Below are 104,856 nucleotides of genomic sequence, written 5' to 3'. Positions count from 1 at the left end.
ACTTCACCATTAAACCACTTGATTTTTCTGTCAGTCCTCGTTTCCCAAAAGGCACATCCCTAGCATCATTCAAAGCAAGCTTATTAACATGCCACATTTCATGGAAGCTGTCAAAGTGGCACACATCATAACGAATGCAAGGACCAGTAGAAAGAGTCTCCGATGATTTGTCTTGGCAGATCTATCGATTTGATCAAACCGTAAGCTGCACATTATGCTGGTTTCACTTTGCTGCTAACGCAGTTTCTACAGTCCCACTTTAGGACTGCCTTTGTAGCTAGAATTGCATCTGTAATACAGCCTCCAGCAGCTTTTTCTTTGTATTTGCATGCAGGGGCAACATTGTGGAACACAGGGACTCTTAGTTATTTGATGGCCACATGTGAGGACCTAGTTAATTGGGAGGACCTAGTTAATTAGCTATCCAGCAAACCAACGCAGCATCTGGTGGGAGTCTCCAGAAACTAATTACTATGCCAGGACTGTTGCTGATGGGTAGTAAGTGAAAAGTTAACAATCACAAGTTTGAAGAGGAAGCAGAAGCAGCCAGTAGCTACAGTGGGGATGGAAGCCAGAGGGAGAGGCAGCGACTCTGGCTCCTCCTCATCACTACTGTCCTGTCCACTCATCACCTGCCAACAGTGATCTCTGCAGTTCACCTGCTGATGTCTTTGGTGTTCAGCTCACTGCACTTTGCTTCCGATGAATGCTGCAAACCATCTCCTGCTATTCCAGGAAAAGGAACTCACCAACATCCAAGGTTCCTCTGGAGTGGGTTGCTTCATAGAGCAGAGCTAAACTGAATAAAACCAAGTGGATGAAGGTAAAGGCCAAAGACATAAAGATGTTTGGGCATGAGGTGAAAGAGGATGTAGAGACTGCCGTTCCCCATCTGCTTATGGGTTTCTCCTAGGCACCTCTGGCTACTGTGAAAAAGGCCAGGGGATACTGAAATAGGTAGGCCTTTGCTCTGATCCAGCAGGGTTCTTATCTTCACAAAAACACCACAGTTCTCATTATAATCAGCTAGAATGAGAAGGAAATGTGCAGAGAATTGCTACGTTTAGTCAAGAGCTTGTTGCCAGGAGATAGAAGAATAACCTGAAAATATTCAGCTTTCTCTTGAAGATGAGAAAAGTTTGTGGTCAGAGACTCAGGACTGTTGATTCAGAAGGAAAACGATAAAGATGTGTAACCAGAACAAAATTCACCAAGTAGCTTGTGTGGAGCTGTCCCACCACACAATGACATTTAGGCTGCAACCTCAACCCAAACTGGTGAAACAAATGAGACTTCCTTTCAAGTGAGCAGTATAGACCCATGGTATAAAGGTATTCCAGCCTACTCCCTCTAATCTTTATAATGGAGATGTGGGCTTGATTGCACAATTTAGGCATGCCATTACTCTAGAAAGAGTGTTGCTCAACTCAATGGTCTAAGAGAAACCATGAGCTGCCGTGTGTTGTCTCCAAGGCAATGCAACACATCATGAGGCAGAAGAAGACCCAGTTCCCAGGAAGGAGCGCCCAGCTTCAGGCTAGGAGCTCTCCACAGGATAGGTATTCTCATGAGTAGCTGGACTTCTCCCACCTCTGTTTAAATTTGTAATGGGTAGGCAAGACTGATTGTGGGGAAGATTTCAAAGTCCTGTGCAGTCTGAGTTGGCAGCTGCCGATGCTGGAATCCTGACCCCTGGCTGCCTCCTTGAATTGTATTAGGGAAGCTTGAAACTCCTCTCCTAAGCTGGTTTGATGCTTGCTGCACCGCTGGTGCCTAAGAGCATCCGGACTGATTCCTGGCCTTCGACTGTTGGTGAGATAGTACTGTCAAACTGCTCAAATAAAGCTTGGCTCCTTTACTTACAAGGAAGTGCACCTGCTGTTGGTCTTGGGCAGGAGCCAGGGCAATGTGTGGCCTTTTGTTCTTTTCTTCACCTATGTCTTGACTCTATCCTGACACATGGAAGGAAGTTTAAGTCATACAGCTGGTATTCCTCAAGATGAAGATAGTGCTCATGTTTGGCCCAACTAACCTCAAGGCCTTGGGGCTACCAAAATAGAAGTGAATAGGCGTGTTACAAGTATGATCATTATTTGGGACCCCAAATCAATCTAGTTGTGTTGATGTTAGCAACTGATACACTTTATGAAACAAAAGACAGAAGAGAAGGCCTCTGCCAAGTGTGGCTCTCCCATATTACAAAGAATATTTATTTATTTATTTTTATTTAATGCAACAATTTATATACCACTTAATTACGATAATTCCTAAACGGTGTACAAGTGACTCAATGAAATGAGAATGAAAATCAGTTAAAATTATAAAATCAGAATTCACCGAAAAAGCCTGCTAGAAAGAAAGAAAGAAAGAAAGAAAGAAAGAAAGAAAGAAAGAAAGAAATTAGATGCCAGAAGTTCAAGAAGGAGAGGGCCTGTCTGATCTCAACTGGGAGTTCCATAAAATTATGAATGTGTGCAAGGCCGAGTCACTTGCACATATCCACTAGCCACTGAAACTTTTGATAGATACTACTTTTTATAGTTTTTCTGTTTTTTCTGTTTTTCTTACTCTAGACTATGTTATTGCATTCTGCCCTAAGAATTTATGGTGAAAGGCAGGTAATAAATCTTATGAATGCGTAACTAGATACTATGTAGTGCTCTCAATGGAGCCCTAAGCACTCCCATGGCCATATACTTTGATCAGTACTGACTAAAGTTGCCAGCTTTTGAACCTTCCCTTGTCCCTTTGGCAGCCATTTGACTGGCAGCAGTTAGCAGGTGAACGTGTTTAGTTCACTGCCAAGAAAGCCTCACCTGCTGATTTCTGAAGATCAAATCTATGTTGGAGAGACAAAAGCAAAGTCAGGCTAGTTCCCCCAGCCCTGGCCCTCAGCCTAGTTGGCAACCTCAGCTGCTATAGTGTCAGGTGTTTCCAAGTCCTCCATATCACATACAAAATGACCACAAATGTGCTTATTTCAGTATGTGCAATGTAAGATATTGGCCAAGTCTGGTTCAGCACGCAATGAAATGGACGTTTCACCTGGAAACGATTCCAGCCCTAAAGCCATCTACTAGTAATGCTTGATTGATTTAATACTACTTAGATCCAGCAAATCGTGACAGAAGGGGTTCTGGTGTGAGCCAGCACACCATGCAGAAGCATTAAAATACACCAGCATCAGGAGAAACAAAGTGTGCATCTACGCTGAAAAGCCCATGACCTGAAATGACATCGGGAGGAATTTATGCATGCAAACTAGACATATGTTTCATTCGTAAGGCATGGCTGGGCCCTCTCATTGCTTTGACACAGTACACTGTGTGATGGAAATCACAGAAAGAAGATTCACTCTCTGGACATTGAATGTTGACTCATGAGTGTGCAAGATCAACAAGCTATTGGCTCAATACGGAATAAGTGATCCAAGAACCATGTGGACATGGATGCCCTAGTTCTGTAGTGTATATGTTATTTAAATATATAGAACAGGTATAGTCAGAGGAGCAGAGGATTTCTGCAGAATGAATGAACCCATCTTGCCCATCCAAAAAGTCTACACTGGATTTTTTAATTCATTTCACTTATAGTCCACCTTTCTTCTGTCATTGCACAGATGGTTCTCAGGCAGTTCCTCATCCAGTCAGTCACCGAGCAGACCTACATCTATTTAGCTCAACATATGATGCTTTCAGAGCATGCCCTGATGCCGTTTTACTAAGTGCTGTTGGAGCCATGCACATTAATTTGATTTGCATCCGTAGTTTGGGATAGACACCTGTACTTTTAAGCAGCATACAAATAAGAAGATAATAGCGGAGACTAAATGGCAGAGGCAGTGCTTTTTTTTTTTAGTAAAAAATGAAGTGCTGGTACTGTACATGTATCCAAGTGCTGTGAGTGCTGGCTCAAAATAGCTGCTATGGGAAACAAAAAGGAGGTGGTGGTACTCTAGACTGGTGAGTACCATCACACACAAAAACAACTGGGAAGAGGTATCCAATATTTAACTCTAGTCTGCACTCATGTTTGAAGAAAAATGTGCATGCTTTGTTTCACTGCCTTAATTGCCCAGTTCTGTCACTTGTTTGTTACTTTACCCACATACTTTTAGACACTTTCCCTTCCCTCTCTACACAGGTATAATATTTGGATCTAGCATGAAGCACATAATTCTCACATTTTGTATAAAAGTGTTCTTTCCCTGCCTAGCATGAGCAAGATCTTCCCTGCAGATGGGAGACTAAATGCCTTATACCAAGTCAGTCTATTAGCATTTCTAGCTCAGTAATGTCAAGACTAGCTGGCAATGGCTCTCCATGGTTTCAGGCAGGAATAGTTCCCAGCCCTACCTGGATTGAACTGGTTGTCCAGAATGTAGCAGCATGTTTTTTTGACTGGGGCCAATTGCACATAGCATATAACACTGACCTTATGAGAACACACTGAATGCTAGTTAGTTTCCATGCTAAATTAATGATTTATAGATCTAAATGGGGCCTGGTCTAGGACATACCTTTTCCCATATGTGCCCTGCCCTGTGTTTCTGTGTGCTCTGGCTTCCATCACAGGGTTCTGATGCGCCAGAAGCAGTTTAGTTATGCTGATCACAGAAAGCTGTCTGTGGACACCGGCTCTCTTGGCCTGAAGTGAGATGAGCACCATACCCCATAGTCACTGGATTTAACCATCCAGGGGTCCGTTACCTTTTTACCTACCTGCCCTGCATGAGTTAAGATCACTGAATAGGATATGACATGAGGTGAGTCCATCTAGCAGCAGGACCAGGATGTGTGTTTGATGGTGGGCCCCCATATTGTGGAATTTTGGCTCCAACTAACAGATGCCCTCATACTTCAAAAATGAACAAGAGCTGTTGGATCATTTGTAGCACCTCTATCCATGCAAGATCACCAGCAAGGGAAGATCATCCTGGCCCCAGTTGGATAAAATAGCCAGTTTACAACTCACTACTTGGTTCTATCAGTGTTAAACTGATCTCCTTTCTCTTGGCTTCACTTCTTTTCCTTGGATATCTTGTTTTTTAGTTTATAAACCCAAGGACAGGGTGTGTTCACCATTAAAAACAAAAAATCAATGTGAACCACTCGGGAGATATTCAATATTCATGTGAAAAGCAGGGTAGAACTATAATTAATTAATCCATTAATTTTGCTCACTTGCAATCTTGCTCGCTTGCTTACTGGCAACACTGCAGATTGGCACCCTACACAAAAGTGGAATATACCACAAAAAGGCATACCTGAAACTTGAACAAAGTGTGTTTTAATGGTTATGTGAAGTTTATTTAATTTATGAAAACAACAAAAGACCAAGGCAGAAAAGAAGTTGATTGTTGAATGTAATCACCATTGAATTGTGGCAATGTGCACCGTTTAGTTCTGAAGGCTGGTGTTTCTGCAATGACTATAGCTGGTCTGGGGAACCTGTGGCCCTCCAAATGTGTTTGGATTCCAGCTTCCATCAGCCACAACCAGTACAGGCAAATTGTCAGGGATGATAGTTGTCATCCAACAACATCAGAGGGCAAGAGGTTCCTTGTAACTGGACTAGAGTATTGGGCTTATATGTGGAAAACTGTAATGGACTGGCTGGATGCAGAGAAGTGATGAGAGGCACCACAGAAAAACCCAGGGGAAGAAGGCTCAGAGCCAGGGGATTGGTGATGGGATGACAGTGAGTGGTCAGAGGGAGAAGAGAGAGCAGACTGGGAGGGGGAGGTATCAGAAGCTGAAGAGGTAACAGGGTTTAGTGAGCAGGAAGAGTCTGTGGCAGAGAGCAGTCCAAAATCAGAGGCAGAAGCAGAGGCTGGAAAGGAGGGGGGCCAAGAGGCAGAGATGGTTCAGGCTGGTAAAGAAACCAGGGTGTCCTCCCCTCCTGCTGTGACCAGTTCCCCTCCCCTTTGGTCCCTCAGAACCAGAAGAGTTATGAAGAGGGAGGAGCAGAGACAGGCAAGGTAACAGAGTCCCAGGTTGCTTGGGAAGGACGCAGGGGAGGAGGAGACAACTGTGGGAAGGTGAGAACCTTCAGTCCTCACAACTGTCTCATAGGGGCAACTTGCTGTGCTCACTAGGCCTGGCCTCCTGAGCCAACTTTAGTCTTCTTGAATAAAGAGCTAACTGCACTGACACTGTGGGTTTGTTTCGTTTTGTTTGTTTGCTGATCTACTCCTAACCCCCACTCCTGACAGAAACTCAGATGCAATCCCCACTTGGCCATGAAGCCCACCAAATGGTACATCCCTCTCTCTCAGTCTCACTTCTCTCACATGATTCTTATGAAGGTTAAAATCTTGCTTCAAACTTCATGGGGAAAATGAGTAATTTAATAATTATCTTCAAAGGAAGTTTTATTTGTATTTTTGCATTCAAAAATCAAAGGTGTGTCGTCGTCCCGTCCCACCGCCAAGTCATTCTTAGTGTAATTTAAAGGAGAATGTTTAATAAGAATAACTAGGCAGAGACCATAACTCAATGAGCAGAGCAAATGCTTTGCATTTTAAAGATCCCCAGTTCAATCCATGACATCTCTGGTTTAAAAAAACAAAAAACGAGCTGAGGCAGGAAGGGATGTGGAAGACCTGGAAGGTTACAGCCAGTTATAGAGCAACAATCCCAGGCTAGATAGACCATAAGACTGATTCATTTAACAAAGCTTCATATTTCCCAGTCAGGGTTTTCACAACGACCTAGCAGCTTAGTGCCCCTGGGTTTTTAGGGTGAGGAAGGAGGCTCATAATTGTATTAGAGAGGGTGCCATATGTGGTGGAACTGTCCAGTGGTGGAGGAGTTTGGGAACACTATCTTACATGAAGTTTCATTGATAATAAATGCACAAAAGACTGCTTATTTTTGTGGTTTAAGGACACAAGTGCCCTATAGTTACTGGAGCATTAAAAAACTGGGTCTGACAACTGGTGGGTGGATTGCTGGTCAGAAAGCAGTTCTCTTGTCTTATTGGACATATAGAAAATCTGACTTCTAAATTTTGCAGGACATTTTGCTCTCCTGTGGCGATATGGAGGGGAAGTTGTAAGCAAGCACAATTTGTGGCATTGCACATTATCATCCCTGATCACAAGGTACAATACTCCAGGTGTGTGGAGCTTGAGTCAATATGAGATAGCTTTAATTCTGATCCTAAAATGGCATCTCATTCTCTAATTGCATCTTGCAACTGCTTGCAAACATTTTTATGCAGTTGTTGTCAACCATCCAGATCTAAAATCCTTTCTAGTTCCTGTTTCCTCTGAGTAGAGTGGGGCTGGTTTCTAAGCAGCTGTTTGCCATAGCTGTTGCAGAGAAATGCGATTCCCAAGAGTCAAAATTATAAGGCATGTATTTGAGACACATGCACCAATAGTTTGAGTCAGGAGATAAGTCTTAGGAAAGTCTTCTTTCTGTATATTCACTGAAAACTTGTTCAAACATAGCGGCAGAAGAGAACTGGTTATAATTCTACAGCATCCCAAAACAAATGTAAGATATTTTATTCAGTACTCATGTTCCCTCTTGAAAATGGCTATGTGTGGACCAAGGAATGAGGAGGTAGCACTTCAAGAGTGGAAACAAGATCAAATCATTACTGAGTAGGCCAGTTCACCTTCATAAATATGAAAGAATACACATATTTTCTCCGAAGAATAAGAAAGGAACTGCCATGTGAAAAAGCAAGTCCCAATGCAATTATTTATTTTTGTATATTCTTTGATACTGAGGCCTACTTCCTACTAGTGAGGTAAATCTGTGTCTTGGCTGTACTGCTTCAAGGGAAAGTAGCAAAATGCTGCATATAAATAAATACCAAACTTTTAAAACAAACTTTCACAAATAAAACTAATTATCAGGGATAAGAGTTCTAGATTAGCTTTCTCCTTGGCATGTGACGTTTTCTATGTACTGGGATATTTATTTATTTACATGAAGGAGCATTTAGTCACGTGACATTCCTCCGCACCTACACTAGGTAGTGATACATCTCAGACACGTAGTACCTGATGACTGCCAAAAGTACCTATATTTTAAGATATATGTCATAGGGTTGAACAATGCAAATACTGTTCATTTGACCTTTGTCAAATGATGTTTGGGCCATGATTCTGTCTGGCCATGTTTACAATTCAACCTGTTTTGCACATAATCAGTCTGCCCTCTTCCAACCTGGCAGCTGAGAGCTTTGTGTAATGAGGGGTTTTACTTCTGCACTGTTCACAAAACACACACTTAATTCTCCATGGCAACCATCCAGTCACCCGATACAGGCACCATCCCACACAAGTGTTTACTAGAAATATGAAATGCTTTGATGAAAATTACCTTGGGTAGCAGAGAACCAGCAGGAAGCCACTAGTGAGAGGAGGACTCTTCATAGCTTTTCATTGTGATCCTCAGTTCACACAACGCTGGTCTGTCCTTGGATTGGTTTTGAAGCAGTGCACTGTGAATTGGATAAATGAGGACACAACTTTCCAGGCTGAACCAGAAGTCTCATTGCCTGAGGCTGGCATCTAGCCCAGGAAGAGATGGGAAAGCTCAGTGGTAGAAAGCACATGCTTCGCATGCAGAAAGTGCAAGTCCAATCACTAGCATCTCCAGCTTAAAAATGCACAAAAACAGGTAGCCAGTGATGGGAAGTGCTCAATCCTGACCATTGGCCATGGTGACTGGAGCTGACAGGACTTGTAATCTTTTAGATGCTCTGTTTTTAACGCTTTTATTTTTCATAGCACTGCTTTGCTACTTTGTTGCTTGATGGCCTGGGTTGCTTTGGAAGGAAGGGTGGGATAGGAACTTGATAAAGAAATAATGGCCACAAAAACTGAAAGGCACCATGTTGGATGCCGCTGGAGTAGGTAATATTGGACTTAATGGACAAAGAGTCTCATGCAATATAAGGCAGCTTCTGCTGTGTGCTTTCAGGTGCAATTGCTAATTACGTATCCAAAAATGACAGTGAAGTGTTCTGAGGCTGGAAATCCAGGGGCAAGAGGTAACAAGACAGAATGCATAAAGCCAATATTCAGGGACAAGCTACCAAATGGAAACAAAGGCACATAGCACAACCCTGATGACAAGTTTATCTGAAGCATCTTTGCAATAGATCTTGCTGAGCAGAGAAGCAACAGAAGGGGAGGTGTGCTTATCCCTTTTTCCACCGGCCTCTTTTCCTCCACTACCATCACCTCCAAAGCTGTTTTTCCCTGCACAGTTTGGAACTCCGGCAAAAGTGCTTAAAATTCCACTGAATTTTAATATGCAGTTTTCAAGTCAGGAAGCTGCTAATAGCAACAGAGGTCCTGTGGCATAATTATACTTATGAGTTATTTCAGAATGCCAAGAGTCTGTAGTACAATCCTTGATTGTCCACTTGAGACAGCAGATAAGGGGTTACAGGTTTGAACGCTCCCCACATGTTTTTGTGCCTATGCACGCACAAGCATTCAAGTATGCAATTTCTGTCTGCAGTTTGAAGAGACCCTGTCTGAGAAAGACTGACCTATGAATTATTTCTGCACATTTGAATCTGACTTCACACAGACTGAATCCTCTATACCAATGGCAAACTCCTTCTATGAGGTTGGACCCATGTGTATCCAAAATGGCACCAGCCCTTGGCAAGGAGATTATTAACAGGCTCAGGGATATCCCAAGTTTTGCAGAATTGCAGCAATTTTTAGTAAATAAACTCTAAGAGAGGAGAAACCTCAGAAACAGCCAAATGAGAACTGAACCATGTTTCGGGGACATAGAATGCCGATGGTTGAGGGTGGGACAGTAAACAGGGGGTGGGCAGGTGGAATGGAGACTAGCTGGAACACCAGATACAGGCAGTCAACCCTGCAACATTTTGTTATTGCAGGTCTCGCTTGTTCAACCAGAATTGATTATAGAATGCCCTGAAATTAAAAGCTTGAAGCTGGGCTCATTTCCTCACAGAGCTTCATTTTTTAAAATTTTCATATTCATCTTCCACAGCGCAAGAAATTTGTAATGATTTTTTATTATTATTTTGAAGTTAAATGTCTATCAGAACTTTTGAATTGCTGAAGACATGTAATGCTTGTTACCAAAAATAAAATGTATTATCCAGAATATGACTGGGAAGAGGAGAGGGACTGTTATAAGAGGATAATTCCAGCTTATTATTCCTGTAGTATTCTCTCATCTGTAGATACCTTTTAGGGCTCCCCCCACCCCACTCAGCAGGGGTCTAATTGTTGTTTGGATGTGAATGTACATTTTAGCTTTTCCAAAATTAGTTTCCATTCAGTACAAATGTTCTCATTAAGAAGACATTTAACATGAGAAGAATATAAATGAAGAGATTTCTGCTCACTAAGAAGGGTTTTTGTACTGATCAAAGGAACTGTGAAGCAATACACACTATAACACTTAATCTTTAGCATTTCCAGAGCTCAGAGCTTTAGTTCTTTAGTCTTTCTGCAATAATTAGATGACCTAATGTCTTTTTATAACAACCCCCATAAGAAACAGTGATCACTGTGGTATTTCATGAAATGTTAGTGTCTGTATGATGCACCCTGCCTTTTAGAAACCAAAGGACAACTTCGTTGTGAAGTGAAAGGCTTAATATAATATAATCTCATTCAAATATATAATATAATCTCATATAATCTCAAATAATATAATATAATCTCATTCAGAGTATGCTTCTTCTTCTTTTAAAAAAATAGCAGCTAAGTGTTCACCTTTGTGCATGTCTCGGGAAGCTTCTTTCTTCTTCCAATAGTTGTGTGTATAGTTCTACTCCAGCATCTCATGACCTGAAACTGACTAAAACAGGGTGCTGTGGTTAAGGTTTTCTGACCAGTTCTGCTTACAACAAGGTGGTCCAGTTGAAATTTTAGTTTAATACAGAACACTCCTAAGCTGTGGTGTCTGTTCTACAGAGAATTATGGAGCAGGATGTTACAGCATCAGAGGTGTCAATCAGGTTTTATTGACAAGCAACACTTTTTAAAACAATGCACCTGACCGCTCAGCCTTGTCACTTCCTGTTATCATTATCCAAGAAAAGCAGGGCATGCAACAAATGGTTTTTATTTTCAGTGTTTAAAAATATTTGGGTCTGGGCTGCACAGTATAAAATGGCTACGCTACAACTGCTCTGATTTGCAACTGGGCCTAGGATGCTACCTTACACTGGTTCAGACCATTGGGCATCTAGCTCAGTATTGCCTACACAGGCTATCAGTAGCTCTCCAGGATTTCAGACTGAGTCTCTCCCACTTGTACCTGGAGCTGTGGGGGATTGAACCAAGGACCTTCTGCACGTGAAGGAGATGCTCCACTACTGAGCTATGGCCTTTCCAACTTCCCTATTATAGCTTGGAAAAGAAGCCTTGGCAGTGGCTGCCATAATTTCCAAAGTGGTTCCCATATTAGCTTTCCATCTGCCTTGTCGTTGGTGCCTTTTAGTGGCACAGTGTTGGAGGCAAGCCCCCAATTTGTCTGCTCACTACAATAGACGCATGGAGGTCTATGCAACTGAAGGTACTATGCAACTGAAGCTACCAACCCATGTTACAAGCATCCAACTTGCAACTACTACCATGCAAATGCTTGTAATGGGAGGTGCTTGTAACCTGGTGCCGACTCTGCTGACCTTTTTGTGCTAGATTAAGACTGCTTAGGGACACAGGTGGTGCTGTCGTCTAAACCACTGAACCTAGGGCTTGCCGATCAGAAGGTTGGTGGTTCGAATCCCCACGACGGGGTGAGCTTCTGTTGCTAGGTCCCAGCTCCTGCTAACCTAGCAGTTCGAAAACAGGTCAAAGTGCAAGTAGATAAATAGGTACCGCTCCGGCAGGAAGGAAAACGGTGTTTCTGTGCACTGCTCTGGTTTCACCAGAAGCGGCTTAAGTCATGCTGGCCACATGACCCGGAAAGCTGCCTGTGGACAAATGCTGGCTCCCTTGGCCAGTAAAGCGAGATGAGCGCCGCAACCCCAGAGTCGTTCGCAACTTGACTTAACTATCAGGGGTCCTTTACCTTTTTAAGACCTACTTGTCAAGGCTTTTTTTGAACTGATAACACAAATTTCTTTTTTCTAAGCAGCTGGATTGGCTCAAAATGTTTTTTATGTTTGATTTTCAGTTTTTATGTATAAACATTTCATCTGCTCTGTTTCTTAGGTCACTTGTTAATTTATTTTAAACTCACACTGAGATATTAAGATGAAGACATACTTGCTTAATTGCCAAATAAAGATCCCAATGGAAATCCTATTTAAATACCTGGGTTCGACCATAGTCATTGCATACCCTTGGCTATGGTATTCCCCACCTATGGAAAGATGTATTTTTCCTCTGATATGTGAAACTGACCCAACTAAGCATTTGCATTATCTACAAGGTGCCATCTATATAACACTAAGAGTCACAGTCATTGCTGTGTTGTGATCTAGTGTGGGAAGATAGAGCAATTCACAGAGTCAGGGTGGGGGAAGGTGGTTCGGCAAAACGCTATTAGCATGGGAAAGCTGCTGTTTATTCTGGTGTGCACTGAAGTTTTCAAGGCTGCATAGCATGAAATAAAGGGTTCCTTATTTGTGTGTGAGTTTACACTTGGTTATGCTTGTCACCAACTCACAGCATGAGTACAATAGAAGCATGCTTCACTTTGGCAACCAATCTCTTTGTCTTGACACCTGACCTTGGTACTGTGCCAAAACCAGAATAGTTAAAAGTTGCTAGATTGATTGATTGATTTACTCACCCACTCACACTCAAACAGCTTTTTCTCTTTAAAATCTTGGCTATTGAATGTTGTGATATTGCATGTTAAGAAATAAATGTAGGGGTTTTTTTCCCATTCCCCAGAGAACTCTACACAATTACATTTTCCCAATATTTATCTGAAACATGCTCACCATCTGTGCCCACTAAACTAGTTTTGCTGTAGTAATATCCCGTCATATTCTCTCAATAACCTCTAGTTTACTGTCTTTAGTTGCTGTTGGAGACAGGCTTGCTGCAGGTACCCAGGGATAAACTTAGCATTTCCATTTTAGTACAGCAACACAGATGGAATATACTGGATGTTGAAGTCTTAAAGGTTTCACAGGCTTGTGGATTTTCATTCTGGATAACCTTAGGCAGTATTTTTCTATCGTTCGGACAATGAAACTTTTATCATTTGTTTGGGTTTTTTTGTATGTATGCAGCTGGACAAAAATCACGGGAAATGTTGCGTAACCAGGCATCTCTCTGCATCAAGGATGGCAAGAAGATTCTGAGATGGCTGCATCTTGCTCAGAAGCCACCAGAATGCAAATCAAAGCCAACAGACTGCCACACACCCAGTGTAAATCCCAGTCACCTGGTCAGTCTGGACCCTAAATCTGTTGCCCCAAACATCCCTAATTTCATTGTGAAATAGATTGTGCCTTGAATAACAATATTTAGAAGATGCAAGGATGAGCAACCAGCAACCAGAATGCACATTCAAAATATGAATGACAAGAACAAAATAAACATTATCTAAAGAGCTCTGCTTCCTTCCTTGACTGCTTGGTTATGGAAGTGAGAGGAAATGAGTTAGAGGGTCACTGGTTGTGGGCAGATAGTATTATTTAGCATGTATATATGGATCTTTTCCAGACGTATAATAATCAGAACAGATTTTCTTTGTCAACTATGGTAATTAGAATTAAAGATCGGTGTAGGTTGCTGAATCTTGTTAAGAGACAAACTTGCCAGTGTTCAGAGTTGATAAAAATAATATTCAGATGTATCTAATTAATAAAACTATGAAGCTTAACACAGGACTTTTTAACACCTTCTCAAACTTCAGAGAACTGATTTGTACAAAAAAACAATCATTTTGTTCTTTGGGGGGGAAATTAAGCATACTTCATGAAGTGATTAGATAAAAGATCATTCTGTTTTGTGGCTTCACAATAAATATTGAGACTGTTTAAACAATCTTGTTTTGCATGTAAACAACAGCAGAAATTATATTTCAATATCTATACATATGATTTCAAATTCTGGCTTGTTAAAAAAGTAGACATTGCCAAAACAAATTGCCAGAACACATACATAAAAGGCAGTATAATATAAAATGATTTACTTAGACAATTTAAAATCATTTTTAAAAAATCTGTTGGTTTGGTTTAAAATGTGACTTTATGGCTATTGAAATGATCTATTAAAGAACAAGGAATAATGGGCTTAAACCCAAAGACATATATGGAGTGGTGGCATAATAAGATGCTAAGTACTTTTGAATCTTACTCATTTCTACAGAAGAACATATTTAACTGGTGATGGCAATCTCTGGAACATTAAAGTACTTAATTTTGGCTGGGTTGTATCCTTTTTTCTTTCTTTTAGACCTCTGACATTCCAGGTATCTGATAGATGCAAATTGCATAGTATTGTCTATGCAGAACCAACACACAAGACCAGCCTAAGTCAATTAATAATAATAATAATAATAATAATAATAATAATAATAATGTTTTAGCTGTTTCTATTTTAGTTGTAATCTACCTTAGGTTCAATCAGAGGAAAAGAAGGAATATAATAATCAATCCATGTGGGACCTTCTTTTTTGCTCCTCTCTCGTTTATTTCCTGCAAAAGTAATAATCCAGGTACTACTTCCCGCACTTCCAAATGTGTACTAAAATGCTGAAGTATGGCTAGTGCAAGAAGTTGCCACATATGCATATGTACTCACCCACTGACTTGCTGTGCCAGCAGTAGGTGGGTAAGGATGGGCCTAAACATGTCACAAACCATGACATTGCCCAAGAAATGCTGGGACATTGTGCTGGATTTCCATTCACTTGTAAATATGCCAGAATAAATTGTAAAAATTAGGATGTCAATTATGTACACTGTTACTGAAGAAAAACAATGCTTAGAATAGATTCCCCCTCCTCTTGGGATCACATAAAACGTAGGATCACTTAGAATTTCTCTCTCACACTGAAATATATGTATTCTAGAAACACGTGTTGCTGCAGCATATACTCTTCATACAAACTGCTGCCCCACCTCTCAAACAAAACAATACAAATTTGGTAAACAAATACCATTCATTTAAAAAATGAAGTTGTAGGGTTTCACAAAACAGTAATTTATAGTTAAGAGACTGAAGGTGCAGGATTGGTGAAACTGTCCCAGATGCTGCCACTGACAAGTCCTTTTCCAAGCATTTCCTTGTGCATTTTCATACGAATCTCTGGACTTGACAAAAGCGCCTTTATCTGATTCAATTTGGACAACAGGGCCAACAGTTCTCTGTGCAAGGCTTCCTTTATTACATCTGCTTCATGGCTCTTCCCTAGAGAGGAGGAAAATGATACATTTTTGCATATGAGTAATTGTTGCCTAAAATGGAACGAATAAAAAGAGATGCCATCGATTGAAAAAAACACACAAGATGCCCTTATGCATCTTTTAAATATATATAAAAGGTTATGTTTAGTCAAAAATATAATTTAAGGGTGCAAATGTTACTTAGAAATGAAGCATAGTGATACAATATTCATGAACAATTCCCATTCTATTGGGTAACAGTAGCTATGATTAATATTAGCAGTGACAATTCCATTCAACAAAATGTCTTCTTTTGTACTTCAAGTAAACAGTTGTCCAGTTCTGCAAAACAAAAATTAATGGCATTGTTTCCAGTTTGGCTAGCCCATCTTCCATTTGTTTTGTATCCACAGGGCACACAAAGAAAGCAGTGGAGATTCATATTTTTTCTGCAGCTGAGAAGCTGGCACTTTAGTAGTCAGATCTCTCCATCCTTCTGGCCCTCTCTGTCTTGCCGTCTTTCCCATCATTCAGGGGTTTGTTTTTTATTCTTATCAGCCTTGATATTTGTTATCATGAAGCTCTGTAAATTAGCATTCCTCTGTTCAGACGAGGTGCCTGATAACAGACAATCACAAATCCCAACTCAAGTCAGCCAGGATAGCTCGGCAGAGCTGATCCAGGGAGCAGAGTCGTGGGTATTTGTAGCTGGATCATGCCTTCTTGGCCTCCTTCAAAGCACTCATTTTCTATTGTCATTCTCACTTTCCTTGCTATTGCCAATGGCTGCTTCCTCAGTTTTCACTGGGCTTTCAAAATCAGTCAGTCTGTTTTTGTTTTGGGTTTCTTCTAGGTACTGCTGCACCGCCTTGAGGACTGCATTCTCCACCAGCCTTTTGCTGAGGCTCAGCAATTCTGCATCATCTGGCTCTGCCCCTTTCTTTTCACCTACACACCACAACAGACAAAAATCAGTAAACCTGTGCAGGTGGGGAAATGGCATGCAGTACACATCTACTGGGACTAGCTGCTCAGCCTCACCTAGTTGTGATGTGCAAACTCACCCAAAGCCATCTGAATGTCTCTGTTTACTTTCAACTCCATGAAGTCCCTCTAAATGGAAGCATAAACAGGCTGCTTTCTCTCCTTTGTTTTTCTGTGCCCTGACCTTTCATGAATCCTAGTTGTTTTGTTGGCCTGTTTTGCTCTTGGATTCCTCCCAGGTTCAAATGCTATCCAAATCCCAGTTTACTCCTTGACAATCACTTTGAAACAGCAGCACATAAAACTATAAATCTTGGTGTGGTGAATAATCTGGGAACAGTTGATGCTGCACTATTGCTGAAGGTAAGAGAGTGTGGCCCTGATCAGTACCCCATAAAGAAACTATAATAAATGCTTTTAAAAACCCACAACCAGCAAAATCTGTTAATGTTCTGGTGTGAATACATTTCTACAAATAATATATAAACTGAACTGACAACTAAAAATCCCAGAGCTCTTATCAGATATTTATATTTCTTTCATATTAAATCCATATATCAATGACATAATACATAAAACACCCTATTAGCTACTTTCCAATATTTATTTTCTCACCAAACTGTATCTTACAAATTAAAAAATTGAGAAGTCTGTTGAGCACGGTGAATTCAAACTTGGCTATGAAACTAACAATACCGTCTGTGTATTTATGTTTTTCATTTTCAAAGGGGACATTTGTTTTGCTTTTTGATTGCTGTATTGCTAATGGGTTCAAAATCTCAGCTAAATGCATCTATTGTGGAGGACCACTGACTGCCTCTCTAAACCCTGGAGTGAGAGACAGAGGAAACAGGGTAATATGGCAACTGCAAGGTATATAAAAGGATGCTACAAAAGTCTACAGAACAGAACAAACTTTGCTTCCATTGTGCATTTCTTATTACAACAATCTGAACTCAAAGTGACTTCTTCCCTAGGTTTCAATTCTCTAGTGTTCCCTAAAACAGCTTTCTTGTGTCACCTACACTTTGGTTTCTACTGTCCTTACAAGGGGTTATAGCCAATGCTGTCCTTCCATTCATGAAAGGCTCTTGGATCCTGCAGAGGCTTCCATGATCAGAACAGGAATAGAGCCAATTTTCACACATTCCCCCTTTTCTCCTTTGTGCAGCCTCACATGCTGCCTGCTATGCTGTTCTACAGGGTCCCTCTACCCTCTGGAGCAGAGCTGAGATATATGAGTTCCAAGAACTGTTGGAGAAAGGGGAATCAATGAAATAGCTCTCCTCTTTCCTATCATTACACCTGGAGCTGGATCAAAGACCCTTCTGTGAATACAAGGACATTGTTAAAATACACCCCAAGAAGTTCACGTACAGCCACTGGAGAGTGTGCTATATTCCTCTGATTAGACAGAGCAACTATCAATAGTAAAGTGAAGCCGCAGCAAGAGAAATGGGTACTGGTAGAGCAAGATGAGGACAGTACAGCATGGGTTTGTGAATAACAGTTAATTTTGCCAGAGCTGGCACTTGCCCCACACAAATTGTTGAATGCCAGATTCCATGGTTAATACATGGAAAGGTTATCAACTGTAAACATAAGTTTTAATGTATGAACAAGGCTCTAAGGGTACTGGTTTTCTGATATATCATTAGCTTTGGAGTGTTTGCCACAGTTCTTTAAAACGAAGGCAATATAAGCCAAGTTAGTAGCAAGCAGGTCCCAACTTAATATGCATTCACTCAATTCCAACATTATGCTTCTGGTTGCTAAACATAATACGCATGTTTTTACCACAAAAATCAAGATGCTTATTATTAGGCAAAATAAAATTTTTATATTGTTTGAAAGGCAACAAGATGGATGCCTTTTAGCTGGACAGATTTAAAGAGATGCATATTATTATTATTATTTATTACTTAGCTTTTAGCATAATTTCTTGGGATTATTCAAAAACATGAATTGTTTTCTGGCTTGTTTTGTTTATGTATTCATTTAGCAGCCTTTTAATGTGTTAAGTATGCATACAGGTGCACACAGACAATTAGCAGCAAATAATAATACATAAAAAGCCATGCAGCTGCTTCATACATTTATTCAAAGAACTCATATCAAATATCTAATGTATACACCCTCTTTATTACAAAAACAGTTTCTTAAAAGTGAAGTTCTTGGACAAAGCCAGAAAATGCTTCAAGAGTCTTCGCCCAAATTTTTCCAGCAAGCTCTATAACAGCTGTAGGAGCAGGATCATTTAATCATCATTATTAAATTTCTATACTTCCCTAACTAGATAATATAATCACAAAAACAATACCACTCTCAGTTTAAAAGGCCATAGATTGCTTAATCAGACAAAGGCCTGTATATAGAGGAACATTTTCCCCTGGTGCCTATTAAGAACTGACAATCCACCCTGCCCCATAGAAACAGTAGAATCTAAAACTTTGCTCAAGTTTGAAACTTTACTCCAGTTCAAAATAAGCATGGCAAGCCAGGGCAACCTTTGCAACAGCATCTTCTCCTAGTCATTGTGTGTTCTTTGTGTCTTTGTGTGCAAAAGCCACATAAAGCTATCTCATTATGATACAACAATATACACCCCAGGGCACATGATACCACAGAATTGTAAAGTTCAAAACAAGAGAGGACAAGACATATGTAGCCTGTAGTCTGTCAACATTTTGAAGAAGAGTCTTGCTGTTAAAACATTGCTATGACTCATCCTAGAGCAGTAAGCTCAGCTATGCTGTTTTGTGAAACATCAAAAAGTCAGCTTAATTTACTATCATTCTCCCCTCCCATTTTTTCCTTCATTAGGAGAATGTCTGCACCAGCAAATTTTCATCTTATTTTACTAGAATATATATTAAAGTGGCATATGCACTCTAGTCCAGCATCCTGTCATTGCCAGGTTTTGTTGTAGTGAAGTTAGAAATTTAAAAGGGTACATTCACAAGCAATTCTAAAATTCTATGATAGTTTTTTGTTTATTTGTTCATTTTAAATCTGATCAGACAGGAACAGAAGTAGTCTATGTCCATGATGGGTGTGCAGTAATTATATGAATTGCTCTACGCAATGAAACAGATAACAATGGGAAATTTAACAATTGTCACATAGACATAGCATTAGTGAGCCCACAATCCATTAGATACACATTCTGCCAATGCAATCTATCCCTTTTTTAGAGGAAGCTGGCCATGTTGACAGGAACATCATGCAAAGCCTTCTGTGTGCAGTAAGCGAGGCATGCAGCCTCCTGTACTCAACTTTATGCGGTCAAAATAAAGAAATTAAAATTAAAAAATTGTCCAGTAGCACCTTAGAGACCAACTAAGTTTGTTCTGGGTATACGCTTTCGTGTGCATGTGCGCTTCTTCTTGAAAGCTTATACCCAGAACAAACTTAATTGGTCTTTAAGGTGCTGCTGGACAGGTTTTTAATTGTTTTCACTTATTTTGACTGTATCAGACCAACACAGCTACCTACCTGAACCAACTTTATGTAGTAGATCATGTAATTTGTGTGTAAATTGACCCCAAGGTAAGAAAAACAACATGAGTTTTCTTGATATTTTACTGTATATCAGCATATTGTTCTATTTGCCATGTGTTAGCCAAAGGTTCAAAATGGGTTTCCTACAATCCAAACAAACATACAAAGTACATGTGACCATCTGAAAAGAAAAGAAAAAAAGAGTACTATGATCTGATGAAGACTATCTCCCCATGAAAAGATAATGGCAGCTGGACTTAGGAGAAAGCATACCACAAAAACTCAATCATGATTTGATTCATAAAACTCCAAATTTCCTGTTTGTTTGAGCCCTCTAATGCCTTTTCACCAAGTTGGCTTGAATCTACATCCTTTGCAGAGGAGTTCAGCACAATATGAGGAAGCAAATATAATAAAACTCCAAGCAAGGAATGAATTACAACAATGAACTGGAAAAATGAGCTTGGTGGTCGTTCTTTCTTTGACTTGCAACTCTGCTGATATTTAAGCAGAGCAAATAGCCACACTGACAGAAGAGTCTCCCTATTTAAATTTGTAAATGCAACACAAATAATTGGTAATGTACTACCAAGAACATGCATTTAGAGCCCCGCCAATCCAGAATTCTCTTCTTTATCAGATGAAAATAGCAACCTGAACCTAAAATGAGTATGGCAAGCATCTTTTGTTAGTGACTGGTCAGAATGAGATCCCCCCCCCCCCCCCGGTGCTAACTAATAATACAAACAGCATATTGGAGAGACTATGGCATTAAAATGAAGAGGATCCACATGATCAGTCACTGTGCAGGAGGTGGGATGACAATGTGCTATGCTCTTGGCTGTGCTGGTGCTTCTGTTTTGCTGGAATTGGGATGGAGTGGAGCAGTGTGACAGTGCAGGTAGGGGAAGCCCTGGGTTGAGGTAGTGATGAGCTCAGATGCACTGGGTAGGAGGACAGCGCAGCAGCAGTGCCCCACCTCATGTGACACAACTTTGTGCGCATGTGGATTCTTTTTAATTTGTGACGGAACTAAAAAAACTTTCTCCCAATAAACATCAACCATTTGCCAGCTCCAGGCATGGAGGAAGGAGTCATATGAATAACAGTGCAGTTGATGAAGCAAAAGTGAAACTTCTCACTGCATTAGAAGGGAAGCAACATCCATTAAAACATCATTTTTACGTCCTGGCCAGAATTTTACTTGATTTCAACATCAGTGTTTAGTCTTGATAACCAGGAACAAAAGAGAGAGGGCTCCTTCCTGTATAGCAATTTCGTAAAGGGAATTTCAATGGACACAAGCTTTTCCTAGGGCAGAGGTTGCTGCACTACAACTGCCGTCATCCCTGGCCACTGGCCATGCTGGCTGGGGCTGATGGGAATTGGAGTCTTGCAGCATCTGAAGGGCTACAGGTCAACCACTCCTGCCCTAGAGGGATGAGGAAACCTGCACCTGTTGACAATCCAGCTTCTAAACATCCATTAATAGTACTGGAACTCCATATTCCTTTGTGTTCAGTCATATGGAGTGCAGTCCTATAAATCCCACAGAGAAAAACATGGGTTATCACAAAGAAAGTGTCTTTCAGACTGTTGCCACCTGAGCTTCTCTCTCTAGGCCTAGTTGCCCTGAGACTGCAGAACTGAAAGAAAGTGCAGTTTGGCTCCATCCATCAGCCAGCAGACCAAGGGCTGATGTGTTGTGGGCATTTTTACAGTAAGAAAGGCCCACATGTCCAGACCAGGTGATACTGTTAAGGTTATATAACTGTGAGAACTGGTGTTTGAATTTGCTTGCTTTTATCTTTCCTCCCCATTCCTTTTCCCTTTTGTATCATATCTATTTGATGGTAAGTCTGGAGGCAGGTGCAATCTTTATCTTGCCATCTCTGCACAGCATCTAGAAAGTTTTAAGTGCATTATAAGTGAATAGTAATAATAAGATTACTCTAGCTATGTCCTCGTTCTTACACTAATCTTGATCACCTACTGAAGAAACAGTCCTAGGGTGGGATATCAAACAGACAAAATTTGCAAACCTATTATGTCTCAAACAGCCTTGGAAATAGATGTTCCCACAAAGAGGATTCTAGCCCAGAAAATATGTATGCTAAGAGCCTATTTTCCTTTTCTATCTAATTGCAGTGGAATGGCCTTTTGTATACAGTGATAAGGGGAAAAAATGAATGAAAACCTTGAGCGTTACAATAACTGGGGGGGGGGGGGGAGGACGACTTCCATAGTAGTTTAAAAAACCAGCAACACATCACTCTCATATAATGGCCTTGAAATGCTTATAAATCATAAACAGGTTAAATGTTTTAAATAGACAATAGAAAAGCAACATAGTAGGATTTAAAGAATTCTATTACCATAACAGTTGGAATACTCCCTTTTTCTCTTTGCACTTTTCTTTCTCTTCTATTTTCTCAAGCTATATTAGCATACAAAATGGCACTGCCACACTCCATCTACTGCCCACCTTCAACAGTTTGTCACCTTTGGCCATAAAGAACTCCAGTTTCTAGCATTAAAGGAAACACTACTGCAAAACACATGCCAAGAGTCAGTATAAGAAAAGCTACATGACTGGACCAGACCAAAGGTCCATCTAACTGGACACTCATAGCATGATGGAGATAGTCATGTACTGTTGTTTCTCTCCCCCATGGCCATATACCCCAAACTGTGACTGAACGTAGAGCAGCCCTTTGCCAGCCAGACGTTTTGGACTACTGTTACCATTAGCTCCAGCTAGCTACATGGAGGCACCAGGTTGGTGAAGACTTATACAGAAGACCCATTGTTGACTATCATGTCTCACAACCATGACAGGCCTATTGTCCCTGAACTTGCTAATCCTTTTTAAAAGGCATTTATTGTATTGGCCCTCACAATACTGAACATACTAATAATCAATTCTGATGCTTTCTAAGGAGTGGCAATAGTGTTGCTTGATTATTCTTCCTACACAATTCATAGTTGTATTCAGTTATAACTCTCCCACAGTTACAAAGCCCCAACAACTTATTGTCTACTTGTATGTTTATCTTACATTTTCATACCACCCTTCATTGATGAGGCTCAAGGTTGGTGCATATCAGTACAATACAATTAAATACAACTCATATATAATAAAAATAACTGCACAACTCTAAGACACAGCAGGAAAGGCTGCATTACCATTTCTCACTTCCATACAAATCCAACTGTGGGATATCAACTTACAATCCTTGACCCTAACCTTTCTTCAAAAGCCTACTGGAAGAGATGTATCTTAAACTATTTCCTAAAATAATATAATTAAGAGTGCATGTGGACCTCAGTGGGGATGGAATTCTACAGGCATGGGGCCACCACTGAAAAGGTCCATCTCATCAGATATACATAAGGGTATTATATTTGCCATAGTCTGTTTATTGCTTCCTCCCCTGCCTCCTTGTTGTGGTATATTAAGCAGATGTTTCCAGTGGAGATCTCATCTGTATATATTGTGAAGGTAAGATATATATATATTTACCCCAACATGCCTCACTTTCTGAATATTGAATATATTGATAGTATATATTGAATATAGTCTACATTTCTATAGCCTTGTCAACCAGTTCAATGAAATTCTTTTCACATTCTGTATGTCTACTTGGGTTCTTACCATGCTGTATAACTGGTTGACATATTCTAACTTTGCTACCTGAGTGTTCACCTGTGACTCCAGGTTGGTTATGAATAAGTTCAAAAGCACCAGTTTTACTACAGATTCTTTTCAAGATCACACTGTATTCCATTGCCTTCTTTCACCTGTATATAATTTAACAGCAATGAAAAGTTTTTGTTTATGAATAGGAGATAAAAAGAATTGTTTTTGTGTGTGCATACTGCTGACAAGCACTCTTACTACAAGTCTATACTTACATATAGTTAACCACAAAAAATTATTTCCACATTGAGACAATTTACTTGTTATGGTAAATTACTAGCAATAAAGCCTTTGATATACATTCCCATCCACCACTTTTCACAAGGGAACTTAAATGGAATACAGAAACTTGGCAAACTAAAGAAAAGCCATTTCCCTGATGACACTTTGTTGGTTAGGAATACAACAAAACACTGCAGTCTTGCAAATACATTTTCAGCAAATTGCTGCCTACCTCTTCCTCCATTGGTTTACTCCATACTTCTCCCATGGCTTTCTCAGCTCCCCAGCATATGCCTTCTCAATCAGGAAAAGGCAGCACTGAGTTATGGTACCACCAGACCCTTCTCTCTTTCCCACTATTAAGAGAGAAATGGAGAACTAGGGCAGGCGACAGCCATAGCACTTCACTTCTGCGGGTAAAAGAAGGCAAGGAGAAAACTGGGCATGCATGCAATGGCTATGGTGCTTCATTGTTTGCTCTTTCTGCACACTTCCTGTGACCGGTGTCCAGAGGAGCTCTGATTAGCAGGTGACATCACACATAGTCAAACGAGAATACAACAGTGGATAGACCTTTATATTTCCCCACAATGCAACAGAAGCTGAATCGTTATTTAACAGTCTTCAAAAAACAGCAGTATATATGCTGAGGCTGAACCAGAACAAAATCTGACGTCAGGTTCAGAATAATGGGTGCACGTGCACTAAATGGCCTCATGAGCGCAAGTATTTCTGCTTACTTGATGGAGCATTCTGCCCTCTTTCCCCCCATTTTGGAATTTTCCCCCACCCCACCCCCCAGAGCCAATGTGGAGGAGAGTCCCATTGTACTAACAGGACTCACTGTTCTGGCTCCTGCTAGCTTAAGTTTATTAAGTCATGCTCAGTCTTTAAATATTTAATATTGCAGAATCGACCTGTCATTTCCCTTGTGCTCCTCCTCTATTTCTTTCCCTTACCCCCTTTTCATCCCAATGTCCTCTACGAATTCTAGACTTTTCTTAGTATATGTAGCCAAGCTTAGAATGACATACCACAATGGTACTAGTCTCCTTATCAGATATGCAAATCAGCATCATAATTTGGCCTTTTAAATTTCCCCTGTCCCATGTGAACCAGCTGATTAGTTGAAGTGTGCCAAGCTGTGCTATGCTATTTCTTCCAGTACACTTTGCCCCTTGATTACTCCCGAACAGTGGCAAATTGCATGGTTGGAACACTGTGATGGAGTATATATTCAGATCCGTCAGGGATATAAATTTGCAGAAGTCTCTGTACCTTCCTCCTTACAGACACTTGCATACACTTAAACTTTCATTCTCATGTATTTATAGCACCAGCCCCAGTTAATGGGGCACTGGACCTGTCAAAGTTCTGTTGTGATAGGTTTGCTAGGCACTGTGAGAACAAAATTGCTTGTCTTTATGCTGATCTTGGTGCCAGTGTCTGGGGAGGTGTTCTTATTAAGTTATGAAGGATCAGTTCCAGTTATGAAGGTCTGAGGATGTGGGCAAGGTGCTTGTGGCTCTCCATCCCACAACTTGACACCTGCTCATTTTTGCTTCTTGTGTAAATTGGGAGTGGGGGTGGGGCAGACTGGGCAGATCCAGGGAGAGTGTGACCATGTTGCTCCTGCTGGATCTATCAATGCCTTTTGTTACTGTTGATCATGGTATCTTCATAGACTATAATGTGAGCTGGAGGTTGGAGACACAGTTCTGTAAGTGGTTCTGCTCCTACTGGTCTCAGAAACTAGCACTGGGAGAAATATGTGTCCACACCCTGGCAGTTGCAAGGTGCTGAAAGACACTGTTTTATTCCCAATGCTAATTAACAACATCCATATGAAGCAGTTGAAGCATCATCAGATCTGAGGCACAGTGTCAACAGTATACTGATGACACCCACCTCTATTTCTCTATTAAACATGACTCAGGAGAGGCCGTGCACAAGCTGAACCAGTGCCTGGACTTATTGGTGATGGCCAATAAATTGAAGCTGAGTGGACCTGCAGAAAGTACACACACTCCCACTATAATTGCCTTACCATTCAAGAGTATTTTCATTATTCCCAACATAGGTCAAGTGAAACTCATACTTGTTGCACATGGCAAGCGTGTAACTGGATCTGCATGAGTGGTCTTGCTAGCCAACATGGTGCCCGCCAAAAGTTGTTGAACTACAACTCCCATCATTTCTGGCTATTGGTTGTGCTTGCTGGGGCTGATGGTATGTTGTTCCATAATGCCTGGAAGGCACTGTGTTCGCTAGCCTTGTAGCAGACCATTATCTGATGCGAGTGTGCAGAGTTGGCTTGGGGGTGGGGTCATACCTTATTGTAAATTGCCTCATGATGGGCAACTGCTTTATCATATAAAATTGTCCATAGAATTGTATCCAAATGTCCAGACATTTATATTATTATATTATATTATATTATATTATATTATATTATATTAATGCACTATTTCCCAAATGCTTTATAACTCGGTTAATTAATATTTGCTGCCACATTCCCAAATTCCCCCCTCTCCAAGAAGACTTCCCTGTCTTCTTTCACAAAATTTGCCTTCAGTGATGTTTTCTCCTCAGCCTTTCATCTTGTCCTCATTCTTTTTTATTAGTTATTTCCAAAAAGAACACAAGGTAACACACAAATACAAAGAAAATACACAGAAAAGAAAAATTAAAAATAATAAACAGCAATTATCATTTCCATATCATCCATAACATAGTTGTCTCTTACGGGGCTTCCTTCAGCCTGTCCGTAAATCATTCGAAGCAATAAATAAAATTACACGTTTCATTACTTATATTGTCATTATACCGATTCCTAATTCCTGTTTGCTTTGCACAATAACTCTTAGTCTTTCACAGTGCGTCTCTAAATCCCTTTAGCGTTATTTGCCCTTCACTAATACATTCCAGATAATCTACATACTTTTCCCAATCTTTGGTGAACACTTGGTCTCTTATGTATCTAACTTTTCCTGTTAATCTATCCAACTCTGCGTAATCTGACAATTTAGATCTCCACTCCTCCACCGTTGGGGTTTCCCGTAGTTTCCACTTCTGGGCTAATACTACCCTTGCTGCCGTAACCGTATAGTATACCAATCTGCGATCTTCCTTTTTTATCTCTTGTCCTAATATCCCTAGAAGAAAGATTTCTGGTTTCTTTATGAACGTGTACTTTAATATCTTCTTCAATTCAGTGTGTACTTTCTCCCAAAATTGTTTCACCCTTCGGCACTCCCACCACATATGGTAGAAGGAGCCCTCTATGTCTTTACATCTCCAGCACTTATTATCCACCTTATACATTTTTGATAATTTCATGGGTGTCAAGTACCACCTATAAAACATCTTCATGACGTTTTCCCTTATCGAAGTACACGCCGTAAAGTTTACCCCCTCCTTCCAAAGTTTCTCCCAATCCTCAAACTGTATACTATGACCTATATCCCTTGACCAATGGATCATCACCGATTTGACTTCCTCATCGCCTAAATTCCAGTCCAACAACATCCTATATATCTTAGATATAATTTTCACTTTATTGTTTATTATTTCTGTCTGGAATTTTGAGTCTTTATCTGCATAGCCTCTTTCTTTGATATCTCTACTAAACATCTGATTCACCTGATGGTGATGTAGCCAATCGTAAACATGTTCCTTTGTTTGCTCATACGGTTTTAGCTTCCATTTCCCTTCAACCTTAGTTAGTAGCTGATCATAAGTTGCCCAATTGCTTCTCATATTAATGGTTTTTGTACTCATTACTTCGAGAGGTGAAAGCCAATGTGGTGTTTTCGGCTCTAACAGATTTTGATATCTTTCCCAAACTTCGATTAGCGGCCCTCTAAAAATGTGATTCGCAAACCCCTTGTGTTCTTTCCTTTTGTTCTTCCATAAGTACGCGTGCCAGCCGAATCTATTATCGAAGCCCTCTAAGTCGAGCAGCTCCGTATTCACCAATTTTACCCATTCTTTTATCCAACATAGGCATGATGCCTCATAGTACAGTTTCAGATCCGGCAGGGCAAAGCCCCCTCTTTCCTTTACGTCTGTCAGTAATTTAAACTGAATTCTGGGTTTTTTGCCCTGCCATATGAATCTTGAGACTATCCTTTGCCATTCCTTAAAGATTCGACTCCCTTTGATTATAGGGATGGTCTGGAATAGAAACATCAACCTCGATAAGACATTCATCTTGATTACATTAATCCTTCCCCAGAGTGACAATTTTAGCCCTCCCCATTTCTCTAAATCTTTCTTTATTTCCTTCCACATCGGCTCATAATTATTTTTAAATAAGTCTATGTTTTTAGGTGTTAACCAGATGCCGAGATATTTGACTTTTTTGACCATCTCTATCTGCGATTGTTGTTGGATTGTTTCAATTATCTTTGGGTCCACGTTTTTTCCTATCATTTTCGTTTTTGTCTTGTTTAATTTAAAGCCTGCCACTTCTCCAAATTGTTCTATTTCCTTTAATATTTCCCCTATTGCCGTTGCTGGTTCTTCTGTCATTATTACTAAGTCGTCGGCGAAGGCTTTGGTCTTATAAACATTCTGTCCTACTGATACTCCTTTTATATTATCGTTTTGTCTTATTGAGTTCATAAGGACTTCTAACACAGTTATAAATAGTAACGGAGAAAGCGGACATCCTTGTCTTGTTCCCTTCTGTATCCTTATCTCCTCCGTCACCATATTGTTTATGATCAATTTGGCCTTCTGTTCTGTGTATATTGCTTTTACCCCATTAAAGAAATCGTTACCCACATCCATGTGTTCTAAGTTCTTCAACATAAAGTTCCATATCACGTTATCGAATGCCTTCTCGGCATCTACAAACACCATTATAGCTTGTTTGTCAATCCTAACAGACAGGTATTCTAGCATATTAATTATATTTCTTGTGTTGTCTCTCATCTGCCGACCTGGCAGGAATCCCGCCTGGTCCCTGTGAATAATTTCTGATAGCAAAATCTTCAGCCTTCTTGCCAGAATTCCTGCAAATATCTTATAATCTGTGTTTAGGAGTGAAATTGGTCTGTAATTTTTAACCTGGGTTGGATCTGCATCCTGTTTGGGGATAAACGTAATATATGCCTCTTTCCAGGTCTCTGGGGTTTCTCCTTTCTTTAAGATATTGTTCATAATCGTTTTAAGAGGTCCCACCAAAATAGATTTCATTTCCTTGTAGTAGCCGGCTGTGAATCCGTCAGGGCCTGGTGCCTTACCCCTCTTTAAATCTTTAATTGCCTCCTCTATTTCCTCATTTCCAATTGGTGTATTCAAACGTTGCTTTTCCTCTATTGAGATTTTTTGCACCCTTTTATCCTTCAAGAATCTCTCTATCCTCCTTAAACCAACTTTCTCTTGATCTTTATACAAATTCCTGTAATAGCTGAGGAATTCGCTCTTAATTCCTTTGGGGTCGGTTCTTTCTACTCCCTCCACTGTTATTTTATTAATTACACCTTGCTCCTTCCTTTTTTTGATTTGCCAGGCAAGCCATTTGCCTGATTTATTCGCAAATTCAAAATTTTTTTGCCTTAGTTTTTTAATGTTCCACTCCACCTCTCTATTTATTATTATAGCAAACTGGGCTTGTAGAATCTTAATTCTTTCCTTCGCTTTTTGACAATTTGGTTTTTGTGATAGTTTTTGTTCGTTAACCATTATCTGTTTTAGAATTTCCTCTTTGTTTTTCTCTCTATTCCTATTTTTGATTGCATTCTGTTGGATAAAAAACCCTCTTATTACAGCCTTACTCGCATCCCAGACAACGCTATCCTTTGTTCCTTTATCACCATTATCTTTAAAATAGTCTATCAGTTTTTTCTGTGCCTTTTCCACAACTTTCTGATCATCTAAAAGGTGGTCTTTTAATCTCCATCTGAAGGTTCTTGTCTCTAGGCTTTCCAGTTCCAGCTCTGTTGGGCCTTTCATCAACCTGCCTAACTGTTAATTCCAAGGCTCAGTTGTCAATTTTGCCATTTGGCCTGGAATAAGGCACGGCTTTTTATAGTTCATTTGGTTCTGTGACCTCTTGGTCTCTGCTTTCAAGAGGTTGCTGCAAAAAGTAAGCAGAAATAGCCTGCGGTTCTTACCCAAGCAACCCCACTGGTTGTTCCACCTGCCAGTTCCATAAGCCTATACCAGAACCTTTCCTGGCTTTCATTTCTGATTAATTTATGTCTACTCTGGTGATTGAATATTGACCACCCTCGTTGAGGTGCTAAACCTGTGTCTGGCTTGTACTACTTAGGCTGCAGGTGATAGCTTTAATGGTTTAATGTTCTTCCACTGAAAAAGTCCCTGTATACAGAAAACAATGTGCCAATGAGCAAACCTAGAGTTGATTTCTACCTGACATGCTAGATTTTTATAGGCAAGGTTTTATATGGCAGAAAGCATCCAATCATGTTGAACCTCCACCAGCGGTCTGAGGTGGTACTTTTACAAGTGTGCTACCTTAATGAGTTGGACAACTCTCTTCTTCGTTCTGTGCCTGAGCTTACTTTGCCTTCTTCCTATGGCCCAGAACTGATCATCCGGGGGTGGGGACCCTTTATTCCTCCATACGTTGCTGGACTACAACTCCCTTCATCCCTGACCACTGGACATGATGGGTGGAGCTGATGGGAGATGGGAGTCCAACAACATCTCCTCTAAATCTAATAAATACAGCTAACAATCTAAACTGTGTGATAAAGTTTAATTTTGCAAATACTGCATTCAACAGTGTTCACATACTACATAGTTTTAATGACTGATGGGGGTGGCAGAGAACAGCTAGAAGGGCAGTTTGAATGTGTCTCTGGCTCCTTTTGAAATATACTGGATATAAAAGCTGGAAGTTATATTTCTCACCACAAAACAAAACTATAATGTTACTCCCTGGCTCTGCCTATTATGTAAAATATAGAAATGATGTAACCAAATATCCCTTTTAATCCACATCTTTCTGAAATGAAAGTATTGTATTTACGGTAAGTAATCATGTACCACACAGCCTTCGGAACAGTTACCCTTTTCCTAGGGAGCTAATAAGGTAATAAGCATCAACAACAAAGCCTCTGCCCACTGCATCATGATATACAAACAGCTTGTTAGGTCAGCTTGGTATCACTGAGGAGAATATTTTCTTCATTGGCCAAATTATTTCCACTGGATAATTTTCTTGCACAATATGCTATTTGCTTAGAACATGATATGTCACCCAATCTTGTCTTCATATTATTCTTTTGTGATGTCAAGGTTTGGGTTCAGACTTAGTCATGCTTAGGGAGGACCCACTGAAATCAACAGAACTTATGTCAGTCATGACTAACTTGAGTCCCATTTATTTCAGTGGGTGTAACTCTAAACATGACTATGTCTACATCTAACCCAATGTTTTGTACGCTCAACCCATTCTCAACTTTCTCCATCCAACCTAACTTCAATCCAGCTGTTATCCTACACCCAAACATTGAACTTCTGGACAACCTGTTTGCATTCTCCAACTCCTTCCCCCGCCCTCAACTCCAGCCAAAATGCTCACAATCTGGTTTCTTATGGGTGTGCTGTTATACAGAAGCTTGTGAAATAATTTGAAATATATTGTACAATCTTTTATTCCACATTAACATTGTCTTTTTTGCATTAAAAATGTTAATCTATAATTAGGAGAAAGATATTTAAGTGGCTACCTTATGGGACTACCACATCTAATATTATGGGTCAGCTAACAGAGGTTTATTTCCATGTAAGTGTTATAGCACTGGAGCCTTAGGCTGCAATCGGGACCCCACGTACCTAATAATAAGTCCCACTGAACTCACTAGGACTTACTTCTGAGTAGACATACTTAGATTTGCAGCCATAGTCATTAATTTTATTTATTAACGGACACCTTCCAAGTTTTTGCTAGGACCAAATATATGAAGCTGATTAAAACAATTTGGAAACAGTGTGACAGACATGGTGTGGCTTGATTTTCTAAGAGGAAAACTGAAAATATTTTGGTTAGTAAAAAGTCAACTGTAAATTTGTCACTATGTAGCCAAGGTTGGTACAAATATTGCACCGAAGCACATAATAAATCAATCAATCAATCAATCTGAAAACTGAAGTCAAATCACTTACATTTTGTTAGCACAATTTTATTCTCTGGTGCACCTAACTCACTGCAATGTGAACTAAAATAGAAGCAGATCTAGTAATTATTCCAAAAAGAATATTGTATCTGTATGGATGCCATGCATTTATAATAAACAAAAGTGCTATTGAATCATTTTCTCATCCTCAAAGTGTAACAGCAACAAAAATATTCTGGCTTTTCAAACCTCCATGTATGTTACATTTGGCTAATAATCACTGCCCTTAAAAGAGATTAGTCTTTAGTGGGCAAATATTGCCCTATCCCAAAGTATATACCTGGTAAGTTAAACAAATATACACCCTGATGCACTGTTAAGATATCATCTTTACTATTCACTAACAAAAAACCTTCAAAGAGTAATCAGAATACAATTCCTCTCAGTTACAAACAAATCTAATAAACTGAGCATATATAGCTATATATTCAGACATTTATCTTTTACCTAGCTGCACTCAAACTCTTGAAGCAAAGTATTTAATTTAAATGGGGAACCTCACCCCAAATAAATAAAGCTGTCTTTCCCCAGCTTTAAACAGCACTCTGGAATACTGCAGCCAGTATTTAGGAAGACTCTGGCACTAGACAAAGCAGTCAGACTTACTGATTTTCTCCTCATCTCTCCCAAAAGGATAGCAGCAGAGTTGACCCATGGCATCTACAGCTTTATTTTCGTCCTTGCCCTTGCAGTGTGTACACCCCAAACTGCAAAGTGGAGAGCAATCTGGAGTCTAAAGGAAAACTGTTCATTCTACTCCAAGGAAGAGAGAAAAGCACACACAGAGGCGAGGAAAAGGGAAAGCCAGCGAGCTGTGTGCTGTGATGAACGAACAAGGCTCCACCTCCTTGTCCTTGTGTAAAATGCTTTAGCACAGATAGTTGAAGAGAGGGGGAAACTCACTTTTTAATCTGGACTGATTAACAGAGACATGATTCTCCAAACACACACCTCATACATTTTACAGGGCATCCTTGCACAGGGATTTTAAAGAAATGAAACATTGTGCTTTGCCACTATCAAGAAAATATATATTAAAATAGCTAGTTGTTGTTGTTTATAAAAAAATCAGTTTTTATTCATCTTAGAGTTCATAAAGTGCTAGAGCTAGTGTTGCCTTAACATCTTTTTTATTTTTCTTGGTGTCCTCTGCTTTTAAAAGCTGCATGACTGGCAGAAATGTAACAGGTGCAGCTTCTTCTATCACTAAATCAGCAAAAAGTCACATCTGTTAAATTCTTGTCTGTTAAATGACATTTGAAGAAATAGGAACTCTACCAGAAAAAGGTGGTAACTCTACTTGGCTTTTCTATCTATTCTAGCTACCTATTCTACTTGGGAATTATAACTCTCTTTCACTTCCCCTTGCCCTGCCATATTTAAGCTCTCAGAGAATGTAAAGTCCCATTAGACTCCAACTAACACTAAATTTAAATGATGCCTCATTGTAATTCTGTAATTAATGACAGAAAAATTAATGTAAAATAAGAAAATGCTTATTAGAGCATGTCCTCCAACATGTCCTGCAAATGCTCCATAAGCAGAAAGGTAAAGGACCCCTGGACGGTTAAGTCCAGTCAAAGGTGACTATGGGGTTGTGGCGCTCATCTCGTTTTCAGGCCGAGGGAGTAGGCATTTGTCCACAGACAGCTTTCCGGATTATGTGGCCGGCTGATCAAAACCGCTTCTGGCTCAATGGGACACTGTGATGAGTGCCAGAGTGCATGGAAGTGCAGTTTACCTTCCCGCCACAACGCTACCTTTTATCTACTTGCACTGGTATGCTTTCGAACAGCTAGGTAGGCAGAAGCTGGGACAGAGCAATGGGAGCTCACCCCATTGTGTGGATTCGAACTGCCGACCTTCCGATTGGCAAGCCCAAGAGGCTCAATGGTTTAGACCAGGGGTAAGCAACCTAAGGCCTGTGGGCTGGATATGGCCCAATCACATTCTCAATCCAGCCCATGGAAAGTCCGGGAATCAGTGTGTTTTTACATGAGTAGAATGTGTGCTTTTATTTAAAATGCATTGCTGGGTTATTTGTGGGACATAGGAATTTGTTCATTTCCCCCCCAAAAATATAGTCTGGCCCCCCACATGGTCTGAGGGACGGTGGCCCGGCCCACAGCTAGAAAAGGTTGCTGACCCCTAGTTTAGACTACACTGCCACCCACTCCCCTAGCAGAAACAGTGACAAGAACTGGACTGAGAGAGCAAAGAGTTGAGAAGATGTCCATGAGATAGATCACTTTACTGCCTTAAAGAACCGTGAAGTTGTTTTTTCTCCAGTGTGTTTCACAGTGCTTCCACCACCCCACCCCACCATTCATCTTAACAAGGTTTAATTTATTTTTGTTTGTGTACATACCAGGGGGCACTGACATGCAGGCATGTCCATGCAAAGGCGTTCACACTTTGGCGGGAGACAAAGAAAACTGCAAACTAGAAGATTCCACAACCTCACCATCTTGTTCCTTTGTTTCACCACTCTTATATCTTTACCTAACACTTCAGTGCCCCTATGTGATAGCCCATAAAAACATGTAAGACCTGGCAGAGATCACATGACTTGGCAAAGATCACATGGCGACAGAGATTTATGAATCAGGGTGGCCTAAACACATGGCTCTCTTTGATCTTCAATTTTGGATAAAACCTCATTGATCTTAGGATGACAACAATCTTTGTTGTTGTTTTTACAATATCATTAACAATTAGCAAGTTGCTTCAGTATCACCAACATACAAAAGCAGAGGGGTTTTATTTAAAAAAAATATTTAATTGTACCCATGTGTTATAACAATCTGAAAAGAACACAGTGTCCTAACAATGTTGAGGGCTGTCCCATTATCATTTTGCTGCCAAAGCAGGGACAGGAGAAGTCAGATGGTGCCTCCGTGGAAATACTGGCATTTTCTTTTTAAAAATAGAATACTAGGAAGACAGCAACCTCCTAAACCATTCTGATATGACAGAATGGATTGTAAAACTGTATCAGGCATGGTAACAGATTCATCTACATTTTGTAATAAAGCATGTCTTATCTAAGCAGAAATTGTCAGCCTGTCTAATCACGAGTTTGGGGAAAACACATGACCCATATTCTAAAGTACAAATGAATTAAACATGACTGCTTAACACACATCTACAGGGCATAAGTAAAAACCAGCCATTAAAGCAAGGGAGAATATTTCTGACAGTAACGAGTTTCAGTCATCCTTTTCGGGGCATCCAAGAACTGCACGTGCACCAATTAATATACAAAGCAAGCCGGAAAGGGGGGAGAAGTGCAGTAAAAGCCAGTGCCAATGTCAATGAACACTTCTGATCCCTGTGAATCTGTGTCAAAAGCAATCCAGCCGATTTCAAAGGGAGAGTTAAGAATGTGCTTAAAGTTTTCACACAGAATTTAATTAAACTTCAAGATGCATAACTTCAACTGGATTGTCCCCGTGAGAGTTAATGAAGTGGACCAGGCAAACATATGAGCTGAGCTTGCCCAGTGTGAATCATATCTCTGTCATGAACTTACTAAATGGCTGTCTGGCAAGCTACTATTTCTCAGACTCAGTGTCCCTCCCACTCCCAATATGCAACACAGAGATAATTATGCTGACCTACCTTACAGGGTTGTTGAAAGGATTACTAAGAACATATATATGAAACAGTACAAGCAAACTAAAGTGCTGTTCCACAGTTACCGTATTTTTCGTCCCATAGGACGCTCCGTCCCATAGGACGCACGTTGTTTTTTGAGGGGGAAATAAAGGAAAATTTTTTTTCCTTTATTTCCCCCCCAAAAGCTGGTCGGGGAAACCGAACCAGGTCGAGGAACAGCGGGATGGCAGCGCTGCACCTCCCTGCTGTCCCCCGAGCTTGTGGGGCTGGCCGATGTCTGCCCGGTGCGAGGGGCGCTCTGCTTCAGGGTGCCCCGCGCGCCGGGCAGCAGGCTGCTATCTGCAGCATGGGGAGCCCTGCGGGGAACTCCTGCAGGGCTCCCCACGCTGCGGATGTCTGTCCGGCATGCGGGGCGCTCTGCTTCAGGGGGCCCCGCCCGCCAGGAGGCAGGCTGCTATACGCAGCATGGGGAGCCCTGCGGGGAACTCCTGCAGGGCTTCCCACGCTGCGGATGACCGTCCGGCGTGCGGGGCGCTCTGCTTCAGGGCACACCGCCTGCCGGGCGGCAGGCTGCTATCCGCAGTGTGGGGACCCCTGCGGGGAACTCCTGCAGGGCTTCCCACACTGCAGATGACCGTCCGGCACGGGGGCGCTCTGCTTCAGGGCATTCCTCGTGCCGGGCGGCAGGCTGCTATCTGCAGCCTGGGGAGCTCTGCGGGGAACTCCCGCAGGGCTGCTTAGGCTGCGGATGTGTTCCCGAAGCACCGGGCACTCTGCTTTCTGGGCGCCCGGCACTCCGGGAAGCAGGCTACTATCCACAGCCTAGACAGCCCTGCGGGAACTCCCGCAGGGCTGCCTAGGCTGCGGATGTCTTCCTGAAGCCTGTAGAGAGAGAGGGATCAATGCGCACCGACCCCTCTCGCTCTCTAAGCTTCAGCGAAAGCCTGCATTCGCCCCATAGGACACACCCAGATTTCCCCTTCATTTTTGGAGGGGGGAAATTGCGTCCTATAGGGCGAAAAATACGGTAACTAATGGTTCATGCTAGCCACATTACTTCTGAGATTATTATTAATGCAATTAATGCCAGTTGTTAGTGGTGTCATTTTGATCTTCTGGTCTAAGAAGTAGTTCTTTTAGGATGTGAATAAATGACCCACCCTAGGGAGAAATATAGACTTCAACTCTTGATATTGCGAGTCGGCTCATTAAAATATTTTCCAGAACCTACAAACTGATGCCATCTTTTTAAATTTAAGTAACAAATTAACATGTAGTAAAACTACCCACTGAATCCATTCAATTAAAATTCAAAGGGTAAAGCATATTTTTCTTTTGTTATTAAACAAAGATCAGATGGTATATTGGCCTTTAGATTTTTAGGCACCGGAATGGAATTTTTCATGCTAGTCTATTTCTAAAAGCCTTTCTAGGCTTCATTCCTATAATCAAGGGGCCTTATTCCATAACTCCTTAAATCTTTACATGCCTTCTATTTAGAGTTCGGTATTGAATCTACCATCTCATATCTCATTTCAGTTACTAAATAGAAAAAAATAGTGCATTTCCCAAAAAAATCATTGGTTTTGGCTGTTCACATTTCATAATATAGTGATGAAAGAGGCAAAATTCAATCCTTACACACATACAGTGGTACCTCAGGTTACAAACTTAATTTGTTCTGGAGGTCCGTTCTTAACCCGAAACCATTCTTAACCTGAGGTGCACTTTCACTAATGGGGCCTCCTGCTGCTGCTGCGCCGCCGGTGTGCAATTTCCATTCTCATCCTGGGGCAAAGTTCTCAACCTGAGGTACTACTTCCAGGTTAGCGGAGTTTGTAACCTGAATGTTTGTAACCTGAGGTACCACTGTATATTGGCTGGATTAACAGAGCTGATTTTTTAAGAACCAAAAAGCATAAGAATTGCAGAACCATTTCTCTCCCAAGAATGTACTCCTACAATGAACAAAACCCCATTTCACAATATTTCTCAGAAGAATACACTACAATTCTCAAACTATTTCAGCTACATGTAACAGGTTTCAGAGTTCAGCCACATTTTGATGTGTAAATACAGACCCCAAAGCACCAGACTTAACAGCTTTATGGCACTTCATAGCTCTCAGTTTTTATTTTCAAACAAAAAATGTGCAGGCTGAAATTCCCTGACTAATATGCCTATCTTTATCAGATGCATGCCTGCTTATCACATATAAAAACACAAAACCTGAAAAACATATTTAAAATTGGGCCTGAATGCTTTCTGAACCCAACACTGAAATACTGAGAGCAATTTCTCATAGGCAGAATGGTGTGCCCAAGCTGTTAAAAGAAAATCTTTTATAAGTACATTAGTTAAATCAAACCAGCTTCAAAGACAGCTTTATCTTAGTGCTTGGAAACCAGACAGTTCCACAGTCACACACTATTTTGAATCTATTTCAGGTTTTAACCTATATATTTCAGCATATTTTAACAGCTTGGCACAGTTACTATTTCTTTGTTCCGAGAAGTAAGCTTTTAATACCTCCATCATTCAGTGCTTCTCATTCTCAATTTAAAATAAAACCACAGGGAAAAGGGAACATCTCAGGAGGAAATTGCACTGGAAATTATTCCCGTGTCTTCATAGTGATTTATTACACTGTATAGCTTGTACTTGTCTCCATTATGTATTAGTCAGTATGTCAATAACAAATTAATACAAGATTTCAAAATGGTTTAATTATTATTAAGTATCCCATCTGAAACATTGTAATAGTAAATTAGCCAGGCACACATAATGTTTAAGTCAACACACAGTAACAATTGATCTGAAAGGTTATAGAAATGCCTAAACTAAAGGAAAAAGTTGTTAGAAGGTCATAGCAAGCAGTCAATTACATTTGTTTATTTCAATTTCAAGCCTGTTCTTCATGAAATTAATGATATCAAGGTAATCTGCAGTACAAAATATGACAAAAAATCATATATACAGTATTCCAAATGAAGTCACAACATAGAGTTGTGTAACAGCATTCTGAAAGAATGCAAGACATACAAAATATACAATTAACTCAACCTGCACTATTTTGATTAATAATAGTTATAGAAATATAGGAAGCTACCTTATACTGAGTCAGAACATGGGCTCATCTAGCTCAGTTCCATCTATGTTGATTGGCAATGGCTGTCTAGGGTTTCATACTGAGGTTTTCCCCCAGCCCTACTTGGAGATGCCGGGGATGGAACCTGGAACCTTTTGCATACAAAGCAGATGCTCTAACCACTCAGCTAGAGCCTTTCCAGAAAGAGATGCTATTATGAAGCACTTAGTATTGTGTCTTCTCAAATCCATACTGTGATATCACAGTTCACATAATAAATAGAATATAAAGAACCTTTGCCCTCAAGCTTAACAGCAGCTGGTAAAGCTGCACAACTGCTAGAATTATTTACAGAGGGGAAACATTCAGTTTCTCAGAAGCAAGGCTCGCTTGAACCTTAACAGCAGCCATGGCTTAGCCACACATTCACCCATTTTGAAAAATAGGAAAGCACTGTTTTGCTAACATGGCAACACTCCTGTCATTTCAGCAGCATTTTGTTCTTCCAGTCCTGTTAAATAGGTTGACTAGGTTTTTTTCCTTTTACTTATTAATCTTACATAGTGCAACTGAAGAAAATATTCACATACTTTAGGGATAAATTTCATGTTAGGTGCAAGTGCATGTGGTTTAATAACACAGTGCCTCCCCCCCCCCCCCTTTTAAAGCCACTTACTGAGTAGTACTAGAGAAGTAACAGGAAGGGTGATTAACCCTTTACCTTAATGCTTCTATACATTCTCCCTCAGAGAGTTTCAAATATGTAAAAACACATGAGTGAGGAAGTCGTAGGTATGCAAAAACTTAAGCATGCATGAAGGTACAGCTCCAGCATTTCACAGAGTGAGGCAAGCACCTCGCATGGTGGATGCTGAGGGGGGGCAGCAGCCACCTTCAGCTATAATCCACCCATTCTTCTCTGTTGCCACATGTTCTCTCCTGTCCTCCTAATCTGGCCTGAAGCTTCAGTTGTGATAAGGATCCTATCCTGTCACCAGTTTTGAAGGAAGTTTTAACTACAGTCCAGTCAGCTTTTGTATGTGGGAGGTGCCACCTTGTCTGCCTCAGGCAGCAAAATGTCTTGGGCTGGCCCTGCATGTATATGCATACACAGTTGAGCTAAGAGGAAGGCATGCTTGGCAAATCCACACCGTGATCAACTCCCGCCCAGGAACCAATGTCCCCACAGTGGAAGGACGTGTGGGTCCAGAATTGGCCTCCACAGTCACTTATGGATTCATTGTCAAAACAGTGTTTATGGAAGACAATCTTACTCGGCTATGAGTGATCACCGAAGAAGAAGACGACGACGACGACACAGTTGCACACACCTGCTGCTTCCCAATCACTTCCGCTTGAAAAGGCTTTTCAAGAAACAAGTTACAGTTGCACATATATGCATATAATATGCAGATATGATGACTGGAATTATGAAGCCTGGTGAGAAGCATGGTTTGATAGGAGCATGACAAGTAGTGTTATTTTTCACAAAGCTCCCGTCAGAATCATGTCACCTCCGAGACCCACAGGCTCAAATCTCAGCATCTCTAGCCAAAGGGTATCAGTGAACAAGCTTAAAAAAAGATGAGAGGTCTCTAACAGCCACTTTCAGACTAGCATGGGTAGAGAAGTGATCTCCTCATTATAAGCAGTTTCATGCATTCACTTAAATGTTGCCATTATTTTTAAATTTTATTTTGAATATATTAAAATGATATTCACTGCATAAAAGTCTTACACTTTATTCTGTTCTTGAATGCTTATACCTTTACAAGGGACGTAGGGATGTACGGTGGGGGGAATTCAAAGTCCAGAATATGCTAGGCTTGCCACGTTTGGCCCAGGCCTAGAGAAGCATGATAATATGCTGCAGCTGCTGTTTCAGTATCTGACCAGCCATTTCCCACCAACCCGTACTTCTGCCTGCTGTGGCAAGCACATCTCTTGCTGCACTTCACAGAAAATACATTTATTCTGCATACCTTCTAACTTCCCAGAGCTCTTACATACAGCTATATGCATAGTCAATGGGTCTGAATTTGGCAACCATTAACCATACAGCATGGATTCTAAGCATTACATTATTTTATGATGAATTTGGTAATTTGCAATGGGTTTATATTACATATAACACACATATCAGATAGGTAAGTTTTTATTCATGGCTGAACTTACTCTGATTCTGTTATATTGTTTTTGTTTCCGAATGTTATTGTATTTTATGGCTAGTTTTAGTTGTTGTAAGCTGCCCGGAATTGTGTATAGACATCAAAAGTGTGAGATGTAAGTTTTCATAGAAATGGTGTGTGTGTTCCCTTCTACATGGGAATATTAATTACCTGCAAAATCCAGAAACAATAACGCTAATGCTTGTTGTTGTTTAGTCATTTAGTCGTGTCCGACTCTTCATGGACCAGAGCACGCCAGGCACTCCTGTCTTCCACTGCCTCCTGCAGTTTGGTCAAAAATGCTAATGCTATTCTATCATAATTACTAACAGAAAAGCTCAGTATGGTCTCATAGTGAGTAGGAGAAATGGAGGTTGTTGCTTAACCTTCAATCTTTATGATTTTTTATCACATTAAAACAGTGGTTCATAGCACTAAAGCAGACAATAATTTTTTTTTTTTTAAAGTCTCAATTGTCTTCATGTCAAAATTCTAATATTCTCATATTTGAAGTTTTGGTAACATTTGCAAAGAAATTCCAGTATTTGACATTAATTGACATTTGGTAGCTGATGGCATTTAATAGTTGATGTGAAAGTTATTAAATATTTGACAGTCGATACATAGGGCTCCATAGTAGGCACATGCATTTTGCATTTAGTAATTTTTGTTAAAACAATATGTTAGATCCAGATATCTCCTTCATGAATGGAAAGGTCTCCTCTGTTCATGGGCTGGACTCTGATCCAGTTGAGGCTCCTGTCCTGCTACCTGTAAGTTACTGTGGACAGTAACTTAGGGGCTGAGGGGGCTGCTAGTTTATGGCAATTTCCCCCTCCAGTGTCCCAGGGGCCCTCACAACGTCCCAAGCAAGTTTTCAGGAGACATACAGGGCTGCAGAGGAACTATAGCATCTTATTAGCAGGGGTCTACCCGATACAAGTCTGGATCCAACCTATTTTTAAGAAATATATTATTAAAAAGATGGTAAAACCAGGGAAGCAAACTGGAATTTTGTTCCCATTTTCTACCACACACAGTATCTTAACAAGAGAAGCTAGACATTCCTCATACTGAATAATGAAGATGATGAATTATTTTATTTTTAGAAATATTTTCTGGAATCTTGCATGTTGCTTCTCAACTGAAACAAAGACAAGTTTACAGAGCCAATGGAAAAATCTCTAACCTGTGGGTATAGGGTGGTATATGAATTAATTAAATAAAAATAGTAATAATAATAATTGGGACAGTGTGTAGTGGAATTTCAAATCTTGTGCTCAGTTGGAGATGCTCAATTATAATGGTTTTTTTACAACCACACCCCTCCAAAAAAATTCTCATCCTCAATATATATACTAAGCTTTAAAGACAAAGGCAGTTTGGATTTAGAAGCAGCAAAAGGAACTTTTCCTGCTGTTCTATATTGTTGCCTAGATGCTGTTTTAATAGCAATGCTCACATTATTTCTGAAGTACTGACCTGTTCAACAGTGTATCTTATTTTAGAATACCTCAGAGGGCTGCAATGGCCATCAGAGCAGAATCTCTGCGCAATCATGCAGCATTCTCTGTAATCTCTGGAGACTTTGGATAGCCATCAGATGTTGAAGAAAGAAAAGGGCCATTCTGGCATTTTAACAGAAAAGAAAATGGCTTTTTCCTATACTTATTCTTATTTATCTTATATTGCCATTATCCAGGCAAGACAGTGATAGTCTGGGGGGTTTTAAGAAAGCTTATTTGAGATAAAAGTGTGTGATTTGCTTGGATGGTGTTGCATTCCCCTTAAAAAAGCACGTACTGGTTATTGCCTGGGCCTTCTCATATGATCCTTTCTGGCACTCAGGTACCGTATTTTTCCATGTATAAGACTAGGTTTCCCCCCCCTAAAAAATAATGTCCAAAGTTTGGGGGACCATCTTCCCCCATTTTATTAAATTGGAGTCCCCCAAAATAGGGGTTGTCTTATACATGGGGGTGTCTTATAGACCGAAAAATACGATAATTAATGTAGGCCATGATTTGAGCCCTCAAACCAGCAGAAGCATAGCTGTAAAGTGGAAGGTCTTCTTTGTCATGATGCCCAGCAGCTGAACTCGACCTTAGGATATTTATTCAGCCTCCTCACAGTTGGCGTTCAGATGTCAGGTAAAAACTATATTGTTCTGGTATTGTACTGCGCATTTCATTTTGCCTTTTGATTTTCTAAAATCTCTGTAAGCTGCCTTGGAAGCCATTTGGCTACAAAAGGCAAGGCTGAAATAATTTAATTAATAAATATGGAAGGCACTGGAAATGTTTGTATATAGTGGACTATAAAACACTTTGATGATTATTATTTTTTTACAATCAAGCAGTATATACATTCTATGAAATAAATGAAATTAAAATAAGTGAGAGCTAAACACCGGAGTAGGTGGCTCAGGTCATATGAACAGTCTCCCCATGTATTGTTCTGAGGGGTTCTGACTCTCCAAAGCAGATGTGGGGGAAGCACAGGGGGGAGTGGGAAGACCACCACTGTAGTAGCAGGAGTCTGTGTGCTGGCTTCCAGCAACACACTAGGTGACTTGAATTTGGCCATTTGTATACTTAAGCCTGCCTATTTTCATTATGCTAACAATTTCTTCATTGAGTCCAGTTCCTAGCATGGCATTGTTGAAAAGGTGCAATGCAGTCTACGGCTCATAAAACATTTCCATGGTAGCTGTAATAAGAAATCATGTGCCCACACCACTAGGTTCCTAGGACAGGGGCACCTTCTTCAGCCCAAGAAGAATATTCCCTTGTAGACAGCCTGTGATAGTGGTGGGGAATGTGGCAGTGATGGGCAGTCAGAGGCACAAGTGTGCAGGGCAAGTGAGATGACTATTATTTTTGCACAGGCCTCCTTCCAACCACATAAAAGTCAGAGGTTTTTACCCAAATATCTCTCCTGCTAGGCAAGCAGGGGGCATTAGCACTGTTCAAGGACCAATTTGAGCAAGGCAAAAGCACTCACGGAACAGCTGATAGTTGCATCAAGCACCTGTTCCAAAACACTATCTATCTTTCTATGTATGTATGTACTAATAGCCATCATTAAGAAGGGGAGTTAAAACAAACCTGTTTAGAGCTGTAAATAGTAACTGAGCCCTTTACAGATGTTTTATTTTTGCACCGTATCTTCCTGAGGTATCAAAATAATGAAGCTTCTAATTAGGGAGTGCGAAACAAATATTGCTGTCACGTCTTTTCAGATCTTTTTCTTTCATATTCAATTCTCTATAAATATACTAGAGTGGCACTTTTTGGTTTAAAAATAAAAGCGCTCATGAGCAATACCTATGATTTTTTAACAAAGAAACGGAGGACCAATTTGGAAAGCCATTGTGTGCAGTCCTGTGAAAAATACAGGACAGCTTAATGAGAATTTAGTCAGAAGTTACAATGGTAAGAATGTCCTGGCTCACTTTGAAACCTTATGCCTTTTCTTTGCTGCTCTGGATCCTTCAGTTTCTCACACATTTATTTATCAGCTGCTGAATGTGAAAACATGATCTGACCTTAAAATGTTTTCCTTGAAACATGTGGAAGTCTTAGCACTTCCCCTATCTGCCCACTCTGATCTCACGCACTCGGCTGACTTCATTTCCAGCATAGCCTTTTCCCCATCAGTCTCATCAGGACTGATATCGCTGGCAGTGAAGAACAAAAGGTATAAATGAAATCATGAAAGATTTAAAGCACCATCTCTTTCTACAGAAGAAGCAACTTTCAACTGTATTTCACATAAACCACTGAAAGACAGTGACATTGCCTGGTTTACACATGCAGAATGAGGTGGTAGAATTTGAGGTGCTAAGGGTGGACAGTACCTACATGAGATTGCAGAGAATCGCATCACATTTTTTTAATACTCTTCCACAAAAAAACTTATGGGGAGGCATCCTGCTGATGCTAGGGTGAAAGATTCTAGGTCACCTCTTTTCCTGCTCTGCTAGTTTCTACTTGCATTGAGTTTTCCTTGCTTTCTTTTTAACAGAGAGAGAACTTAAAATTTGAATTGCATCCTGCACTCTGAAGCAGCACAGTGAATTTTTCTACATCAGGTCTTGACAACTTAATTCCTGTCTCACTGTACTGCAAGATAAAATAGGCCATCACTATCTATGGAGCAACATGACCAAGGCTCTGCCCTGCTGCCCCAGAACTGTACTCTTAGAAATAAGGCAGCTTTCTTTCCTATAGTGGGGGAACTTGAATAGAATAAGAATAGAATAAAACATGAGCAATTGTTCTGACAGTAAACGCACAATGAGCAAATGCAGCATAGATGACACAGGAATAGACACACATACATGCTGCAGGAAACAGGAACTTACTAAATAAGGATTGATGCAGTACTGCTGAGGCTGGGAATGAACAGGAATAAACTAATTAAAGGCCCATAGAGGCCCCATTACCTTTTGCTTTTTCAAACAAACATGAAAACTGAGGATGCAAATGCATTTCAAAATTGGCATTAAGCACGATAAAAAAAAAATAAAAATAGAAGGCCACGTGGAAAAACTGATTGCAATTGTTTAGCCATGTTATATTTGACAGTTATTTTTACTCAGAGCCCAAAATATAAATTGCAAGAATAAACATTAGTAATAATCTCTGCTGCATGCTCCAAAGCAGAATAAAAGCCAAAATCAAATGACACAGTGGTGAGAAGTGAACCTGAACAACATACTGAACTTGCTTTGAACTGTTTCATTAGCAAAAAAATATTACGGTATCTTTCTAGTATATATAAACTCACTTCCAAGAGCACCTTTCCCTTGCTAATAAAATGCCTCTTTATGCCGTAATACCTTAAGAAAATGTTATAGACTATCAACATAAAATTCAATAAAGGATATTGATTTTACTCAGGCTAAAAATGTAATGTATTGGATTGCATCCAATAATGCCCTTCTGCAAACAGAACAAATGTTTCCATGTACAGAAAATCTCACTGAGGCTCTGCTAACAGAAGATGGGGATAAGAGAGCTTTGCCACTTCATCCTTTCCCCTGTAGTTCCTTACGCCACCTTCCAACTGCTGTGGATAATCTAGGTTTATGGGGTTACAAGAGGGCTGCAGGTAGAAGAAGAAATCAACAGGAATCATTTCTCCTTGCCTTCCATTAGTGGAGGCTTCTAACTGGAGTCAACACGCTACTTCTAGCACACCTGTATGTATTTATTTTAATTAAAAAATATCTACACTACTTTTCGTTTGGAGTAACAGTGAAGCACTTCACAATGCAAAGTTACAAAGTTACAAACCAGCATTATCAGTAAAAATGTCATAAGGACCAAATCATCTGGGGTGTGTCAGGGGCACCCAGGGTAAAGAGTATAGTTCTTTTCACTGTTGAGGAAAGCGCCCCATTGAAATAAGCTGATGGAGAAAGGTCCTGTAGGCTAACCAAAAGGTATTTTCGCCATCACAATACAAGTCTTTGGTTACTGAGTAATATGTGGTATGTAGTTATTTAATAATAAAAGCCACTGCTTTTATACATTTCTATAGCAAATGAAAACTTTACTCTGCTTTAGTCCTCTGTATGCTGCAGTAATTATAAGGGTTGTAAGTTGATTAATTATGCTTTAGTCACCTGGCTTTCTACAAATAAAGAAATATATTGATTAAAGCCTTTTTAGGATATTGCAGGAAGAGAATAGTTTCACCTGTGTGATAAATTAATAATAAACAAATGGCATTCAACTGTTGAAAATAAATTTATTTAATTTGCATCTCACTTCAATATCCCCCCAAATCAGTTCCTCCTCTGTCTCCTATTCTGGTGGTCCTCTCTGTCCTTCACTGTTGCTCCCTAGCAGCTGTTTGGTATTCCTACTACTACTACTTCTGTCAAAGCTGTTGCTTTTGCTCTGGGTACAGAGCTGCTTCTGTTCCCTCTTAATGTGGCACAGTTAGACACAGTATTATCCACTGGCAGCTTTTTCTTTTTCTTTTTGCATTTCCTTTGGCAGTTGTCCTTAAGGAAATGTCCTCACGTCTTTCACACACAGCAACAAGCTTGACCTGCTGTCAATACAGTACGTTAAAAATAAATAGATTTCATTACCTTTTAAAAAAAACCAACAGTGCTGCTTTGTAAGCGGTAGGAGGCACTTGGAACCAGATCTGGCATTTAAAAAGAAAGGAAGCTCAGATCACGACCCCCTGTCCACCTCCAAAACCCCTTCCCTAAGTGCCGGTTTCATGAATTTTACTGGATGAACAGGGGAAAGGGGCACAATCCCAAGCAGCTGGCTGTCTGGTATGGAAGAGGACACTAGGCCACCCTAAAGAAAGGCCATCTCTGCTAAAATCCAAATGGCCTTTAAAAATGAAACTTATTAGTATTGTGGAAGATCCAGACTTAAATGAATTATTGACGCTGAACACTGTTTGCTTCAGCTGGCTCTAGTTCTCATTGTTAGAAAGCTAGAGTAGTTTCACATGGAAAGGAAAAATATAAGCTGGCTTCCCATTCGTAAGTCATTTTTAAGTGTGCTGTTTTTCCATGTACACACAATGGGGTGGGATACAGGAACCTCCTGCATGCAACTTTCCCTCAGTCACAGCCTCTCCTATTAATCCAGGAGGGGGAAAGCAATTTTAATGTTAATGGAAAGCTTTAATTTTTTAAAATCCATCAATCAAGTTGCTTGAAGTTTACAGCCCTGGCAATTATAAATTCAAACAGTGCCTATTGTTTCCCATTTAATCTGACTTTTCTAAGAAGATAAATTGAGGAAGAGGCAATATTATGTGAACAAGTTTCAAAGCCTTGACCAGAAACATTATTTAAGCTGCATTCTTGGCACTGCGTTTGTGTTAAGACATCTTGAAGAACTAAGCAAAAGGTCCACACATATGCTACACTCCTTTGGTCATGAAAGAAGTAGGAGGATGAGTGAACATAACAAAAAGCCATTTCACTTACAGCTAACTCAGAAAAGCATAAGAAATATATTGCACTTACCTACTATGATAGAGGACTCACAGTGATAGTAGCCATTAGGCTGCTTCTTTTTCAACATTGAGCAAAGATCTAGACGCTTCATGGATTCATCTCCAAAATGATGGTTTTTGAAATTCTCAAATAAGGTTGGGTCAATTCTTTTCACTCCCTTAAAACAGTAAAGAAAAAATACATGATCTAACAAGGAGGCAGAAGAGTAATACAGCACCATCAATGTGCACAGCACTTTATAGACTAACTAGATTTTCATAATATTTTCCTATTGGTTCTACTGACCAAAGTTTCAACATGCTGAAATTTTGAAATAAAACTTGATAGTCTTGCTGGCTAATAATCCAGCTGATGAGTCCATTGCAGCTGCAGAAACTTGTACTATATTTAAATGCCATACCTAAAGCAGTTGCCCACTCTCCTAGCGTCTTTTTGTCTGTCAGTAGTAGAGATCTGTGAATGAAAACCTGTTACCAGCTATAGATCACTTCTGTTGGGTCAGGATGCACATCAATACAGAGAAATCCTATACTCAGTTGATTGGTACAATACATTTTGTCTGGTATAACCAGTAAATGGTATCAGCACATTAATTAAATCAGAGATTAGCATTATTGGGCACCTGTCGAGGTAAACAGCTGGCTCCTGATTATTTAATGAGTATTATTCCATTAAAATATTGGCATACCATAGGCATATAAATTTGACTTGGTCATTTAAAATAAGCAATTTTAAAGACAAGTAATAGAAAGATGCTATGGTCAGCTGTTTCAAATTTAATTTTGCGTATTGCATGGTTCCTTTATCATATCTGTTAGAATTATTCAGTGCATTATAGAATTGCCTTCTTGGAAAAGTACAGCCGTCCTCCTCATTGGTAGTCTTTAGGTATCAGCTAAATATATACTTGTTCATCTGTGTTTTGGGGAGATAAATGTTCCAGCAGTTGAAATATGTTGCTGCAGTTTTAATTTGGGTTCTGTTGAATGCAATGAGTTTTTTTTAATTGCCTTTAACGTAATAATTTTTTAATTGACTGTTTTTATTAATGCTGTACACTGCCCTGGGCTCCAGACTGGAAGGAAAAGAAATACAGAAATAGTAGTAGTAGTTTTAATAGTAATAATAATTCTGCATTTATTTTTATTCAAGTACTTTTGAAGAAGCTTTCTGAGGTAAAAACAAAGCAAGTGTGTCAGAATATATTTGGACAGACTATTTGCTCACTGTTCAAAATATTACTTTGCTTTTCCTAATTCTTGAAATGTCACTGACATCTAGTGGTAAATGATGTTAACTCCACATGAGTCATCTCTTGATAACCCCTAATGCAACACTGACTCTTATAACTCAAGTATAATTTGCAGAAGTTAGTTAAATATCTGCAGGATCAATACAATACAATGATTTAAAAAACCTTGCTGATTTAAAGCTATGTCATACTGGCTCAAGCTCTTCAAAGCCAGAAAACTGAAAAATAATGCTAATGCCTTATCAGACAGGCCCTGTGATCCATATTGATGTTGTGTAATGTCACAAATTATGCTTCCTCAAAATGTGTGTTCATGTGTGGTTGTGAGATGTGTGCATGCAGTTGAGGGTGTGCAGTTGTGAGGTGATGCCTACAACAGTTTCTTAGAGCCAGTGTGGTGTAGTGGTTAAGAGCGGTGGACTCGTAATCTGGTGAACCGGGTTCGCTTCCCTGCTCCTCCACATGCAGCTGCTGGGTGACCTTGGGCTAGTCACACTTCTCTGAAGTCTCTCAGCCTCACTCACCTCACAGAGTGTTTGTTGTAGGGGACAAAGGGAAAGGAGAATGTTAGCCGCTTTGAGACTCCTTAAGGGGAGTGATAAAGCAGGATATCAAATCCAAACTCTTCTTCTCTTCTTAGTTTTCCAAATGTGCCCACAGGCCCCCAAAACCTAGCAACTTCTGCACCGCATTGTCATAAACTGTAATTAAACTAAATTAAATTGAATTAAATTACTAGCAGACTCCCTCCGCAAAAGCTGTGATAATCTCTACGTTTATTTTATTTCATTTATTACATTTAGATTCCACTTTCTCTCCATGGAGCTCAAGGTGGCCTACACAGTTCTGCTGCTCCCCATTTATCTTTACAGCAGCCCTTGAGGTAGGCGAGGCTGAGTTTGAGTGACTGGCCCATGGTCACCCAGCGAGCTTCATGGCTGAGTGGGGATTTTGAATTTAGTATTTAGTATTTAAATTCAAACACACCACGTATTATTTTGCCAGTAGTTACTACCATGGGTTTTAATGGGGCAGAAAAGTCTTTTGACATTTGAACTTTTGACATTCATAACTTCACCAAAGCCATGAAGACATGCCTTCCTTAACAAGCTTGAATACATGAGTAGTTTACCACACAACTGTAAAGAAATATGCCCGTATAAATACTGGAGCAAAAACTGTCACTTTGAGGTATATACTCCCAAGTATTAATCTTCAGCATTTTTTAGACAATTTTTATTGGGTTTGCAAGGTGACACATTCATAAACCTCACATATGTCATGTTTCAAACTATAAGCTCAATAGGTATCATTTTTAGAAGCTATAGAATTTTTATCTATTTAAACAATGTTTATGCCACTTAACTACAATTACCTTTAAGAAGATAATTTTGAGGCTTTTGGTGGAACCTGAACTAAAGGGGCACTGTCGTAATACAATATCCTGACAGGACAAATATCCTGTTACACAGTCTATGGGATATGGAGGAAAAACATACCAGAATTACTCCATAACTGGCAAGGGACATTTAGTTTTATATGCAGTAGTATTTTATGAGGGAAAGCGTTAAAGTATCTAACCGTCCCCCTCCCCCCACAGCAGGCTGAAATGGTATAGTCCAGAAGTGGTTATATTATGAGGGAGCTCTGGTTTCCCTCCACTTCTTTTTTTAAGCCCTTATTCAGGCATCTTTGTCTGCTTGAGGGGACATAAGGTTTGTCTGCAGTAAAGGGATATGAACCAGCTTCATAGTATCCTGTAGCCTTGTCTAATTATAATCTCTAGCCAATGTTACAATAAGAGAGCAACAGAAACATAATTATTCACAAAGCATTTTTAATTAGTTTTCAAACCAGGGTTGATGTTTTCAACTTAATAATAATAATAATTTATACCCCACTCATCTGGCTGTGTTTCCCAACAGAATATTAAAAACACGATAAAGCACCAAACATTAAAAACTTCCCTAAACAGGGCTGCCTCCAGATGTCTTCTAAAAGTCAGGTAGTTGTTTATTTCCTTGACATCTGATGGGAGGGCATTCAACAGGGCAGATGCCACAACCAAGAAGGCCTTCTGCCTGGTTCCCATGATCGTTATAAGGCCTGCCAAACCTTTGATGGGTTTTGTGGCTTTTCAAACATTACGTACAACCATAATCTGGTAAAGCAGTCAGACAACTATTTCCAAACACACGGACAAATTCATAATGAGTTTTATAGAAACTAGTACACCCAATTTGAGAATAAGACCCCAAATGGATCATGTTGATTCACTCAACGGTTGGATACTGATCTCTTATCTAACAACTATATCATATATGCTGAAACACTGAACTCAAGAGGCCTCACATGCATGTGATTTAATATTCTTCAAGCTCTCTAATTGTTCTGTGTAGAAGGCAAACTACCTTGTTCACATTTTTCATGTTATTTTGCTTGCAAAAGCCATGTTGTAAAATATTAAAGGTAAAGGTAAAGAATGAGGAATCTCCTTTTAATTATACTTTCTAGTGGTTAGTCTCATATCAAAGTCCAGCTCACTCTCCTATACATTCAAAACCACTTCTTGAACAGTTTATTAGCTACCTTCCAAAAGCATCTGATTCTACCTATTCTGTATAATCTATCTGTTTTCTCTAGACTCTTCAAATAGTGACCGTTCACAATTAGCAACTTAAGAAGAATTCAGGTAAGACTATTACGGTATGCTGACTCTAAACTTAAATGAGGCTTACATTCTTGGGATAGTGCCTAAAGCCAAAATGATGTATGGTCAAAACACACTAGGTGCAGTGGTGACTGGGATTGCAAAAGTTGTTTTTTCCTCTGGTGTCCACCCCCTTTTTATTTTATTTTATTTTCATTCCCCACCCCCAAGCATATAAAGCGGAATGTGCACAAGTTAAATGACTATAAGTTGTGAGTTACCTGTATCGTCTTCACAAAATACTAACTTACTTAATCAATCAATCAATCAATCAATCAATCAATCATAGAATCCTTCTGGTGCCTTTTGTGTCTAATAATCTTGTGGAATTTTTGAAAGTCTTTCTTTTTTCCCCGAATGTAGTTGTAACAGTTATTTTTGTTGTTAGACAACTGTTGTAACAGTTATTTTTGTTGTTGTTTGTTTTGTTTCTATAGCATATGCAGCAAAGAAAGAAAGGTAGGAAAGGGTGATGTTCCATTTCCCTCTTTCCTCGTTGCAGACTCACTCATTCACTTCCATCAACACATATGCAATACCTCTCTTCATTCATTCATTCATACCATTCTCTCTTTCATTTACAACTTTGAAGCATACCACATTGCACACGTGAGGAAATGCTCAAACACAGAAGTCCCACCTGATCTTTCTATCATACATATATATGTAAGCAGATACTTTACCTTACTAAAAAGGTAAAGGTAAAGGTACCCCTGCCCGTACGGGCCAGTCTTGACAGACTCTAGGGTTGAGCGCTCATCTCACTCTATAGGCCGGGAGCCAGCGCTGTCCGCAGACACTTCCGGGTCACGTGGCCAGCGTGACAAGCTGCATCTGGCGAGCCAGCGCAGCACATGGAACGCCGTTTACCTTCCCGCTGGTTAGCGGTCCCTATTTATCTACTTGCACCCGGGGGTGCTTTCGAACTGCTAGGTTGGCAGGCGCTGGGACCGAGCAACAGGAGCGCACCCTGCCGCGGGGATTCGAACCGCCGACCTTTCGATCGGCAAGTCCTAGGCACTGAGGCTTTTACCCACAGCGCCACCCGCGTCCCTCTTTACCTTACTACACATAGACAATAATGTTGAAAAAACATTATAGTGTGATTGAGGTACCTATTTCTGCAATTTTAAGGTGCTACTTTGTGAAATTGGCTATTAACAAAACTTGTTATTAGGGAAGGGTTCTGCAGTGGAAGAAAAAATGTGAATTTGTTTAAGGAAAGTGACACTCTTTGCTTGTCCTCAACAAGGTCATGAGTGTGGTATTGCAGTAAATGTGCATCTCAGAACTAGACACCTGCCTTAACACTGCAAACTAGATACTCCTTGCCTACCAGAAGTGAGGTCTTGGGTGATCTGCCCACTTTTTTTCTGCAACTGATTAGGAGACATATATAGTGAGAGGGGAATGCATAGAGTAAGAAAAAATATAACAAGGCCATGTAAGAAATAAGAACAGCGATATGATAGGTTTGGAGAAATAGCCAAATGGGAGGGGTAGCTTTGTGAGGAAAAGTGGGGGAGTTAAAGAATGAAACACTAAAAAGAATGTTTTGTTTACCCAGCCACATATCTTCTAGAATTCTGTTAAAAATGAGTGCTACTGCTTCTTTTGCCACCAACTGCCAGCCCCAACCATTGCCTACCATTGATCAAGAAGATGAACAAGAACAGCATGAGATCTGCATGTGTGTATTGTGGTATGGAGGAGAGCTGGGTATTGCCTACTATGACACTGGAGACTCCTCTATCTACTTTATGGCTGACACACCAGACAATGAAGACCTTAAGCTGCTCCAGAAAGTGGTTGATGAAGTACTTCCCAAATACATATTAAGTAGTGCTAAGCAAGACTATAGCATAGCCAAATTCCTGTCCAATTTAGGTAATACTATGGGAGAACATCAGGAAGGAGGAAAGCCAGAGGTTGTCCTGTATCCAAATATGGATTTTGGTTTAGAAGTAAGCAAGCAAAGGATCCTATCGAGGCAATTCCCTTTTGTCCCCTCTGACATGACAGCAACTGAGAAAATCCTCTATTTGTCGTCTATTATTCCTTTTGAGAGCCCACTCGTGGTAAGAGTGCTAGGAGGATTGTTGAAGTTTCTTGACAGGAGGAGGGTTGGAGTTGAACTGGAAGATAGTAGTGTCAATGTTCCTATCCTTGCCTTTAAAAAGTTTGTACTGACAGATATTGTACACGTGGATCAAGATGCTTACTCTGTGCTGCAGATATTTAAAAGTGAAGTGCATCCTTCTGTGTATAAACAAGCCAGTGGGAAAAAAGAAGGACTCAGCTTATATGGGATTCTGAACCACTGTAGATGCAAGTGGGGAGAGAAGTTGATGAGACTGTGGCTCATGAGACCCACGCGCAATTTGACAGAACTGAACAAACGTCTTGATGTTATCCAATTTTTCCTGTTAGCTCGGAATCATGAAATAGTTCTGACCCTACAGGAATGCCTCAAAAATATTAAAAATGTACCCCTGATTCTTAGGCGCATGGCTGTTTCTAACACTAAGGTAAGTGACTGGCAAGCACTGTACAAAACCGTTTACAGTGCTGTATGCCTCAGAGATACATGTCGATCCCTGCCCAATACCATTGAGCTCTTCCAGACTATTTCACAAGTCTTCACTGAAGATCTACACTATATTGCCAGCCTAATCAGCAAAGTGGTGGATTTTGAAGGCAGTATCTCAGCAAACCACTTCACTGTCAGACCAAATGTAGATCCCACCATTGATGAAAAGAAACGAAAGCTGATGGGGCTTTCAGCCTTCCTTACAGAGGTGGCCCGAAAAGAACTGGAGGACCTGGATAATAGGATTCCATCCTGTACCGTTATTTATATTCCCTTAATAGGATTCTTACTCTCTATTCCACGGCTGCCCACAATGGTGGAAATGAGCGACTTTGAGATTGAGGGACTAGATTTCATGTTCTTGTCAGAAGAAAAGCTTCACTACCGCAGTGCCAGGACAAAGGAACTGGATAGTTTGCTTGGTGATCTTCATTGTGAAATAAGGGATCAAGAAATACTGATCATGGACCAGCTACAGACTAAGATTTTGGAAAAGTCTGCAGTACTTAGTGATGTGATTGAATACACAGCACACTTAGATGTGCTGCTCTCTTTAGCAGTGATAGCTCGTGAGAATGGATATATCCGTCCATGCTTCTCTCACTCCCACATGATCCGTATTAAGGATGGAAGGCATCCACTGATGGAGTTATGTGCAAAGACCTTTTTCCCCAACTCAGCGGAGAGCCCTGAAACGCATGGCCGGATTAAGATCCTCACCGGACCCAATTCATCTGGAAAGAGTGTATATTTAAAGCAGGTAGGCATTATTACATTTATGGCCCTAATTGGCAGCTACGTTCCTGCTGCTGAAGCTGAGATAGGGGCAGTGGATGGAATCTACACCAGGATCCATAGCAGAGAGTCAGTATCTCTAGGACTGTCCACTTTCATGATTGATCTTAACCAAGTAGCCAAGGCAGTAAACAACGCCACTGAAAGGTCTTTGGTGCTCATTGATGAATTTGGCAAAGGCACAAACACAGTAGATGGCCTCTCTCTTCTGGCTGCTGTGCTAAGGTACTGGATTAGACAAGCAACCCAATGCCCACACATTTTTGTTGCCACTAATTTCCACAGCCTGATGCAGCTGAATCTCCTGCCTGACAGTCCTCTTCTGCAATATCTGACTATGGACACCCACCAAGATGGAGATGAACTTGTGTTTTTCTACCGGATCAAAGAAGGCATGTCTACTGTCAGCCATGCAGCTAATATTGCAGATTTGGCTGGCATGCCACCTAAACTGATTGCCCGAGGAGTAGAAGTGTCAGAGTTGCTCCGCAATGGGAAACCCATCCAACACACGGACCATTCTTCAAAGGAGAAAAAGTTGCAAAGTTGCAAATCTCTGGTAGATAAATTCCTCTCCCTGGATCTCGATAATCCTCAGCTGGATTTAAAGGCGTTTATGAGTGAAGAGGTGCTGCCCTCTTCAGCAACCATATTGCACCCTATTAAAAAGGCATAACATGTACTGAATTGCTTGTGCTTAGTTGGTTATGACAAACAAATGAAACGGGAGTCCTTGCTCAAGTTAATTCATCTATAGATGTCAAAGAAGCCTGCACAACTTGTGACCCACCAAAATGAATGCAGCCAGGTATACCAGGTGCTTGACACACTACCACAATGTAGTGGCAGAAATGCCTTGGGGAAAACAGAAGGAAAAGGGTGCTTGAAAGTGCTCATGTCCTAGGAGAGAAAACTGCTAGGGATCTTTAAACAACTCTCTGGCCTTCACTGCTTACCAGAGAAATATAGGTAATGAAGAAATTCTATAGTAACAATAAGCGATATTTGGAAAGATTATTTGAAAGAGAAGCATACATCTTCAGGTGCATAATACTAATAAATATAATAAGAATAAATTACTTTAAGTAATTGAATTGTTGATTAGGTAAAATTAAATAAGCCTATTAAAATATTATATTTGTGTTCTAAGTTCTATTCATTGTTATTGTTCAGTTTTACATAAACATTCTCTTTACCGTTTAAACAAATTATTGTTGAATAATATGGAAAAAAGAATAAATATGAACTTAAGTATGCCTTAAGTATGTTTATTATACTCTAAAAAAAACCTAAAACAGGCTACACAACCAAACAATGTTGAATTATTATAAAGGAAAGAAATTTGGCAGATTATTATCTATAGTCTCAGAACACATTCAGGAGAAATTGGTTAATATAAATCATGATAATACTTTAAATGTTTGTACACTAGACTGAGGATATATAATTTAATTGTTGCAATTCAATGTGGACATTTGCATAAAAGTTTTACTAGCATAGTAGAAGAAATAACCATTCCAGAAGGAATCAGTTTAATTAGAAACAGATTTAAAATAAAACTTCTCTAAAATGGCTTTGACCAAAACTAAGGGCTGTGTCTTATCAGAGTAAACATTAAGCTGTAATCCTCATTGAGTGTGTTTAAAAATTCCAGTTTGGTTTCCAACATGCCTCATCCTTACTTTGATCCTCTGGTTGGTGAATAAGTGGTCACAGATTTTCATTTCACATTAAGAGTTCTTGTTGCTGGATATTAGTAAATACTACCACATGCAAAGAATCTCTCTCCAGCGTTACTGACAGGGAGTGTCTTGCTTTTATATCACCCAAAGCACTGTCATTATCTTGCCCCATCGATATTCAGGGAGTTTACCACACAGCCAACCCTCTGGAACAGATTTGGGGAGGGCGTAGAGGGAGAATTCTTGCACTAATGGAACAAATGCCTTGGATACTGCCCAAAATAATATATACAGTGGTAGCTCAGTTTACGAACTTAATGCGTTCTAGAAGTCTGTTCTTACACCAAAACCATTCTTAAACCGAGGTGCGCTTTCCCTAATGAGGCCTCCTGCCGCTAGTAACCTTCCACTGTACGGATTCCGTTCTTAGACCGAAGTAAAGTTCTCAAACCGGGACACAATTTCCGGTTTTGCGGAGTTTGTAAACCAAATCGTTCTTAAACCAGACTGTTCTTAAACCAAAGTACCACTGTATTTTAAAGCATCACTACTTGACTGCTGGGTTACTGTGTTGGAAATTTGAACCTCCTTTATAGTACAATTTCTTAAAGGTCATAGCATTCCCCCACCATTTGTACAGATATTGTGATGTACAAAGTGACTGCACCTGTTTTCGTAGTTTTGGAGATTTTGACAGCTTCATGAAGGTCAAGTGAGGCTTAAAAGCTTTATCATCTCCTGTGACGATGCCCTTTTCTTTAAATAGCTTCTTCACAATATCTAGGTAGGCACAAATGGAGAAACTTTTAAAATTCCAAACATTGTGCAGACTATAAAGCTTGATAAATTTATGAACGATAAAACAAGACAGAAACGAGAACAAATGTTCAGAGTCTAATTTAAACTTACAAGCAAACCACATAATTACGCACTTGAAACTAGATACACATTTTAAAAATTGCATATTTTTTAAAAATGGAAAGAGCCAATCTGCTATGCTCATTAAATTAGCTTTGTAGCAGGTGAAAAGACCTCAAGTTGATGCTTACATGTGTTGTTTTACATCTGCCACAATTCATTTCTGCCCAAATTTGTACCACCTAAGACTAAAGTTTGCCAGGGCAACGCTGTTCTAGGCATAGCAATGTTGACTCACACTGATGTACCAGTGGAACATAACAGAACTATGTAACTGATAGCCAGTAAAACAGCATACACTGTGGCATTTAGACTAGCAGGATCAGTTGCCATGAGGTGTTGGTTTTACTGCGTTGAGTATTTTTTTTACCATATTTACTCAAGTCGAATGCGCCATCAAATCTAATGCGTATCTCAATTTTCAGAACCTTGAAACCAAAGAAGTATTAGCTGGTGAATGTAAAATGTGGCATTGCATCTAATGTGCACCTTAATTTTCGCAACATCATTTAGCCGAAAACAGTGAGCATTAAATTTGAGTACATATGGGGTTGCTGTTTCTTGTATTTTGTACTGATCTAGTGTCTTAGGCTGGTTGTATTATTATTGTGGTGTGAAGGGGCGTGTTGGTTGCTTGTTATAATTATAATTTAGTTTAAAAAGAAAAACTCAACAAAGGGCTTCTATCAGCCTGCCATAATCACCACTGGGTGGTGTTGTTGTTGTTGGGGTTTCTTTTTTTTAAAAAAAAAAAAAAAAGCTCCAAGGGTATCAGATCAATACTGGACACTTATTTTAATACCTATGAATTATTGGTATTTCCCATCAACACCTGTTGACAGACATGCACTTCTCCGTTCGAATCAATTGCTTGAAAATATTGTAAATCCATACAAACCTTCCATGCAAATAAAGCAGTGACATTCAAAGATGTTAAGAAAGCTGGATTCGGTTCTAAGCACTGCCAGTAACATGAATTTTGGCTTTCAACAAATTCATTAAAAAATTGTCCAGTAGTACCTTAGAGAACAACTAAGTTTGTTCTGGGTATAAGCAAACTTAGTTGGTCTCTAAGGTGCTACTGGACAATTTTGTAATATTTTTATTTATTTCGACTGCGTCAGACCAACACAGCTGAATCTAGAATCATGGAAGGGACCATATTGAGCCGCATGAAATGGAAGTCCATCAACCTCACAAAGAAACTTGCACAGGTACAGACTGATATCTCCTTTCTGACTAAATGCAACAACCTGGACATTATACCTAAGGGTCTTAGAATTAAGAACCCTCTACAATCCACCTATTCTACTGAATATGTAAAGAAACTATGCCACACTCTCTCCAAGAAGCTGCTCAAACATATGATCAGCGTTCGGTACTCTAAACAGAAGCAAATAAAGTTGGATTGCTCTGTCTTGGACAAGGTATCTGAAGAAGTGTGCATGGCACATGAAAGCTTATACCCAGAACAAACTTAGTTGGTCTCTAAGGGTGCTACTGGACAATTTTATCCCCCCCCCCCAAACAAATTCATGTATATGTATTCTTATGGATACTTTTTACTGCATTGCAGGGGGTTGAAAGATTACCCTAGGGGTCCCTTCCAACTCTACAATTTGTATACACATATAAAATCAACACAAGTAGTACAACATGTGCTAACTCATACTGATTTCTTTCTTATTGATCACTTTGCACGAGAGCTCCTTTACAAATGTTAAGCGAAACATGCAGTGATTGGTATTATCAGTATAATACTGATTCTGCACCATGTATATAGTTCGGAGTCTGCACAGGAATTGTTGATAAGTGCACCTACTGAAGACTGGGGCCAACATCTGGGTAAAGCTTCTGGAGTCTATCGCCATATATGGGAGCTTTCCACCTTATTAACATCTAGTCTGATGTTAATATGCCACTTTCTACCATGTGAAGCTAATTATTACCAAATGAAAAAGGGTTGTGAGATATCTTATGATACCAAAATATTTGTGCTACTGTGCTTTGTCTTGCACTTCCTGATTTTATTTTTTTTTTAAAGCAAAGAAGTCAGAAAAATAAATCTGGCTGTTATGGCCTTCTGGTACCATGTAGATCCCTAAAAGGATTAAGATGTGTGTGTTGTCAAACAAAAAGTCCTTAGAGGAACAGCTGCTGATTATTGTCCTACAAACATAGGAAAGGGTGGAGCTGGGGCACTAAACAAAAGCTTGCTCAAAGAGGAGGGGAAAGCTAAAAATAGCTTGTTATCAGAAGGTGGATTGCTGCACCAGTCTGTAAAAGTCTTTAAAATGACTGATTAGTAACCCTAAAAAAGCAGTTTGGTTGTCATTGGAAATAAACCTACTTTGAATTAGCATAAATATCTCTACATGTGAGAGTTAAAAGAACTAAAGCTCTGTTTTCCCAAATCAGCAGGGTCAATGCTTATTCTATTTTAGTGAAGAACTGTGAAAAAATCATTGCAGAGACTGAATTCTATCACATTTTTTTTAAAAAGGCAATATGGGAAGAGTGGAGTTGTTTACTTAGGGTAACAATTTTCAAATTGTGTTCTTATGTTGTTTGACAAAAAGAACAGAAAAGTTAAAGGTTTGCAGAAATATATTTCCAACCGTTTGAGTTTATCCTGAGGAAGGGGTGAAGAGTTGAGTCTTTTCTAGGTCCAAAAGGCCTGACTGGTACCTTGTACAAAGTGACAATATTTCCTTACACGTCCTCCCCACCTCCACTCCTAAATAATCTACAACATACAGGATTCAGTGGCAGATATGCATGGGTTTAATCTTTTGAAGAACCTCTGTGTAAGAACCTGAAAATAACTCAGGCAATGATCAATTTCAGAAGGACGTTTATTTTGTAAGCCTCTTCATATGAAGAAAATAAAGGTAATCATACTTATTTCAAAGATGTACATAAAGATGCATTTGATTCCCTTCATTTAAGTCTTTTCATCCTAGGGGAATAATAATAATGACAAAGCTCACATAATTGTTTTCTATTAAAGAGTTTTCATATTAAAGATAATGGGCTACATGCATGCTTCATTAACCTCTGCAGAGGCACTACTCGGATAAATTTAGTTTGTGATATTAAAAACTCATTTCAGAATAATGTTTGTAGTATCTCAAGATTGCAGCATATCAAACTTATGTTAAAAAGAAATCAGTATTTATATTAATGTTGCTACTTGAAAAATGTCAATGGAATGTGCCGTTTAGTTGTGTTTATTACCAGCTGTATTTACAGCGAAAGTAAGTCATTTGGGAATCTCCAGGATGATTAGAAAGAATATTGTTTTGTGACAATGGTACAATATTACATCTCTATTACTATGTTTGGCCTTGCTTCTGGGTGTAGATTGCTTATAGCATTAAAAGAAGAAAAAAACCATGGGAGATGTGAGTTTCCGCACTGAAGACGAGAAATATACAGAAGGCAGATTCACCAAGTGACTAAACTGCTCTAGAGGAAAGGAGTGCAGAGGTGGGCACGCCTGACTGGCATTATCCACTTAAGAAATCTATACAACCAGTGCTGCTTTCCTAGTCCCCACTTACCTGTTAGTAAGCACCACTGAACTGAACAGGACTTACTTTCCAAGTGGACACTGTGAGTATTGCATCCTGAGGAAAACCAGGTTAGCTAACCTGTGACTCTGCAGATGGACTAAAATTCCCATCATTCCTGACTACTGAGCATGCTGGCAGGGTGTGTTGGAAACTGGAGGCCAACAATAACTGCAGGACCACGGGTTAGCTGCCACCCCCACACTCAAGGAAAAAAAAGATTAAAATATGTATTTGTTTCCAACTGCCACAGCAAATGTTGACATTACATGTCCATAACTTCAATATTCAAATCTTTTCTATAGAGTTTTGCAGGGGCTACTGCATGTGGAAGGGACACGGGTGGCGCTGTGGGTAAAACCTCAGTGCCTAGGACTTGCCGATCGTATGGTCGGCGGTTTGTTTTTGTTTTTTTTATAATAATTTTTATTAAGGTTTTCCAAATTAAAACAAATCAAAACAAATTAAATCCAATCTATAAACTTTTTGCCAATAACTAGGACTTCCCCTCCCTACCCCCTCTTGTGTTCCAAATCTTCCAAATAAGCAATTAAATTCAACAAGTTCTTATCCCCAAATTACACTCTTCATCAATAACCCAATTTATCCAAATTCTCATCCCCTAAGATCGATCTATACCCTTCCACGAGTTTCCCCCTTTCAAACATAGTACAGATGGAAATAAGATAAATATGAATAATAATTTTACAGCCTTTGGATTCCAATTTTCCCTCCCCTCTTTCCCCTTTGCGTTTCACCTATCCCTCCACTTCTAATATCTTCCTGGAGTTCCCACATTACACTATGTCCCTCCGGTTCTTTGCCAGTCTTTAATTACGGATGTCCAATCGTAGAAGGAGTCTATCAAATAAGGGCCCATTTCTTCTATCCAGGTTTTTATATCCAGGAGTAAAAACTCCAATTTTGTATCCATAAGCTTGTCAAACCTGAATATCCCAAATGTTCCCCCAGTTCTGTCCAGTTCTTGTTATTTCCTTGTTCTTGTCAATCATTCTCCTCCTTTTTATTTCTCTGTTCTCCTACAGAAATGTTTCTAGTGTCTCTGCAGAGGTCTGCCACTCATGGAGCAAAGCATTGCATCATGTTCCTTTCACCCTCCAACAAATAGTTCCATTGTTTCCTGCAGTGTGTAGACCTCTGTAGACAAAATAATGTTCCATTCCTGCAGTTTCCCAGGACATTAAAAGTTCCATTCAACTGTTCAGATTTCCTGTGAAAAACACATGCAATATCCCTCGGCTCCTCTAGGTGGATTGCAGTAACAAAGTTCCCTTCCAGAATCACATCCACCAGACCAAGTAGCTTGTTGACCGATATTTAACACAGTTTGTATTCAATTTATAACAAATATAACCGGCAAAGTCCTCATAACAAAGTCTCTATTTTAATCTTCCTTTTTGACAGCTCTTTGACAGCTGTCAAAACCTCCATCACTTTTCTCCAGGCAGTTTCACGAATCGCTCCAGGGATTCCGGGGGGGTTGCTTTTTTTAAAACAATTCCACTTTTCTCCTCCAGCTCAATCTTATAATTTTCCCTCGCGAAGTTGCTGATTCGGCAAGATAAGGTTACACTCGATCTTAGTTGTCCAGTCCTTTGTTTTGGCTCTTCTACAATTTAGGGGTGGGCTGACTTCCTTTTTTCCGCCTCCCCCGTTCGCTCCGAATTTTAAAAATTTATCCCCTTTTTTTTAGTCCATATTCCTATTACTCACGGGTTCTTCTTTAGAGCCGAATTTTCAATAGAAGAAGTCAGCGCTCTCCGCCGGATGGCATGCGGCTGCGCTCGGCAGGGATAGCAGAGAACTCAAAGCACCACGCTTCTCCCCGGCACCCGATCCGTAGCCTTTAAAAAGGCTCCTTCACGAGTCGGGAGAGCGCTAACGGTGCCAGCCGAGTCTCCATGTCCACGGCCTCACTCTGGCCGTGGTTTTTAAGGGTCCCCGCATCGCCGGTGCGGTAGGACCCAGCCCCTGCCAAGCCGGCTCCCTCCGGAGCTCGGAGGGAGCCCGCCATTCGGCGATGGCGCCGACCCGGAAGTCCACCGTATGGTCGGCGGTTTGAATCCCCGTGGTGGGGTGAGCTCGTCTTTCAGTCCCAGCTCCTGCCCACCTAGCAGTTCGAAAGCACCCCTAAGTGCAAGTAGATAAATAGGTACCGCTTTATAGCGGGAAGGTAAACGGCACTTCCGTGTGCTGCGCTGGTGCTGGCTCGCCAGAGCAGCTTCGTCACGCTGGCCACGTGATCCAGAAGTGTCTCTGGACAGCGCTGGCCCCCGGCCTCTTAAGTGAGATGGGCGCACAACCCTAGAGTCGGACACGACTGGCCTGTACGGGCAGGGGTACCTTTACCTTTACTGCATGTGGAGAGGGTTTTTATCCCTTTCCTCCCCTGCCATAAGTCCATAGTTTGAGTATGACTTTGTTGGATTCAACTCAAAGAGATAGAGGGTATATGTGACTGGTATGGGTATGAGAGCAGTGAACCCCAAATAAGATGTTGACCAGGATGGTAGCTCTCGAGACAACCCGTGTAGCCTAGGGGCAGTAAGACAGAGCCAGAAGTCTGGTTCAGATCCTGCCCCTACTTTGAGCTCACTAGGTGACCTTAGGCAAGCCACTTTCAATCCAAGTCCTCCCACTCATAACATAGGGACCTCCAACCTTAGAGGCAGCTTCCTATTTTCCATTTCTCCCTCATCAGAATGATACTTTAATGTTTTTTTTTCCAAAGAGCCTCTAAAATTAACAAGTAACTTTTCCGGTTGCAATGAATTACTGACAGCAGGAACTGTTTTCAGGGAAAGAAACAGATTTAAAGTTTTAGAAAGTTGTATAGAAACTCCTTATATAATTGTAGGGTTGCCTTTTGTCTGGATTTTCCCAGACATGTCCAGTTTTCAGGGGTAAAAATCTCTAACAGGGTTTTGTTTTTTTAGAATATGCAAAAATGTCTGGGGGGGTCGCTTTCCTTTCCTGCCAGCAGCAGGGGTCAGCTCACACCAGCCGTGTCCCTCTTTAGTGCCCTTCGATGTTTATCTCTTTCTCTGCCTTCCATTTCCTCTCTCTTTCTCAGTGCAGGGCTGCCTCATGCCATCCACGTCCCTCCCTGGTGCCCTCCGTTGTTGCTCTCTTCCCTCTATCTCCTCTTTCCTTCTCAGTGCATCAGCTCCTGTAACCCCTCTCCAGGTGCCAGCAACCCTAAAGGAGGGGGCGAGCTGCGGAGATGAGTGGGGGGGGTGCCCCAATAGTGGTGGTGTCCGGGTTTTGGTCTTTGGAATACTGAAATCCTAGCAAAATCAGGGATGGCCAAATTCTGTATGTTAGGGAGCCTCTATGTTTTCTAAACTCTCACCCAAGAGGTTGAAATAATCCAGTCCCCTCAGATGGTCTGTTGTAAAGCTAGTGCTACCTAGCAGCACTAAGGGCATCTCAGGTATGGAATATAGGTGCTCAAGCAGGAGGGGGTCAACAATGAAGGGAAGCAGGCTGGGGAATGTATGTGCTTTATGAAAGATATCCTCAGTAGGCAAGCTGGAAACTGCAACTCCAGAATAAGCACTTAGCAATAAAATGTTGTTTATATGGAGCATCCATGAAGAGTCATTGCTTATTTTTTATCCATGTGAAACTAAATAAACAGGGACAGTGGTGGTGAAAGATAAAGATACAGCATTTCAGGAACCCACATCCAATCCACCTACCGCCATCCTTGTTTTGAATTACAGTAACTTGAATCTCTTACTTACTAAATTTCTTGTTCACTTCCCATTCCAACTAAAAGTGATTTTTTTAAAAACATTTAAAGAAATCAACAAATCATTTGCACAAAATATGCAAAAGATCTAGCAAACACCTCTCTGCTTCAATAACCCATCAACAGAAACAATAACTCTGAAGTTTAATTTATAAACATCTTAGTAAATGTTTTAAGCGGTCTCTAAAAAGAAATTTAAGTACAATCTTTGGTGGGCCTTCTCCTGAAAGGAAATATTGAACTGGGACACTACTGCTGAGAAGGCCCTACTCCTTGCTTTGACAGATCCTTTTTTATTTATTTCATTGGTAGATGGTACCCAAAGTATAACCTCCCCAGTAGCTCTTAAGAACCAGAGATTTGTATATACATCAGAAAATACTTTTGTTTGCATTTCAAGCAAAAATGCAGCTCCAACAGTCGAATAATGGCATAGACAGATCAATAACGAATGAGTAAGAGCTTCATTTGGTATTGATTTTGTACTGAGGCCACATGCTGAGAGGCAAACAGCCATTTCAAATGGCTTGAAAAACATATAATCAATGTTAGAAATTACTGGGGATGTCCATTTCCTTGTGGAAAGTTTATTCAGGAAATGCGTCAGTAATTACTCTCCAATAATTTCAAAACGAAGAAATTAGGCATGTTTCTCAAAACAGAACACAGTCAGAATTTCAGAAATTAGAACTGTGATGCATCATTGAAGGTCAGAGCATTAACAAGTGTACATATTAGAAACTGAATGCGTGCCCTATTGCATTACTAATGGGTGAAACAAAATAAAACAAATTCAAGTCTGTAATGGAGTCTAAGATAAGGAATAAGGTGTAAGAAATAACTGTCTTACCACAATGTAGTCCGACAATAGCATCCCTAGTCCTGCACTTACAGATAATTCATGAGATACTTTCTCACCCTCTCCACTCCAATATGCCTTGACCTGTGGATTTGCCAGTTAAATAGCTTTTCTAGGCAACCCTCTGTTTTTTCCTTCCAGTGCCTCTCTGCTTATCAACTTTCAAGGTCAATGTGCTCTCCCTTGATAAACTATCTTGGGCCTATTTCACCCCAGGGTGGCTCTAGTTTTGAGTTGACCCATGCTGATTCCCAGATGCACTGCCACAGGCTGAGCTGATCATGTGCATACCATACAACCAGCTCAGACTCCAGCAACTAGATTGAAAACCAATGTCCATGAGCTGAACAGCAAAGCAAATCAGCTCTCAGCTACTCCATTTCAGCATGGCTCTTTCCCCAACTTGTTCTTCCAAGAACAATAAATCACCCCCTATGGTTGATTCAGTGGCAAAACTGAGCTTCTCTACTCTCCTAAAACTCTGCCCTTTTCTCTTCTCACCATTCTTCTAAAAGCCAGCCCTCAACACAGATATATTTGCTAACATTTTATTCTATGTTTGCATTTTCCTGGTATGAAATAGGGTTCAGAGTGGTATACTATATGGGTATAGTATACCACTGGGTATAGTATACCACCCATATAGTGGTATACTATATGGGTATTACTATATGGGTATCGGATACAAGTCCCAGACCTCTCTGGGCTCTGAGACAGCATACAACTGAAGTGTCCATATACTATCCACAAAGCCACTGTATCTAATGGAGAATCAGGAATTATGAGTTTCCAATACCTGAGTTGAAATGGTTGTAACTGCTCTGAACAGCTGCAAACAGCAACAACAGATGTTGCACAGTCACCCCACTGTGCTATTGCAGGAATGTCTGAGACCTGCCAGGACTCAGCCTAAGCAACCTTTGGAAAGGGGAAGTGTAGGGGCCCTGCAGCTGTTGGGGGATTACACTGTAAATAAATTGTTCAATAACAATTTATAGTAGAGAAGACACAATGAATTCAATAGGATGCATTTACACAGTTTTATGTAATGAAACTTAAAAAAAATAATATTAAAATTTTACTATCCAGCATCCCAAGTTAAAATATAAACCAAAACGATGAAGTCATTTAACAGAATCAAATTATATATATCTTCTGATTGGGATAATTGATTCTTATTCACTTAAATCTCCCTATAACCTTATTTTCTTGCCAAAAATATATTAGCAGTTTCATTTTACCACGAAGCTTCTTTTAATTTAGGTTTAATTATTAATGTACTAGATATACACTTCTTCTGATTTCTGTTCTACCAAACCTGCATAAGCATTTTACTTTTTTATATGTTCCACTACAGTCATGAAAACATTTAAATATTCCATCTGTTGTGTTATACTCACTGAAGTATAAATGACCAAAATGGCATACAATAATGCATATTTAATGTAGAAGCCTCTCAGGTCGCTCTGTTTCTGTCCTGTTTTATTAATATGGGATACCAACCTGAAGAAATTAAGTTCCACTTGCTTTTAAAGAAATAGAATACCGGCAGCTTCAATTTGAGGAATTGCAACTGATTAAGAAAACAGATATAATTTCTGAGCGCTGATATTATACCCATTTCTTATATGTTTACGGTAAATACAGTGCCATTAGTGAAACATGCACATCAAAATAGTGAAACCAATATTCATAGAAATAAGATGCCAAATTCTTGCTTCAATGGCACTTTTGACCCATGCATTGGGGGAATAATTTGGATCAGAGAAACTGTGTGGGTTCCTGACATAAGTCTTCCCACTTCTCCCTTTGTAAATTGAACAAACCAGGATCAAACCATAGTGTGATATCCTGGTGTGCTAGCTGTAGTTTATTCTTAAGAGGAATTGGAAGCTTTCAGTCATCCCTCACACATGAAGCAGAAGGAAGAGGGAATGTATACTCATGCTTGGCACAAGCCATGGTTTGTTGTCACATCTCAGGTGGGCCAAAGTGCTCAACCAGATGGGTTCTTGATCTGGTCTAGTGTAGGCAGTTCTTTCCACAGTGGATTGTTCCAAGATCAAACTTATGTGACAAAGTAAAGCTATATAAATTAATCTACTCTCCATATGAAACATTTATAAAGGTAATTCCCATGTTCAGCGGCTTGTTGCATATTGTCCTCATGAAAGGGAAATTATTTTTCCTATGACAAAGGAGAGAAAACAGTAAAACTGATCTGTTTTCTATTATCTTTCTTCACCCTCTGGAGCTGCTTTTTAAAGAGTGCTGCTCTGTTCATGAAATATAGGCTCCCTCCTGTGGCCAGAACACCAGTTCTCTGTATTTGAACAGTTGGACTCTCAAGCAAAGTCTGAATTTTACAGGATAACCATTCTGTGTTCTGCTGTTGTTTCTCAGTACTGAAGTTGCTTGCCACTGACTTTTTTTTTTAAGTACAATTCACTGTTCTGTTCCAGTTAATGACCTATGGAGCTATCTGCTTTCAGGAAATCAGCACTTCTCCTAGCGCTGAGAAATAAAGTGGTCATAATGGTACAAAGAATGTTATATCTTTCAGATGAGCTCATTTAGGAAACAATACAAACAAAATAAAAGGAATGCCAGATGATCTAATCTAACACTTGGTCTTGCCAGCATACAACTGATCTGTGGAAAACCATCAGGACAGATGACTAACAACAGCAAAAAAAGAGGCTTACTTCATCTGACCACTTCCAAAGTACAATTTTGATACCATTGCAACTTGTTGCTTCTAGCAGATAACAACGTTACTAAAACTGCTCAACTGATCTGCACTGTGCAATAATTAATCAGTTTGCATAAATACCAAGGCCCTGCCTGGTCTGCGACTGAGCTTTTAACTCTGTGTGAAATGGTTTAGAGACTTGCTGCCAAGAATTATGTACAGGCTCTCTGGAAAACCCAGATGTTGTTGGTGCCATGTACAATCCCTGTATGAGATTCATATCTAATTAGATTCAGAAGGTCTGGTTGCTGGCTGGTCTTAAAAATCTCTAATTTCCTGTTCTTGCTTCTGTCATAAGCTATATTGTTACTCTACCAGAGAACGGTGTGGCACTAGTAAAAAATGCAAACCCAGTTCTCATCTTACATGGTATAAAGAATAAACTTTAAAAAGTTTCATTCGTATATCCCTACAATGGAGCTAGACAACATGGATCCTGTGCGGCTGCCTCTAAAAGAAGCAGCTGTACAGTACATCTATTCCTCCCGTTCCCTGATAATATCTCATAACAGAAAACATGTGATATGATGTCATTGTGTTGAGAACTTCCACACCCCTTACAAATAATAGCTAGGGATGTACAAGCATACCTCAATCCACTCCAATACTACATTCTCATTTAACTTGTATATCTCGGCCAACACAGATATTTACAAATCTGTTATCTTCCTTCTGTGTGTGTGTGTGTGTGTGTGGTGTTGTTGTTGTTGTTGTTGTTGTTGTTGTTGTTGTTGTCCAAAGCTAATGAATTTCCAGAGGGTAGCCTCTGGCAGCAAAAACAACAAAGAGCCTTGTGGTACCTTGAAGACTAAGTTAATTAAATGGCTAATGGCCCATCACAAAGCTATCAATGGTTGCAAGCCTAATCAAGTCTACTCAGAAATAAGTCAACTGAATTCATTGGGGTTTACTTCATAGTTCAGAATAAACTTGTCATCCAATCTCATTTCGCTTACTGCAGCATTGGTGAGGGTGAGTTTAGTCAAGAAAACCCTGGGGGAAGGAGAGAGGAAATGAATTTTAAATTTAAATTTACTTCAAAACATAGATTTGGTGTGGTCAAACTGGGAAGTCAAATCAAGATGGCTCTTCCCGCTTGACAAACAGATTAGCACCTTAATGGAGGAGTGCAAGTAAGATCCACTGGCAATGAGATCACTTTTTCATGTTAGAAGAAGGAGAATGAATGATGCACCCCACCGGTTTTTATAATTTACAATAGGAAGCAAATGAAAGCTAAAATCCTAACCCTACTTACCTGGGAGTAAGTCTCATGAAATTCAATTGTATTTACTTCTGAGACAACATGGCTGGGCTTGCAGTCCTAGTCGCCTTTGGCAACAACCTGAATACATAAATGACTTTCTCACACCTTGACAGCACCTTTCTCAGCCAAAGCAAATACTTTGTGTCATTTATTCCACATATGCTCTCTTTCAAAGTAAATGAAGCAGGTAATGGCCCATCAATAAGCTGTCTCATCACAGGGTTCCAAACAACTACTGAGCTACATTATAAGTGTTAGGAAATGCCAAACAAAGCAGCATGTCAAAAAATATGACGTTAATTATACATAATCTATGAACTTAAAAAAACCCCCACCCTGCTGTGAACAAATGCAGACCACATTCACTTCCAAGGAATTCCAGTCCTGAGCACTACACAAACACACAGACAAAGGGCATTTCTATATCTGTGTCCACTTAGAGTGGAATTCTTGGACATCCCGCGCAGCAGCCAGCCAATGAACTCAAGTGGAAACCATGCCACAAATTTTCTTTTACTAGATTTACAGGAGGAGAGAATGCTGAGATGATACTTTTGTTGGCAGACACACGTTCCCTCTAAGATATATACTTCCAGCCATAGCTCAACAGTGAATCATGAATAACGATTCTGGCATTCCAGAAGCTACTGCACGCAACATGTAATTCATCTTCATCTGGTGGTTTTCAACCTGTCTTGAGGTAGATCACACCATCAACAGCAAAACCATTCCTCAACAAATGAAGCAGACAAAGATAGTGATGGAGAGAGATGAACCAAGAACAAGGAAGATGGATGTAGCCAGTGGGGGGAGATTTAGAGACAGAAGAGGAAATAAAAGGAGAAAATTGGCTTAACTGCCCAAGGAAGTGAAGACATTGATTTCATTGTGCCACTGAATAAATAAAAAATTATATAATCCTGCAAATTAGCAAAACAATGTAATACCTGCACTAAGATAGCCTACTCCAATTTAGCGCCCTTCATATGTTTGCAACTATAGCTCTGGTCAGCCCAAGTCACCATGCAATTCCAAACATCTGGAAGGTGCTAGGTTGAGGAATGGTGGTCTAATGGAAGCATCTATCCATATTCAGTGCACTGCTGAAGTTGTGATCTCCTAAGAACCTTGGAGAATGTAGGTCCTTTTCATAGTATCATGCTCACCCACAAAACTTTACTTGAAAAGAAGAGTAATGTGGTAAACAAGAGGTGCCCTTACACATTATACAATGGCTAAAACACACAAAAAGCTGCCAAGCAGTAGTTTTTAGGACATGTGTGATGCTAGTTTTGTGCAATGCTAGTTTTTATCTAAAAAAATGAAAAATAAGTTCATTGAAAAAATTGCCATTCTTTAACAGTGCTTAATAAATCAAAACAAATATAGAAAGAAATGTGAGGGATTATATTGACTGTCATTCTAAAATAATTTAGTCTTTGTTGTAAAGCTAAGTCATATTGTCCAATTTTAAGGTCAAACATTTGCTTTACTTAGTCACAAATTCCAATGCTGCCTGCACGCCTCTGTCTGCATAATGAACCAACTTGTCCCCTGTGAGAGTTTGGGTATGTTATGCATTTACCATTACCACAAGATGTGGATGTGGTCACAAGATGCTATACCAAAGCTTTAAAGGGGAATTAGACAAATTCATGGACATAAATCCAACAATATCTACTAGCTATGCAACATCTAGGTTCACTATGTCTCCAAGTATTTGTTGCTGGGAAGCAACAATGGGAGAAGACTGGTTGACCACTGTAAAAGGCAGGATATTGAACTACACTGGCCATTAGTCTAATCCAACAAGTGTCTTCTTATGCACCTTTATACTGATTTAGTACAGTGTATACAAAAGGAGGTGGAAAGATGACAGAGGTTCAATGAATTTTTACAATAAATAAATATCTGTCAAAAGTGAAGACCCATGGTGAACATTATTAAATTGCAAAGGAAGATCAATGGATGCAGCAGACATTTAGAACATAAATGCTCTTCCTTAAGTAAATAATATTTCAGTTCAGCATACAATGTGAAATATGAATCTACCCTAAACCTACAGAGGTATTTTGTTGTTACCTTTGTTTTTATTCTGCCTCATTGGTCAACTCTTTTTCTGGTTTTTGTTTTTTTTAATGATTAAATGGGCCTTGTAAAATGAATTGCCTACAGGAGAAAAAATTAGCACTGCAATCATATTGTTTCCATTTCAGAAAAGTACCCCACCCCACACAAAAAAGTAGTAGCAAGCCAAAGTAATTATTGTTGTTGTTGTTTAGTCGTTTAGTCGTGTCCAACTCTTTGTGACCCCATGGACCAGAGCACGCCAGGCACTCCTGTCTTCCACTGCCTCCCACAGTTTGGTCAAACTCATGCTGGTAGCTTCGAGAACGCTGTCAAACCATCTTGCCCTCTGTCGTCCCCTTCTCCTTATGCCCTCAATCTTTCCTAACATCAGGGTCTTTTCCAGGGAGTCTTCTCTTCTCATGAGGTGGCCAAAGTATTAGAGCCTCAGCTTCAGGATCTGTCCTTCCAGTGAGCACTCAGGGCTGATTTCCTTCAGAATGGATAGGTTTGATCTTCTTGCAGTCCATGGGACTCTCAAATGTCTCCTCCAGACCATAATTCAAAAGCATCAATTCTCCGGCGATCAGCCTTCTTTATGGTCCAGCTCTCACTTCCATACATGACTACTGGGAAAACCATAGCTTTAACTATACAGACCTTTGTCAACAAGGTGATGTCTCTGCTTTTTAATCCACTGACTGCAAATGAGAATACAGCCTGGAAAACAGGAAGTCCTTACTCCACCCACCTACTCTCTTTTCCCTGAAGTTAATTCCCCCTTGGTTCCCTTGTCACCACGGATTGCAAATCTGCTTCAAATAATGGGGGAAAATATGCTTCAAGAAGCAATCATACTTAGTGTTACCCATGGTCACTGTCAGTAAACATGTAACCATGAACCACTGTTGCATTACACGTACACCAGTCTTGTGTTTTCTAGAATATCCCATTGTGAGTTGATATGAATGCTGATTGAGGATACAGTGGCAAAAGCATAATGCATAAGCCTTGATAGAGTGGTCACTTACTCGTGGCCAAAACAGTTGACATGCATCACCAAAAAACTGGCATATGCATAGTTACAAATTTACAAATAATTACTGTAATTTAAACAGAAATACAGGACCAAAGGCATAGGCTCCCCAAACAAAAAGAATGGAGCTGAGACAACACAGAAATATTTGCTGTAAGTTCCAACTGTGTTGTGAAAAAATACAGGTTTTAGACTAATTATTCGTAAAGAGCAGAGTTAAAGAGAAAGCTTGTGCGGGCTATATAAGGCAATGTAGAAGATAACCAAGATGGCAGTGGCCTTTGCAACTTTGATGAATGCCTTAATATGAGTCACGCAATGTTCAGGCATGGTATGATTTCACATTCCTCAGAACACAAAAGATCATTCATTGCCTCTAATAATGTCTTAAAAGAAACCTTTTCCAAGAAACGGTTGGAATTTGGGATACAGTCTAAAAGGACAATGACAAACTCCAGGCATTTCTTCAGCACTGAGATCTTTTTGTTAAATTTCTTTCAATAAAAACGCATTAACAGATTGTCTGGTCTCTGTTTCCCTATGCAACATTCACTTTTGTTCCCTTTTCCCTCCCTTTAGAGTAGCTCTGGAATCTGAAATCTTAGATACATTTATGAATAAATAAATAAAGTGACTCCATTGCTTCCACGGCAGTGGATGAAAATAGGATCAGACTTAGCACTCTGGTTCCTGCAGTTAAGTACAAAGCTCAGGACAAGCATGGGAGAACCCCCCAAAAGCTGCATTCTCAGATAAGACTTAACAACAAGTTGTAGAAAACTTCAGGCTCAATATTACCCATCTCCTCCAGTGTGACAAGAAGTTCAAAAACTTTTCCTTCTGTTTTAAACCAATCACAGCTTGTTGTGATGTCCAAACCCACAGCAGTCAGGTGGTATCTTAAATATTATGATAGACCTATAGTAGTGCTAATTCTTGGTTAGAAGAAACAAACAAACAAACAAACCACAAACTAGAGTTTATAAAGCTGACTTGTTTTCATTCCATAATTAAAATTAAGCTTAATTCAGTTTTTGGAGATAGATGTTAAAACTATGGTTGATCTAAAATGGAAGCTAAACCTCGATAATGTAATTCCTGACCAATAACTGAATGCAAATAAACAAATGAAGTCAAGGTTTGGATAAACATAGTATATTTCTTTCACATAAAACTTGCCTTACACCAATATTTCACATGGATTTAAGCTTACTTTGAAAATGCATTCATACTTTCACTGACTGATCTCTGGAGTAACTGCACATGTTTAAAAGAATTCTAACTTGAATGCCCTGTGCCAAAATCATTGCTGATAATATAGCTGGGAAGGGTTTTCTTAATTTAGGATAAATTTAAGTCAATCATCCGACCAAAATACAGTATGTTTTGGTCAAAGTTGCTTTGATTACAGAAAATAAATTTTCAACCAATATTATACTGTATATGAGTGAAAGAAAAGGTTCAAATGTCTATAGATTTATTTGCATCAGAGTTTCTAATCTTAGTTGTGGCAGTATATCTTATCAATCCTGTGCTGCTATGTAGCTAGAATTAGTCTGTCCAATGGTCATGCTCAATATAAATTTTCAAGAGGGGGAAACAGATCTTAAGAATCTTTTTTTTTTTATTAGCATATTATATATCTGTGATATGCCCCTTCAAAGCCACTTCGGTGATATTTATCAGCAAGTTATAATGAACTTTCCCCGCCTGGATTCTAAGGCAATCCATAGCAATTACTAGCACATCTGTTAATTAGTCTAACACTTTCATTCTAAGTGGAATTACAATGTAAAGTTTGATGTTAAAGCTCGCTAGAATTTGCACTTAGTAGCTAGTAGAACAGCGAGCAATTATATATCATTGTAATGAATAAATGTCCAATTAATCTCATGCTACTAGATGTTAATGTTTAATGGAAATCTGGCATTTATGTGTTCTGTAATAGAAGACTGCTAAGTAAAATCTGTCAAAATGTTTCCAAGTATGAATTATCTGAAGATTTGAACTTAATCAGATTTCCAGATATAAACTCCTACCTATCATCTCAATTCCACTGCTGAAACAGGGGCTGTAGGGACAAGACACCTCATGCTGGCAATGGGAGGATCGAACTGGTGGGAAAAACTACACCTCAAAGTGTGACTCCCAAATACCCTCAATCCCTAGCGAAAGGATCATTCATAGCTTGCATTCATAAAATCCCTGGCTCCATTTAGGATCGGGAAAGATTCCTGCCATGAAACCCTGGAGAACTGCTGACAGCCAGTATAGACAATACTGAAATATATAGATGAATGGTACCTTCCCACGTTCTTAATCCTTTCCTGCCTAAGCACTCCAGTGACCACAGAATGCCTTCCATTGCCCTGAATGTGAAAAATGCAGCAGGCAAACAACTCTCAACTATCAAGTACTGTAGTAGAAAAATCAAAGGAGGGCCTTGAGACACCTTCAAGACAAAGACAAAGGGATGCTAGGGATGATGGGAGTTGTAGTCCCCAAACAGCTGGAGGGCCAAGTTTGGCCATCACTGCATTAGTGGAAACCACTGCAAGGACTCCTCCTCCAAATCTGTTCTGGGAGGTTGGGAGAATCTCTAGAACAGTGTGGAGAGGTGGGAGATCAAAGGGGAGATGGTTCTGCTGGATGAGCAAAAATGCTTGCACTGATGAAACAATCTCCTTAGTGCTACGCGGAACTCTGCCCACACAAATTTCATTATGGCATAAGCTTTTTATGGACTAAATTCAATTCCATCAGGTACAAGTAGGAGCACGGTCTCCTTCAAACAAAACACAGCATAAGAACATATTTACCCTGTGGCTTATTGGAAAAACAAACACGTTTATTGGTGAACACCAAGCATACCAATCTATACCCTGACCCCATTTTTCCTTGTGGAAGTCAGACACTGACCCAAGTGTGGTCACTGTTTCATGCGCCAGTCATACCACACTCTCTCAGGTGCATGTCAGGCTTCTTCCAATCTTTTGTCCTGGGGGCATGCAGCAAAAAATCAAACCTGAGCCCCTCTTCTACGGTAAACCTGTATTACTCCACTGAGCTACAGCTCACCATAAGGTCACTTGAGTACTATGTACAGCTAGGACCTTCATGGAGGGCGGAGAGAGAAGGAAGGAGTTGTGTGATTGGTCAGTTTCTGGGAGATTGTCTCTGACAAAGGAAACACCGTGGGTTCTTCCTGGAAGTATTCTTATGCATTGTGTGGGAGGGAATGTGAGATGGGTTTTTGACATCATAGCATCCCTGCCATCATTACTCCTGCACTGGTACCTTCAATTCATACTTTAAGCAAAACTATGGTTTCCTGCTACAAGAACTTGCTTAAACTATGATTTGTGAGAGCAAGCTTGGACCAAAGCGCAGGCTCACTGCAATTCATAGGAGGAACCCACCATTTCCCATTGCATCTGAGCTGGGTCTGAGTGTGTCATCAGTCTTGTGATAGGTGGATGGAGACAAAGTGGTTAAGAGTGCTGCGGGGCTGGTGGCACACCTATGTTATCACTCTTATTTCTGGTACTATTGTTTTGCTTTCTTTTGAGGTGAAAAGCAGTGCACAGAATCACAAATAGAATCAGTTTGCGCAAGCGCTGGTGCAGCAGATGTTGGTGTGGTGTGACGAGAGGATTCGCCTGCCCAAATGCAGTCTTAAGCATTTCATGGAATGCTGTGAAATTTACTTTGAAATAAACATGTTAGGATCAGGCTGGCGCGGCTATGCAAAGTTTTCAAAGTTACAGGTAGGTAGCCGTATTGGTCTGCCGTAGTCGAAACAAAATAAAAAAAATCCTTCCAGTAGCACCTTAGAAACCAACTAAGTTTGTTATTGGTATGAGCTTTCGTGTGCATGCACACTTCTTCAGATAGTTTTCAAAGTTAGCTGCTCCTAAATAGAAGTGAGTATGAGGGCCAATCTACATTAGAAGGGTGTCAAGAGATGCTTTTTGAGCACCATGTAACACTGCTAAAAAGAGTTACCTGCTATCTTTAAAAGAGTGGATGCATGATCACTGTCAGTCAACTTCACAAATCCAACTTGATGTCTAAAGTGATCAGTTCCTTGAAAAGACAGATCCAATGGCTTTCCTTGCAGTAGTTCTTCAATTAAATCTTTACTCGCCATGAAAGCACCAACCGCACTATCAAGAGGAAAAATAAATATTAGAACTGATGTTATTCATCTCCTTCAGTAATACCAACTCTTCTGCTTAGTATTCTTAATGGCTGCATTTTACACCCTCCATTTTTAAAGCACAACAAGAGTGAATTAAAATATTGTGCATATACAGCTCTCATAAAATACCAGCTCTGATGTGGACTCAGAAAATGTGTCTAAATGGTATCAGAAAGCATCTAAAGGAAAGAGCTTGAATTTACACATCTTTATTTCTTACACAAATATTGAGGCACATGGTTGCTCAGTGTCACAAGCATACGCAAATGTATGGCTCATCTAAGACTTCATTGAACCTTTATTCCCAATAAAGATAGAACTCACAGGTAGAAAATACTTTCATTTCAATGAATCTTTGTTATCTGTAAAGGGAATCTTTGTATGAGTCATTTTTTTTTTATTCCTTTGGAGCTGCACTGTACTTTTGTCCTTCCAGGCCATGACGCTTTGTGGTTTAGATTTTTGATTCTTGTTTTCTTCTTTTTGCTATGTTTGTATTTCTTAACAAAAATCAATAAAATATTTAAAAGGCTATGGTTAGCAGGACTCTCCTTATTAATTTGACTGGACAGTTACCGTATTTCTCTGTTGTTATTATTGGGACAATGACTTAATAGTCACTAGGTGGCAGTAACTACCTAGTGAGCAGACATCCTCAAGATCAGAGAAAGCCTACTCAATAAATATTGTGAGTTGGAAGATGTATTATACCACCCTCATTTTGACTTCCATCAGCCCCCAGCTTACCTGCTCTATCCTACAGTCCTGAAAGGAAATACTTACCTGTTTTGACCCTTTTGCCTGAAGTGAAAGATACGGCAGGCTGAGCAATTCTTTCTTTTATGGCTAGCGCCAAGGCTGCAATCACAGCTCCAACAAAATTAAGGCAGGCAGACTTCCTAACAGCTACCTCCTTGAAATGTTTCCAGCTTTCAATGGGTATTTTTTCACATTATCTTGTATGCCAAAGAGCTCTTAGCCATGAAACCACAGTGCATTGAAGAGACTTCTGGGGCACATTCTCGGCACAGACTTGAACCACATGGGGCACTGAGCAGGCCCTTCTGGGCCTCAACATCATCCCGTATGAAATAAGCATGCAGCTGCACCTCATAAACATATTTAGTCATTTCCTGGGGGAGCAAGCTACAAGGGAAGATTCCTGTTGCAATGGAAATCGTAAGCGAGCTGCCTTTCAAGGAAGCTCATTTGTCACTGCTGTTCTTTCTGAGGAGCCCCAGATATGCTTCTGAGGAACTCCAGAGTTCCTTGATAAACACTGCTTTAAAGGATGGCTTCAGTTCATTACGGGACCACATAATCCCTTCTTGGCTGTGGCATCATGTGGAGAAACATCAAGAGCAACTGGTCTGCATGCTTATGACAACTAGCAGTGTTTGGCAACAGTTTCTGCTTATTATGGCAGCACATTTTTCCAGTCGCCACACAAACAGGAGCTGGCTGCATCTCTGCATGGCGGAATCTGCACTGGTGTCTCTCACACAATCACGTAAGGAACAGTTGTGAGGAGCAGCTGGCCACTTTGCACAGGTGAACTCAATATGATACACGGAGAGAAAAAGAGCAAGAGGAAACTTGTGCACAGCTCTGTGCAAGTCAGAGCATAGGAAATTCCAGAACTCATTCCTGAATTGCACACCTGATTTACAACCCCCCCCCCCAAAAAAATGAAAATGAAAGCCACATAATGCATTTGTGACACTGACTTATACTGGTTTTGATGTGTCAAAAGCACACTATGAACAAGTTACTTGCAGGTGACTGACTAGAATACGCTGTCAATTAAGACATCTCTTTCTTTTCACCTTACAATATGGACACCCCCTTCCCTCCCCCCTCCTTTTCACTCCTGCTACTGTCGCTCAGCTTGCCTTTTGCATCAGAAATACCCTTTGATAGCTGTTCTGAAAATGAAGGCTTACTAAGCTACTATCCTCAGTAGACTCTCTGTGTGATGGGCTCCGTATCTGGTCAATAGCCAGTTCATAAATTACAGTGCAGCAAAGAAAGCAGAAGCACGAGAGACTCTCACTTCTGCTAAAACATACAACCTCGCCCTTGATGAGAGCTCTGCGCCTCAGGGATCAGCTGGATCTCACATTACAGCAGAATCCTCTCAAACTGGTGACACAGACTGTGCTGGATTCAAATTTGTTTTGTAATACCTATCACTTCTCCATTTGGGGTCATGGCCTAGGGTGTTTCCACAAAGTAATGTTCTGTGCAAAATAACAGAAATCACTGGAAGGGAAGGTATGAGGGCCAATTCACTTCAAAAGCCCACAGGAAGAAGAAAGGCACAAAACTGCTGGAAGATGAGGATGGGTAATGATGTGTTGCTGTTGCATTCACTTTCATTCTGGCATTGTGCCACTGAAAAAAACTGCTTAATTGTCAGCTTTCTATTCTGCATGAAGCTAGCTGGGAGCTTAATAATTTTAAATGTAGTATGCGAGCTCAACATTTTCAGTCTCCTTTCATTCTGGCCTTTCTTCCCTACAAATTGCTTTGTTAAAGGCAGAGTCAAAACCAGGTCAATGTACTCAAGCAAGTATTACCAGTGAGTTCAATGCTAAGCTTCGCAAATAAAAAAGGCTGTGACCTAAAATTCCTATTATGATTAAAGCAGCAATGCATAAATACAATTATTAGAGCAGTAACTGCTGAGGATTACTCAACAACCCCAGGCCACAAGGACACCTTGTTTGCTACAATGAGTATCCCCTCAGATAAGGACATCCCTGCAGAAGATGAAACATCAATAGGCTGGGTATGCAAAGTGTTTGTTCTGGGTGAATCAATTATGAAGAATATAACTAGTGAGGTGAGGGATTGGATGAATGCACGGTAACTTGTCTGCTGGGTGCAAAGATAGGTTATTTAAATATCTTGAGCAATCTACTATCAGAGAGTGCTGGGAAGATATGAGAGTAACAGCTACATAGAGGAATGTAGGGGAGAGATTGTGGATGTTAAGGTAAGCTGCTAAGGAGTCCAGGACCTTCCTGCCAGCCTCCTCTGAAATTCTGGATATGTGACTATGGGAACTGCAGAGAAGAGGCTTTGACAGATGAAGAATGGAGGGCTCTTTTTGCTTGAGCGTAGAAAGAAATACCAGAAGAATGTAGCCTACATAAACCAAAGCACAACCACAGAGAAAGCCCTTAAAATCAAATAAAAATAAACTGAACAGTGAAGAGAAACACACAGTTCAGACCAGAACATGCTTCAGGAATAATAAGAGTAGATGCAAAGGAATTTTGTGTGCTGACTGTGGCGACAAAGACACCCAAAGGAGGCATTCCAGTGACAGCCACACAGCCCTGGGTTCTATTTACACTGAAAGTCGTGGCAGATGCTAAGCTAACACATGGACTGGAGATGGGGTACATTTCCACAAGCTGCACACAGCAGCAGCAACATATGCAAGTATCAATCACACAGACTGCCCGCTTTGTGTAGGTACCTCCCAGTCTAATAAGGCCACTGCTGGGGTCATAGTAAGTATCCAGGCAATGAGTGAGCAATGTGATTGGTGCTTGCACACTTTTACACTGTGATGCAAAGTCTTGGCTGTGTGGCCTTTGATTGCTTTCCTGGTGGCTAATGTGAAGCAGAAGTAACAAGAATCAGGACTCATCCTTGTAAATTGAGGGGGAACTGACATGTGTGTGTAATTGGCCCAGCGGATTAACAGAAAAGCAGAATAAAAGCCTAAATAACTGAAATAATCAAGAAATAAATAAGCTGTTTTCTGGCTTCTAAGCTGCTGAAGCCTGCTGTGTTTTAAAGGGTTTCTCCACAAGCCTAAATGTTTACTATTTTTAATTAATGAAAGATGAAACTTTTCCCTGTCAACTGAAGGTTTCTCAAGTGGTATTTGCATATATCACTTGTGTTGTCAAATATACAGGCCATCAAGTTGACACAACTTCTACCAATCAGAAATAATGAGTACGGAAATGTAAACTGCATTACTGTATAGGTTTTGGAACTAGACAAAGATGTTGCACTACAGAGAGAGAGAGAGGGGGGGGGGACTGAGAATGTGGCAAAGCAGTTCTTCAGAAGGAGTGCACATTTCGAGAGACGTTATGAAACAAAACATGACATTTAATGACTAGAGACTGCACTTGTCAGAAAGGAGGAAACTCATTCGCTTCTTCAATTTTTAATTTAAAGCTGTGCAGGGAGCTAATTCTGCTGCAGTCCTCAAAGCCCTTACTTGGGCACACACTGACAGAGCTCTATAGCCACTCACTCGAGACTTTGAGGATCACACCCAAATTTATTGGAAGCAAAACAAATGGAAGAGTTTTAGCTTTTAGCATAGTGCTGTTGAAAGGACTCATTATACCTCTTTGTCCATTTCTCTTTTGTGATTCACTTTCATTAAATTACCCAGCTATTAGCTACAGCACTGAGAAGTCTGAGCAACTTAAGCCCATGCCATACTTTGCTGAAAGCAAATTTGTCAAAAACAAAGAGCCAAAGGCAGAGGTGTACAAAAGGTTCACAAATTTGTTAGTTCACGCATGACCTGTGCATGCTCCACTGAGTGCAAGGGGGATTACTCCCAAGTAAGTGTGCATAAGATTGCAATCTTACTCCATTACTGGAGACCATATTAGCTGACTCAACTACACTAGTTGCTATACACCTCATTATTACAAGGATCACTATTAAAGAGGCCATTATAGACTAGAATACGGCCTCACAGCACATAATGCAACCACCTCCTGACATTAAGCAGGTTTGAGTCTGGTGAGTACTTGGAAGGGAGACCTCCTGCATACTAAACTGAAGCCCATAGTAGAAGAAAGTCAGGATATTAATGTACTAATATAAGAACTCTCTCTGTGTGTGTGTGCGCACGAGAGAGAGAGAGAGAGAGAGGGAGAGAGAGGGAGAGAGAGAGATATTAGCCAGTGACAGGTGTTGGAATTTCATGGTGTTTTGATCCAATAGCTTTATATTTTCTCTTCCTTCATATACGTGTATTCCTGACAGCAGAGGATAATCCTGTATGCATCTGATATGTGGCCTCTGGTCTACAAAACCTTTTGCTATGATATATTTATTAGAGAGCTGGTGTAGTGTGTAGCAGCTAAGCTACCTCCATGTTTTTAAGTACAGTGGTACCTTGGGTTAAGAACTTAATTTGTCTGTTCTCAACCTGAAACTTTAGCTAATGGGGCCTCCCACTGCCGCCGTGCTGCTGCTGCACAATTTCTGTTCTCATCCTAAAACAAAGTTCTTAACCTGAGGTACTATTTCTGGATTAGAAGAGTCTGTAACCTGAAGCGTCTGTAACCCGAGGCACCACTGTATTTATTAAGAGGCGTGGTCAGAGGGGTCCAAGCATCACTGAGACTGCAGCATGTTGAGAAGAAGATGTAAACTGGACAAAAATTCCATCCTTCTTCACTTCATCAGGGCTATGACCTTTAGGTTATGTGATTAAAGTAATCTATAGTTTGGCCTTCAATTATCTTTGATCAAACATAAAATTCTCTAAATGCTTTAGCCTTTCCTTTTAAAGAAGGTGTTCCAATCTCTAATCATTCTACATTTTCCAGCTATATAATAACTTTTTTGAGATGAGGCTACGAGAACTGCAAATTGGAGGGCTCCAAATTACTAACAAAGGTATGGGCTAGCAGGAATCTTTGGGGGGGAGATCAGCAGTCTCCAGTTTGCATAGCTAATTATCCATGGTTTGCATATAATTTTGTCCCCTTATTACCTATGTGATGTGAGCACTTTTACATGAATAAAGTTTCCTCTATACCACAGAAGGCATAACACTACTAATATAAATTATTAACCCCAGCCATACGTTATTAATGTCATAATTATAGTTAAAATGAAACCAGAATGTTTCTGTTACCCTTTTTTGGGTTACCACACTTTTAAGTAGATTTTAAAACAGCATGTTATTTCAGAGTAAAATGCTTAATTGTCAACTGCTTCCTCACTGGCCAAATGTAGAACAGAGAGGGTGATATGCAAAGAACCACAATGAACCATTGCTTTAGAAAGCCTGTTATCCTTTTGTATTATTTTATCCTGGAGCAGCTGAATAGTGTCTGTGATCTGAGGGAGAACAGAAACACATACAAAAACAATATTACTTTTTTGTATTAGCGCAATCAACAGCAAACACAAAGAAAACGCTTTGCTCTGCATAAGGGATAGGGCGAGAACACAAACAAAGCTCGAGCACAATGTCTATTTTACTTAAACTGGACTCCTGCAAGAGACTTTCCCAGTTTGTGGTGCTTCTTGACCTTAAGAAAACCTACCATGATAGGAAAGACATCAGACAGGAAACACAAAACAATATACATTTATTAGGACATGATTTATAAAGCCAAATCCACCCTCTGTTCTATGTATTCTGAGGAAAGCACAAATACACAGGAAAAACATCAAGGTTATAGAAAACCTTGGTCTGATCTGGACGCAGGACGAAAGAGCAAGTTATAGCCCATACTCCCTTTCAGAGGGAAGAGATGGGCTCCGCTTCGCTCAAAGCAGACGGGATACATGTTACAATGCAGCCTTAGGGGTGCCTCTTAACACATTAGCACTTTTCATACAAAATGACTCAACTGATCTAATACAGATGTTGGTTGGGGCTTGATCGTGCACAATGCTGCAAGCCAGCAAAGTTTTATATTATTTTCTACAGAGAGTTGTTAGTTTTCACACTTCAGGGCATCAGTTTTGTCAAACCAAATTACCAGCATCTTGAGCATTTCACTTCTTTAATCAGTTGATCGTTTAAAATGTCAAAGGGACAGAGTTCCCTGGGAAAGCTGCCTTGAAATATTGATGGCTGACTTCTGGTTGATATGTTATGCATACAGGGGATTTTTACTGTGTTCATTACCATAGGGTTATGATTGCCCTCAAAGGATTTGTCTACACATTGTTATGTCCCACCTCACCCCAGACCCCAGTATCAGATTGGTTCTCTGGCTACAGAACTAAATACAGATCTTATTTCTCTCAATAATAGCTTTGTGACTGATTCCCCCAAGTTTTCTTACTATGCAAAGTGAGAATTAAAAGTACATGTGAAAAGCACAGAATAATGCCACAGCAGTGCACTGAGCAAGGGGGAACCTGGTGAACCTCTCCAGCAAGTCCCAGGCTGCTTCTCTTGCCTTCCTTCCCCTTACTAGGCTAGAGATCCAACCTCAGAAGTGACCGATGCCCCTGGCTGTCACCCATCATTAGAAACAGGGGGCTAAAGCTTCTCTGCTCAGTTAATCCACAAGCTTCCCCCTTCATGCCAGGCTGTTCCTGGAATTTTAGCTCTCATCCATGGAGCACCCCAAAGAGAGTGGAGCAACTTCGGAGGCTCGGCGGACATGAAGCCACAGACCACATGTATCGGAAAGACCATAAATGGCTTTTCAGAATGACACAGAATCACATATTTTACAAGCGACAAATTTCAAGTGCTAAATAGCCATTTGGGAACTCTGTTGCAGCCTAATACATGCCTACTCACTGTGTTTAATAGCACATAAGTGGGGTTAAAATGAGTCCCAAAGAACTACCAATTGTTCTGTTAGTGTTTGCTTAAGACAACAGATGGATTTCAATTAGGGAACCAGTCTGATGTGATTTATTAGGTTGTTGTTGTTGTTGCTGCTACCCTGCCCATCTGACTGGGTTGCCCGAGGCACTCTGGGTGGCTTCCAGCAAAGTATAAAGGAACACACCAAAACATCAAACATCAAAAGCTTCCCGAAACAGGGCTGCCTTCAGATGCCTGCAAAAAGTCCTATGATTGTTTAGCTCTTTGACATCTGGGCAGAACTACCAAAAAGGCCCTCTGCCTGGTTCCCTGTAACTTCACTTATTATAGTGAGGGAACTGCCAGAAGGCCTTCAGAGCTGGATCTCAGTGTCCAAGGACTATGTGGGTGGAGATGCTCCTTCAGGTACACAGATCCTATTTAGGGATTTAAAGGTCAGCACCAACATGTCCACCTAATATATATATTAATTCATATATAATCCATCACTTTACTATAAAAACATAATTCAGGGGGATTCATATAAGATAAAAACAACTAAAAATCACCCACATTGAAATTTTGTACGCCAATCAAGAATCATAGAATTGTAGAGTTGGAAAGGACCCTGCCCATGCAAAACTATATTCTAAAACACCTCAGGAAATGGGAAAGATCATTTCACATTACAAATTACAATTTCCTAATATTGGCAACTGACAAGGACGATAACCTTGCACATTTTAATGTTTTGTTTTATTTATTTATTTAGTTACATATTCTTGTTTGCAGCAATGTACTTGGCTGACACAATCTTGCTGAAGAAAATGAATCTAGTTGCTTTGTAAGATGAAGTTGGATAATGAGGTTTGCCTTGTAAAGGCTATTAAGTTATTTAGCTTTATTTTTCCATCCAGTAACAGCCATATGAGAAAATGTTTGTCTTCAAATTACACCCAGTCATTTTTGTTATGCACAGAAGCAAAGTAAAAAAAAATTGCTACAGCATACATTCAACCGCAGTATTACTGGAAATTAAATCAAGTAACTATTAAATGTTGTTTAGATGAGAAATTTCCTGAACTAAACTAAGGAAATCAAAGATTTGTTTTCATCCAGCAGACATTACAGTCCAATTAAAAGAAGTAATCAAATGGACCTAAAAATAAATTTATATCTGAAACCAGTGCATGGCAGTTATTAAAAACAACAGATAGCTATTCTTAGAATAAACTAATCAAAATGGAACCAAAAGCATCCTTCTCCTCATTGTGGAAGGTGAAGGGAGGAGCATATGAGCCCGAAACTTACATAAGAAAAACCCTGCTGGATCAGGCCAAAGACCCATGTAGTCCAACATCTTGTTCTCCAGCAGACAGCTGTGTGTATGTAGGAGCCAGGAAAAACGACCTCAGTGTAGCAGTACACCACTCACTTGTGGTTCCCAGCAACTGGTACTCAAAGGCATACTGCCTTCAACCGTGGGAGCAGAGCACAGTCAAAGGGCTAGGTAGCCATTGCTGCAGTTTATCATGTCTGAACTGAACTTGAGGAAGCACATTCCTGACACTATCAACAGGCTTCCAACAGCTTTCAACATGGCATGGGAGAGCTCTTCTTTTGAAAAAGGGAGGGAATGCCATTCTGTCTCCAAATTCATATTCTCGTGTATACATGAGCTTCTAGCACGCAAAGGAATGTCCATATCAACAGCTCCTCCAAACCCAGAGCTCTATGTGTACAAGCTTCTTAGGAGGCCACATACTGGACCATCTCTATAAGGGACCGCGTGCCAATGGTGGGTTGGGCCCAAACCAAATTATGTATAGGGGCAGAGCTGGCAGTGGGGCAGAGCACACACCACACACCAGAGACTGCAGAGAAGGCAACCATACATGGAATATATGTGCATGCATTTATTAGCACCCATGCAACATACACATAACCTTCCTCCCCATGTTATCCACTCCTGCTTCTGAGCTGATTAGCTGAACAGCAAGGAAGAGGCGGCTTCAGAGACCTGCTGCTTTCCCTGCTGCTCAGCAACTTCACATTCAACTGGGAGTGGCAGAGTAGTGTAACATTGCTTACTTGGCTTCCCAATGTGGAAGTCACTGATGGTAACTGAGACTGAAGGGGGCCAGGAGCTTAGCGTAGTACAAGCACAGTGACAGAACCAATCCAACGCTCCTGGTGCTACATCTGCCGGTTCAAACTTCCATTCCCCACGATTTCTCCCACTAAACATCTGTTCAGTAGTGAAAAGGAGGCAGCTCCTTTGGGAATCAAGCGCCTTGAGGAGCAACTCCCAAGAGAGCCAGTTTCCTTCGTTCCTCACCTTTCTTGTTGGGAAAGCAAGGGAAGATTTCTGGAACCACCAGTTCAAAGCACAAAACCCTTCTGCTTCAAGGCACAGAATCAATGCCTGGGTTTAAGTCTGAGCTCTGGTTTCATTATTCACAAGTGATTTTGTCCCCTATGAGATCAGAATAATAATAAAAAGTAAGACTACCTTTGGATTTGTGATTGGAACTGAGATGAAGTAATTTGGTTTATCTTGATTTTTCTTTTTCTTCTTTATTAGATTGTCTTCCTCACTCTCCCTCCCAGTAGTTCTCTTTCTCGTCTTTTTAACATATGGTTTAGCTGCGCTTTTATCTGGGTAGGAAAGGAGGGTGGAGAGGTGTTACGATACTGTGCACACGTGAGTAGAACAATACATAAATTCTCGAAATTAGTACGCAAAGAGTCAATACCTCAAGAACCACCTCTCCCCATACAAACTGACCCGGACTCTGTGTTCATGTTCTGAGGCAATCTTTGTGTACCTTCCCCACATGAGGTCCGGAAGGTGGCAACACGAGAATGGACCTTTTCTACAGTGGCTCCCTGTTTGTGCAGTCTTTCCCCAGGGAGGTTCGCCTGGTGCCATCATCATATATCTTTAGGTGCCAGGTGAAAATGTTCCTCTTCAACCAGGCCTTTGGCCGATTAATATTCTAGCCTTTTGAATATGTTGGGGGGGGGGGGCTGTTATTGTTTGGTTGTTTTTGTTTTAACTGTTTGTTGGTGGCTTTTGCCTTGTATTTTATCATGTGAACCACCCCGAGATCTTATAAAGGGCAGTATATAAGTCTATAAAATAAAATAAATAGTAATAAATAAATTCAGGTATCATACTTTTTGAAATATAACATGTACGACAGAGACCTCCCACAAAATGTTGTTGTATAAAGGGTTCCCTGCCTAGGATTCCAGCCATACCGTTCCATTCCACACATCCCACACCAGTTTTCCATTTACTCTTCAACAGTCAATCTAAGCCCACTGCGCCTGCTCAGTCCTCACTGGGCTGCGGGGTTCTTTCTTTTTAAATATTTCTTGAACTTCAGCAAGCCTCAAGTTTCCTCTCATTCTATTGACAACTCCCTCTTATGCATAGTTGTTGCCCTTTGGGTGGTTTGAAAGAAAATAATAATACTGCACTTATATCCCACTTTTCCTTAAAGAAGCTTGTGGGTTCTTCCGCTTCCCCTTTTATCTTCCATACCCCTGTGAGGTAGGTTAGGCTGATAGACAACCATTGGCCCAAGGTCACAGCTTCACGGCTGAGTTGAGGATTGGAACCCCTGTCTAACACCTCAAGAACTGAACTGGAATTCTAACATAGGGTGACAGAAATATGGGCCTGACATTTCAAGAGGATTTTAGGTCATATACATTTTTTCCTAAAATTAATTAATTTATCGATTACCCCCTTTACTGGGCATCTGCTTTCCTGTCAATGGCTACATATACCCTTGTGGTAATCTGTCAGAGGCTGGCATGCATGGCATCACAGAAAAATGTGTCCTGGATTACCTAACCTGTAACAAAAGCTGCCCTGCTTCCATTTCCACTATGACTACCTCAGGATAGAAGTCTCAATCCTATGCACATCTACTTGGCTATAAATGTTGCAAATATATAGTAATAATAATAAATTTTTATTTATACCTCGCCCTCCCCGGCCAGGGCGGCTAACACTAAATATGAATTACAATAAAACGTAATAGAAAAAAGAGAAAAAAGAGAAAAAAAGTTAATTAAAATACTGCTTAAAAATACAGCTTAAAATACAGCTTAAAATGCAGCCTCATTTTAGTAGTAGCCCATAAATCAAGACCATAAAGGAAGGAAACATCAGATATTCACCCGAGCCAGCTATCCATGCTGGTCCGACATGGCCCAGCAAAAAAAGCCAAGGGAAATTTTATATACCAAATCCCATATAAGGGGTCAGAGTGAGTCCAAGCTGAAGGCCAGGGAGAACAGCTCCATCTTGCAGGCCCTGCAGTAAGATGTCAAATCCTGCAGGGCCCTGGTCTCATGTGACAGAGTGTTCCACCAAGTCGGGGCCAGTGCTGAAAAGGCCCTGGCCCTAGTGGAGACCAATCTAACCTCCTTGAGGCTCGGGACCTCCAAAGTGTTGTTATTTATGGACCTTAAGGTCCTCTGTGGGGCATACTAGGAGAGGTGGTCCCGTAGGCATAAACACATATGCTGTCAAAGTCTTCTATGCTATTAGCTGGTCTCTCCAAAACCGACATAATTTAATGTTGCTTCTGAACCAGTACATTCCAGTATTTTCTACGCGGCACTCACTGTCTTTTTACAACTCTGATTTATTTATGAAATTTCTAAACTGCCTTTCATCCAAGGATCACAGGGTGATTTACAATATAAAAATACGCAACACAGGAATAAACAAAAACATTACTCCCCACGCATATATTTGTGGTGATGGTTATTGTTTCTTAACTGACGATGAAATAATGGCGCCACCCTGTCCAGGCCAGATTTGCAAAACACAACTGAGGTTATCTTCCTGCTACTGGAAGATTTAATTGGGCCTGTTCTGGTACCTCCTGCCACAATCAGCCCTTTAATTAGCTGTTTCAAATCTGCAGTTCAAACAATCTCAGCATTTGCTCATTACCTTTTTATTGTATTTTTCATTATCACAATTGCACATTTTTCTGGATTTTCTTATAGGGCAAGCACTAGGAAGCAGAGAATTTGTAGTTCATAGAATATTTTGTGATTCACGCGGGATCTGAGTGCATTTTTGTGGTTAGAGGATGCAAACATTTGGGACTTTGGGGAGAGGTGGCGCCAACATTCAAGGACTACAATAGATGCATTTGTAATTGCTAAGGTCAGAGTACAAATACGAAGAAATTTGGCTCAAGTGGAACATGCTTGTTTACTTCCAAGATGGAAATTTGAGCTAAAGCAACTTCTCAGCTCTGGATTAGTATTTATACTTACTGCTAAATTCATCTTCAATATCTGCTTTGGCAAATGGCATTTCCATCATCAAGCAACATACAGAATCATCAAGACAGCAGGATTCCTCTTTTCGTTTTTTTCTTTGCTTTTTCTTCCGCTCCACAATTTGCCTTCCATCTGGAATACATTTGAAACAATGAGTTGGGTTTTAGATTTCAAGGCTGATGAAATCATCGCCAATAAAACTCAGTTCCAGGCTCACAGCTCACTGCAAGGCAGCTTTTCAAGTAGAATACCAGAGGCTCTCACAAAGCAATTGCTTGTTCCTCCAAACTGCAAGTTTAGGTTTCATTCTTAGCTTTCGATGTTTTATGAACAATCCCAAAATACATCTGTGTGTCTTGACTCCCTTTTTGAAAGCCACAAGTAATGCTGACTTGCTTTACAAGGATCTATGCAGTTACTCCTCTACACCAGAGTAAGTTTTCCCTACTACTGCATCTGTGTATGCCTATCTTTTAAACAGCTTGTGGGTTCTTATAAACAGTGTGTGGATTCTTCAGCCATATACATAATCAAATTCCTTACTTATTTATTATTTATTTATTTATAAAAATATTCATATACCTCATTAAAATATCAAATCTGTTTAACATAATACACCTATATAGTATAAAAACACATAAAAAAATAAAATCAAGAGACCATCAACTAACTAGCATGAAAATATGTATTCTTAATTGCCTGCACAAGCCTGGAATAGAAAAGTTTTTAGCAGAAGGCACATTTTTTGCATATTCTACAGAGCTGGGCTGATGACCCTAAAGGTTCTATTTTGTGTTGATGTCAAATGAGGCCTGCCAACTTAGGTGACAACTCTCGTCACATAAAAATAATTATACACCTTTTGTTAATGAAAAGGTACAACTTACTGTGTCGTTTTAAAATAAAAACAAGTAACTGTGACTCTAAACTGCTAGTAGCAATCTAAGGAGAGACCATCATAACTGTTGCACTGAATTAGTGATGTAATGCTTCTTCCATTATGCAGGTATAATTGTAGTATGACATAACGCAGTTATAGTTGTGTAGTGGAAGAAGTGTTACATCAGAAATTCAACATATCAAGAAATAGCTCATTACTACAGAGCCCTCCTTTTTCACTGCCAGGTAGTCCAAATCTAACCCAATGGGGGAATTTGGCAACAGACACACCTGTTCTGTTCTTGTGGCAAAGAAATCACTTGATAGATGAAGTGAAGTGTAAAAAACACAAGCACGTGATCCAGATTATTAGTGCCCTGTATAGCGTCTCTTAGATACCTCATCCCTCATCCGTAGTGCTAGGGGAGATAAGTCACCTGATTAAATACTAATTGGCTTCAGCTTAAAGCAGCGAGGGAAGGCTAACAGGGCAGTTGTTAGCTGATCCTGAAGGTTGTACTGGAAGTAGCTGCTGGCTGATTAAAAAAGAAATGTGGCATTTAGGTGAATTGCATCTACAGCTTCCTGTTGTGCGCACACACAGTGACAAACACAGGTTTGCCATCATGTAAATGTGAGAGGTTAAAACCTTCCTTCCCGATTCAGAGATCCTCTCCTCTGTGCCTTAGGGGAAGTGAACCCTCCCAACCATTCTCTATATAAAAGCCTCATGGGATTTAAGGGAGGGGGGAGAACTGATCTTCTGTTCTGTCTCCTGCATGCAAAATCTGCACAGGATCCTACTCATATAGGAAAAAAGGGATATCATGCAAATCTCTGCACACACAATGGTTTAGTGTGAATGGTCATTCTGTCATCTCAGAATTCCTATCTACCTCCAGTGTTAGGCATGAAGGGTATCTATCTGAATTTCCAACTATAGAAAAGTCTCAGGCACAGCTTATCACCCTCAGACGTTCAGGAAAAATAAATGTGTTGTCATTGTTTGCATATAAGCTTCACACATTGCATCTTTTAGGTACATGCCTTGGAGGTTTTAAGTGTATGCCAAAATTGCAGATTGTAAGAGTGACAAACAGGTTTGCAAATGCATCATAATGACATATTAATGGAGAAGCTATGCCTGGCCATAGCTTCCTATTGTGTGCACTTTCCATGACAAACCCAAGTTTCCCTTCCTATAATCAGGAGCAAAAGGTGATTCTGCCAATTGACTGTTATATGGCTGATTTCATCGTCAACAGTATCCAAAAATAAAACACACCCTTTACCCTGATGGGAAGGAAGAGAAAAGCTAAAGTGCCATTTTTGCCCCCCAAAAATTATATATTTCAACTTTAAACTATCAGCATCCAAAGAACCAGGCAAGTGTTGAACGTCACTGTTTGTAGTAGTAACAAGTGAAGCAGGGATTACCTCAAGGGAAATTATCCAGAGGATGAGATAAACAAGTGAGTCATAGTGTTGGGCTTGCTGCAGGTTGACAAATTGGATGTGTAATTCTCTGCAGTTCAGAAACAGTAACTTCAGAACATAATTTATGGTTGTCTGTTATTATCATTCGCTGATGTGTAATTTGAATTGAACTTGTGGAGCAGATACTAAAAGATCCATGATGGCTCTGGGACATTAAGATCAACGCTGCAATACAAAGCATGCCTAATTAGAAGTTACACTGAACACAGTGGACTTCTTTCTGGGTAAATATGCCTTGAATTGGGCTGCATCCCTAACTGCTTCCCAAACATATACATTATGTTCATCTTTCTTAAATTAAATATATGTTTTGAACTGGGGATCTGTGGAGATCATAGGCTGTATTGATATTACCACTGAATTATAACAAGCAGGATAAGTGCTGAATCATGAACAGATGTGGGATGGACAGTAGGTATGTGGTTTTATAGGATCCCAGTCATAAAATATTCTCCTTACAGATTCCACACTGAAGCAAGATTCATCCTTAATTATATTTATTGCCTATACAGAACAGAGTGATGTGTTGCTCTTTCCCAGGAGGCTTGGTCGTATTGCGTAATTTAGGCTATCAAAGGTGCTCTGCAAAACTAGAAAGGGTGTATCTGGGGGTTCCCTTTCAAGCAATAGTAGTTTGCTTCAGCCATTTCTTCAGCAATATTTCTTTTTTGGTGCTGTTTGCACTGCCAGTGCAGTGGAGTGCAAACTACTCCGCTTATTTAAAGCTACTCCAGTAAAGCACTTCTACACCTACCAACATGAAGTGCTTCCCTGCTTGAATAAACAACTGCTGTTTGAGATGATAGGTGTAAATGCACTCCATTTTGGAGACTGCATTTCTCAATTGAATTATATTAAAAGGTACCAAGGCATCCTGAAAGTTGTGAATTGCCAGCAGCTATAAAAGCAGGCCAAATGCTAATCATGTTGCCTTCATGGCTCTAACTGTAACACAAAGGACAGAAAAATCCCTCCATCACCCCAATAATTCATGGCCTAGAGTTTCTCTGAGAAAGTAGATTCCACAAGCAGAAAAAAACTTGGAAGAAAAGGCAGTGATTTCATAGTTTGTGGTAATGTGGTATAGCAGATAAAGTGTTGCAGTTAAAACTATGACACTCCCTGGTTAGCGGTGGGCAGTCATTTCCAGCCAAATTTCTCACAGGGTTGTTGTAAGGATACGAGGAGAGAGCAAAAATAATTTCATGCCAACCATAAGCTTATAGAAAGGAGAATGAGCTACACAAGTGTAGCAAAAGTATGTGTAAATATAAATCATCATTAATTAGGTGAACATTTAAAAGAGCATTTGGAATGGTAAACAAAACCCAGTAGCCTGCAGTGTCATTTGTTCTTTCTTCTATGCTAATTGTGCATAACAAATTGGTTTTTATACTTCTCTTTCTCCCAGCTGTTATGTCAAAGAACACTGAACCATACACAGTATACTACAAGTGCAGGGTGTTAATGCTCCTTGTGGCATTGCCACTTACCCTATCTGTCCCTTCACTGCCATTTGATACTAATATCTCAATTCCCACTCCTGGGATAAACTTATAGTTTTCAGAGCATAGTCAGTCACATTGCCGAAGCTAAACAAGTCTCGGTCTGGAAGTCCTATACAAGCCACTTTGAGTTCTGGAGGGTGAGGTGTGGCAGAATAATAAGTAATAAATCCCTACTAGCCCATCTAATGAAGCTGTGTCACATCCAAATTCTGTACTGCACCTAGCAGATCACAGATACCAAAGAAGCATTTGCTATTAGTAGCACTCATTTTTATTCCCAGAATACACACTGCTTTATCACTGCAAGGTTAAACATCATCAGTAAAACTAGCTAGCTATAGGGACGCGGGTGGCGCTGTGGTCTAAACCACAGTCTAGGGCTTGCCGATCAGAAGGTTGGTGGTTCACATCCCCGTGACGGTGTGAGCTTCCGTTGCTCGGTCCCTGCTCCTGCCAACCTAGCAGTTCGAAAGCATGTCAAAGTGCAAGTAGATAAATAAGTACCGCTCCGGTGGGAAGGTAAACGGCGTTTCCGTGTGCTGCTCTGGTTCACTAGAAGCAGCATAGTCATGCTGGCCACATGACCAGGAAGCTGTCTGCAGACAAACGCCGGCTCCCTCGGCCTATAGAGCGAGTTGAGCGCCGCAACCCCAGAGTCGTCCACGACTGGACCTAACGGTCAGGGGTCCCTTTACCCTTTATCTATCTATAGCAAGGTTGCACAATGGGCACTTCTCCTCCTGAATGAGAATACCTTGTTTATCCCCAGCAATAATTCCGATCTACAGTTCTGACGGTGATTCTAAAGATCTGAGGCTATTGTGGCTGAGAAAACAAGATGTATGCGCCAAATGGTTTGTGCTTAAGGGAAAAACCTCAGGCGTACCTTTGTACACGTGTCTGTGCTAAGGGCTAGAATGCATGTCGGAAGCTACCCCGAGTACGGGAAATGTTTTAAAGCAGCTTTGTGTAGGAAGGGGGACAGCAACACCAAAAAAACTGAGCCGAAACCAACGACCGAAATTGGGGGAGCCTTCATTATACACCTCTAGGCGCCAGGCAAAAACGTTCCATTTTAGCCAGGCTTTTGGTTGGTTGACATCCTATGCCCTTTTAAAAAGTGGTTCTTTTTTGAAGGGGGGGCGGGAGATGTTATTGGGTTGTTGTTTTTATTTTGATTATACATATTGTGGTTTTACATTTTGATATTGTTCTGTGAATCATCCTGAAACCTCCAAGTATAGGGCGGTATATAAATTCAAATAATAATGATGATGACTCAGTGGCAGTCCCAAATCCAACCCCTAGCATCCCCAAGTGGGCGTGGAAAAGCCTCCTGCCTGAAACCCTGCAGTGCTGCTGCCAGCCAGCGTAGGCAATACTGAGCAATGGTCTGGCTCGGTATAAGGCCTCTTTCTCCTCCTCCTCCACCTGCTTCTGCTCACCGATCTGCTGCAAGAGCTGGTTGCTTGTCGAGAGAGGCTGCCCGTTCTCTCCGGCTTCGCCCGGGGCCTCCGCCGGCAGCCCATGGGATCCCGCCCTGCGGGGAGGCGAACGCTCTCGAGCTGCCATGGAGACCCAGGCACCACGTGGCCCCCGCCTCTCCGCAGGAGGCGCCCGCGGGCCGAGGGGGCTCCGAGGACTAAGCGGCGCGGCTGCGCCTGCGACAAGGCGGGCGGAACGGAGAGTCCGGAGCCAGAGGGTCCGCGGTACCATAGCCCGGCTGGCACCTCTGCCTTCGCGGGGAGCAGGCAACTACGGGAAGGCGGAGGGGTCAAGAGCGAAGTTCTGCGGAACGCTCGGAACGCAAGGAGGGAGCGAGGACGCCCCTCTGCCTTAGCAGGAAACTACGAATCCCAGCATGCAATGCGCCCGCAGAGAGTGTGATTAGGCCGGGCGCGGAATTGTATCCGAATGCTTTCGTTGCGTTCAGTCAGAGTTGCCTCCGTTGTCGCCAAGGGCCACCTGTTTTGTGTCCCCCTTTCCTTCACCATCCCAATCTTTGTCAGAGTATTCTGATGTCTGGGAACAAAACATTTCAGGCAAGACATATGAGTAATGTTACAAGTTTTGGGGAAGGCAGGACAAAGCTATCCTCTGGCATTTATCAGAGAAATGCACTGAATTTTGCTCTCACTGAAAGGGGGTTGTAAGCCATGCCATCTGAGCAGGCCGTCACTAGATGATCTGGAAGGGATTTCCCAGTGGAAGAACTTGGCACCACAAAGGGACACTCAGCTTTGTAATTTCTATCATCATCATAATTCAGAATTATAGACCATTTCATAGCATAGAGCTATTGAAGCAATGTGCAGGGTAAAAACAGAATGAAACATGGGGGGTATAATAAATCAATTCAACAAACTAAAATAAAACATCCTTACATTTTTTTAAAAAAGCCACAGAATTTTTCATCAAATATAAGGTGAAACTTTCATAAATTACTGGGTCACGAAAAGCCTTTCTAAGAAAAAGTGTCTTCAGTAGGTGTGTAAACTTCACCCATACCCTCCAGCATTTCTCTGATAAAAATAGGGACGTCCCATCCCTTAGTGATCATTTTACTAATTTTACCCACACATCTTACAGGGTTGTCCCAGTAGGCTTCCAACGTATATAAAACATAATTAAACAATAAACATTGTAAAAAGTTCCCTATACTGGATTGCCTTCAGACGGCTAAGGGGTCAGATAACTCCATACCCTCCAACATTTCTCCAATGAAAATAGGGACATCCTAAGGAAAAGGGGGACATTCTGGGATCAAATCAGAAACCGTGACGGCTTCTCTAAATCAAGGACGTCCCTGGAAAATAGGGACACTTGAAGGGTCTGCTTCATCATGCTAGACAAATGTCTGATTTAGGCTAGTAACTGACTCCAGAGAACTGGAGCTGCAACACTAAAAGTCTATTTTCTAATATAGGCTAAGTGCTCCCCCTGGGCCTATGGTATTCTCAGCTGTTCTACATCCGAGGACTGCGGTTGCTGAGCAGGCATCTAATGGGCAAGGCAGTCCCAAGTTCCTTAGGGCTGTAAATGCTAAATGCAGGGCTTTGGAAATGCACCCAGCAGCACATTGGAAGCCACTGCATTTTCTTGAGGAAAGGTGTTACATGGTGTCAATGGGGCACCCAAGCCAACAATCTAGCATTCTGCACTAGCTGCAGCTTTTGGATTAAGCCCAAGGGAAGCCCCTCGTAGGGTTTGTTGTTTGTTGCCATAATTATGGGATGAGTAAGTCTTGGTGATGAGAGCAGACTTGAGCCCTCCTGACTGTGTAGGAAAATAGATTGGCCACATCTACCCCGCTTGATTCATAGGACATCACAGTTACAAAGAATTATAATAGCATTGGTCTCTTGACAAAATAGTTAAGGAACATGTATTACTTTTAATATGTGGTTTCTTGTTAAAGAATATTTACTACATAATGTTAGGATATCCAACTTGAAACAGCAGTTGTGGGGGGAATCATTTTGCCACCATACTACTAACAAAACTAAAACTAGCTTGTAGCTAAATCAGAAGAGAAGGAGTTAATAAGACATTGGAAGGAAGACAAATAAAACCTCATATGGAACCAATTACAGTTTCTATAAAAGATGTTCCCTCTAGAGGAAGAATTTTAGCTAATGGAAGAGATATCTTTCTGGAAATGCAGCAGCTCAGATCTCAAGCAGCTAGTCATGAACTGGAATAGCTTTTAAACCTTTTTAATTTTTTTACATTCCAAAAAGAAGAAGGAATTGCCAGTTAGACAGGGTTAGCAGGTTCTTAAAGAAAGATAAGTTTTGGACAGAGCTATGTTAAATACCTGTTTCTACCACTGTTTTCAATTTCTAACTAAGGGGGAAATGAACTGGTTAGATATGGGGTTGGGAATCTTTTTTGCTTCCTCTCCCACACACAACACAGACCAGCTTTGACAGGTGGGTGAGAGCCCTGTCAATCACCCAATGTCAGGTGATTGATAGGTGAGCACTCTCATCCACCTGCTAAAGTTGACTTGTGAGAAGAAGGGAGGGATCTGCCTTATTTATTTAAAATATTTATAATATTGCTTTTCATCACTATAGATACCAAGGCAGGGTACAAAACACAAAATAAAATAATAAAAACCATTCCAATCATAATCATAAACAACAATACTAAAAACAAACCATCCAGGAAACAAATAAGCTAAAAACAATAGAGCAGTTCAAACAATAATCAGCTTGTTCTTGTTTAGTCATTTAGTCGTGTCCGACTCTTCGTCACCCCATGGACCAGAGCACGCCAGGCACTCCTGTCTTCCACTGTCTCCCACAGTTTGGTCAAACTCGTGTTAGTAGCTTCGAGAACACTGTCCAATCATCTAGTCCTCTGTCGTCCTCTTCTCCTTGTGCCCCCGATCGTTCTCAAAATCAGGGAGTCTTCTCTTCTCATGAGGTGAGTATTGGAGCCTCAGCTTCAGGATCTGTCCTTCCAGTGAGCACTCAGGGCTGATTTCCTTAAGAATGGATAGGTTTGATCTTCTTGAAGTCCATGGGACTCTCAAGAGTCTCCTCCAGCACCATAATTCAAAAGCATCAGTTCTTCGGTGATCAGCCTTCTTTATGGTCCATCTCTCACTTCCATACATCATTACTGGGGGAAATGCCTGAACAAATAAGTCTTAACTTGGTGCTGAAATTATAACTACATTGGTGCTATTTGTACCCATAAGGCAGGGATATGCAATGGATGGGGTTTTAGTATGGATGAAACTTCTGTTATTTAAAATACAGGAATGGGTTTGTGATGGACAGCATAGTGAACTGCCTGCTTGGTGCAGAGGTAACATAAATCACTTCTAGGTTTTACTAAAGAGGAGTCAGTAGTCATGGTGCACTTTGGCACTAATGATGTTGGGAAACGTAGTTGTGAGAGGAGTTGCACTGCTTGGATTTAAATGGAAACATAAGTATAGTGATAATAACAGAAACCTGGTAGAGTGGAGAAACCAATGGGATATTGTTATCTCTGGACACAAACTGTAGGAAGGGCAGAAAGGGATATGTTGGCATAGAGTCTGGAAGAGCTGCAGCCCAAGATAGGAAAAGAGGTGGTAAGGGAACACCTAGCTACTTTAAATGAATTCAGATCTCCTGGGCCTGATGAGCTGAACCTAAGAGTACTAAAGGAGCTTGTGGATGTAATCCCAGAGCCTCTGTCTATAATCTTTGAGAATTCTTGGAGAACAGGTGAGGTGTCTGTGGACTGGAGGTGGGCAAATGTTGTCCCCATCTTCAAAAAGGAGGAAAGAGAAAACCCCGATAACTACTGACCGGCCAGCTTGACATTGATACCAGGAAAGGTCCTAGAACATATAATTAAACAGTTGGTTTCTGAGCACTTAGAAAAAGATGCTGTGGTCACTAAGACCCAGTATGGGTTTCTAAAGAACAAGTCATGTCAGATTAATCATATTTCCTTTTTTCATAAGCGTTACAAGCTTGATGGGTCAGGGAATGCGGTGGACTTAAGTGTATCTTGATCTGTGTAAGGCTTTTGACAAAGTCCCCATGATATTCTTGCCGAGAAGCTGTTCGACAGTGGAACAGACTCCCACAATATGTGGGGGACTCTCCTTCCTTGGAGGTTTTTAAGCAGAGTTTGGATGGCCATCTGTCTTGTATAATTTAGTTGAGATTCCTGCATCGGCAGGGAGTTGGAGTAGATGGGCTAGATGACCCTTGGGGTCCTTCCAACACTACATTTCTATGATTCTGTTATTCTATGAGTCAAACAGCCAGGGACTTCAGTTTTCATGACCTGCTTTTGCTGATCACAAAGGGTATTAGAGCAGCAGGCATACTTTACATGACAGCGCAGGAAAAGTGCTTGAGAGAAAAAAACGAAGACCTGCATGAAACTAAACAAGTGGTTTAGAAAAATGAGCCTGCTTGACTGAAAGGTCTGTCAATGATACAAAAAATATATAATTTCTGTTAAGTATAAGATAAGAATATGTGTGTGTTTATGCACAATATACAGATCATTTTACAAAATAATTTGCCCTTTTGGAACTTTCTGACAGGAATAGACCTCACAAAATTTTCAGAGCAAAATGTAAGATACTACATTATTCTTCATTACAGGACAAAATCCTACCCCAAGTACACTTTTCTCTGCAGAATTTACACACAAACAGACCTTCAAGCTAATTCTTGTGGTAAATTATCACCTGCAGAGTAATAAACGGTGCTACCAAATTTCAATCAATTACTATTTAAATGGTAAGCAGTGAAACAAACAAGCATCTGGGGCATAAAATATCCAAAAGCAAACTATTGATTTTTGCCACAGAGGTGCTTTTAGGTCCTAGCCAAAGTGTTGTAGTAGAAGAAATGTCCCATGGGGGGTTTTCAAGTAAAAATTGATCCAGGAAAGCAGATGGTGCGCTTCTTGTGGCACCTTACACAGATTTGTTCTGGGACAAATGGAAATTTGGCTTTACAGGAAAGTAAAACATCACAGAATTGATGCGTAAGTTTTATATAATGGTGAAGCTTGTAAGAATGTACTCATCTGGGTCTTATATAAAAATCTATACACCACACATGCACACTTTCTTTCCCTTTCTACAATCTTTCCGCATGTTTACCCAAGACACCCTACTGTTGCGGGCAAATTTCACATCCTATAATACATGGGGACAATGGTTCTATTGTCTTATTTTTCAGGGCGAGGAATCTTATCTTTGTTTGGATATGAGGAGTGGTGATGCATTTAACTCTGCCGCTGCAACATGTGACTTTTCAGATATGTAATCACACTGGAGCTGGAGAATTTCTGTTTGTTCAGTGCAATTGATCATTTACACAGGGCTCCGTGTGCTTAAGATGCAAGACACAAAGTGCACTGCCAGGCTAGGCCTTCCTAACTTTCAAGAAGAATGTCAGCAGAGCATGTTAAATTTTATTACACCTCCAGGCTCAATGCACATAACTTACTATACTTTCTAAATTCAGCGTTCTGACACTCTTCCAGGGTGCCACATTGCCTTGCTGTATGAAGCCAGCACAGAGCAGGAAACCGCTGAAATGGGATGTCTGGTGCTGCATTTTTGTCTCTTCGCCTTGCCAAAGAAAACGGATCTCTAAGTAAAAGGATGCAAGTTTAAGAGGGACGTTATCGGAAGCTGTTCACCAAAGCAGGATGTCATGGAACGCCTTGCTGGGGCTCGAAACTCTCATGCATTTTGAGAGGCAGTGGCATGGAAGAAGAAAAAAGCCTTCCTCTTCCAGCAGCATATAAAAATCAGTGGGTTTTTAAAGCCAGAGTGGTGAAAAGTCATTTTGAGGGAAGTGATCCAAAGTCTTGAGTGTGTTGAAACTGATCTTCTGGCTGCAATGATATGTTGGGAAAACATGTCAAACAAGTAGTTAAAGGCAATATTAGCAATAAACAAACAACGCTGCATCCATTTCCTTTCCAAAGAAAAGACCAGTTTTTGAATTTTTGTGCAGGCTTGAGCACATCCACCCCCTTCATGAAACAAAGCCAGCAACCCAAGTTTAATTGACTTCACTAGGATTTTTATGCAAGTGAGGAATGCAGAATTGGATCCAAATTTTATGCTGTTCCAGATGGAAGAAATGCATATTTACAGACTAGTAAAACCATTGTTTCGAGACTGAAGTGCTAGATTCAAACCCTAATTTCAAAACCAGCTGCCATAACTTCTTCTTCTTCTTCTTTGCAGAAAACTCTGCTTTTGGCCTTTCCTCTGTTCTTTTTGCCTTTGCATTTTTATCATCCTTTGTCTGACTTTGTTTTCTTCTTTCTTATCCCCTCTTCTCTTTCCATCCTCCTATCCAAAAGACTGAACTGTGGAGCAGACATTGTACTTGCATCATTCCTGCTGTGTTATTTACACAGCCTGCACACTAACTGCAAACTTATTATCCAAGGATGGATTTCTATATAGCCAAGAGGGCACCATTTTTACACAAGAGGGAGTTATGAGCTGGTTTGAGGGATCCCCAAGTTTTGCATGTGTGCGTGTATTCATGGAGGATACGGCTATTACTCAGAATGGCTATATACTATCTCGAGTGTCAGAGATGACAGAGTATAGCTGAATACCAGTTGCTGAGGAAAGCAAGTGTGGAGAGTAATGTTGCATTCATGCCCTGCTTATTAGTTTCCAACAGGCATCTGGTTTGTCACTGCAAGAAGAACAGTGATGGATGAGATGATCCAACTAAACTTGTTTTATGTTCTTAAAAATAAAACAACCCCAAGGGAAGAGTGAGCACAGGATGCCAATTGGTTGTTGAGCTTTTGTTTTGTTTGTTTGTTTGTTTTAAGGAAAATCAGGGAGCAGGTAATGGAATGGAGTATCCTGCAAGATGGCATGGATGACTTGCTGGAACCAGGAACAATAGCATTTTACAACTGTACATTTTGTTTCAGGTCCCAGCTGTTTCCCCTAGTTCTCATATCATTCATCAGTGATTTTTTTAAAAAAGGTTCTGCAGTACATGCTGTATGAATTTGCTCTTCCATGTGCATAATAAATGCTTGAATGAGAGCCTCTTCATACGTGACATTTGTTAGTTTATGAAAACTCTTTTTTTGCTCTGTACAGTCTGTACACACTAAATAATGTAAAAACAGTTTTTGCCTCTCAGTTCCCTATATGTAATGCGGACACCTGCCTTGTGTGTAGATCACACAACTGCCTCAGTGACCGAGAGCAACTCTTTGTGTAAGTACTATAAGCAGCTTGTCCAGTACTATTGCTGCTACAGCTCGATATCCAGGTTCCACGCATTAAATCGAAAGAGACACTAATTGCGTTTGATATTCTGGATTTGGTCTTGCAGGGGTTAGCATGTTGGAAGCTGTGAGACTTGAAATATCTTGCTTAGTCAAGGCCCCATTAGCTGGCTTTAGGAAGGCCATTATCTCCCTGCCAACTGCACCTATAAAATGAGTCTACATGAATGCATTGTGACGACAAGTAAGGTAAAGCATATAAACCACTGTGCACATGACAGGCGCTATACACCTGGTGGCAATTCAAGAGATGTTCTAAACAGAAAATGGCTTTTGACAGAGCAAGAATGGAAGAGGACTGAGCAACAGTGGAAAGGCACATGGAACAGATGCTGTCATTTAGTTGCTCCTGGATAATGTGAGTTTCACACTACAGTAGTTACAGTAAAGGTAAAGGTAAAGGTACCCCTGCCCGTATGGGCCAGTATTGCCAGACTCTAGGGTTGTGCGCTCATCTCACTCTATAGGCCGGGAGCCAGCGCTGTCCGCAGACACTTCCGGGTCACGTGGCCAGCGTGACAAGCTGCATCTGGCGAGCCAGCGCAGCACATGGAACACCGTTTACCTTCCTGCTAGTAAGCAGTCCCTATTTATCTACTTGCACCCGGGGGTGCTTTCAAACTGCTAGGTTGGCAGGCACTGGGACCGAGCAACGGGAGCACACCCCGCCGCGGGGATTCGAACCGCCGACCATGCGATCGGCAAGTCCTAGGAACTGAGGTTTTACCCACAGCACCACCCGCGTCCCAATAGTTACAGTAACCTAGCGCATATATTGATGGCATGGTAGGTGAACATCTCATCCACCCTAACCACTTTGGCAGAAGTTATAGTCCCCCCTGAAGCCAGAACAAAATGTCTTTATTTATTACCTGGCCCTTCCCAAGGGCTCATGATGGGCAATGATACGTGAAATTATGGGTCATCTGTTATGATTAAACCAGTGGCTGACCTTCCTCCTGAGGTCCTGTTCGTTTATTATGTGCCTGGCCTTAGCATCTTGATCCTTCAGTGATGGATGCATGGCTGAGTCTTTGTGTGGCCTGCACATTGAGAAGGTTTGCAGTGGCACAGAATTTCAGATTGTGTTCTGACAACTAGATCACTACTAGTATGGGCAGGGCCAGCTGAGCCCTTGAAAGTACTAGTGCCTTGCTGCCTGGGACTGTCATGATTCAAGAGATTTAGGACTACTCTAGGAAATCCTTGAACCCAGCTGACTCCTGCCCTAGAAGCTTGGAACAGGTTCTGATTTAGATATCTGCACCTGTTGTAACCTTTGGGCTTAATGCCCACGGGAAACCTAGTCAGAAAGAACAAGGAACATGTTGTTGTTTTCTGCTGCCCAAGAATTCTGAAACTGGCGCTGACTGTGTCTAACTGTGCATGAATTCCCAATGTTTTAGTGCCCACTTGTTTTTCAACATTTTATTATTTCTATAAAGCTACTTTCCCAGAGGAACGGCCAAAGAAAGGCCTCTTTCTTGACAGAAGGTAAACAAGGCCTGCAAAATCGCTTTGCAGTCTTGCTCCAAATAATCTTTACACACCTGGTACAATGAAGGCTAGCATCCAGATGCTACTATATGACAGAAGAATTACCCATTCATGGGCTGAGATTGTCATAATGGTCAGATGTTGTAGCTGCCTTAACCTTCTACATCAGGAGACTGAAAGGTATATGAATGTTCCTTGACTTTGGCAAGTATCTCAAGCGCCAGAGCCATTAATAAATTGGGCAAAACAGGACAGAATCGGATTCTGACATCCTTTTTATTACTTGGACCAGTAAAGTCCTGTCTGGTTGATGATAATGATATGAGCAGTATAGACTGGCCATCAGCACTGTTGCTTCAGTGTTCAGGAAAAAGGCCCTGTATAGTACAGGAATACAGGATAGGCATTGGGAAATGGGCTATAAAGACATGTTTTAATTATATAAATAGTAGGCACAGGGCTATATGGGGTGCTAGAAGAGGGGTAGTGCCTCTGGTGGGGGACATGCCATGCTCCTTCTGGGGTAGTTTGTCCAACTTTGCTCCCCACTCTGCATTCAGCTCTCACCTGTGGCTTC

At 40.5% G+C, this 104,856-nt stretch overlaps 2 protein-coding genes across 11 annotated transcripts; one reads left to right on the top strand and one right to left on the bottom strand.

Annotated features, from left to right (window-relative positions):
• Positions 1-15,070: 15,070 nt before the first annotated feature.
• On the bottom strand, positions 15,071-95,768 carry AKAP7 (A-kinase anchoring protein 7). Of its 5 annotated transcripts, none has more exons than XM_083731404.1 (8): positions 95,420-95,768; positions 90,085-90,222; positions 87,287-87,432; positions 83,203-83,339; positions 77,027-77,187; positions 57,443-57,555; positions 47,756-47,903; positions 15,071-16,260 (listed from the first exon to the last, which is right to left on the bottom strand). In XM_083731404.1, the coding sequence occupies exons 1-8, from the start codon at positions 95,688-95,690 to the stop codon at positions 16,055-16,057; spliced, it is 1,320 nt and encodes a 439-aa protein (XP_083587530.1). In that variant the 5' UTR covers positions 95,691-95,768; the 3' UTR covers positions 15,071-16,054. The 5 variants fall into 5 exon arrangements, with proteins under 5 accessions (XP_083587530.1, XP_083587531.1, XP_083587534.1 ...); XM_083731405.1 differs by having other exon boundaries at positions 15,071-15,337; XM_083731408.1 differs by lacking the exon at positions 95,420-95,768 and adding an exon at positions 92,407-92,425.
• Positions 49,831-56,355, top strand: MSH5 (mutS homolog 5). Of its 6 annotated transcripts, none has more exons than XM_083731179.1 (4): positions 49,831-50,189; positions 51,642-51,690; positions 52,301-52,374; positions 53,276-56,355. In XM_083731179.1, the coding sequence occupies exon 4, from the start codon at positions 53,304-53,306 to the stop codon at positions 55,767-55,769; it is 2,466 nt and encodes an 821-aa protein (XP_083587305.1). In that variant the 5' UTR covers positions 49,831-50,189; positions 51,642-51,690; positions 52,301-52,374; positions 53,276-53,303; the 3' UTR covers positions 55,770-56,355. The 6 variants fall into 6 exon arrangements, with proteins under 6 accessions (XP_083587305.1, XP_083587303.1, XP_083587304.1 ...); XM_083731177.1 differs by lacking the exon at positions 52,301-52,374 and adding an exon at positions 52,146-52,167; XM_083731181.1 differs by lacking the exon at positions 49,831-50,189 and adding an exon at positions 50,531-50,713.
• Positions 95,769-104,856: the final 9,088 nt, after the last annotated feature.

Source organism: Podarcis gaigeae (assembly GCF_964106915.1).
Source record: "Podarcis gaigeae genome assembly, chromosome: 3".
Lineage (NCBI taxonomy): Eukaryota > Metazoa > Chordata > Lepidosauria > Squamata > Lacertidae > Podarcis > Podarcis gaigeae.
This window is presented reverse-complemented; position numbering and strand designations above follow the sequence as displayed.

Coding starts and splice junctions, on each gene's coding strand:
- MSH5 (XM_083731178.1), top strand. CDS start 53,304: ATGAGTGCTACTGCTTCTTTTGCCACCAACTGCCAGCCCCAACCATTG.
- AKAP7 (XM_083731404.1), bottom strand. CDS start 95,690: ATGGTACCGCGGACCCTCTGGCTCCGGACTCTCCGTTCCGCCCGCCTT. Junction 87,433..90,084: donor TATTGAAGATGAATTTAGCA/GTAAGTATAAAT, acceptor TTTCCTACCCAG/ATAAAAGCGCAGCTAAACCA. Junction 47,904..57,442: donor CTCCAAAACTACGAAAACAG/GTGCAGTCACTT, acceptor TACTGTTTTAAG/GGAGTGAAAAGAATTGACCC.